The 144179-nt window shown below is 35.9% G+C and overlaps 5 protein-coding genes across 5 annotated transcripts in view; 2 read left to right on the top strand and 3 right to left on the bottom strand.

Annotated features, from left to right (window-relative positions):
• LOC123663269 (eukaryotic translation initiation factor 4E transporter-like) overlaps positions 1 to 2621 on the bottom strand; it is a 22971-nt gene extending 20350 nt beyond the window's left edge. Inside the window, exon 1 of the mRNA XM_045597958.1 lies at positions 2363 to 2621. Within this exon, the coding sequence (XP_045453914.1) occupies positions 2363 to 2621 (259 nt within the window). The remainder of the gene's footprint in view (positions 1 to 2362) is intronic.
• Positions 2622 to 14318: 11697 nt separating this feature from the next.
• LOC123663268 (protein suppressor of white apricot) lies at positions 14319 to 33776 on the top strand. The gene is made up of 14 exons (XM_045597957.1): positions 14319 to 14602; positions 15147 to 15316; positions 18270 to 18430; positions 18767 to 18983; positions 19761 to 19825; positions 20724 to 20937; positions 21803 to 21979; positions 22172 to 22447; positions 22886 to 23608; positions 24430 to 24545; positions 25424 to 25514; positions 25854 to 25905; positions 33023 to 33055; positions 33473 to 33776. Exons 1-14 carry the CDS (start codon positions 14409 to 14411, stop codon positions 33774 to 33776), a joined length of 2793 nt encoding a protein of 930 aa, XP_045453913.1. The 5' UTR covers positions 14319 to 14408.
• On the bottom strand, positions 26053 to 30720 carry LOC123663433. The gene is made up of 2 exons (XM_045598116.1): positions 29945 to 30720; positions 26053 to 26094 (listed from the first exon to the last, which is right to left on the bottom strand). Exons 1-2 carry the CDS (start codon positions 30619 to 30621, stop codon positions 26091 to 26093), a joined length of 681 nt encoding a protein of 226 aa, XP_045454072.1. The 5' UTR covers positions 30622 to 30720; the 3' UTR covers positions 26053 to 26090.
• A 41647-nt stretch (positions 33777 to 75423) lies between the features above and the next one.
• On the top strand, positions 75424 to 81203 carry LOC123663760 (inositol oxygenase). The gene is made up of 7 exons (XM_045598426.1): positions 75424 to 75510; positions 76402 to 76579; positions 77541 to 77749; positions 77911 to 78047; positions 78521 to 78655; positions 79446 to 79541; positions 80533 to 81203. The coding sequence occupies exons 1-7, from the start codon at positions 75493 to 75495 to the stop codon at positions 80639 to 80641; spliced, it is 882 nt and encodes a 293-aa protein (XP_045454382.1). The 5' UTR covers positions 75424 to 75492; the 3' UTR covers positions 80642 to 81203.
• A 41-nt stretch (positions 81204 to 81244) lies between these two features.
• LOC123663266 lies at positions 81245 to 132858 on the bottom strand. Its single transcript, XM_045597956.1, has 25 exons — positions 132814 to 132858; positions 132492 to 132547; positions 130803 to 130975; positions 129469 to 129801; positions 124160 to 124193; positions 109703 to 110084; positions 109294 to 109449; positions 108574 to 108759; positions 103832 to 103956; positions 103476 to 103635; positions 102782 to 102877; positions 102090 to 102214; positions 101284 to 101425; positions 97851 to 98027; positions 96679 to 96810; positions 96103 to 96240; positions 95086 to 95248; positions 92006 to 94687; positions 90791 to 90889; positions 89579 to 89694; positions 88413 to 88503; positions 87099 to 87344; positions 86064 to 86187; positions 84843 to 84999; positions 81245 to 83672 (listed from the first exon to the last, which is right to left on the bottom strand). The coding sequence occupies exons 1-25, from the start codon at positions 132856 to 132858 to the stop codon at positions 83583 to 83585; spliced, it is 6228 nt and encodes a 2075-aa protein (XP_045453912.1). The 3' UTR covers positions 81245 to 83582.
• Positions 132859 to 144179: the final 11321 nt, after the last annotated feature.

Genomic DNA, 144179 nt, shown 5'->3' with positions numbered 1-144179 from the left:
ATAAAATTAGACGACGCATTAGCGCCACGGTTACAGCACCGGTTTATGGCTATTGCGCTGACGTCTGCGCGTTCGATTCCTGAATGCAGCATACACTATACAAATATTTGCCTTGGTCGTCGCTGCAACACCGAGGTAAAAAAAGGTCACATTCGTGCCGTGAAAAAAAAAAACGGTGGTGAATACGTAGGAGGTATGTTATTGTCGACAAAGCAATTACTGCACTAATTATCACAGCTCAAATCCCGCTAGACGAGATGATTATTTATTTTAAATATATTATGATTTATTTTAAATATAAAGATAAGGACGAGAGTCTGCTTTTGCCTAACGTGAAATACAAGCATGAGATTGCCTGCCATAGGAAATGACGACCACGTGTGTATATTAAAATAATTATGTTTGCTCGCAATCGAAAAAAACTGACTTCAGTTTCATCGACAAGTAACAGGTACATACGTAACGTAAGTAGACGGAATAATTAACAAACGCACTAGTCGTCACTAAGATTTTCGAGGCTTTCCCTAGATTTCTCTGAGATTTCATCATCATATCCTGGTTAACTTATCACAGTACCACACTTAGGATATCTCTTTTCCAAAAAAATAATAATATCAAAATCGATTCATAAACGACGAAGTTATCCCCGAACGTACATTATGGTCGAATTGAGTAACCAACTCCTTTTTTGAAGTCGGTTAAAAAAAATGAGTGTTCTTTAGACCGCGCGACTGAAGTAAAACTTCTGCACAACAGGCCTGCACTATGTCTTAGATATACGAGAAGTAGCTGGTTATGGGAGAAAGAGAGAAAGAAAATATGTGCTCGCACCTCTCTCTCTTGCTCCGTTACCTCGCCCGATCACATTTCTCTTCAAGCATTCGCCACCATACTCCCCAAGTCAAGCGTAGGTAAAGAAGTTTTACTTCAATATACTTATTTTATTTAAACAGATAATAAAAATTCCATTATCTATCCTCCTTATCCTTACCTCCTTATCATACAAGAAATTTTCGATCGACTAATGAATATTAATTACTTTTCAAATATAATCCAATGTATTAATACATAGAAAATTATTTCCGAAATGTACGTAACACGCTTAACTAACTTCCGAAATCTGCACAAAATCAGTTATATTCTTTTCTTCTTTTTGTTCGTTATGGTCAGGACAAGGTATATATTGATGAAAATTAAAAAAAAAAAAAAAAAAAAAAAACAGTAGTACGAAGTTCACCGGATCGGCTAGGAATTAACAAAATGTAAAAACAGTCGGATATGTAGGTATAACGGTACGTTAGACACTTCGACTTCAAAGTAACCGTCAACAGTTATAATTATTATTCCATGAATTTTTATTATGAACGAAAAAAGAAACTCAAATTTTAAAAGTAATCACTTACAACATTACGATTTTATTACCGAATGTTAATAATTCGTCTAAAATTATTCGGAAACGTAAACAAAGTAAAAATTAAACCTTATTTTTTACACACAAATTGTATTTGCATTGAAACGAAAAAAAAACCGACTTCAATTATATCGACAAGTAATACAACGTAGGTAGACGAAAAATTAGTCAAGTAAATACGCATCATTAAAGATTACTCCAAAAGTTGTAATCAGATCTCGATGAAACTTAAATGTGAACACATGATAAACATCGGATTTTGATTAAATTAAAAATTATCAAAATCGGTACACCCAGTAAAAAGTTATGCGGATTTTCGAGTTTTCCGTGATTTCTCTGGGATCCCATCATCAGATCCTGGTTTCCTTGTCATGGTACCACACCAGGGATATCTCCTTTCCAACAAAAAAAAGAATTATCAAAATCGGTTCATATATATACGATCGGTTACATCGGTTCATAAACGACGAAGTTATCCCCGAACATTAATATATATATATATTAATGTTCGTTATATTAATTACCCGACTGCCAAGGAAGGGTTATGTTTTTCGCGCGTATCTTGTATGTATGTGTTTGTATGTAATATTCTTTACTACCTCATATTTCCAGAACCACTGAACGGATTTACATAACTGAGGTATCGTTAGGTTCATCTTAGCTGCCCAAGTGTTCTTAGATAGGTGACATTAAAAAAAATCAAACATGGCGGCTGCGCGAAGCCATTGTAGTTAATGAAAAAAAAATTTTTTTCTCGAATACTACAATATGGGTATCAAATTGAAGGACACAATACAAGGATTTTAAAAAGGTATATCATGATTATTATTAAAATAAGTTTCTGTTCATGCTTAAATATAGAACTTTTTTTAATTTATTATTGGTAAGGTAAGCGTTTTCAATTTAATTTTACCGTTTATATTTAAATTTCGAATGACATAACGAACTTACGCCACGACACGCGTTTCACCCTCTTCGACGGCGGGCCGGCGTGAATCTTGGGTGGGAGCTGCGTCGGGACCTTCCTCAACGCGCTCTGATACCTCAGCAAGAAAGCGTGCACGGCGCATTTTACCGGCGACGACTTATCAACAGTAGTCACCGCCAACGCTGCCAACTTCCTCGCTCGACGTTTAGCCGCCCGGCCGGACCTACGTCTCCTCCTACGAGCCTTTTTTGTCACCTCGCACGATACCTCCTTGCTCACCATTACGAAAGCGCGGATAACTAGTGACGCGGCACGACAAAATGGCGCTCGCCAAACCTACCCTAACCTTTAACTTACACTAAATAAATATTTAAAACCGTAGTAAAAATAACTATTTATTATCAAATTATATTAAATATGTACATAAACAAAAAGATAATTAAATTAGAACTTAAAACTAGGGTTGCCTGAGAGACGAGGACGCGCGAGTTTTACGTATTAATAAGACAACCAGTCTTAGACTACGTAGTACGGTGAATTAGCAATAATATGAAATACAACAATATAACAGAGATGGTGTGAAAACTCGATGTTTTCGCAAGAACATTCGCGGGGTCGCGCAAGGAACGGTTACGTCTCAAAGACTGAGGTCACTCGGCGACCGCTTCGTAATACGAGTAAGAACTACCCTCGATATTTTAATTTTTTACCTATATTACAAAAATTATTCGAACATACCTTAAATTTACGTTACTTTTCATAAATACGTATTATACGTAGACAATTAAATAATGCATCGATGTTTTCAAAGTAAAAATATTCTCTTTAGCGTAGTAATAAAAGTAAATGTACTTATGGTACAAGGGAAACCTTTAAAATGTATTAAATTTTTGCAATTAATTAATATTTGAACGTATAAGACTAATTTGTAACAAATTACGAGCACTAAATAATAAGTTCTAAGGATTCTTGGGATCACTTCCACGAAATAAAAGAATTAAATTGAGAAGCCTTAAAATACTCAAGTTAATTTTTAATGAGAGTTTAAAACAGATAATAAATCATTTGTCTATATACAACAAATATTCAGGAAAACAATTTCTATCTGTCATTGCTTACTTTTTGTCTGAACTTACATTTGTTCCGGCTTCACTCTAAATCTGCAAAACAAAATTAGACGCACAATCACAGTTGTGAATTGTGATCCTACATAAGTCTAAGTTGCAGTTAATCCTGTGTAAAGGAGGCTAATTCAAAATCTGGCAATGTCTGGATATACAGTCTAGACGTGAAGTTATAAATCTAATTACTGTATAAACATATTGTAGTAAATTCGTTTTATGCACACTTACATAAGTAACGCACATTCAATCGCCGCTAAAAACTACTGTTGTATAAACTACCTTTCGTAGTTTGAAAGATTAATATTATTTTTTATTGTAATCTTTAATAATGGTTATTATTATATTTCTATTAGTTTCGTAAAAAAAAATCTCTTTTATCCCTCGTCTTATTTTAGACCAGATGTTAATAACAAGATTTTTATGTCGCAGAAAATATACAGTCGAATAAGTACATACATAATGTATATACATTTTTATAACACGATAATGCAATGACGCGTTAGCACAGTTGCTAGAGTTACTGGCTTTATAGCTAGCGATCACAATTTCCGATTCCTGTGACAAGTGATACAAGTCAATAATCATCATTTTAAAGAAGTACTAAACAAGGTTTCAAAAAATTCTTATTCATGAACTAAGTATTAGTAAGGTTCAATTTGAGTGGCTTCTTCTGTAGAGTAAAACAATATTCTTTCGATACCTATGCATTTAAGTTTTTTTTTTTTTTTAGTTAACATTTAATTTTAACGAAAAATTCTTTGTTTATATATGTTTTTTTTAAATGTATGTTCGGGGATAACTAGATGAACCGATTTTGATAATTATTTTTTTGTTGAAAAGGAGATATCCCAAGGGTGGTACCATGATAAGGAAACCAGGATCTGATGATGAAATCCCAGAGAAATCGAGGGAAACCCTCGGAAATCGTAGTGACCACTAGTGCATTTGTTAATTTTTTTCGTCTACGTACGTTGGATAACGATCAAGCCAGAACGATCAATCAATTCCATCATTCGATTCCAATTCGATCGATACATTGTCGATGTAATTGGTCGTTTTTTTTTTTTTCGTTTGCCAGCAAACACAATTATTTACAATTATTAAGTACCGCAATTATATGATAAATTATACTTGTACAGTTAAATCGCTTCACTATAACTTGTCTTTGTGTAAACTCTAGTATAATGATCCTAGCGGAATGTTCCTCAAACAAAAGACAAAGATATACTTAATTTCTTTATTATCGGTCTTCTTTACATTCACATAACTTACCTGAATTTCGCCTATTAACGAGAGTTTTAAGTTAAAAAGGATTCACGAAAAAAAGCGAGCGTGCTTTTAGACCACACGACTGAAGTAAAACTTCTGCACAGTAGACCTGCACTGTCTTAGATATATAATATGAAACGTAACTGGCTATGAGAGATAGAGAAAGATAAAATATGCTCCCCTGGCACCTGCTCCGTTCGCCTCGACCGATCACACTTTTCGTAACGATCTCTTCACGCATTCACCAGCTTACTCCCCAATTCAAGCGTGAGTAAAGACGTTTTACTTAAAAATGTACTGAAAAATATTCGTGAAATTTACTAATAATAAATACTTCCATTGATTAATTACTGACAAAGAGGTACAATCTGACAAAAATATCTATCACTACATACTCACTTTGTAAAAAAAAAATTCGTTACTACAGCAGATAGAAAAATGTGAATAAGACCAAACAATTCTTAAATGTTTTTCTGATGAGCCTTATATCACTAATCACAGCAGGTACAGATTTCGCTTCGCTTATGATAAATGTTTGTACAGACAGAGCGTACTGGCGTTTGCCATGATCTGATCCTTTAGATTATATATATTTACATACGTAATATATATCACTTACACGGTGTACATGATAAAAACCGGGACCGACGGCTTAACGTGCTCTCCGAGGCACAGTGGGGAGACCCACAAGGACTGCACAAACACCCAGACCACGACGAACATCTAAATAGCCAATAGAAATGTCTGTCGTTAGTGGGGATCGAACCCGCGACCGCGAGCGCAACAGCCAGTGTTATGACCGGTCCGCCAAGCTTAAATAAAAATATTAATATTCAAAATTTACGCGTTTGACAGTTTGTATGACGAGACGTCGGTCAGCTAGTCAATACATATAATAAAAATGTAACGGGTCGCTGCCTGTACATGGAAGATATATACCTTTTAGGGCAAATAGCACCCGAAACAATAAAAAGTAGAATTTTTGTCTGTTTGTCTGTGCATTTGTGAACGCTAACTTCATAAGCGGCTTATCCGATTTTGATGCAGTTTCCACTAATTTATTGTGGTAGGCTTCACTTAACATTTAGTGTTTGTTTCATGTTAATCGGTTTACAAATAAAAAAGTTGTGTATGCCAATTAAAAGAATCACGTTGATCATTTAAATACCCAAAACGGGGACGAAGTCGCAGGCACAGCTAGTACTAAATAAAATTGTCGTATTGATTTAAAACTGTGCAAAGGTAACAATATAATTATGTAAATGTATGTAATAACGTTTTGTAAAACTATGTAATGTCCTTATCTCCGACGCCACAATAATATTACTTCCCCGCAACTGACCATATGATGGAATCACACAGAGGATTAATAAAAATAGAAGTCTTTAATGGCTTCTACACAACCACCCTTTGGGCTAGATTAACTGTTGCAGGTACTTAAATAACATATACCTATTTGATAGTGAAAATCTAAATAATATATTAATACGTGAAGCAAAAACTTTGTATCCCTTATAACGAAAATTGGGCAGACGGAGGAGTATGAAATTTCGCACACTTATAGTTTATATAGGAGTGCAGAATGCTAATATAGGTATATATATTTTTTAATTATACACAAAATATACATTAAATTAATTTTAAAAAAATTACACGCACTACCTTGTATTTGACATACACCCACGCATACAAACTCTTTTGTTGATTGTCAAAGTCTGTAAATTAATTTTTTTTTTAAAAGGTACTTTATTTTCACTACACTTTTTTTTTCATTTTTATTTATGGTTTTTATGTATGGTATGTTTCTAATCTAGCTCGTCAACACTATACACTTAAGTCAAATCGTAGAGATTTTATAACAAATTATTTATTCTCGTATTACTTTACTATAATACAAAATGAACCGTCCTTGCATTAATCTCCCTAAACCTTCGAGTTTAATATTTAAAGATAATAAAAAAAAAAAGAAAACAGCACCAATAACAAAGCGATGTACTTTCCAACAAGGGTAAATCTCCCTTGACCTTCAGTCCCTGCACCCTTCAAAAAACGTTGGGGTCGGTATTGAATTAAGGTATACACGCATTGTGTTCCGCGATAAGGGCGTACACAGCGCTACAATCTATCTAGGACATCTACATCTCTAGACTCGTTAAAATTATCTGTATCGCTTTTTTGCTACGGAACCAAGAGAAATTTTTTACAACTATCGAATAATTTTGTATTTTTTTTTTTGTGAGAACCAAGCACTTAAACGAACATTTAAACGAGATTTTTTTTTACTTTTTTGGTCACTAGCACTATAGTTAATTCGTAAAACGGGTCAATTAACAAGAGTACTATGGGTACCCTGTATCCATAGATAGTATAGACAAATTTTATAAATGAACTAGCTGTGCCCGCGACTTTATCCGCGTGAAATTTAGCTAAATAGTTATTGTTCAGTTCGCAGTTATAAAATAATTAATTTGTAAGATAAAAGAAGCCTAAGTTACTCCTTATTACATCAGCCGTTTCAGAGATTAGCCAGAACAAACAGACAGACAGACAGACAGAAATACAGACAAAAATCATAAAAAAATGCTTAAAAAATTATTTTGGTATATGTACCGTATATATGAAATAAATAATATTGTAAAAAAAAAAACGGTTATTTTAATATTACAAACAGACACTCAAATTTTATTTATTTGTATAGATACATAGTTTAAACCATTCTTATAAAATTAAAAGGTTACATAAGCCAGGAGTTAAATAGGCAAAACAGTAACTATAAAGTATCAATAGTAATTTGGATGATACAGTGAGATATATCTTATTACTTTCTTAGATTATAAACCCACAGATAAATTCATAAAAATTAGTAACTATTAACTATTAAATTAAGATTTAAATAACACTATATGCAATAATTAATTTAGGAAAAGAGCTGATACTCTTCAAACTGGATGATCGATTTTTACCAAACATAGCCAAGAACCACCACAAAGCTTACAACTTTTACGTTTAAAAAAAAAAACCACATAAAAATCTACAATACTACGACAAGATACATAGAATATACATCACATACAGCTATCTAATATCTATATATTGGCTTAAATCTTACAAAATTTAATATTGCGTAGTTCTTTAGAAATGGACATTATAACAAATTTATATTCAACTATATATAGTTTCAGCCTTCTCTATTGGTCTAAGCATGATGATATATAGCCTATAGCCTTCCTGGATAAATGGGCTATCTAACACTGGAAGATTTTTTCAAATCGGAAAAGCAGTTCTTTAGATTAGCGTATTCAAGCAAACAAACTAACTCTTCAGCTTTATAATATTAGAATAGATCTTTTTAAGCATAGTAGATTCATAAATTAGACTTTTAAGACACTATCCTATGCCTCTCGTTGTTAAAATATACATCACATTATATATTATATTAATAAGCTAAGATTAAGGTGTTTGCCTCCTTTTTTAAAAAAACCTCACAATTACTCCACATAAATTATATAGCATTTTATAGATAACTAGCTGACCCCGCAAACATAGCTTTGCCATATATGTTATTAACCACCCTTAATGCCCCTCCCCCCCTAACATTGTGACACGAGAATTTTATATATAAGATTTATCACTCAATTTTTCGTTCAATCACAATAAAATATAGCCTATGTCACTCCTAAATAGTGTAGCTTTCTGTTAGAGAAAGAATTTTTGTGATCAGATCAGTATTTGCGATGATTAACCCTACAAACAAACAAAGTTAAAAACTTTACCTCTTTATAATATTAGTATAGATTGCTAGCTCTACTAGCATCCATAACAAAAAAAATTTATTGATTTTGTTTTCATAAATTAATTAATTATTAAAATTATATATATGACGGCTTTAATTTTGAAACAACGTCAACATGATTGACGGTCGGTAAATTGTTTACTTTATCACTCATCATTATCACTTCAGCTGATTGCAGTCTACTGCTGGACATAGGCCTCCCCAAGCTGCTGCCCGTCTTCGGAATTTTTTACTTATTTAGTGCGAATTATTCGCACGGGTATTGCTAGTGTTTATTATTAGTACGCCGCGTTGGCGCAACGGTCACAGCTATGGATTGTGCCTGTTGCGCTGGCGGTTGCGGCTTCGATCCCCGCACATGACAAACATTTGTATTGGCCATACAGGTGTTTGCCATGGTCTGGGTGTTTGTGCAGTCCTTGTAGGTCTTCCCACCGTGCCTCGGCGAGCACTTTAAGCCGACGGTCCCGGTTGTTATCGTGTACACCTGATAGCGATCTTTACTCATAGTAGAGTAATCATGTAAACATATAATTATTTTGTTCTGCATCACTAAGTGATAATGTTCATTTACACATTGTTAACATAAAATTTTACATAATTTGATTTTAAAATCAACAACACGAACAAGGTCATTGATTGAAAAATTAAATTAGAAATTGGCAATTTCTAATTCAATTTTTACTTAGTTACTCAAATTCTGTAAACAATGGATAATTTAGTTTTAAAAACTAAGTACTGATACAAGAATATTTTTATCTTAACTTTAATTTTATAAGTGTAATAATTTAATTCTTAGTTTTGTTTATGTCCACAAGGAACAAAACATTTGATAAAACAAATTAGGTACTTTATTTATATTTTTTTTTATAATTCTTGTTCATAATACAGTATATCTTTAAATGACTGATTCAATCTGTAAGATCCCATTGCCAGGTATATGTCTTTCTCTCCATGTAGGAAGAGTGTGAGCTTAATTCACCATGCAGCCTCTACTGAGGTTTCCGAGGTCTAATTCACTACTATGCGTAACTATTCGGTCACTATTAGGTGTCTTTTTAAAATGGCACATTCACCAATGCAATGTCAAAATCAAACATTTCGACATAGATAATTATATTTAAAAAAAATTATAATCAAGATTTCAATACCAACTAATTTAAAACAACAAAGTTAACCATTTAAGTGAAACAACTTTTGAGGAGGACCTCCTCAGTCCTCCAGTGACCATGATTGCTCTAAAGTATCCGAAACATCGGCATCTAGAAAACTTAATAAAATCTGATAAAGTTGTTTTATTATAATGAGTGAAATTCATGCAAACATTAGAAAATAATAAACAAAATTATCTACTTAACCATAAATTATACACAGAAGATGGGTAATCTTCATAAGTTTAACTATACTGAGCATTCTATACATCGTGATGTGTCTATACTTTGCATATAAACAATTTTTTTTTTTTTTTAATATTTATAGGTTAATAAACCTATTTAACTACCTTTACAAATGTCACATATTTAATGTTTATTCATACTCTTATAACTAATATAAGAGTAAAACAGGTTACTGGTAGTATCTTATTATTATTATTATTTCAATAAATTTTTGTACATGTAATATGGCATTACATTTACATATAGTTGATGATTAATTAAAGTTGTAGTAATGTTTGGATAGAACAATAAAAAGTAAAAGTTAATAACTTTAAATAGAATAATATGATAATATAATGTTGCTCAGTAATTTAGACTAAGTGCTTTGGAAGAGTTATGCTTCTGTTTGATTTGAATATATAAGATATAGAATGTAACATAATGTATAAATACAAAGAGGTAATACCAGTTTTGTTTATAAACCACTAGTGATATCTGTCGATATTCAACCATGATTAATTTAAATTTTAAGTTTGAACATTATTAAGGTTCTGATATCAATAACTATACTTCTGTAATAATAAACAAATGAGTATATTAGCAAAAAATATTAGCATTCTGCACTCCTTCTCTATATAAACTATAAGTGTGCGTATAAACTATAGTGTATAAGTAAAAAGGGGTACAGGGTGAACAAAGTTTTTACTTCAGACTAATTAAAGTCTACTACTGAAGATCATTCATAGAAGCATGATGGAAAATTTTTTGTTTGTTTTGAATAATTCAAAACATTAAAATTCATAGGTCAAAATTTGTAAAATGTGTTAGACTATTCTTTGTCTAGCAGAATAGTAACCAGCAAATCATATAGACCTCGAATTAGGACAACTAAATTTGAAAGTACTAACAGCGATTGGAATTTCATTAATTTTACCAGGACAATAGTAAGCAAAACGCAGGTAGATTTGAAAATATTTATAACATGATTATTACTAATATATTTACCTGATTGGTTGAAGCCATTCGTCTGGCTGTTCTCCGTTGGTTTCTCTTTCAATGAAGACAATAGGTTCACAGCTGACATAGCTTGCAATCGCACACAATTTCTCAGTCTTCGTTCAATATATTAAATTTACTAAAATTCTAAAATAATCTATACAATATTTACAAAAGTCTTTAAGAAATTATATTATCAACTAGGTATTGTTTATATCACAGACTTCGTTTTTCACTAAACAATACGAATCAAAACGTCCACGCACGAAAATACTACCAATATTTACAAGACAATAGGTATAATATAATTATTTACACATTAAAACTAACGTTTATAAGCTACTTTTAACAAATACTCTCTAGCGGTCACAAGATGTTCATAACTAAAAGAATTTATCAGTTTTCGATGCAAAAATATATAAAACGTCCGCCATATGCCTTTTGAAACCTGTATTAATAGAGAAAATTCCAAATACAGCACACATGTATAAAAATTGCTAGTTTATAACGACAGTCTTTATTTGCTAGGATTATATCCAGTTGCCATTATTTATTTTTTAAGTAAACGGGACTTTCTTTATAGGCTGACAAGAAATTAAAAAATAAATTCTTATAATTTTACATTATAATAACGGTCTCTTTTCTTTACTCAATAAATATTGTGCATTTACTTAGATAGAAGCTATGTATTAAATATTTAATAAATCGAATAGACAAAATTATCCAATTGCATTTTCATTGTGTATGAAATTATCTAATAACAAACTTTCAATAGAAATTATTTAATGTAGTTTGAATCAAAGAGCAACACGGAGGGGAGTAGCCATGTACAGGCGTTCCCCTCTGTCAAGGTATAAGGCCAAATGGCCATATGCGTACAATAAAACTAGTTGCAGCCGCACTGATCACTAGACTAAATCTAGTTGCGCGATTGAATCAACGTCCTTCAAAAAATGCCAAATTGTTCTGTTTTGTGCTTCAAAAAAAGATCTGCCACGTCAAATTTACTAAAACATGGCGTTACCTTTCATACGTAAGTATTTTTTAATCACATTATTACTTGTATACTACTTTTAAACCTTTTTTAAACTTAAAAATTACAAATATTATCGGTCGTGTTGACTCGATTTGTTTACCAACATAGGCCGCTCGCCCTCATACAATATGCGGATCGGTCGAGCGACTGATCGGAGTCTATTTCCGAGAAGTCACTGTCGCCGAGCGATAGTGTTGTTACCGATTTGTTTGTAGATAGTTATCGATAAAAACGGCAAAGGCAAAAGAGGTGACAGACATTTTTGAGATTTTGATTTATTTATAATATAATATTGCTAGCTTTTTTTAATAAACATAATTATATAAAAATATTGCATTAAATTAAATATAATACGCGTATTACGAGTATTAATACATTTTACTAGAATTACTTAATGTGAACTTCGACCATAATGTTTTATATAAAAATTTGGCAGGTTTTCTAAAAATCCAAATTTAAGGGATACATGGAAAAAAATTGTAATAACGACAGACCTGGACGCCCACAAAAAATAGTGTAATTTGTTCAGATCATATCAATACCACTAACTTTAAAGTGTTGGCGAACAATAGAAGGATTAGTCGAGGGCACCAAACCAACACTAACGCCACACTGTTTTTGTCCCGTAAGTTTTTTTTTTGTCTCATGTACAAGGTAACCAAGATATGGTTCACCTTAGTCATAGTAGTGAAACGAAACTTAGATTTGTCAACTTTGTAAATTAACAATGTTAAATCCATCCTTTCAGAGTCATCAACAAATCATTCAATCTAGCAGATGACAGGCTATCATCTTATGATGCCATTAGTGCTACGCTCCCTATTCCTGATTCGTTGACAGCACAGTGTACATCATCAACTCCTCAAAATGTGGGTTAATTTTAAATCGTTTATTGTAGACTGGCATTGTTTTGCACAACAACGTTGCACCAAACGTATTGTGACATAATTATAATAGTTAGACATATGCTGTCGCGACACTTTTTAACCGACTTCCAAAAAGGGAGGAGGGTGTCAATTCGAGTGTATTTTTTTATGTATGTTACTTCAGAACTTTTGACTGGGTGGACCAATTTTGATAATTTTTAATTTAATAGAAAGCTGATGTTTATTATGTGGTTGCGCTTAAATTTCATCGAGATCTGATAACATCTTTTTGAGTAACCTTTGATAACGCATATATTTTACATATATTGTATTACTTGTCGATGTAATTGAAGTCAGTTTTTTTTTTTTCGTTTGCGAGCAAATACATTTATAATAGATAATGATGTATTCTACAAAGTCTTACTACATTTTGTATTTCTATTATCATTAGCTTTTGCAGCGCACGCAATGTAAGGATTTTTTTTATACCTTGGGTTACATTATTGGAGTTTTAGTAAAGATCCCTAATATTTTTAAAAATATAGTATAACCTATGTCACTCAAGGATAGTGTAGCTTCTCAACGATGAAATAATTTTTTGAATCGGTCCAATAGTTTCGGAGCCTATTCAATGCTAACAAACAAACAATCAAATCTTTACTCTTTATAATCGTTTATTTTACATGAAGATGTTTGATTTGTAGTATATAATAAATTAAGTCTATTTTTATAATAATATCTTACCTTTGTATCACTTTAAAAACATTATTTTCCTAACCGAGTAGTTGAATTTATCGATAATGCATATCGACAGTTGTTACAACCACGGCTGTTAGCAACTTTTCAGTGTAGTTGCGGCGTGTCATTATACTGTAATGACATAGAATGTATCTATGTGTGTGTGAAAAATGTAAGTGTGATTTTAATTTAGTATGTGTGAGTTTCGTAGTGACAGACGATTATTTTTGTGTGGGAATTAGATAAAGTGTGCATGTGTGTCATTTCCCCCCGCAAAAAATGACAGAAAGTTTTGTATCGGTAACAAACGCAATGGCCACTCCCCTCCGTGTTGCTCTATGAGTTTGAATACAATTATTACCTAATTCTTAAAAATTTTCCTTAACCAACTTATAAATGCATTGTGCTATAATTTAATATACAAAACCTAGGGCACTTTATCTAAAAATAATACAATAACTATAAAAATACAACTAGTTAACTGCCGTAAAAAAATAGTAATTCACCTAACCAGTTAATTTTGAAATTATAAAACTCCGTGTTGCTCTATTTTATAATAAGACGTAATAACAATATGGCTATTGCGGAGTTGCGGACTGTCATTATTAAAATAAACATAATAAAGTTGATTTTTACATATTTCTTATCTGTGATTTGTGACTTGGATTGACAGCACAAAGAGTCCACAGAGTATAGTAATACTTACAGAAACCAAGAGTCCAAGACAGCACTGGTTTGGCTACTAGTATATAAGTGTATAATCTATGGGTTTGCGTTTGGCACTGGTGCAGCACTGTTTATAATATGGCGCGTGTTATAGTGAAATGAATGTATATATTTTTTGTAATTTGTGCTTTTTAATAGCTTAAAAATGTCTGTAAAATGGACTGGAAGTCAAAGTGAAACTGGCATATTACGAAAAAGTGAATTTAAAGAGAAGAAAGAAGAATTATTCGTGTTCGGCTATTCGTGCAAACTGTTCAGGGATGATGATAAAGCCCTGCACATTGATCAAGGCAAACACCTCATTCCGTGGATGGGGGATGAAACGTTAAAAATCGACAGGTTCGATCCGTTTTTTACTATAAGGCTGTATCTGTGGCGCTAAAAAAACTTAAAATTATAGTCAATAATCAGAAAATATTAATTTTTGGAAGATGCTAAGTATTTCGCAGAAAATGTTGAAAAATTATGGCTGTGGGGTGGAGAATGCTGAGGTCGCCGTACCCGGCAGCCGCCTTGCATATTGTTATGGTGACTTCCTCCGGTGGTATGTATAACCTAAAAACGGTACTATTGCGTACGTACGATAAACATTATTGACTTTGTATGGGACGTCGATGTAAATGCAATCAGCCAACCATGTATATGATATATATTTTATTCGAATATTATGTGGTTATTTATCTTTAGACCTATCCTTATTTTGTATTTATTTTAAATTATAAGATTTATCTCAAATACTGTTAAAACAATAACAAATTTGCTGTATCTTGTTGATATCGAAATTTTATATTAAAAACCCATTTTATAAAATAAAAAAAATATTTTTGTTTCTTTTTTCTACAATTGAGACTTAAATATAGAATAAGTGTATTTGTATTGACAGATACGATGCAAGGGGTGCCCTACATGATCTGTCAACATTAGAAGCCCCGTCCGGGGGCTATGACTGGCGCGTGGAGCTCACCAGGGCTGAGCTGGACGTGGAACAACTGTGTGATGAAGAGAGGTACCGGGCTCTACACACTGATGAAGATGAAGAAGAAATGTACAAAGGTAATTTAGACTTTTCTTTTGTTATTTAAAACTTAATTAACTTCCCACCTTCTCTGATAATGCTTTCACATTTTTTTTTTTATGTTGCGGTGAAATTTTGCTTTGTGCTCCTCATTATAATTTTAATTCTATAACAAAGTCTAATAAATGAGGTAGAGCATAGCAGGAAATATCCTGCTCAAAATCTGGAGCAGCCTGACTGTTGAAGTCCCTCAACCTTACAGAAGATCACAGCTAAATAATATTTGTTTCAAGTAGTGTTGTATTCCTGTGTGTAGGGTGACCTGAGTTTCTGGGGAGGATTGAGGGTAGGGACTAGGGTCATCAACAAGCTTGCATGTAACACAAGGATTACAGAAGTCTATAAGCTATGGTAATCGCTTACAATCAGGTGAGCGGTATGCTTGATTGCCAACAAAGTTGTATGAAAACAAATCTAAATGAAAATGCAAAAACTGAAATTATAAGCTTATATTCTAAGCTTTTTCAAAATACTAGAATATTATACTAATTGAAACGAGCTCCAATGCAAAATAGTTCGTCTAGTATGGGAAGTAGTGCAAAGCGTAAAATTATAGAAAGTAAATATTGGTAAAATAATTAAGAACGTTTAATAAAAAGTAAATCACAATTTGAGGAACATTTTAAAGTTTATTTTAACATAACTGAAACGCTTTCATGACTTTACATAACATAAAAAAAATTATATATTATTATTCTAAAAACAATAACACAAAAGTTTTCGTCTACCCGTGTCACTCACGCAAAATAGTTCGTCTACCACTTAGTTGTGTCGCCTTTGCTCTCAATGGCAGCTTTAATGCGAAGAGGCATGGTTGCAACTAACGCTGCACACTCCTCAGGCGTAATTGACTCACAGACAGCCAAGAGTTTAGCCTTTAAGTCGCTCTTCGATCTTGATGGATTTTTACGGAGAACTTTTTCATTTTCCACCATAGGGTTTCGATCGGCGACAAGTCCGGGCTGTTAGATGGCCATTCGATTGTAGGGATGCTTCTCGCCAGTAGCCACGTCTTTGTTGTCCTGCTGAGTGGCGGAATAGAGGGCAGTAAATTCTCTTCCAAATGGTTTTGATACCTTGCAGAATTGATAGAACCATCCACAAACTGCATACTACCAACACCTTGTGCAGACATGCAGTCCCATGTCATAAGAGACGCCGGAAACTTCACTTTGCGTTTGAGACAATCAGTATGAAATGCCTCATTTTTGTTCCGAATCACTGTTTTCCTTTCATCGCCGACTGTCACTTCAAATTTTGATACTACGCCAATGATCGGAAGTTCAATTTAATTGATCACGAGCAAACTTCAACCTCGTTTTCTTTTGTACAGCAGTGGTTTCTCCTTAGCGGTGTAAAATCCGTAACCCATTCTTCTTGGACTCTTTAGCAAGTATCAACTGAGACGTCTTTGTGAATCATGTCCTTCCATTGCACCGTGAGTTCTCCAGCTCGAGCACGACGATTATTTTTGATAATTTTCTTCAGGATTCTGTTTTCTGCTGCACTTGTGTTGGTTGTAGGTGCGTGTTCGACCAGTTTTCTTCAAACAAGAAGTCGTTCTATTCTTGTTATAGTGCTGAATGATAGATTGGACTGTAGACCTGGGAAGTATCAAGTCTTTAGATATTTGGTAACTTGATTTGCCAGCATCGACACCACAAACTATTCGCTTTCGAAGCTGTTGTTATTTGAAAACTAATGAAAAAACTGAAATTTTCAGAATTTATAGTGTCTCGCTTGACAAATGACACAGAATTACTTTTACAAATTTAAATTATGCAATATAATTGTACAAAGAAGGAATAATCACCGATAGACGAACTCTTTTGCATCGATTAACAATTAGATGAACTATTTTGCTTATAACTCCTTCGAATTTAAAACAGGATATGTATTAATTTAAAAAGCAAAAAAGCTTGTTGGTTCATAATTAAAAAATGGCATAAGTAACGCGATATGCGATAGTAATCATTATCATTATCAATATCAATATATATAATAAAACTAAGTTGATAAAATGTGCGCTCTGATAAACCTTAAAAAGGAGTCCCGGCACGATAAAGGGACTTATATAGTATGATAGCCCTTTATCCCCCTCGAACAAAAAAGTTCCCGTTTTAACCTAAAGGGCGTGTTTTTAAAGATCTAAGGGCTTTTCCAACCCTTCAACTTGGAAAAGTGTAGTGGCGCCATCTGTTGTCGAGTATTTAAACTTAATTAAGAACAACGATTATTTGGGTTGCATTTCAAAAGACGCTGCGAGCTATTGCAGCATGTGTAGTAATGGCGCGAAATTTAAAATTCCAATTTCAATAGTCTTAAATTACATTTGTTCCTATAATAAAGTTATTAAATTTTATGTAATTATACAGCAATAGTTAACCTATATTTTGGAGTTAAAGCGACATAATTTTAGTTATTCAAATTAGTTCTGAAAATATTTTAAAATTTAAGTTTTTAAATTTCGCGCCTTTACTGCGTATGCGACAGCTGCAAAACCTATTGTTATGGCGGACGATAATGTTCTAGAGAGAACTTTCCAGAAGGTGTGAGAAAGAAAATATTCTCAAACTTTCTCGAATATCCTAGAGCCTAGCTCTCTGAATATATAAGAGCCCGGTGTCGCCCGCCAGAGTTAGTTCGATTTGAACAGCGAAACAAGCGATTTTGAAACGAAAAGGAAAAAAGTTACTTAAAAAAAATTTGGGATTGGAAATTTTTGTTAAATACCCGTGCGAAGCCGGGGCGGGAAGCTAATATTTTATATGTATATACAAAAATAATGAAGTTAGAAAAATCTCACAGAAAAAATTTCACACTAGATGAACTATTTTGCATGGGGGCTCGTATATATATAGCTTTGCACTTTTTTGCCCTTTTCCTAGGCTCTAGTACAGTAACTAAACAAATCTTTTTTTTATCTTACAGAGGAAGAGTTAAAGCGTCTCCATGCAGCCGGCTATGGTCAAGTAGGCTTCAACTACGACACTCCATCGGAATCAATGGCTGATAATCAGACCATTGAAATTGAAGAACCATTTGAACCAACTCCAGACTTTCAAGCTCTTTTACCTGTCAACACAGTGTTTGTAAGTTTTATGAAAATAATTTTGATTTGTAAAGTTATATAAGTAGTATTTATCGCTCAATTATTATTATGGAAGGAATTTCTTTAGTTATATGGTCACCATTGCACATTAGTTATAAATCTTGGAATATGTTATAAGAGTATTATATTATCCATTAATAAATAAATGTAAATGGGAACTTATATTAGAATGAATGGAAATGTCATTCTGAAGGGGTTGTTACTAATCTCAGTAATAGCACTGAAAGTATGGAAGTATGGGATGTTTATTAATATTTATTTCTGATTTAAAAAAAACGTCAATTTTCTTAATACCTTATAATATTTTCTTAAACAGCCAGAAACCCAGAAGCAAAATGCAATTATCGAGAAGACAGCGAAATTTATAGCGAATCAAGGGGCTCAAATGGAGATCCTTATCAAGGCAAAGCAAGGGGACAACGTGCAGTTCAAGTTCCTGAACAAGGATTCTCCGCTACATCCGTACTATACAGCTCTAATTGGATTAGTGAAATCTGGGAAATGGCCTGAGAAGAAGACTGAAGCCATTGAAGGTATTTGAGATATAAAATAAATGTTATTCTCTGTGCAAGTCTCTCTTTCTAGTCCCACTGCTGAAAAAAGATTTCTTCTTTCTTTGAAGAAATAGGTCTTCTCATCTCAACTAACCTGCTACACTTAATGTTTTAAACTTTATTTTGATATTTTTTTATGACGCTCTAAAAATGTTTCTTTTTTATCTTATATTCAAAGTGTCATAATGTCTTCTATAATTCTTATAATTTTTTTTGTAAACCACTGAAATGATACAATAAAAAATGGCAGGTTTGTCTTTTTACCGTTTTTACACTTGTAGACGCCGCGTTGACGCAACGGTTACAGCCATAGATAGTACGTGTTGCGCTGGCGGTTGCGGGTTCGATCCCCGCATATGACAAACATTTGTATTGGCCATATATGTGTTTGTCGTGGTCTGGGTGTTTGTGCAGTCCTTGTGGGTCTCCATGCCTCGGAGAGCACGTTAAGCCGTCGGTTGTTATCATGTACACCTGACAGCGATCGTTACTCATAGTAGGGAATATATCCGCCAATCCGCATTGGAGCAGCGTGGTGGATTAAGCTCTGACCCTTCTCCTACATGGGGAACGAGGCCTATGCCCAGTAGTGGGATATTACTAATCGTCCGTGACCATGTCATCTGCGAAGTCGCTGAAATATCGGAAATTTCAAAAATGACAATCGCGATAAGTCTTGTAAAAGTAGGAGTAAGTGACAGTGAATGTTTAAAAAGTTGTCTGTTTACATTACTTATAAAATAAACTTTCTTACAGAGAAACAACAAGAGGCGAATGAAGATTACCTGCATCCTAGTTTAGCTTCTACTGTTATTGAATCTGTGAGTGAAATATATATTTTTCTTTTATTTATATAAAGCATCGTGATATATATTAACGACTTGATTAATTATAGTAATCTTTTACAGTAAGATAAATAGTATGATTTGAAAAAAAAAAAAAAACGAGTGTGCTTTAGACCACACAACTGAAGTAAAACTTTCGAAACGTAACTCTCTCTCTCTCTCTCTCTCTCTCTCTCTCTCTCTCTCTCTCTCTCTCTCTCTCTCTCTCTCTCTCTCTCTCTCTCTCTCTCTATCTCTCTCTCTCTCTCTATCTCTCTCTCTCTCTCTCTCTCTCTCTCTCTCTTTTTCTATCTTCACTTCTTTAGCTCCATCTAACTTACCTCGGAGTGTTACCTTCCGTTTTCCTTGTCAGTTGTGTGTTGCTCCTCCCCATGTCAAACATGCGTAAAGAAATTTTACTTCTACAAATAAATAAAATGATTTAAGAAAAGTGTCACTCCAGATTGACATATAGTTATTGCAAGATACAATCAAAGCAATTTTATAACAGCCGGTTAAAAAAAAGAGTTTTTATTTATAAAAAAAAATAAAAAATAACTTGTATAAGTATAGTTATATGTTAAAAAGATTATCTACCCCGCCTACGCTCATATCAGTCGCGTGTGATAGAGAGACAGAGATTTATGTTTCGTGACGTGTAAGCACAAACACAATATGTGTGTGGCATGTTCCAAGTCGTTTAGTGACGACCGACGTTTGGTATAATGGTGATGGGATCGATTCCCTTTCGAGTGGATATTTGTATTTATATAAATATTTATTTCCGGTCTGGTTGTGAGCCCTTGTGGGTCGCCCGACCGTGCCTCGGAGGACACGTTAAGCTGTCAGTCCTGGTTGTTATCATTTACGCCAATCATGCAATCTAATTCCCCAGGCACCTTCCATTCCGAGTATACACTACAAACCGTCAGCGGACTGCGATTACACACTTCTCATATCTAAGATGCGAGGGGAGACAACCCTGGAAGAGCCATACTCAGCGGAGCTGGCCCCGGGGGAAGTTGCTCCTCCAGGAACAGAACCTCTGCCTCCCCGTACTAATGCAGAGATCACCAAACCACCCGTCATGTATAATAGGAATGCTCAAGGTATGGTTAATGTATAAACGGTAAATGCTTCACACTCAATGGGCTGGCGTAGGATTTATTTCTGTATGGCAGGTCTTTAAAACACACAACACACCACAAACAGCCAGACCAAAACAAGTAACTATGTGGCCAATACAAATGTTTGTCATATGTGAAGATCGCTACTACAAATGTAACAAATCTCTAGTCTAAATTATTGTTTTGTGTGATATAATTTATAATCAATTTTTTTTGTTGTTTTAACTTTCTGGACTTTTGATAGTTTTTGCTATTTTTGATTATATATGTCTAAACTACGTATTCCTTCACTACGTGGTCTCTTTCTTCCAAAAACTACAAAACTAAAATAAAGTTTTTATCATATTTAAAAATTATTTTCATTTCTGGGCTTCTTCTTTCTAGCTATGTCATTTGCCTGGAAGTGTTTTTACCAACTATTTTACCCCCCTTGGTAATATGTAGTAAGATTTTAGACTACCTTCCCCTCCCTGTGATTTACAAAGTAAATTGAAACTCACAATATTCTCTTTTAATTCAGGTATAACACATAATTTGATTACGTTTTGAAAAATTTACCACCGTGACACTTTGAACCTCCCAGACAGGTTCAAGCTTGCAGTGATATTTTAATATACCCCTCCCTCTTTGTAATATTTCGTGATACTCTTTCGAACCCCTGCCTTTCGAGCCTTATATGATTAATGGACGACCCCTATTTGTTGAATTGTAGTTTACATGAATCCTTGTTGTACAACAAAGTATATCTCATTCAATCATTTATTCAACAAATACATATTGTGTACTTTGGATAGCTCGTAATTATTCCAATGTTGCCAGCGTCTGTAATAAAGTATTTTTATTTTAGCCCCAGCAAACTCAGACCTCCAGCAATACACCGCCTACTACAATCAGTATGTGTCTCAAGTGCAGCCACAACCCCCACCAGTACAACAGCACAAGAAACCCACCGTGACAACAACTAAGTCCACTGGGCTCAGTCTCATGAAGAACTATAATACGGACAGCGATACTGATGATTCAGGTAAGCTTCAAAATAACAGAAAGAAGGTCAATTTCTTTTTTACCTGTTGTTGTTATGTGGCTCAAAATTAAAATTAAACTTCAAGCCATTTTCAATTTCACTATAATTTTCTATAATTAGGCTTTGTATTTATACAATAAGTATTAGTCATAATTTCACAATATTAATGTAGTCCATATTTTCTTGAATTAGATTTCGACGATAGTTCTTCATCAGACAGCAAACATAAGCCGGCCATTGTAATTCCGCCCGATGATGTCAAAGTCGTCATCGACAAGATGGCGGCGTACGTCGCACGGAATGGCGACGAGTTTGAAGATATCGTGCGCTCCAAAAATGATCCTCGATTCACGTTCTTAGAACCCAACGACATATATCATCCATTTTATAAGAAATTAATGCAGGAAAAGAGAGGTGTAGACATAAATGGTAAAGACAACCAGAATCAGAAACATGATAAAGGTAAGTGTAAGATAATAATAAATAATATTAATAATAATAAATGTCAGATAATATTAAATGAAAAATTCAAATCAAGAAAAATTTGTAGCGTTAAATGTCAATTATCTATACAGGCATAAGGAAATTGTTACAGTACAAAGCAATATACAAACAGTACAATTAGTGTTTCCTTTTTTATTTTATCTATCTGCAATCAGTCATTTGCTATAATGTTGGATTATTTATATCTTATATGGTGGACAAATCCATTGTTGTGGTTAAATGATGCAGTCTTAAATGGAGACCAGTCTATGCCTTTTAAATTGATACACATTGTTATCAATGGTAGTATGGATGTGGAAAATTTATTATTGTGTTCTTCAAGTTCTTTTTTCTGTACTTTTTCAACCTCTTCTTTATTTTCAATTGATCTGGAATATTTCTTAGAATTATTTTCTTGTACAGCTCCCGTATCGTTTTCAATAAAGAAACATAAAGAGCCTGATCCAATACTTCCAAGACCAGCTCTCCCATACGAATCGAGTTCTGAAGATGAAGAAAATGGCAAAGAAGCGACGGAAAAACCAGAGGAAACACCTAAAGAAGTACCTAAAACAAATATACCACAGGTGTACTCTGTTAATAATATGCCACCTGTGGTGGTTTACAAAATGGAAGCTATTCAAGTGAACAACTTGCCCTTAGTAAAAGCTATCGAACCCCAAACCCGTATTGCTCAAAAACCAATAATACCTGTAGTTACAGAACCAGCCATAAAAGAAATTCAAGTGAAAGAACAACCAGTACCTATTAAAGTTGAAGAAAAACCAGTGATAGAAAAAGTTATGCCAAAGATTGAAGTGAAGAAAGAGAAAACGCCGGAAAAGAGGGAAGAAAGAGTTAAAGATAAGGAAAAGAGAAGTCCTAGTAGAGATAAAAAGAAACATCGCGACAGGAAGAAAGATTATCGTTCGGAACATAAATCGGATTATAAAGACAGGAGAGCTGAGAAGAATGCTGAAAGAGAGAAGGAAAGAGAACGTAAGAGAGAGAAGGAGAGCGAGAGGCAAAACGAGAGGGATAGAAAGAGAAAGAAGTATAGACAAGAAGTGGAAACTGAAATTATATCATTAGAAGATAATTCTAATGAAATGATTGATTTAACCGGCGAGCAATCAGATACAAAAGGTAGGCTTTTAACGTTAATTAAATAGTTATAGAAATTCCTCTTAAGGTTATACAGGTAAAGAACCACTCCAAGTAATTGCTTTAAACTGTGTTAATTACCACTATCTCTTTTATGTCTTTCCTACGTTTTATATTTTTTATTATTTTATGAATGCTGTTTATTACCTAACAGTTTATATATTTTATCAATGGACTGTTTTAATTTCAATTTATAATATTAAATTTTACAAAATTTAAATTTATATAATCTTACACACGAAAGCTAAACATACAAGTATGTGGAATTTAACACATCCAGTGTAAGAGTATGCCAAACCATTGCTAAGCCTAGCAGTAACTGATTGTTGGTTTGATACTTGAAAAAAATGTTTAAATGGTTTCTAACCGACTTCAAAATAAGGAGGAGGTTATTAATTCGACTGTATTTTTTTATTATTTTTTTAGTGTATATTATCTCAGAACTTTGGACTGGGATGACCGATTTCGATGATATTTTGTTTTTATCGAAAGCAGGTGTGTGTCATGGGGCCCCATTTAAATGTATTTGAGATCTAAACGGTACGTTTTGAGTTATCGCTAATAATGTGTAGTTACTTGACTTTTTTTTCGTCGATCTACGTTGTATTATACCTCATAACTTGGGTGGACCGATTCCGATAATTCTTTTTTTAATCGCAAGGAGGTGCATTTAAATTTGACCAAGATCTGATGAGCACTTGAGTAATTCTTAATAACGTGTATTTACTTAACAATTTTTTTTTGTCTACCTACATCGTATTATTTGTCAATGCTCGGTCTTTATCGGTTTCTTTCTGTCGCAGCGGAGGGCTCCCCGCCGTCGAGCAGCTCGCGAAGACGGCGCGCGGCGGAGCTGCTGCGCGCCGGCCTGCACCCCGCCGCCGCGCGCCTGCCCGCCACGTCGCTGGCCAGCGCCATGGTGAGTCGCCTCCCTCCACCGCCGTCCCCCGCACAGACGGAGCTGCTGCGCGCCGGCCTGCACCCCGCCGCCGCGCGCCTGCCCGCCACGTCGCTGGCCAGCGCCATGGTGAGTCGCCTCCCTCCACCGCCGTCCCCCGCACAGACGGAGCTGCTGCGCGCCGGCCTGCACCCCGCCGCCGCGCGCCTGCCCGCCACGTCGCTGGCCAGCGCCATGGTGAGTCGCCTCCCTCCACCGCCGTCCCCCGCACAGACGGAGCTGCTGCGCGCCGGCCTGCACCCCGCCGCCGCGCGCCTGCCCGCCACGTCGCTGGCCAGCGCCATGGTGAGTCGCCTCCCTCCACCGCCGTCCCCCGCACAGACGGAGCTGCTGCGCGCCGGCCTGCACCCCGCCGCCGCGCGCCTGCCCGCCACGTCGCTGGCCAGCGCCATGGTGAGTCGCCTCCCTCCACCGCCGTCCCCCGCACAGACGGAGCTGCTGCGCGCCGGCCTGCACCCCGCCGCCGCGCGCCTGCCCGCCACGTCGCTGGCCAGCGCCATGGTGAGTCGCCTCCCTCCACCGCCGTCCCCCGCACAGACGGAGCTGCTGCGCGCCGGCCTGCACCCCGCCGCCGCGCGCCTGCCCGCCACGTCGCTAGCCAGCGCCATGGTGAGTCGCCTCTTTAATTGATCGTTAAATTTAGTAATTCCAGCTGGAGCTGTTTGGACCTGTATAGTATTTGGGACAACGTATGTCCTAATTTCATAAGCACTTGTGACTTATTTTTACAAGACTACCAACGAGAGCCTTGTGTACCAGAAAACCGTTGCTGTGGAATTATAACACTAACTTCTTTTAAAGTCCGGTTTTGATTTTTTTTTTCTTTTTTTTCTTTTTAGGTGGACACGTTAGAATCGTTGCGTAAGAAGAAGTCCGAGGAAGAAGAAAAGAGACGAAGACGAGACAAACGGCAGCGGAGAGACAAAAGAGGTATACTTTCATCCTTTTTTTTTTATTAAACTACTTGTTGTTACACTTGACTGTGCCCGCAGGGATAGCAGAAAAATCACCTTCAATCGTACAGCAGTGAAGTTTTTACCAATTTTATCAGTTGCTTTTCAAAGCCTTGCAAATTAGCCAAATAAATAAATAAACAGTTCACACTCAACGGCTCCCATGTCCGAATTTATATTGTTTATATTTCTTCAATTCGATTGTTTTGACTGATACAATTTGAGAGAGTTGTATTGGCATTTGTTAGTTAAAGGGTTCGTTTCTCAATCTCTTGTTCTCAAAATGGTTCAATGTATTATTTTGTTTCCTTTATAGACTACGATGACGAAACAGACAAGTATAAGAAAAACAAACGTAAGAAAAATAGGTAAGTTTTATTTTAAATCAACATTTTGTTTTTATATATGTAATATGTTATTTTATATGTTGATTCTTGAAGCAAAAAAACTAATAATTGTTGCTCTGTAAAGAGAATTTTATTTTTTATAGAACATAACAAATTATTTTTTTAAACAACTTGATTCTACATTCTTATTTATAAATTATAATAAATTACCTGTAAAGAGAAACAACATTAAAAGCTATTGCTTCGGATACTGTTTCTTTCACAATTTCTATTATTTAATTTTAACAAAGTTTAACTTTAAACGTTTTAAGCCAGAGAATTTTTATTGTAGGTTCTAGAATTAATTTAGTGCAACGTGTTGCCATTATAGATAAATTTTGAAAAATTCCAAAGATAATGCGCGGGTAATTTAAATTAAATGAAGAGTGCAACAGCTTCATTTACATCTCCCCCCCTTCAGGTTTAATTAATTCTTCGGGTACTGGTATGAGTTTTGTAATGTGAAACAAGTTTGATTCTAATTTTTTGTATCCTGTATTAATTTTATAAATTGAGTTTGATAATTTTTCTAAAATTTTATAAGGTCCAATTTTTAGTTCGTCTAGTTTTTTTCTGTTTAGTCGGTTACCATTTTCCACATATACAAAGTCTCCTACTTTTAGTTGGTAATTTTTCCTGTTTTTATCAAATTGTTGCTTATTATAATTGTGTGAATTTATGGTTCTTTCTAAAGCTATTTTCCTATCTTGTAAAAAATCCTTTTGTGTTTTATATTCTTTAAACTCATCTGGTAAGATATTAATAACTTTTCCTTCCATTAAATATTTTGGGGAAAATCCCGTCACAGTGTGTTCAGTTTCATTATATCTCTGGGTACATTTATGAGCGATAGTTGTCCAGGCTATTTTACCATTTTTTTCATTAATTGTACATCTTATCTTGTTTACTAGAGTCTGGTTTAACCGTTCATTTAAACCATTTGAAAAAGGTGCATTTACTGCAGTGAAAATGATAGGTATGTTCTCTTTTTTCAAAAAACTTCTAAATTCTTTCGAGTTAATACCTGGGTATTGGTCAGATAGAATCATTCCAATTTTATTTTCTGGAATGACTTTTTTTATGAGCTTTATAAAATCATCTGCGTTTTGGGTTTTTGAAGTCAATATGTAGGCATATCTGGTGAAATGGTCTACCAAAAGGTGTAAATATGTTTTTGTAGAGCGGGAGCTACCAAATCCACCAATGGTATCTATAGAGACAATTTCAAAAGGATAAGTAGCAGGACCCAGATGAGACATCAATCCATAATTAAATTTAGTTCTAGATTTTTTTTTAATGCATATTTCACAATTATCACAATTTTTTTTAATGTTATTTATTAAATTCTTTGCTGTATAGAAGGGTTTGATTTTATTTTCAGTTTGTTTCACTCCTATATGGCAGTATGTATTATGTATTTTTTTATTATTTCTTTACTAAATTGCTCAGTAAGTACAATTTTTTCTTTTTTTCCTATCCTTTTGAAGTATATTTTATCTTTTAATATTAGTTTATTTTTATACAGTTTTATGTCTTCGTTTTTTTCTTGATCGTTTTGAATGTCTTCGAGTTTAATAAAGTTTACAATTTTTAAAGCTTCATCCTGGTTTACATGTGATTCTAATACTGGGTTCCTACTCAAACTGTCTGCTTCTAAATTGTTCTTTCCGGGTGAATATATCACTTCAAAATTAAATTGTGATAAGTAATATGTGAGGTCTCCTAATTCTTCGTCTGTTCTTGCCTTAATATTTAGTTTTTCTAGAGGTTTATGGTCTGAAAACACTTTAAATTTTTTTCCTATGAGCCAATGTTGCCAATATTTTACTGCTTCTTTTATTGCTAAACATTCTAAATAAATAGCTTTTTTCCGTTTTTGGCTGTCGTTTAATTTCCTCGCAAAATATGCACATGGTTTTTCTTCTCCGTTTTTTTGTGGTTGTTTCAAAATAGCTCCTATACCCTGTATACTGGCATCTGTATAAATATGTATAGGTAGATCAGGATCAAAGATTTGTAAGATAGGTTTTAAGCAAAGCAGTCTCTTTATTGTATCAAAGGATAATTGGCATTTTTCTGTCCAGGTAAATTTTTGGTCTTTTCTTAACAAATTGTGTAGAGGATCTAATATGATTGATATATTTGATATATATTTTCCATAGAAATTTATTTTACCTAAAAACTGTCTTATATTTTTCTTCGTTTGAGGAACAGGAAAATCTTTTATGGCTATTAAATTATCTTTTAGTGGAGTTACTGTGTTATTTTTTATTATGTGGCCCAAGTATTTCACAGAGTCCTGTGCAAAATTACATTTAGAGAATTTCAATCTAAAGCCCTCCTTTGAAATTGCTTCCAACAGCAATGATAAGTGTTTAATGTGTTCAGTGAATGTCTGGGAAAATACTAGAATGTCATCTATGAAATTTACAGTAAAATTTGATAATTTGTGTTTTCTAATAATGCTAGTTAAGATTCTTTGAAAAATCGCCGGTGAAGTTTTTAAACCAAATGGTAGACAAGTCCACTGAAAATGATTTTCTTGAGTAACAAATGCTGTTTTCTTCCTATCTTCCAATTTTAAAGGTATAGACCAGAAAGCGGAATTAATGTCCAATGTTGAGAAAAATCTGCAATTTCTTGTTTTTACCATTAAATCCTCTATAAGTGGAAATGGTTGCGACTGCAGAACCACTATTTTATTCAAATCCCGAAAATCTATGCATAGTCGAGATTTTCTTCCTTCTTCTTTTTTAAAGGCTAATGTTACAGGAGCTGCAAAAGGGCTATAAGACTCCTCAATCAATTTATTTTGTAATAATTTTGAAACTTGATGTTCTATTTCCTTTCTGTCCTCAAAAGTGCATCTATATGGTCTTTTGCTACAATACGTATCTACTAATAAATCTATATGTGCCTCATAGCCTTTCACTGAGCCTACATCATATTTATCTTTTGCAAATATTGACTTATATTTGCTAATTAATTCATCTATTTTAGATTGTTGTTGAGCGTCTAAATGATTTACTGAAATTTTGAAATTTTTTACTTCTATGTGCTCATTAAAGTTAACCTTACACCTATTATTCATATAGAAATTATCTTTCACTGTTATTTCATTAACGTTATTTTCATCAATGAAATATTTTTTGTTTTCAACTTTATCACCTGTAAAGCCAGGAATATTTTCGATATTTTGTTTCATTTCTTTGTTAATTTTTTGTGTGATTTCTAAGTTTTCATTTTGAATCAGATGAAAAGATTTTATGCAATCCAATCCAATCAAAAAATCATATTCAAAATTCTGTTCATCTATGACAAAAACATTCATATTTTTTTCTATTTGAAAAATCTTTATCTTTAACGTTACTATTCCTATAGACTTTTTTACACCATTAATTGTTTTTAAATTTGCTCGATTATTGTTTTTATTGTTTGGGTTGTTTTTTAAGGATAATAATCTTGAATTAATTAAACTTACATTTGATCCTGAATCATAAACTCCGAACGTTTCTATAGAATCATTTATTATTATTTTAGTTTTAATTAATGGTGGAATTAAAAGTTTTTTGAATCTATTTCATTTAAACTCATTTCTAATTCAGAATTATTATTAACACTTTTAATTGGCTCTTTTTTGGAGTGATCTATATTTTTATTTTTGAACCAACATACAGACTCTGAATGATACCGAGTTCCTTTCTTTTCTTTTTCACAGATTCTGCATGGTCGGTCTTTTAAACTTTTTTCTTTTATTTTACTTTCCGAAACTATTACTTGTTTATCCACAATCCTTTTATTAATTAAATGTTCTAAGCCCCGAATACTACTAAATAAATCCTCAACATCTTTCAATTTATTTCTATCAATTTCATCTGCTATAAAGTTAGGTAGCCCAGTTACAATTAAATCAATCAAAGTAGGTATATCAATTAATTTGTTTATCTCTAACAAAAGCCTCTCTTTCTTTAGAGCATATTCTAGTAATGAACCCTGTCTATATTTAAATAAAATAGCATACCTTATTGGTGACCAGCCTTTGTTCACATACGTTTCACAAATTTTTTTTTTCCAAATACCCCATTCTGAGTTTATTGTGTATTTTATAAGCATAGAGTTATACCAATCTTGACAAGAATCCTCCAAAAATAACCGAAACACTTGTATCTTTTGAATATCTTCATTTATACCTATACGAATACATTCAGCTTCAAAAATATTCATCCACTGCGTTACACTTGATGTTTTTTTTGTGAATTTTTCTATTACGAACTTCTCAGATAAATTTTTCAAACTAGACTGTTTAGATTCCTTTTTCAATTCAGCGAAATTTTCCAGGATTTTTGTAAGAGTTTCTGTTGACGTGTCATTCGTAAAAACCGGTTGTGTTTTTGTTGTAATCTCCTCTAGTAAATATCCCTTGAACTGCATATTTCCGTCTTCATCCATATAAGTATCCCGTAATTCTGGTGTTAATGAAATCCATACTTGTCTTTTTTCATGTCTTTTTTGTAGCGTAGCTTTAACTTTTTGAAAGGTTTGAGTTTTCATTAACTCGTTATGTTGTTTTACAGGCTGTAATTGTTCCGGAAATAAGAATATATTTTTATCTGCGTCCATAATAGAGGTTAAGCAGATTACATTTGTTTTCGGGTCTTCATTCGATTTTACAACGAATTCAAATTTCAACCTTTCCATTGTTGACAACAGCTACAATTAATGTTGTTTTGTAATATGTTATTTTATATGTTGATTCTTGAAGCAAAAAAACTAATAATTGTTGCTCTGTAAAGAGAATTTTATTTTTTATAGAACATAACAAATTATTTTTTTAAACAACTTGATTCTACATTCTTATTTATAAATTATAATAAATTACCTGTAAAGAGAAACAACATTAAAAGCTATTGCTTCGGATACTGTTTCTTTCACAATTTCTATTATTTAATTTTAACAAAGTTTAACTTTAAACGTTTTAAGCCAGAGAATTTTTATTGTAGGTTCTAGAATTAATTTAGTGCAACGTGTTGCCATTATAGATAAATTTTGAAAAATTCCAAAGATAATGCGCGGGTAATTTAAATTAAATGAAGAGTGCAACAGCTTCATTTACATATATCTATTTGATATTTTGAGTAGAATATCTTTAACAAGGATTGGGGGAGACCCACAAGGACCCGTAACTGCAAGAGCAACAGGCACAAAACTAGTGCTGTGACCGTTGCGCAAACGCTTCGTTGAATTATCGAAAATTTTAAAATCGTGGCTTCTGCGGGTTCGATCCCTGCACTTGACAAACAATTTTATTGGCCATATAGATGTTTGCTATGGTGTTTGTGCAGTCCTTGTGGGTCTCCCCAACGTGCCTCGAAGAGCACGTTAAGCCATCGGTCCCGGTTGTTATCATGTACACCTGATATCTTACTCATGGTAGGGAGTTTTTTTTTTGGTATCGCAGGGGAACCCTTTTACGGGTGATATTCAGGATGCCCGAGTAGGCATGCCTCGACCGTATGTCGGCTTCAGCACTTGAGGTCGCAATACCGACCAAAACCGGGAGCCTTCAGTCGCTTTAATGGGAGGGTCCCGGATCTGCAGGCAACAGGATCCCTTCAGCGACAGGCTGGCCTCGGCGAAAAAGCCAGACTTCTCCATGGGGACTGTCCGGCTCACCTCTGAACAATCCCGACGACGCCGTGTCTAGCAGGACTGGGATCCCATCCCGGGTCGACATGGGCACAGGGGCGTTACTGGAGGCGCATTAAGTAGCGTCTCCTACGCACCCCCGTTCGCCGCCTGCGGAGGGAGGCCTCGTCGGCGGCCCCCTCTCTCGTCATTCTCCTTCTGGGACATTACTGTCTCGCAGAAGGAGACCATCGCCTGCCAGGACTCGTCGCCGCCGAGCATCGCGGTGATGACGCTCGGCAGTGACAAGTCCCCTCCGAGGACTGTCGTCAGATCGCGACGCAGCGCCGCCCATCTCGGGCACACTCTCGAGTGTGCCCGAGATGGGACTGATGTGATGGGACTAATGGGACTGATGTGGATCGGACTGGGCCGAGTCCACCGCCGCGCCACAATCGTGACATCCAGTCGTTGGCTCCCTTTGGGCCGTCCGACACAAGTATTCACCAAAGCAGCCGTGCTCGGTTAGAACTTGCGTCAGACGGAAGGTGAGGGGCTTGCGCTTACGGCGCATCCACCGCTCAAAGACTGGGCGCAAGGCAGCCGTTACGCGTGTGCCATACGGCTGCTCCGCCAGGTCCTCCCCCCACCTCCGCATTGGTGCTTCTTGCCCCATCCGGCGCACCCGTAGGATCCAGGAGTCCCAATGTGGGGTTCTCACCTAGAGCCCTCCATAGTAGGGAATATATCCACCAACCCGCATTGGCGCAGCGTGGTGCATTAAGTTCTGATCAGCACAGGCTGAAGTGTAATAACGACGGTACAGGTGCCCGGACGATAATCTCACTAAGCTCCGTATAATTAAATCTAAATCATCTTCACAAAGAAATATCTTAAAAAATGTTATGTGGTGTCATGGGACACCAGGTAGTTAGTAGAAGTTCCTTCGGATAGTATAGAAGCAACACAATTTGAAAAAAAAAATGTTGAATTTTATATATATTTTCTAGTTCTTGCTTTTTTTTTTAATTTTGTTGATTGGTTTTTAAATAAGTACATAAAAGTATTCAGGAAATTTAGTATTTTAGAAAATAACAAATACCATAAAATAAAATAAATCAAACAAATAATAATAATAATAATTCAAACTATTAAGTGAAATAAAAAAAAATATGTCTTTATTTATTTTTGTCAACAGTACAAAATTACATAAATAATTTTAAAAAAAGTTTACTGGTAATATTTTAGTTTTACAAACGTCATATTATACAGTCGTGTGACTGATATTACGTCACCTCCGTTATATATTTTTCTTACGGCTTTAGTATCACATTTTTTTCAGCTCGGTCGTCCAGCGAAGTGTCAAGCCTGCCGTAAGAAACTTCGTTCCAATTAAATATTGTTATTAATCATATTTTCACGATTTTTTCAAGCTTAAGTAACGTAAATCAAATAATGTGTTCTTTTATTGCAGGTCGTCTGACGAGGAGGACTCTGACTATGAAGGGTATGTTTATACATTCAGCTTTAGGTTTATCATTAAATAAATATTATTGCTACGCTCCTTAACATCCTATTGATGTTGATATGAAGATGGAGACAATCTCCACCGCATAACTCTTAACTGGGTATACCGATTTTGATTATTCTTGTTTTAACCGAAAGCTGATGCTTGTATTGTATGTAGTCCCATTTATCGCGATCTGATCACTACTTTTTGCGTAATCTTTGATAACGCGTATTTACTTGATTATTTTTTATTACTCGCCTGTCGATGTAATTGAAGTCGTTTTTTTATTATAACGTAAACAGAATAATCGAAGGCTAGATTTTATTTATAATTGGTAATTCCACCAACCGCAACATAAAACATAGCAACTGTCAATAAAAAAAAATATTCTTTATATAAAATTTTCATTTACAGTTCTAAAAAGAAAAAACGAAAGAAGGACAAGAAACACACATCGAAGAGTAAGAAGAAGAGAAGACGGGAGGTGGAAGAAAGCGAACCAGCAACGACCCTCAACATAGACCTCACGAACACTTTGAAAGAACTCCGAACCTCACCAACTAAAGTGTTGGGACTTGAAGATATAAAAGAACTCCCAACGAGGCAAGAATCTTCTGAGGAAGGAGAAAAGAAAAAGAAAAAGAAAGAAAGAGAGTACAGTGAAGGAGAGTGGTCGAGTGATAGTGGAGAAGACTCGCTTTCAAGTGATAAAGAATAAGAGAATTACCCTTATCAGGTTTTTTTTACAGCTAAAGATTACCTTAGAGACATATAATAGTTAGTGGGTAGTAAGGAGATCTTTTTCAATGTTCAATGTATTATATTTTATAAGTATATATTTTGGAATAAATTTAATGTGTGATGATCAGAATGTAATGTTTCGAGTGATTTCTATAATGGGTATCAGCGTAACGATAATATTATCAAATTATATCATGGGAGAAGAAAAGAGAAGAAATGTCTTACAACAAGGTTATTGTCGACTAGTGTATTGATCTTTTTTAGATTGTGTCTACCAATGGATATTTCGCAACATGTACATGTAAATTATGCTAGAATAAAATATATGTTAATATTAAGGAATATACAAAACGTAAGTCATTATAATTAATATAAAAGACAACATATAGTTGTAGGATTGTATATTTTAAGATTGTAAATAATGTATGCATTTATGGCGCAATACGCAGTCGGAGTTATGTAAAATGTACCAAGTTTTACAACGTCAATAAGCAGAAGATCTTCCCCGAAGTAAGCTTTACTATAAATAAAATAACAAATTCTTAGGAACAAACATGTAAAACATTTTTTGAATGTTTACTAACAATCCATTTCAATAAAAGAAATGATTTTTTTTTAATATGAAAAGTTGTAGAAAATGGTAAGAAAAGCGCTTCCTCATTAAATAATAAAACAGTTTAATTGAATTTGACTACACATTTTTCTGATACATTTACCGAATTATGTCTGAAATATGAGAAAAACTATGAAATAGTGTGTCGACATATTGCCTATGAAAATGTTGTAAATTATTGAAAGCTTAAACCATAGTTTAAGATATGTTGACAAATAACTTATGGTTTAAATCAATGATTCCTACTTGTAGTCTTATCTAGATAAACAGCGACTGAGCCCGGTTCGTACTGGGCTAACAATTCAGCAAGAATTTGTGCCTGGACGCCAAATATTTAGTCAACTTAATTTTCTGTACTCCATTTATTTTAGTCTTAATAATTGGAGCGAGTGGTATTCTAATCACTCTTAACTGATCGAATGAAAACAATCTAAAGTGTCTTAGTTCCTTCAATAGACAATAAATCTCCATTAACGAATGCACTGTATTCGGCCAATATGTTAAGAATCTTCGATCAGTTCGAGGTATTTTAAACTACCTAGGCTAGCGACTTACTGATTTTACCACTTTATTATTTGGTTTTTGACATAGAAATAATGAAGAAAAAAAGTATATATTTCTTGTCGAAATCTTACCATTATATATAACATTTTCTTAAATATCTATATTTATTTATCTTTTAACTAGTGTACATATTGTAATACTTAAAATATCAGTAATGTGTAAATTAATTTAACAAATCTTCCCCTTGTTTCAATAAAATTATATTTGTAGATAATAAATACATTTTTATACTATTACTTTTTTGCTTACCCCAACTTAATTTGTTTTTCTATATCGTTCTTTCATGTATTAAGAACAAATAATGATGAGCCTGATGTCAAAAACATGACTTTTTGTTATGACCTTTTATAGTAATATGTATATATATACAGGCTGTCCGGTAATTAATGGATAGTCCCAGAGATACTTGTGGGGGGCACGGGACCGACTCGGAAAAAATAAAAAATGAATCTATCTGCAACGGTCTAGGATTTTTTAAGTACGAAATTTGATACCCTTGTTCAAACTTGGGCACTACGGCTGCAAATTCGATAATAATGAATTGATTTTCTCTGGAAATAACCGTGAATAAATATTCACGATTATTTCTCTTAGCCTTGCTAACGCGCATTACAAAATGTTTCTAGCCACAACTGTTTCTTTTTTTTAAATACTTAAAAATAAAAAATAGTGCGTTCAAATTTTTTATGTAAGTTTGAACACGTGGTATAAAAAAAAAATATGTGGTGTCATGGGACACCAGGTAGGAACGAAGTTCCTTCGGATAGTATTGAAGCAACACAACTTGAAAAAAAATGTTTAATTTTATATGTAAACACAGGCATATTTAGCGGAACACAAAAAAAGGTCCATAATTAAAAAAAAATATGGTTTTATTTTGAAATCTACTTACTTCACTTCTTTTGTTATTTAAAGTCTATTGTCAATTTTAAAACAATATACAAAAATACCTAATTAAGGAACAGGTACAGAACTTGTAAGAGCCGATTAATGATAAACGACTGTACCACCGGTACCTACTTATTTTTAATAAAATAAAAGAACGACTGGAAGGGATGTTTAGTGTGTGATGTGTAATGTGTGTGTGGGTGTACATTATGTATCTATATGTGTATCTATGTATAGATGTATAAGTATTTATTATATGTGTACTTGATGATATTTGGTATTGTTGGTTATTGATTGGTAATCTCAAATTATACATACTCTTTTGATGTCAACTCTGACCTGTTTGGTTTTAAATGTATTATATTTGAATTACTTTAAATTGGGAATATTATTTTATTTGTTTAGATTGAATTGTGTCATATTTTATGATTCCGTGAAAATCGCTATAAGAAGTAACATGTCTAGTTATCTGACATTACATAGATACACATATAGATACATCATGTACAGAATTAGAATTTTTCTCTCCGTAAGAACCATCCTCGTACTTCAAGGAATATTTTAAAAAAAGAATTAGCGAAATCGGTCCAACCGTTCTCGAGTTTTGCGCTTAGCAACACATTCAGCGACTCATTTTTATATTATAGATAAGTAGGTATCGGTGGTACAGTCGCTTGTTCCTTAATTAGCTATTTTTTGTATACTGTTTTAAAATTGACAATCGATGCCAGCTCCCTTAGTGGCGCAGAGTATTTAAAGCATCCCCGATAGGCGGCGGAGTGATGTCGGGGTATCAGCATCAAATAGGAGGTCGCTCTAGTATTATACCTCTTGTTACAGTCCTTTACCCAGTTTAGTTTCGAGAAAAGATATTTAGGAACTTTTCTTTTAAGTATACCAAACAGCAACGTAGCGAAATGCAGTTGCCTTCGACATTCCATTCTCAATAGACCCTTTTCATTGAGGTATGGTGTTACATGTGTGCGCGGGGGAATGTCAAAACAAAACCGAGCACATGCATTCTGGACACGTTGTACCATGTTTTTCGTGCGTTTTAATAATCTAGGGCCTGTCACAATGTCAGCATAATTCAACTTTGACAAAACCAGCGCCTCGCATAGCCTTACAAGGATTTCAGCCGATACAAAAGGTCTAATCTGATACAAAACCTTCAATCTGTAAAAGGAGTTTCGTACAGTTTTAAGGATATGCTCTTCAAATCTAAGATGTTGATCCATTATAACGCCTAAATTCCGAGCCTCACTATCCCGTTCTATGTCTACTTTGTTTATTTTATTTATAGGTGCTTTACATGTTATCTCTTTAGCCTGTTTGCAGGTTCCCAAAACTAAATACTTCGTTTTGTTTGGATTAGGCACCAAACCGTTACGTTCTGACCATGCATATATATTTTCTAGATCATAATTAAGCTTGTCTTCTGCACTTAAAGTGTCGTCTGCTTTTAAAGAAATGTAAACTTGTATATCGTCGGCATAGGTATGGATACTTACTGTACTCACATGCTTTTCCAAGTCGGTGCAATAAAGTATAAATAATAAAGGACCTAAAATTGATCCTTGCGCAACACCCCTGTTTATAAATCTAGGTCTCGAGTGAACTACAGTTCCATTTTCATCCATTATCTCCACTACTTGTGTTCTATTCTTTAAGTAGTTAGAAAACCACTCGATAGCATCTGGAGAGAGGCCATAGTAGTGCAATTTAGAAAGCAGTAGCGGTATATTTATGGTATCAAATGCACGTGAGTAGTCTAATAGCACTAGAATGGTTCCCTCCCCTTTATCTTGCGCATTCAGTATGTCATCTACTACATCTATAAGCCCTGTTACGGTGTTATGATTTTTACGGAAACCTGATTGTTTTTCTGGGAGAATATTGTTGGCTTCAAAAAATTGTGAAAGCTGTCCATGTACATTTTTTTCCAAAATTTTCGACATACATGGTAGGATATATAGGTCGTAGATCTTTTAACTCCAAGGGGTTATTGGTTTTAGGGATAGGCCGGATAATCGCTTTTTTCCATATGGGTGGATATTAATTCGTTTCGATGGATTTATTTATTATATTCGTTATCACGTTTAACGTACAGGGGAGGGACATTATCAACATGTCTAAAGAAATTCCATCACATCCGATAGCATTTGACTTACGACTCTTTATCGTTCTCAAAACAGTGTCACTATCAACGATAGAAATGTTAAATGTATTTGTAAAATTACAATGTGGAAATACGTAATGTCAAAAATAGAAGCCACTTGCCTGCCTGGTACATCCAAAAAGTAGCTGTAGAGTTTTTCGGCGTCTCTAAGACTTGATGGCAAAATTTGCTTTTTTTAGTCTTAAATGCTACATAACGCTTTAGATTTTTCCATAAATGTGTGGAATTTTTCAAGTTATTATTTATAAAAGTTTTGTAGAATACACATTTTTCTCTGTAAATCGCACTTTGAACCATACGTTTGAGATCTTTATAAAAAACAATATGATTCTCAGATTTAGTTGCATGCGCCCTCCTGTGAGCCTCGTCTCATTTCTTCATCATTAACTTTATGTAGTATGTAATCCAAAGATAACCAACGTCTTTAAAATAGCGTAGTTTTAATGGTGCTAATATATCAAATAATTTTAGTATCCTGCCATTAAGATCTATTGTCATGTAATCAACACCTTCTGTTGGCTGTGCCTCAGGCCATCCTATGATAGTCATTAATTCACAAAGTTCATTATCGTTTATACCTTTTAATTGCCTAAAGTAAATGCGATTGATATGTTGCAGATATATTTATTTTTTATTTTTTTCTGAGTCGGCCCCGTGACCCCCCCTCTTCACACAAGCTAGCGAGCCACTCGATCGGACGATGGCACTTATCAAAGAGAGAGATAGTTAGCTATGGCTCTGTATCTTTTCGATTCATATTTCACAAGGTCATAGATTCAATCGTTTTGCTTAGAATAAGCGAAAAAGTATTTTCTTCTGACAACATCATAGGATTATAAAATTAAATCTAAGCAAGGCAGGCGCCGCAAAATTTCCTCAATTATTATAAGGACTAGCAAACACAATAAATCGATTCAAATTACTCCTGTTGCGTACAGGTGCGTGCTCGTAAAATATTTGTGTTCAACTTTTTAATGTGACATTCTAACAGATTTCGACTTGTTAAGCGACTTCCAAAAAAGGAGGAGGTTCTCGATTCGACTGGTTTTTTTTATGTATGTTGCTTCAGAACTTTTTGCGGAGCGATTTCGACAAATTTTCTTTTGATCGAAAGGTGTGTGTCATTTGGTTTCATTTAAATTTATTTGAGATCTAACAACTACTTTGCGAGTTATATCTAATAATGCGTTTTTACTTGACGCTTTTTTCGTCGACCTAGGTTGTATTATACCGCATTACTTTCTACTGGATATACCGATTTGGATAATTCTTTTTTTGTTAGAAAGGGGATATCCCTAGTTTGGTACCATGATAAGGAAACCAGGATCTGATGATGGGATCCCAGAGAAATCGAGGGAAACTCTCGAAAATCCGCAACAACTTTTTACTGAGTGTACCGATTTTGATAATTTTAAATTTAATCGAAAGCTGATGTTTATCATGTGATCACATATAAATTTTATCGATATCTGATAACTACTTTTTGAGTAATCTTTGATAACGCGAAGTTACTTGATTATTTTTACGTCGATCTACGTTCTTATTACTCGTCGATGTAATTGAAGTCGGTTTTTTTTCGTTTGCGAGCAAACAATTATTTTTGATTTAACTTTATTTTGTTTAGTTAATGGCATTTAACTATAATTTTATACGATGAAACACTTGATCATTCACTGAGCTAAATGAGTAATATATTATATCCTAAGATCAAAATGATATATATCTCTCTTATCTTTTCATTGGTATAAACTTCGTAAGGCTACTGTACTGCTGTAATCACACAAAAAAATTAAAAACGAAAATAACGAACATCATACGAGAACAAACACGTTATCCATATTGACTATTTAACCGTTTAACGAAACGAAATAAATAAGTCAACGTGTAGTGTAATAATAACAATGAACAAAAATATTCTCAAATATTAGTTTTCAAAAAATATATAAAATGAAAATGGTTCTTAGTTAGTTACAATAGAATACAATTTGACATGGGACTAATATATTATACGGCAAAGTGAGATGTTCTGGACATTGAAAGGAAAATTGTTTTTAGTCAGTTAACATAGAGTACAATTTGGCTCTGTGTACATTTTAGTTGGTTATATGATTATTTATAAATAAAAGGTTATTTTATCCGCTATCTAATATAACGAACACCTCTAATTATTTCTATGAGATAGAAATTTGAATTTTATCCCTTTACGATTAAAGCATATTTCTAAATACACTGTAATCGCAAATTTGAATTAAATATCCTTCTTTCTATGTTATCTTGGTACCAATGTTTTGGAATAAACGTGACTTTGCAATTTGTATACATTTTCATTGTTTTGGAGTATTTTTGTCCGATGTAAACGATATAGAGAGCATTCTACCACTGAATGCTATAGGAATATACCTCCGTGGTCCGTACAACTTCAACTTTAAAAAATAATATAGACGATCGATAGAGGCAAATAGTGCATCCGAACACATGTCTACGTCTATTTCGCGAGTGTGAGTGTTATTTTAAGCTAAAGTGTTCAAAAACTATCCCAAAAACATCACCTTTACACAGACACTAAGCTTTCCGTAATGTTTTATTGGAGTGCAAAAACTGAATAAACTGTGATTTTAGTGAAAAAAGACCTTATATAAATAATATCCTGTAATACAAAAAATCTATAACAATATTAAATAATTAATATAAGGTTTATAAAACTATAAAAATAGCTTGTGAGGGTGGACTTAAAAATTATTTGTAAACGTAATTTTAAGAAGTAGTTTATGAGTCAACAAGGATTATATTATACGCATATTTCGCAAAGATCTGTAAGTCTTATGTGGCCTAATATAAAACAACAACAAGAAACAATAAATATCGTCGAGGAGCCCAGTTCAAGCCTCGCATGAAGTGAAGTGGCAATTTTTTTATTTTTTTATATTATTTTGTTTTTCGTTTTTTGTTCAAGAAACTTTCTTTACAAAAATAAATACCGATTATTGTAATTAATCCAATCCAAGATTGAGGAAATAAAAAAGATTTTAGAAAACAAGCAAAAAGGCATACGACGACAAAAAAGCCGAAATGTTAGAAATGGAAAAAAAATATATCAAAAATACAACCAATAAGAATATTAATGAAAAATTTAAACAATTAGAAATAAAAATGAAGTTATTGAGGGAAAAATTCAGGAACTGTGTGCCATAACAAACAATTTTGAAAAACATATCAGACGCAAGAACTTGGTCATGTTCGAGGTGGAAGAAGGTGAAAAATCGTATTATGAACTAGAGGATAGAATAATTATAATAATAAATACATACTTCGACGTTCAGTACAACAGCAACAACATAGAAGATGTTAGAAGACCAGGGGAAAAAGGCAATAATAATAGACTCGTCATAATATGATTTAGGTAGTGCTTACGCAACACAAATTATTATATAAAAGAGTACTTTACACTGGAGGTCAGAAACAAGCGCAAAAATTTACGAACCCAACTGAAAATAGAAAGAGACTTGGATAAAACAGCATTTATTAAATATGATTATCTGATCGTACTGGACAACATTAAGAACGTCTCTCACCAATATACAAATAAGAGAACCAGAACCTGAATCTCCAGAACTTCCTACTTATAAATCAATGAAATCAATCATTTCGAACGATCAACTCGCAAATAGATACATAGCAATTGAAAGAGATCTAAAGATCTGTTGTGTGAATTTTCTTTATTAATCCTAAAATCAATAACAATGCAAAAATTTTATTTTTAAATACCTGAATTTATAATGAATATTTTTAATACCTGAAGAAAATAAATACAAAGGATCGCATTTCTATATACATATACCTACGTAAAATTAGTTACTACCCTCCATTAGTGCAGAAAGTGTTCTGGACATCCTAAAAGAAAAGTACTGAAAGTTTTGCTAACATATAAATATAGACAAGAGATGGAAACTGAAATTATATCGTTAGAAGATAATTCTGATGAAATGATTGATTTAACCGGCGAGCAATCAGATGCAAAAGGTAGGCTTTTAACGTTAATTAAATAGTTATAAAAATTCCTCTTAAGGTTATACAGGTAAAAAACCACTCAAAGTAATTGCTTTAAAATTGTCTTAATTACCACTATCTCATCTTTTATGTCTTTCCTACGTTTTATATTATTTATCACTTTATGAATGCTACTTATTACCTAACAGTTTATGTATTTTATTAACGGACTGTTTTACTTTCAATTTATAATATTAAATTTACAAAATTTAAATTTATATAATCTTACACGCGAAAGCTGAACATAAAAGTATGTGGAATTTAACACATCCAGTGTAAGAGTATGCCAAAACCATTCCTAAGCCTAGCACTAATTGATTGTTGGTTTGATACTTGAAAATAATGTTTAAATGATTTCTAACCGAATTCAAAAAAAGAAGGAGGTTATTAATTCGATTGTCTTAGAAATTTGGACTGGGTGGACCGATTTTTTTTTTTTTATCGAAAGCAGGTGCGTGTCATGTAGCCCCATTTAAATTTATTTGAGATCTAACCGGTACTTTTTGAATTATCGTTAATAATGTGTAGTAACTTGACTTTTTTTTTCGTCGACCTACGTTGTATATTTATTGTACCTCATAACTTTTTTGGGTAGACCGATTTCGATAAATTTTTTTTAATCGAAAGGAGGTGCATTTAAATTTGACCGAAATCTGATGAGCACTTGTTGTCTTCTTCATTACTTCATCACTGGATGTCTACCTACATCGTATTACTTGCTCGGTCTTTATCGATTTCTTCCGCAGTGGAGGGCTCCCCGCTGTCGAGTAGCCCGCGCAATCGGCGCGCGGCGGAGCTGTTACTCGCCAGCCTGTACCCCGCCGCCGCGCGCTTGCCCGCCACGTCGCTGGCCAGCGCCATGGTGAGTCGCCTCGCTCCACCGCCGTCCCCCGGCACAGACGGAGCTGCTGCGCGCCGGCCTGCACTCTGCCGCCGCGCGCCTGCCTACCACGTCGCTGGCCAACGCTATGGTGAATTGCCTTCTCCACCGCCGTCCCCTGGCACAGATGCAAGCATAAGGACGTGTTTATGTATACCGGAGCGAAAGATGCATTCGTACATTAAACCTGTAGCATTCCAATGCTGGGCATAGGCCTCTTTCTCCACGGAGGAGAAGCATTGGAGCTTAATCCACCACACTGCTCCACTGTGGGTTCACGGATGTATTCCCTACTACGATTAACGATCGCTATCAGGTGTTTACGATATCCACCGGAACCGATGGCTTAACGTGCTCTCCGAGGCACGGTGGGGTGACCCTCAAGGACAGACATCTTAACCGGAAAGGAATATATATTTGTACAAATACAAATATCCATCCTGAGCTGGATTTGAAACTGCAAACCGTCGGTGTTTTAAGCGACTACTCTCACCACTACACCAGGGCGGTTGTACCAGACAGAATACTAGTAAAACTATTTTATATACGAGAATATTGTGGTTAGATTTGAATTTTCTCATAATTCAGTAAAAAATTACACATATCTAAAATTCTGAAACGAAAAATGAGACCAGTTCTTTACTTAACTAAGCTGTTTCGTTTAGTTTAGCTATCATCGAATACGCTTCAAATATCCTGATTGTCCAGAATACACATCCAGTTTTCGCCGGTGACCGAAGACGATACACTTGGCGTTTGCCAATAGGCGGACCTTGAACACGTCTACTCCAGCGGCCATCGGTTCTGCGATACACTTGACCAACCCACGATTACTTCAAATTGCTGAATCTATGGTTCACATCTGTTACTTTTGTTCATCCGAGGAGAATCTCATTTCTCATCTCATCCTTGAGAGAGAATACCATAGCGAGTGCCACCATCAAATTTAAAGGTGACAACGGGAACGAAAGATTGTATGTTGTGTAGTTGCGCAAGAAAGATTCTGCCAAGTGGTCTTCAGATAACTTTCGATCCACTACTCTGCTCTATAAGAGCTGTGATATTAATTGTGTTTGAGCAGCGGAGGTAACTGTATATAAGTTTCTGTGCCTTCTTTGAAACAATATTTTGTTCTGGTAAAGCTGCTTGAGTAGTTACCATTTTGCGCCTCTTTTTTATTCAACTAGGTCGTCAAATAAGCGTACGTCTCACCGGATAGTAAGCGATTACCGTAGCTTATAGACGTCTGTAACACCAAAAGCATTGCAAGCGCGTTGCTGAACCCTCCAGGAGATCTGGTTTTGGTTTATATCCCCAGTCGGACTGCTCCAGATTTTGAGCAGAATACTTCCTGCTGTGCCCTGTCCCTGTCTGATCAGATCCAAGGTGTCGAGAGAAAAATTGGACTGCTTCACTGATTTCGTCGGCGAAAAGTGCCTGCAACCCAATTTACACACCGTCTCCACCACATTATCGATCACTTCTTCCGCATTCGTGATTTGATTTCCAGAAAATTTAATCGATAGTTAAATTATATATTTAGTTATTCTAGTTAGAACTATTTGGAGCTGTATAGTATTTGGAACAGCGTATGTCGTAAGTTCATAAGCACTGCTGACCTATTTCTACCAGCAAGAACCTTTTTTACTTTATATATATTCGCACTGCCGCTATTTATATTGCAACAATTTTTAAATCATTATCATTATTTAATCTTCTTTTTATTTATTCTGTATATCGCCTTTTATTTCACTTTCATATATTTTTATTTTTACTTATTTACTATCATATATTCAACAATTATTGATAATGAACTGAAATATTGAATATTTCGTATATCGTACGAGTACATATATGATAATAAATAAATAAAAATAAAATATATTTAAGTAAAAAACATAACATGAAGTAAGGCTGTATGGTCTTAGATCTTTGCCTTTTATAGTTATTTAGACAAAAACAATGCATTTACGCTTACATTGCTTAAACGCTAAGTGGCGCTCCATTTTTTCTTTAAAGCGTCTATCTCTCAGTCGTTAAACATCAGGTGTATCGTTTGTTAAAATACCGTGTGAAAGCTGCGCAATTCTTCTTCTAATCTCAAAACTTTACCCATGGATATCTCCATAATATCTCCAAAACCATGGGGTTTCGAAGGGTGGTAGTGGTACCGGGGATAGCGCTCCCCCCTTCTTCCCCTTCCCCCAAAATCCCATAATTCCATGGTTCTTAATCTAAAAGACTTACCTATTTATTTATTTTTATTTTTTTATTTATATATATAATATAGTACTGTAATTATTTTTATATAAGTTACGAAGAAGGATGTAAATAAGATGCTAAGGGCGAGCAACCGCACTTTTATTTATGTAGTGAGGACTTTCGAATTATTTTTCATATTAGTTACTTTGGTGATCTTTCTAGCGTAGTTAAGGAACTCGCCCCTCGCACCATCGTTTCTCATAATGAATTTAAATCAGAATTATCGTTTTATTATCTTGGCGTATACATTGTCACGGTGTTAATTCTGAAGCTTAAGGATGAGTCCAAAGTAACGCCCAGAACTCTTAAATGATCAAATACAGACAAATGACAGCCAATAGGGCAACGAGCTTATATTTCTTCGTTATAATAAGTACCTGAGTCTTGTGGCTGGCAAAGCGTCATTTCTTTTCCGAGCCCCATTCAGATATCCTAGCGAGCGTAGTGTTCACTTTATTGTTAAGATCGTCTGTATCCTTTGCACTAGCGATTACCAAAATATCATCCGCAAATACCTGAACGTGTGCTTGAAATTTTTACGCCCTATGGAAAAATGGGTTCATAAGTAGGTTCCACATAAGAGGCCCTCCCGTGGAATCCTGTATGAATCCCTTGTTTGTATCTCGGGTCACGCTGTGACCCGCATTCGACAAAGTAACACGTCTATCGCTGAGATAGCTAGACAAGATCTTAATGGTGGCCTGAACACAGTCCATTCCAATCATGCAGACGAGTGTTTAGGCCAACACGCATTGTCGAGTGACACCAGGGAGTGACACCAGATTGCAAAGCAGCCTCGAGCAAAGCGTTTTTCCGAGAAACTTCCCGAGAACGGGAAGAAGCCCGATGGGACGGTATGCATTAGGTCTACAATAGTCTTCCTTGCCTGGCTTCCGTAAGACTAACTGTTACGTGTGATAACTGTTGCTCACTTCCACACTCTTGGGAAGTAACCTAATCTCATGCAGCTGTTGTATAAAGCACGTAGGGTCAACGGGTTTGTGTTATGGACTTCGGTGCATACGTCTGAGGTGAAATCGTTATATGGGTTCATATTCTTCAGGACCTGCGAAATTTCCTCATTGGTAAACAGTAACGGTTCATCATTGATCGCGTCCCGTTCGATCTTTTTTACGTAAGCGTTTACACGCTCTCTAATTTTTTTTGTGTTTTGGCTCTTCACTGCTGATATCGTCCAATGGATAGAACGTTGTGGCAAGTAATTCGGCTGGTTGCGAACCAGATAATTCCTCATCATTGTTGTTTTTAAGTAGCTAACAAGAGCCTTGTGTACCATAAAACCGTTGGTGTGGAATTATAACACTAACTTCTTTTAAAGCCCGGTTTTCATTTTTCATTTTCTTCTCAGGTGGACACGTTAGAATCGTTGTGTAAGGAGAAGTCCGAGGAAGAAGAAAACAGAAGAAGACGAGACAAACGGCAGCGGAGAGATACAAGAGGTATACTTTCATCTTTATTTATTTTTTTATCAAACTACTGGTTGTTACACTCTACTGTAACCGCAGGGATAACAGAAAAATCACCTTCAATCGTACAGCAGTGTAAGTTTTCACTAACTTTATCAGTTGCTTTTCAAATCCTTGCAAATTAGGCAAATAAATAAATAAACGGTTCACACTCAACGGGCCCCAGTAGGATTATCTCCTGTGTCGGGGGTCCGGAAACACACACAATACACAAGCACAAACGCCCAGACCACGACAAATATCTGTATGGCCTATACAAATGATTATCATGTATGAGGATCGAACCCACGACCCATACTTTTTACTGACATTTGTTAGTTAAAAGGATGTGATTCATAATCTCGTATTACCAAAATTGTTCAATGTATTTTGTTTCCTTTATAGACAGCGATGACGAAACAGACAAGCATAAGAAAAACAAACGTAAAAAATATAGGTAAGTTTTATTATAAATCAGCATTGTAGCTTTGTTATTATTATTTTTATATTTTGAGTAGAAATCTTCTTAACAGGATAAAGTTGCGTGTTATTCATTCAACTCAAAGTTGGATAAATATGCATTTTGCAATCATATGAATCGACAAAATGGCTCTTATTGTCAAGATAAACAATAACATTTACAGAGTTCACTCTTAAATAATTAATTTATAAATTCTCTTCTAATTAGTATTTTATCTATTTTAGTCGGGTGTGGTTTTGATAGGTTACGGGCATCATGTCTTAAACTTCAGAACAAGCCAATGAGTCTTAAACTTGAAAAAACGAGTGTGCTTTTAAACCACGCGACAGAAGTAAAGCTTTTTTAGCTCCATCTAACTTATCACAGTCTCGACTTCCGTTCGCCTTACCCGATCAGACATTTCGTAACGTTTTCGTCACGAATTCACCAGCTTACTCCCCAAGTCAAGCGGGCGTAAAAAAGTATTACTTCAATAAATTCCATGCTTTTGATAAAAACTGCTGTCAAGTATTTATGATAACTTCGCTAACGTGATTACGGTGAAAAAACCAACAAACATTTTTAAAGATAGGATTACTAAACTAAAGGAAGTTTACCTACATTTACATCAGTAAGATTATTTCGTTTTTAATATCAACACTTACTTATACGGGACTTATATATATAATATTTTCAATAATTCAACGACGCTAAGTTCCATATAATTAAAACTGTAGACCATCTTCACATGGAAAAAAGCATTAAAAAAATTAACTGTAAATTTATTATGATTAAAATTAATTTTTCAAGCTTAAGTAACGTAAATCTAATAATGTTTTCTTTTTCTGCAGGTCGTCTGACGAGGAGGACTCGGACTATGAAGAGCATGTTTATACATTCAGTTTTAGGTTTGTATACTGTCTTACAAAATTTAAGTTAAATTCTTATTCGGTACGCACCTCCATACTATGAAACGAAACTCCCAAGAGTCATTCAAAGTAGTCCTTCCCTTGTTTCCTTTGAATATAAATTAAAGAAACACTTTCTTTCACTAGCTAATGTGTAATCATCTGTATATTATAGAATATGTATCTATTTACTTATATATTAAAGTGAGTATGTATATGTTTATGTATATGTATATGTATATTTGTATTTTTGTATGTATTTTTGTATGTATTTTTATATGTATTTGTTAATATGTAGTATGTTACATATTTGTATATATATAAATTTTATTGTCTTTTATTTATTTATTTTTCTTTAGTGTTTTTTTATTTTTCTTCTTAATGAATACTTCTTGCACTGTTTGCCTCGCTATATGAAACACTTACACACACATGACATGGATTGACTGGAAGAAATCTCTTTCAAAGATAAGTCCACCTTTGCCATAAACCTTACTATTATTTTATGTTTTATCTGTATTTTTGAGTGCAATAAAGTATATAATAGGTTTATCATTAAATAAATATTATTGCTACGGTCCTCAAAGTTCTATTGATATTCATATGACAATGGAGACGTTGATGTTGTGATCTCAACCGCACCTTTTCCTCTCATTTGTGTTATCTCTATATAACGTGATTTTGTCGAATTTATCCCAACTATTTTTGCACTATGGAAATTTATTGATTCAAATCATAATTTTTGTACCACCAGGGTAGTAAAGGAACGGAAGCTCCGTCTGATGGTTAGCGGTTACCGTCGCTTATAGATTAGTGTTACAAACCCCACAGGTTTGGGCTACCTAACTCATCGCAAGGACACAGTATTACTCGGGAGCAGTATTATTTGGCTGTTATGTACTATAAGTAACTATATAAATAGTTGAAGTACTTTAGCAGTCAGGCTGTTCAAAACTCTAGCAAAGACTCAGTTAGCACTTTCTGCGTATCAAAATCAAAAACAACTTTATTCAAATAGGTCCCATGAGCACTTTCACTTTCGAATCGTCATTTCAAAAATTAAAACTTTAAAAATGATTATTATTTTTGTAAAAGTAAAGCTAACACCAATTCGGAATGTAGATTCTGCAAAGAAGCATGACCAAGAAACTCCGCATTTATTCTACGTCACGTAGAGAGGACTAATTAAAATATTGATGAGAGGGAAGATTCGAATATCTTTGTAACTTTAGAACGTCTGACACCTCAGTACTTCCGTGAACGTGGTCGCTGTAAAGTATCCGAAACGTTCGGCATTTAATAACTTATTAAACCGCGATAAAGTCCGAAACAGTTGATTTATTATTATTTTATTTTATTTTTTATCTTGAATTTTTTACAGTACCCAACCTCATAAAATAAACACGTATTGTTTTCATGTTTACCATAACATTTTATTTTGACAACTTACAATGACTCGTGTATCTCTGTGAGACGATGAAAAAATACACTTGAGATATATTTGTGACTAAAGTGATAAAAGTGTTGATAGAATGTAGGGAAATAAAAAAAAAAAGTCGTGTCTTGTATCAATATTGTTATTTTATATTAGACTAGCTGTGCTCGCGACTTCGTCCACCGCGTGGTCTTTGCATAGCTTTGCTATTTTTCGTTGAACTACGTTATATTATACCCTATAACTTTTAACTGGGTATTACGCTTCAGCCTGTAATATCCCAACTGGGCATAGGCCTCTTTCCCCATGTAGAAGAAGGATCAGAGCTTAATCCACCACGCTGCTCCAATGCGGCGGATATATTCCCTACTATGAGTAACGATCGCTATCAGGTGTACATGATAACAACAGGGACCAACGGCTTAACGTGCTCTCCGAGGCACGGTGGGGATACCCACAAGGACTGCACAAACACTCAAACCACGGCAAACACCTGTATGGCCAATACAAATGTTTGTCACGTGCGGGGATCGAACCCGTAACCGCAAGCGCATCAGGTATAATCCATGGCTGTGACCGTTGCGCCAACGCGGCGTCTGTTTAACTGGGTATAACGATTTTGATTATTCTTGTTTTAATCGAAAGCTAATGCTTGTATTGTAGTCCTATTTATCGAGATCTGATCACTGCTTTTTGAGTAATCTTTGATAATGCGTATTAACTTGATTATTTTTTTGTTTACTTACATTGTATTATTTATTTGTCGATGTAATCGAAGTCAGTTTTCGGCTAAGCTTTAGACTAGGTAAAACCGAATTATGGGGTTTTTGGGGGTAGAGGGTGGAGGGCGTGGGGGAAGCTATACAAGGTAACACTGCGACACTTCGAAACCCCATGGCTATGGAGATATCCATGGTTAAAGTTTTGAGATTAGAGGAAGAATTTTAAGCTATTATAATACCTGTGAGCTCCGCGTCTGACTTCACCTTAGCTTCGGCGCTGCGGGCAGTGCAATCCATGCGCCGTTTGTTGATCTTGGAGTCGAGATCGTTTTTACGTACTCCTGTTTGAAAATAACTTATGAAACGTGAAAATAACGTGTGAAATGTGAAAAAAACACTTGTGAAATTTGAAAATAACGTGCGAAAGCTGCGAAATTCTTCTTCTAACCTCAAAACTTTAACCATGGATATCTCCATAACCATAGGGTTTCGAAGTGTGACAGTGGTACCAGGGGTAGCGTTCCCCACCACCCCTTCCTCCACGATCCCGAAATTCGGTTTTTCCTAATATAAAGCCAGTTTTTTTATAATTACATAAACAGAATAATCGAAGTCTAGATTTTATTTATAATTGGTAATTCCACCAACCGAAAATAAAACATAGCAACTGTCAATAAAAAAAAAATATTTTTTATATAAAATTTTCATTTACAGTTTTAAAAAGAAGAAACGAGATAAGGATAAGGAACATACATCCAAGAGTAATAAAAAGAGACGATGGGAGATGCAAGAAAACGAATCAGCAACATCCATCCATCCATCGAGGCAGGAATCTTCTGAGGAAGAAAAGAAAAATAAAGAAAGAGAGTACAGTGAAGGAGAGTGGTCGAGTGATAGCGGAGAAGACTCGCTTTCAAGTGATAAAGAATAAGAGAATTCTTTCCCTTCTTATCAGGTTTTTATGACAGCTGAAGATTACCTTAGAGACATATAATAGTTAGTGGGTAGATGGAATGTTGCGAGTGATTTCTATAATGAGTATCAGCGTAACGATAATATTATCAAAAATATATCATGGGAGAAAAGAAAATTCTTACAAGGTTATTGTCGACTAGTGTATTGATCTTTTTTAGATTTTGTCTACCAATCGATATTTCGCAACATATACATGTAAATTATGCTAGAATAAAATATATGTTAATATTAAAGAATATAAAAAAATGTAAATCATTATAATTAATATAAAAGACAACACATAGTTGTAGGATTGTATATTTTAAGATTGTAAATAATGTGTGCATTTATGGCGCAATACGCAGTCGGAGTTATGTAAAATGTACCAAGTTTTACAACGTAAATAAGCAGAAGATCTTCCCCGAAGTAAGCTTTACTATAAATAAAATAACAAATTCTTAAGAACAAACATGTAAAAACATTTTTTGAATGTTTACTAACAATCGATTATTCAATAAAAGAAATAAAATGTTTTTTTTTAATGTGAAAAGTTGTAGAAAATGGTAAGAATAGCGCTTCCTCATTAAATAATAAAAAAGTTTAATTGAATTTGACTACACATTTTTCTGATACATTTACCGAATTATGTCTGAAATATGAGAAAAACTATGAAATAGTGTGTCGACATATTGTCTGTGAAAATGTTGTAAATTATTCAAAGCTAATTAATTTTTAAAAGTAATTATTATTTTTTAAATTAGATTATTAAAAGCATAGTTTAAGATATTTTGACAAATAATTTGTGGTTTAAATCAATGATTCCTACTTTCAGTCTTATCTATATTATTTTAAAGTACCTAGGCTAGCGACTTACTGATTTACTACTTTATTATAATTTGGTTTTTTACATTAAAAAATGAAAAAAAAATGTATATTTCTCGTCGAAATCTTACCATAATTATGTAACCTTTTCTTAAATATCTGTACTATACTTATGTTTTAACTGGTGTATATATAACCTAACTGCAACATCAGCGTCACAACATCCTTGCGCCACGTGAGTCCTTTAGACTGACCAAATCTACCTTTATAATTAATTATTGTCTTTTAATATATAAGTAGTAGTTGACTATATATAAATAAAGATAAATAATAAATAAATATCTACACAATACACACACGGTCGTCTGTTCCTAAAGTAAGCAACTTAATGCTTGTGTTATAGGTAACAGCCGACTGGTATATAGCTACATATTTTTTTTCGATAAACATACTTATAAATAATACATATATAAATATATAAATAAATATTTATATTACACCCAGACTCGGGGTGGGAATCGAACCCACAACCCTCGGAGCAGAAAGCAGGGTCACTACAAACTGCGCCAACGGGCTAGTCAATATATATATTTATATATAAACTAGTACATAAGTAGCTAACAAACAATGTCTTCTCATACCAAAAAGGCAACCGAGACGTCATCGGTGACTTCAAAATCATCGGTCTCGCTTCGTAAAATAGTGCCTTAAAAGCTTGCGAATGTAACGGGAACGAACACACCTGCCGCACCGCTGCCGTTGACGTCACGCGACCAACGACAAAACATCGCAGAATACAATGTCGTCCACACTGACACAGCTTCAGAGCCCCCGTTGTCAGACTTGGAGGATATTGAAACGTCCTCGGTGGGCTCTGAAGCCTCCGAAATCTTCAGGAGGACCTCCCTCCTCTACACTACTCCAAAGAGAGGAACAGGAGTGGAAATGGACCACGTCACGAGTATGGCTTACAAACTTTTATAACGCGGCTAGGAAGTTTTGGAAAGCGCCGGCAATATGAAACGTGAGGCGAAAACCACCGCCTATGAATGTTTGCAGGGCCTATACGAGACGATCCTGTCACTCTCGGACTCGCGCAGCCGGTATAAGTGCAACCTCGAGAAGGAGCGCACCCGTCACGCCCAAGAACTTGTGCGGTTCGAAAAAGCTCATACCAAAGAGCTCGCAGATCTCAAAAAGACGCTCCTCTTGGGGATGCAAAAAACGCAGACGGACCTCGTGGAGACGTTGAGGGAGACTAGAGCCGTACGCTCCGCTCCGCTCAGGACTAGCGGCGAAGTGATTTCGCAGACTAACGATGTCCAGGAGTCACTTAAGGTAGTGGGGACCACAATAGGCTCGCTATCAAGCGGCCTAGAGAAACTAAAAGACGAAATAATACAGACTAAGACCCTCCTCACTGCCAAAATTGAAAACATCCCGCTGGTCTTTGATGACGAAAGCCGCCCACAAGCAAACATTAACATGGCCACAGTATTGAAAACACATCTGGATGAGATCAAAGAATGTATAAAAAGAACAAACACTCAACCATCCAGTACACAAACACACCCGCAAATGGATCTGACCCCCCTATTCGAGGATTTGAACGAAAAGGTCGAAATCATATCCTCGGGATTGCGAGCCCTGAGGGACTCTGGCAGGACCACCGCATCGCTGAAGAAACCATCACTGGAAACAGAGATGGCGGTCCAGGAGGTCAAGGAGACCCTAAACACCATCAAAGAAGGGGTCACGAAATTGGCTCCTATGGCGACGACCAGCTACGCCCAGGTCGCAGCCCGACCCAAACCAGAGAGTGTTAAACAAAAACCTGACCACACTCTCATAATCTCGTTCCAAAACAAGCAGGAGACCAGCGAGCAAGTACTCGCCAAGATCAAAGACTCGCTGGACTTAAAGAAGTCTGGGGCGAGGATGGAAAGGGTCCGGAAGGCGCGCGACCAGAAGATCGTGGTGAGGTGCGCCTCAAAAGAGGACGTGGCTAAGATCAAGGGTCAGGTCCAGAAAAATTCAGGACTGACGGTGCGGGAGCCCACAAACCAAGACCCCCTGGTTTGCGTGAGGGGAGTGATGTCCAGTTACTCCAATGAGGAAATTGTAGACCTTATAAAGGCACAAAACGGCTACATTCTCGAAGGAGTCGACAGGGCAGCGCTTAAGATGAAGGTGCGGTTTAGGAAACGCGCCCGAAACCCTCACGAGTGTCACCCGGTGTTCGAGCTCTCCCCGGTGCTCTGGAGAAGGTTCGTGGATAGGGGAAAGATCTACGTAGGGTTCGGCAGATGCACTGTCGAGGACCAGTCTCTCTTTGTCCAGTGCCTGAGGTGCCTCGGATTCGGACATACCAAGTCCCTCTGCAAACAGGAAAATGAAGCCTGCAACTACTGTGCCGGCGAACACACGGGGGGAAACTGTCCCTCGAGAGCGAAGAGCGAACCACACAAGTGCATAAACTGCTTCAGAGCAAAAAGATCTGGTCCCGACTTGGCACACACAGCGTATAGCGCAGAGTGCCAGGAACGAATAAAATGGGACAACATAGCTCGATCAAGGATACAATACTGCCAAGGGCGACCCAGAGGCCAAAGTTGTGGTACCTAACGGAGAGACGGACGGAGCAGGATGCGCTTTGCGCTTCATACAACCAAACCTGCAGCGCTCAAAGTTGGCAACGGACGAACTGCTTCAGGTGGCCCCGGAAAAGGGGATCTCTCTCGCCCTAGTACAAGAACCGTACACCGGTAGAACGGGCGAAATGAGACTCAGGCACAAAGATCATCCAGTGAACCCTGAGCCGTCAGAAGGCGGTTTTCGGTAACAACGTGGAAGTCATTCACAACCCCCAAATTGTCACCGAGAACGTGGCCGCCGAAGAACGGTGCTCACTAAAAAACTCAAATACGACATCCCCATAATCCATATGTCCGGCACTCGACTGAGGCTTGTAGATGAAATAAAACTGCAAATAAAACTCATTTTGGACTCGAAGCTCACTTTCAACGCGCACGTATTCGCCGTGTGTAAAAAAGCGGCGGACATCTATAATCAGCTCGCGTGCGTGGCGAGAGTGAGTTAGGGTCTGAAAGTGAAAGTTAATTGCCAAGTGCAATTAATTGTTGATTTGTGATCTCGGAATTTTGGTCAAAGGTATCCTTCATTAATCATGTAAAATCATGTAATGCTTTTTAGTAACCTTAAAACACCCTTCAACTGGTGATGTAGCGAAGTTTTAGACTACGCCGCCCCCCGTCCCAAAAAATATCATTTAGTTCAAAAAACATCAAAAACTTGGCTTTGCAAGAAACTCGCCGTAGTGGCGATGTCAATACGCGTGTACCGTTGGGCAAGAAAGTGGGGTACCACTCTAAGGTTGAATGCTGCTTGCAGATTTATAGGTGATAAAGATTACTTTCGGTTGCAGATCGATCTGACAACTTCTATTGACGTTTTATCTGATTATTATTAATAACGATATTATTTATACCTAATAGAGTTTAAAATGTCATAATACTGATCAATTAGGTTTACGTCATTATTATATGTCTTTTCAGTAATATCTTTTAATAACGAACCTTGTTGTAATTTTCGATGACCAGGAAATTAAATCAAAACTGGTACACCACTTTAGTCTTAGCCGTATGGTCGTACATATCCTTCCACATATCATTTGGCCTGTGTTTGACTTTTCACATCTGCATATGTGAACGAGTGTCAGGGTCAGTATTGATTATTTCTATGATATAGAAATTTGAATTTTATCCCTTTACGATTAAAGCATATTTCTAAATACACTATAATCGCAAAGTTGAATTAAATATCCTTCTTTCTATGATATCCTGGTACCAATGTTTTGGAATAAACGTGACTTTGCAATTTGGATACATTTTCATTGTTCGGGGCACTTTTGTTCGATGTAAACGATATACTCGTAGATGGTCTCATTATTATTTCGAACGATCAACTCTCAAATGGATACATAACAATTGAAAGAAACTTAAAGATCTGTTGTGTGAATTTTTGTTTATTAATTCTAAAAATCAATCATTGCAATTTTTTTAAATTGCCTGAACTCGGATGATTGTGTCTTTCCCAAATAGAAAATAAATACAAAGGATACAAGGCTACTACTATGCTAAGGCTACCCTCCATTAGTGCAAAAAGTGTTCTGGACATCCTAGAAGAAAAGTACTGAAAGTTTTGCTAACCTTATGGAAAAAACTCGTAAATCTCATAAAAACATAGACAAATGCAGAACAAATTCTCATACCGAGTTATAAGAGGTCATGAGATCTATTCTTTGAGGCTTATTGAGGTTATAGGGTCGACAACGCGCTTGCGATGCTTCTGGTTTTGCAGGCGTCTATAAGCTACGGTAATCGCTTACCATTAGCTGAGCCGTACGCTTGTTTGTCGACCAAATTGTATATAAAAAATTTAAAAAAATCAAGAAATCCTAACACTGTCTCACGGAAAACTGTAAATATTAAAATGTTGGTGTTCCTTAATATTTATCATAAATCATATCTGTAAAGAAAAGAAAAATAAAGATTTGTTATATTACTAAATTGGTTTTGAATTTGTAATTACATCTCACGTAATATTTTGTAATGTATCTACAGTTTATTGTAGTTACTTGTGTTCATAGTCCTTGCCGATATTTGAAATATTTATATTGTTTCTATTACTATATAATAAATATAAGGGGGCGTTCATAAAATACGTGAGATGTATAGGGGGGGGGGGGGGGTGTCGAGTCAAATCTCATCAAATCTTACGATGGAGAGACGGCAAATATCACGCAGTTTTTTTTTCTGATTAAAAAAAATACTATTTGGTCCATTTAATCCAGATTGTACATGCTTAAGATTTAATCATAAACGTAGTCGTTATACGATTAAGATCATTCACTAATTCGTTCGAACGAGATTTCATTCATACTTCGACGTTATACATCTACTGACTGTCAAACCACCATATTTGTTTTATGCCAACGGCTTAGAGTGGCTAGATCAGAACGAAGTTGAAGGAGCAGATGATTTTACTGCAAATCATATGGACATATTGGTTCCAATTGTCTCTCTTGAGACCGCGCATAATCATGCGCTCCATGGATTGAATTAGAGTAGAAATTCTTTTTTTAATCACAGCAGTTACGATTTAAGTATTCTATTGTTAAATTTTTATTACACTTACAATTAAACTTTCAGCACATTATATCATAGCATATTGATACTAGTCTTAACTAGTCGTAAATAAAAGCACGAAGCAATTTTTTTTTTTCTTTTTACAATAACAATCCAACGTCTTTACGTAAGAAACCCAAATTTTGAAAAATCTCACGTGAGATTGGGGGATGAGGGAGGGGGTTGAATGAAATCTCACGACATCTCACCATTACAGAAAATTTAAAAAAACACCTCACGTAATGTATGGATCACCTAAGTAAATAAATACTATAACATATTTTATACCATCGTGCTATATATTATATAATAATATATTTGTTATACTTAATACTTTTAAAATCTATAATATATATAAACGCGAAAGGTCATTCATCACGAAATCTCCGAAACTATAACACCTACCAACTTGAAATTTGGCAAGTAGGCTCCTTATAGGAAGTAGACATCCGCCAAGAACGGATTTTACGAAACTCAACCCCTAAGGGGGTAAAATGGGGGTTGGAAGTTTGTATGAGAGTCCCATGTTTTTGAAGTAAGAGACTTGAAATTTAAAATGTAAACTCTATAGATGGTGAAAAGGTGTCCAAATAATGTATTTTTAGAAATCAACTCCTTTTTGGGGTAAAACCGGGGGATGGTAGGTTGGCTCCCTCATAACGAAATCTCCGAAACTATAACAGATACAAACTTGAAATTTGGCAGGTAGTTAAATTATGGGGTGTAGACATCTGCTAAGAACTGGTTTTATGGAATTCAACCCTTAAAGGGGTAAAACGGGGGTTGGAAGTTTGTATGAAAGTTCTATATTTTTGAAGTAAGAGACTTGAAATGTAAAATGTGTGCTCTATAGATAATGAGATGGTGTCCAAATAATGCATCGTAATCTATATATATAAAAGAGAAAGGTCACTGACTCACTCATCACGAGAACTCAAAAACCGCTGGAGGGTTCATCCATCCAGGATGGACAAAGATGAAATTTGGCAGGGAGGTAGATTATAGTTAGTAGACGTCCGCTAAGAACGGATTTTGCGATATTCCACCGCTAAGGGGCTTAATTGGGGTTGATAGTTTGTATGAAACATATAAGTTCGCCTGATAGGTTATTTATACTGCTGCCTGAAAATAAAACTAAGAATGTGGTGTATAGAGAGGTTTTATAAAAACAACTATTAAATTATACTAAATTGTGCCTTTTAAAAAGTTACTCAGTGTGATAATCAATCATTTCAAGTAACTGAAATAAAACAATAATTTGCGTTAAACATCTTAATAGTAATGCATATCTTTATAACCACGCGGATGTAGTCGCGGGCAACAGTTAGTGTATTATAAAACAAAGTCTCCAAAAGCGTATGTGATAGATTCCCTCAAAATCTACTGAACGGATTTTCATGCGGTTTAAGAGGAAGGTTTACGTAACGGCTAAGCCGATTTTGATGAGAGTTCCACTGGAAGTTTACCAGGGAAAACTTTGTGACACACTGATTTCAACGCGGGCGAAGCCGCGGGCACAGCTAGTCTTATATATAAAATTGTCGTTTCACCATGTTAGTCACCACACTCCTCCAAAACGGCTGGACCGATTTTTATGAACTTTGTGCATATCGCGTAGGTCTGAGAATCGGCCAACATTTATTTTTCATACCTCTAAATTATAAGGGGGGGGGGATTAAGGGGGTTAATATAATATGGCAAAACAACGTTTGTGGGGTCAGCTAATATGTTTATAAAAAGGTACAATAGGAATAAAAATGAAACAGAATCTGGTCCTGAAGATTCCCTGGTTAGCCGCTTCAATATACATGCGAGAGGCCGTTGTCTAGTACTGAATAAAATCATTGGCTGACGATGAACATAATACATAAAATCGCCGTCGAAATTTGCGAAGATTCGTAATGTTATTTTTAATATTTCATTCCATTTTGAAATTTTAATTAAAAAAAAATAATGTCAAGACTTTATCTAGGTGCAAAATGCAAAAGTAACCTAGCTTTTTGAATTTATATATGGATAACACTAAAGTGTGAAAGAGAAGGATTTCTTTTGTTTTTTCCATACAGTAACATCAGCAGTCGCGTAGGAAAATAGTAAACATCCCCATATGTTGTTTGGCATTATCTCTTTTGCCATTGGTCCATGTATCGTGTTTCCACCACCTGTTGGAGGGTAGTATTGATTTTTCAAGGATTAGAAGAAGTTATACCTTCCACTATTAGCAATAGAGTACAATTTGTTTTAATATATTTTTAGTTATTGAGCTTTTACAATTTTTGCACACCCCTAAAATTTCATGATACCCTGGTACCTATGTTTTGGATAAAAACGCGAATGGAAACTGGTAGATAGAGCTTTTTGATCGCTGGAGCTTTTCTATAAATAACCTAAGAAGGAATGGGATTACATATGATTTATTTTCACAAAAATAATAATAATATTCTTTATTGCACACCATTAAAAGAAACAAACAAAAGTAGTAAATTAGAAGAAGATGTACAAAGGCGGTTTTATCGCTAAGAAAGCGATTTCTTCCAGACAACCTTTGGGTTATAGGACATGGCATAGAAAAGCGGAATAAGGTACATGTTTATTTTATCTTCCATTAGTTCTTAAATTAATATTCATATATACTAAGAGTATTACAAGATATATCTGTACAATATAGAGATTATATCGGTGGTACAATATCATAATTCACCATTCAGTATGTAACATTCCGCTGCGGGCATAGGGTATAATATATTACGGTACATATAAAACAAACTTAATTTAATCGTACCTTTGAAATTTCATTCCAATCAGTAGTAGCTTGACTACACTTGCCAAGATGTGGTAGACAGATGGACAAAAAAAGCAACGAAAAATTATGTTTTCTTTAGTTTTTCTCAAGATTGGTATTGAGTACCTCTCAAACGCCCTTTTATTCCTATATGTGTTCTGGAGGATATTATAGATTTTTACATCTAATAAAAGATTTCAACCTTGTTTCATTTGGGAGTTTGGGGATAAGCAATATCTGTATTTTTATGATTCCCTGGTACCGAATGTTTTTGTATTGACGTGACTATCTGAAATTGCCGATAAGTTCCCACAATATATTTAAAATTTATAACATTTAATCGGAGTTTCGATGGTATTTACATTTTTATTAAGGTTGTGTGAATAAATGCCTAATTAATCAGATCATCAACAATTCTTAATACCACGTTGTTTATTTATTTTTAAAATTTCTGTTGTAACTTCATATAAGTTGTATATTAAAAGCGCAGATTAAGCTCTTAGACCTGTTTCACAGGTTACTGTTAAAGCTATCTGACATATGGCGGTATCTAACCGATAAAAGTTTATGAATGTCTTTCTTTTTTTCATCATCGATATCCAATTTATTTATGGGATATTTCTATTGGCAATTGTGAATCTAAATGTTGCAGTTTTAGGTGAGGCTTTAATGACCTTTACCTCCTGCGGTTAAAGTCTAATCGTAACTTATGAGTAGGTAGGGAGTAAGGTGACCAGAACTGACCTTTCTACTACATACTTATAAGCTACGATTAAACACACTTGTGCTGCTTCTGATATTACAAAGACTACGATAATCGCTTGCCATCAAGTGACCTGAACGCTTGTTTGCCGACCTAGTTATATTTAAAAAAAGGTAATCAAAACCTACAGGGTCACATCACTCATCATCATCATTTCAGCCTATTACAGTCCACTGCTGGACATATGCCTCCGCAAGTTCGTAGCTGGTGATCGCAGAGCTGGCTTTGTCGCACCGAAGACACTGCTGCCCGTCTTTGGCCTGTGTATTTGGAAGCCAACAGTTGGATGGTTGTTCTGCGATCAGTCGGCTTTAACAGTTCCAAGGTGGTAGTGGAACTTTGTCATCCCTTAGTCGCCTCTTATGACACGCACGTAAAGAAAGGGGGTGGCTAAATTCTTTACAGCCATAGCAGCCTACAGGGTGCTTCCCGTGAATTCAGAATCTTGAAATTTGGTACGAAGCAACGTGTTATAGCACAAAGAAAGGAAACTTGCAAAAAGCATAAATTTTTAGTTACATCATATAACAAAAATATTTTTAATAATTATTGTACGGAGCCCACGGTGCACGTGACGGACTCGCACTTGGGCGGATTTTTTTTTTTAAATATATTTACAGTCAAATCAAATCAACGGTCGTAAAATTATAGGTTATCAATCTCTAAATGTTAATATTATCCAGTGATAAATTGTCAACAATATTTCAATGCTATTTTTGTACTTAAAAGTACTTATTATTTATGAGATATGAGTTACTTAAAACTCAACTACAAAAAACGTATCAATTAGGTACCCGATTGTGATTAAGTCTAGAAAAACCTAATCACTACGCACATTATCTATGCCTATTGTTTAGGTGGACATTAGTAGCATATAAATTTTATTGAATTCGTTTGCTAATTCGCTTTGTGCTTTTACCCCCTTTTATAATTTTTTCCCGGTGTGATACATCGTGGGAAAAAGCTCTCTTACGACTTTATTCATCAAAGCGCAAATATATTTCATTAGACAAAAGACAGTCGGATGTTTACAAAAGACAAGAAAAGTAAAACCATTATATCCCATGAAATAACATGGGATCAGTTTCAATATTTCTGTAGAAATATTTTAGAATAACAAATGATAAGTGTTAATCGGAACCCTAGAACTACTAACCAATTTTTAATATCATATCAAAAATCGACCGTTCCAGCGGGGATCGAACCTGCATTTCTGACTAACCGAGACGGTGCTTTAGCCAATTAAGCTATGAAACGATGTACACGTTAGATCGAAATTTTTGATATGATGATTTTATATTCGGTTTTAAACGACCGCAGCGCCGTCTATATAGACGGTCGGTTTTTGTTGTGATATTAAAAATTGTTTCGAATTCCTTCCTACAAATACTAGTTCTGTTTAGAAAAAAATGTGTAGAACATTTCTGCAGAGTCTAGACTTTAAAATTGTAGTTACCAGTATAAGTATGACTATGAATAATGTGAATAACATAGCAAATATAATCGTGAACTAGCTTGTTATTCTTAGAAATAAAATACGATAATACAAGCGAAGAACATGTGTTTTTACAATAAAGACATGCTGTCAACCACACTGTTGAGTTGTGATAACGTATAAGTAGATAATCCGCTCTGATCTGTCGCATTAAATGGCATTTTACTGTTTATTGCGTTGTTCTTTGTAGTTCAATGGGATATTGAACTAATGTATATGTCGCTTGTAAAATAAATTAACAGTAATGACAAAAATGTGTAGGAAAGTATATCATACAAAACGCATGCGTATTGCATATTTTATAAAATTATTGCTAATCTACGTAGATTTTTGTGATTATTTTCGCTTAATTTCTATGAAGTCGAAATCAAATGCCGACATCAGTGGTTCAGTGGACACTGTGGTACACGTACTTCATGTACATACGTGCATAAAAATAACGGATATAAATAAAAACTAGCATTTAGGAGTATCCATATCATATCGCAAGGATACCCTTATAAATAAAACCGTCCGTTACCAAAATAAAACAATCGAATTGAGAACCTCCTCCTTTTTTGGAAGTCGGTTAAAAAAGATAAATAAATATTGTATTCTATGTTGTTTTGTTTTACAAATTTGTTTACTCTTTATCTGTTATTATCTATTTATTACACTTCAGCCTATCGCAGTCCACTGCATCAGCATCCCTCCGTCAAGTGTCAGCCTCCACAAATTCGCGCCAAAAACGGCGTGAACTCATGTGTTATCACGCTGGGCAGGCGGGTTGGTGACCGCAGGGCTGGCTTTGTCGCACCGAAGACGCTGCTGCCCGTCTTCGGCCTGTATATTACAACGCCAGTAGTTAGATGGTTATCCCAACATCGGTCGGCTTTTTACGTTCCAAGGTGGTAGTGGAACTGTGTTATCCCTTAGTCGCCTCTTACGACCCCCACGGAAAGCGAGGGGGTGGCTATATTTTTTACTGCCGTAACCACATTGCAGATTTTTATTACACTAGCTGTATCCGCAACTTCGTCGGCGTGGAATTTAACAAAAAAGTTATTGTTTAGTTCCCAGAAGAAAAAAAAATTCTAAAATAAAAGTAGCCTAAGTTACTACTTATTACATCAGCTATCTGTCAGTCAAGGTCCCCTCAAAATCCATCCAGTCGTTTCAGAGATTAGCCGGAACAAACAGACCGACAGACAAACAAAAAATTTGAAAAATGTCATTTTGGTATATCTATCTTGTATACATCCATATGCATTTGGTAAAAAGTGGTTATTTTAATATTACAAACAGACACTCCAATTTTATTTATTTTTATGTATACATAGATTATACATTATTAGACACCTTATTATTGTTGAGTAAGCCGAAGTGGAGAAAGTGGAGCTATACATAAAATAGTCAAAATTTCGAAGACATTTATACTAGATGGGGGTAAAAAATTAATATACATGTAACTCAACTAATGACGTAGCCATAATTAACTACAATGTTGATTTATTACTACTCATTGTGATTTATATCATAGATTTAATAAATCTCATAATCGCTCATACAAACAACTTAATGTACCTGTGTACAGACAATAACTTTATTGATACTATAATAATAATAATAATAAAGACGTTTATTCACCAAGCATAAAAAAAACAAAAGATTTCTTAGTCTAATTTACAGAGATTTTATAAAAAAAATGCTGGTGAAAAGGTCGTAGATGTAGCTTATAGCTGCTTTTCAGTCCGCACCTGTACAAATGCTGGCAGCATTTACAGTTACATAATCTACATACACACAGTACACAATGTTTAAGTACAGTTTATAGTTGAGTAAAAGATGACACGTTGACTCGTAAGGAGAGGTTAGGAGGAGTTTGCTTTAGTTAGCCTTTTTATTGTCTTGATTTATAGGCTAAATAAACTTTAAGATATTAGATTAATTATCACTAGTGTCGCAACTAAATATATATGGAATCGCATTCATTTTTACCAGGATTTAAATATGATCCCTATGTATATTATACGTTCTGCCCATTATCCCATGTATGTGCTATACATATTGTACCATTCACACCGTCTCAATTGGTAAACTAGAAATCTACTTTATTAGTAATAATACACTTTTTATTTTAAAAAATGCGATAAAGAACATGCTTTCAGCTTGACGCAATGACTACCAGGTTCCGAAAGCCATTACACCCTAAATCTCCTCGTAGAATAAAATTCTGTGTCGGGAATCTGGATCACGATAAACGTTCTACAAAAGTTTTTTAGGGCATCGATGAAGCGATCACGGTTGCAATAACCAAATGCTTTGGACACTTCGACAACCAGTTGTCAAAATAGTATTTTAAATATTTTCCCGCGGAAAGATGAAATGCATATTACATCGCACTTGGATTTTATTTTCCTTAACAAATACATTTTATTTAAGATCACAGCCAAATAGGAGTGTTATGTTCCTTTGATGATTGAGGTGGCCAGGATTCTTGGCGAAGGTTAGAGATTGAGTCGGCTGCTCGCTCGCGATGCTTTTCATGTTGCAAGCGTCCATAAGCTGCGGTAATCGCTTACCATGATGTAGGCCGTATACTTGTTTGTCATCCTAATAGAATAAAAAACTAATTTTTAATGCTTTAACAAAAAAATAACAGTAATGGTAAATATGTTTATAAAAGCAATGAACAATAGGAGGTGACGATCAACGATCGGCAATTCAGCAGTATTATGCCACTGCTGGGCATAGCATAGGCCTCTTTCTCCATGTAGGAAAATGGTTTAAGTTTCATCCACCACGCTGCTCCACTGCGGATTGGCGGAATAACAGATGGCCTTATAACTAAAGCGTCTTTAAGAATATATTCGAAAAAAAAAAATCACATATTTTCGCAATTGTTTGTTTCAAACTTAAAGTATTTTCCATTGTAACAATTATTTTACTACTATTAACAGCTACAACGCACAATGTCGCTATCTTTGATCATGTTGATTGTTATCTAATGTATAAAATTAAGCTCATTTTATCAATAGATATAAACACTTGAGACCTAGGCGGTGCGGCGTCTATATAAGAACTAAAGTGAGATGAACATTTTATTTATAAACTATTGTTTGGTGAGATCCGCAACACAATAGGATGGCTGTTGAAGTTGTAAGTGTTAAAACTAGCTATTATAGCATTTATGATATTAGTTTTAAGTAATTAAATATTCACCTAATGATAAGCGTTTGCCGTAGTTAATTGACGCATGCAACACTAGAAACATCGCAAGCGCATTGCCGCCTCTATCCTGTATTCCATCCGGAAGCTCTGGCCACCTTACTCACCAACAGGAATACAACACTGCTTGAAAACAGTATTATTTAGCTGTGATCTTCTGTAAGGTCGAGGTACTTCCCCAGTCGGGCTGCTCCATATTTTGAGAGAATATTTCCTGCCGTGCCCTTCCTCAGTTAAAAAGGAAGGTAGAAAATATACCCGCCACCCCACATCGGAGCAGCGTGGTGAATTAAGCTCTGATACTTCTCCTACATGGGGAAAGAAGCCTATGCCCAGTAGTGGGATATTACAGGCTTAAGCATTACATGAACGTAAAACGATAACAATTTACTATGTTTATCAAAAATATTAATTGTTTTGTATTATAAGACAAGTGCTGCTAATCTGCGATCTTCCCAGACAAGTCCTGTATCGATGATAGACCCATCGCAACTCCTGCGACCAGAACCTACTTTTAACGACAAGCCCCTGGACGCCTTCCGCGACTATAGCATAGACGACAATGACCCCATCAAGGAACGCGTGCGCAGGACCTACTACACTATGCACACTAACGTCACCGTGGATCTTGTTAAACGTGAGAGTCTACTCATAACTTTCTGAATCTCTATAAAATGCTACACAAATTAGAACTTAGTGTTTTTTCAGAATTGGTTAAATTATTCATCCATGTCACTCCTTTAAAGATCTGTATTCTCAATATTAATGCTTATGAAACCTTTTAATTTTGTCCAGAAGCTAAAAGATATTAGAAATTGATACCGGAAGGTATTATTTACTATGATTTTTTTTTATATAGTTAGTTCCTCTAGCACTAGATCTATAGCGATTTTGTAAGAGTGCAAACAAAAGATTAACAAACAAAGTCTGACAAAATACAAAATATTACCTATTGTAAAATTCACGTCGGCTTCTCGTTTGTTGACCGGACCTTTAAGTTTTTTAATTTATTTAGAAGACATTGAAAAAGTTGTAGATGTTTTTTTTCTATTAAACAGAAAAGCGAGAAAAGTGGCTGAAGTTCAACCACTTTAAGTCAACCGTAAAGGATGCGCTGATCAAGCTGAACGAGCTGGTGGACGAGTCAGACCCTGACACCGACCTGCCGAACATCGTGCATGCCTTCCAGACCGCCGAGAGGATCCGCCATGACCATCCCGATGATGACTGGTTTCACCTCACTGGACTTATACACGATTTAGGAAAAGTATGTTATATCAATAAATCTAAAAGTTGTTCTAATACGTCCGTTTCTCGCAATTTACTCAAAGTTGGAGAGTGTATAAGTCACTTAGTCGAGTTTTTAAGGGAGTGTAATAGTTAATAGTAGTTTTTTTATTTATTACCACTGCCTTTGGATTGGGCTAAACTAAGATAAAGACGGTCACGTTGCAGTATAAACTTTTTATACCATAATTCGCACGGTATCAGGATCACGCCGTTAAAAGAAAAATGATTATCTAGATAGAATCTCACTCTAAATATATATATATATATGTATATACAATAATTATTTTTACGTACATTGTATTGAATCACTATTGAATACTCATTACGTCTGTAACGATTGATCAAGAGTAAATAGTTAATTATTATATTTATGACATCACGTTACGTGTTCAGATTTTATCATGTTTTTAACGGGTTTTCTCCTATATTATACTAATTAAAGTAATGGAAATATATGCTTATCTTTCACTTTCTCGTACACTCATTTACTAATTATTATTTGTTATCTAAATGTCAACAAATAATAGCATAATTATGGATCGTATTTAATATCGCAATAGATTTCATTAACAAAAAGTTAACAAAATGGCTATTTGTTTTTAAATATCATTTGTTCCCCAGGTTATGGCCTTCTACGGAGAGCCCCAATGGTGTGTAGTGGGTGACACGTTCCCTGTGGGATGCAAATGGGCTGACTCCATCGTTTATGGACCTGAAAGTTTTAAGGACAACCCTGACACTTATAACCCAAAATACAAGTAAATCAATCATTGTCTCCTACGTAAATAAAAACCGGCCAAGTGCGAGTTATATAAAGAGTATGGGTTATCTGGAAGAAATGGCTAATTAGCCATAAGTCCGCCCATTGTACTTCACTGTCTGTAACTATCTTTATGCTTTGTTTGTAATATATTTGTGGTGTACAATAAAGTATAAAATAATAATAATAATAAAATATTTAGACAATTTTTTTGTCTAAATATTTATTTAATTTTAATTTTCTTAGAGAATTGATTAGAGAAAAAAAAAATGGTTTTTCCATATTTCATTCATGTTACATCACTAAAATTGATAAATTAATTTATTTGTTAAATTAATCAGATTATAGATTGGTAGATAGCCAAATTTCTAAAAGGTGCTGTTTGATTTTGTTTTTATCTTACCGTGGAATCGGAAGTCTTTGCGAAAAGGTTGTCTATTTACTTTCAACGTTAGTGGATATGTTCCCTAGTATGAGTAACGATCGCTATCAGGTATTTATGATAACAACCTGAACCCACGGCTAAACGTGCTCTCCGAGGCACTGTGGGTTGACCTACAAGGACATCCAAACCGAGACGGAATATTTTTTGTAGAAATATCCATCTCGAGCGGGATTCAAACCCTCAAACCGTCGGTGTTTTAGGCAACTACTCGCACCACCCAGAGCGGTTTTTAGTTTAGTTTAATCCATAAAACTGATTACCGTAATATTTAAAAATTTATTTGCTTCTCTTGCAAGAGATGTTGCGCAATAAAACGTGTCTCTTCCTTTCTCTCACTATCTTCTACACTCTATTCTCTTTCTCCCTCGCCAAGTCTTACCGCTACTGTTTCACACGATTTCACTCCTCATATTTTTTCGTACCATGGGCTTAATATCATTCTTTAAGAAGAAAACTCCAATAAATAAACTGTTACCATAATTAAGAAAAATAATTGCAGTACTAAATATGGCATGTACAAACCGCACTGCGGTCTGGACAATCTGCTGATCTCGTGGAGCCACGACGAGTACCTGTACCAGTTCCTGCTGCACAACAAGTCCAAGCTGCCCGAGAAGGCGCTCTATATGATCAGGTGACATGCGATTACAGTACATTTTTTTTTATACATTATTGAATAAAATAAATGGTTTTTAATTTAAAAATATGGCAAAATTAATGAGTAATTCTGCTTGTGCTATTTTAGGAAAAAAAATATGAAATGTAAAAAATAAAAAATAAATCGTACAAATTAAAAATAGTATGGTGTCGACTCCTGTCAAAGATTTTCATTGTAATATGAAACTTTGAATAGTGACGGGTTTCTGTAAAGAACTCACTATAGACGGCGCCACAGTCGCTTAGACCGAATATAAAAATCATCATATAAAAAATTTCGATCTAGCGAGTACATCGTTCCCATAGCTTAATTGGCTAAAGCACACGACACGGCCAGTCGGAGATGCGTGTTCGATCGCCGCTGGAACGGTCGAATTTTGATATGATATTAAAAAATGTTTAGAATTTCCTAATGTGGGTAACACAAAAATAAAAATAAATCGTACAAATTAGAAAAAAAAAACAAAAATTACAAATATAAAAAAGAAAAAAAATACATATTTGTAACAGAAAAAACCGACTGTATTCGGATCGTGTTCTAGCTATTCTAGTCAGTCTTGTATGAAGTACTACTGTCGAAAAACAAACATGTTGTACAAGAAAAGTATGGATAACTAAGATCCCGAGGATGTTGTGCCAATAACATTTTTTTTTTATAAAATATGGTCTAAAACTATATTTTGTGTGGCCTAACAAGCGAACTCATATGAGTGCCATTTTCCATGTGCCATTTTGTTACATCAGAATGAAAAACGAGAACGTATAACGTAAAATTAATATCATATTTCCTTATAGTACTGTATTTTTATTTTAAATAGTAGAATATTTTTTAAGATTGTAGTGACTTTACAAATTTCAAATACATAATGTATTTTGGTAAATGCTGTATGGTAATAAATGTACGGTATGGTATAGGTACCACTCCCTGTACCCGTGGCACGCCGGCGGTGACTACCGCCACCTCACCAACGAGAAGGACGAACAGATCCTGAAGTGGGTGCTGGAGTTCAAGTACGTAAAATTTTACTTGTTTTATCATTGTCTGAATGTGTCAGGTAATGAGCTGCTAACAACACACACACACACACAGACAAGCTCGCACACACCCACGCACATACTCACGCACATACGCACGCACGCACGCACGCATAAGTAAAATATGTGTATATATCATACATATAAAAATATTTTATTTTTATTAGGGAAATAGACAGTATCAAAGACATACTAGTTAGTTTACTTACAGTAAAATATTACATAATAGGTATATATCAACCAGTTAAGTAATAAAAAACAGTTATCGTTATTGTATCGGTAATAAATAATAGGAAATATGTAAATAACGATATTATTACATTTGAAAATAATCTAACAATGATTTTTGTAGCAAATACGATCTTTACACGAAGAGCGAAAAGGTGCCCGACATCGAAGCCCTGTGGCCCTACTACGAAGGACTCATTGAAAAGTATATTCCCGGCGTCTGCGAATGGTGAACAGAAAAATTATAATTATATAATATAATACTAGCTGACCTGGCGAACTTCGTACCACCTTATTTTTTTCTGAAATATAATAATAACATAATATATCAAAATAAAATATAGCCTATCTTTTAAGTTGGATCAAACTGCACACGGTGTGCAAATTTGACTAAAATCGGTTAAGTAGTTTAGGAGTCCATTGAGGACAAACATTGTGACACGAGATTTATATATATTAAGATATTGCTTATTTAATTGAATATATATAATTAAACCTATATTCCATTCTAAATTATGTGTATTAAAAATAATTATAACCTAAGATGGGATTTTTTTTGTAACGAGTTATTTTTTGATAATACTACAATAAATACTACAATAAAATGTGTTATATTAGATAGCATGTATTACTAAATATTAGTGTAATGCACGTTGTATTTTATTACTATTACTATAATTTTAATTGAACTGATTCATTCGAATCAAATATATATTCCCTATTTTTGTAACATAAAATAAATTCAATTTATATGGACATAACGGTCTTATTAACAACCTTTTTTTACCTTAGCTCGAACATATAATAAGCTCGCTTGTTTCAAAGATTACGTCCATCGAAATATTTTTTTAAGTAAATAATAAATATTTACAACATACACACACGCGATCGTCTGTTCCCAAAGTAAGCAACTTAATGCTTGTGTTATAGGTAACAGCCAACTGGTATAGTTACATTTTTTTTCCGATAAACATACATATAAATAAAATAATTACACCCAGTTTCGGGGTGGGAATCGTACCCAAAGTTCTTGATTGAGGTGTTCCAAGTAAGTACGTAGCTCATTTCTTTGCGAGCTGTGGTGGATATTACACGCATAATGGGTATTTACTTTATTTTGATACATTTATAATAATAAAATATAGGTAACAATAATTTATGTATGCTGGTACAACTGAACTTATCTAATGATGGAACTTGAAGGTGGGAGACGAAATTCTTTTTTGGCTATTTATAGTAAACTGGAACCCATCAAGTTAGGTGTGGTTCTGTTAATTTCGCCTGTTTTGAAAGACTCAATGCTAGATCTTTTTTCGCGTTTTAATTTTTTTTGTGTCGAAATTTACCTGCTTTTGTAATTTTATTTTATTTTATATGATTCTACAAACTGAAATAGTATAAGAATATTAATAAACTTGTTGTATTTTAAAGTAGTAAAAATTAACCCCATACATAATTTTTGTAGTGTTACATTACGCCGATTGACGCCGCATTGGCGCAACGGTCACAACACTGGTTTGTGGCTGTTGCGCTGGCGGTTGCGGGTTCGATTCCCGCACATGACAAACATTTGTATTGGCCATACAGATGTTTACCGTGGTTTGGGTGTTTGTTGCAGTCCTTGTCTTGTACGGTCTACCTACCGTGCCTCGGAGAGCACGTTAAGCCGTCGGTCCCGGTTGTTATCATGTACACCTGATAGCGATCGTTACTCATATTCGGGAATATATCCGCCAACATTGGAGCAGCGTGGTGGATTAAACTCAGATCCTTCTCCTACATGGGGAAAGGGGCCTGTGCCCAGCAGTGGGATATTACAGGCTGAAGCATAGCGTAGACATTATGTAACACGGTCATATTATAATCATTCAATATCTACATTATCCTCATTTAAGTAAGTCCCGTGCAAATAACGTAAATAAAAATAATACAACAAAACATATTATTTTCAGAAAGGAATGTTTTAGATGAGTTTACATTAAAATTACGCTAAGAAAAGTAAAAATGATGTAATTATCATGTTGTACGTCATTGTGTATCAATGTCGGTTCAAATAACAATCATTTGTTTTGTTGTTATATCTACGCAATTCAATCAAACTCATTTATACACCACGTCGTACACGAGTTTGTCCGTATTACTCGATCTCGTGATTCATAAATTGCTCGATTTATATCTCGTACTAAAAATAGTCTTATATTGATCGAATGTGAATGAAAATAAATTGCAATTAACTAACGGGTAAAGGGTCCTACCTATATAATGATTAATAGTTAAGTAAATCATTTATATTTGGTTTCAAAGAAATATAAATTTGTATTTAGTTATCTTTAAATATTAATCTTTTATATGAAGTATTCTAATTGAAATATGCTCTTTGAGAAGATACGATTAAATTTCTTTCTAACCGACTTCAAAGAAGGAGGAGGGTACTTAATTCGACTGATATATTTTTTTTTTATGTATATTCGGGGATAACTTCGTCTTTTATGAACGGATTTTAATAATTCTTTTTTTTTAGAAAGGAGATATCCTAAGTGTGGTACCATGATAAGGAAACCAGGATCTGATAATGGGATCCCAGAGAAATCGCGGGAAATCCTCGAAAATCCTTAATAACTTTTTACTGGGTGTACCGATTTTGATGACTTAATTTAATCGAAAACCAATGTTTATCATGTGGGTTACATTACAACTTTTGGAGTAGTCTTTGATAATGCGTATTTACTTGACTATTTTTTGTCTACCTACGTTGTATTACTTGTCGATGTAATGAAAGTCGGTTTTTTTTCGTTTGCCAGCAAACACAATTATTTTAGTTTTTTTTCCGATAGGGTTTCTAATTTATCCAAAGATACAAACTTAAATAAGACTTCTATTAGAATACATCATAAAACAAAAAAAAATGAATAAATAAACATCCACTAATATGAAAATCTTATGGCGGGCATAGGATCAATATAATCATATCATCTTTGGCCAGTTGTACATTGAAAAAATGTAAATGTCCAGACAAGACAAAATCTGTATATCCTATTGTCCATATCATGATGTATATTTGTCCGTTTGCTCGCAAATAAATATAATAATAAATCAAAGTAAGTAGACGAACAAATAGTCAAGTAAATACGCGTTAGCAAACATTACTCAAAAAGTAGTCATCAGATCTCGATTAAATTTGAATGGGAACAAAAGGCTCATTATCAGCTTTCGATTAAAATAAGAATCATCAAAATCGGTAAAATACGAAGTAGGTCGACGAAAAAATAGTCAAGTTAATTCGCATTATTAGATTTGACTCAAAAAATACTTTTGACTGAAAAAATTTATCAAATTCGGTCCAGGTCCATCCAGTCAAAAGTTCTAAGGACAGACGAATTGAGAACCTCCTCCTTCTTTGGAAGTCGGTTAATAAAAGAGCAGTGTATACTAGTCTTATGATGTATTTATTTGTGTCAATTGAAGATCATAAATAATTATAGTACACTCACATTGAAGTTGGAACAACGAATATTATTATAAATGTTCGATTTAGTCACGTGAATGCACCTGTAAATTAAATGATAATTATTATATGTATGATAAAATTATGTTAATCTTTACTACTAATGCTAGAACTAGTTGAGCAAAAACTGGACTTGCAGATAGTTAAGAACTCAGAGATAAGAATGTAGGTATATGGTTAAAATCATAGAGAGTAGTTAGCTTGTAAACGTCTTATTTTAAATGGCTTCATGAGGAATGAATTCCTGTGTCAAAAACCTAGAACCCAAATATTGTTTTACCTACATATATTGTATAGGCAGGATTTAGCGATAGTCGGGATTTGTCACGATTGCGCAAACGTTTGTCGAATCCTAGGAGCTATAAATAATAACAACTACATTTTTCAAAAAATATTCAAATAGCTCGTCGTTGTTTAGATTCTAACTGCACGTCAAACTTTTCAGGAGAGCGAAAAAATTGCATACTTTGTATATACGCATTTATGTTATATTGACTGTTACATTATTCTTTGTTTTATAATTTATTTATTTTTTGGTTTGTTTCTGATTCGTTAAATCGAAGTGCCTAGTAATTTTTTTGCACATTTGATCAAAATATCAAAATCGTCAAAAAATGATTGACGTGAAACTTGAATAACTACCAAACCTTAAACTTTCTTTAAATATTTATATTTTAAATTATTTAGTCATATTGCATCTTTCAAACAGTGTGTAACAAACGTGCATAGGGCAATAAATTGCTGCTGGATAACATATTTGGTTGGTATATTTTAAAATAAAATGTGTTTGTTTTTTAAAGTAAAGGTTACCGTGGACTTATCATATGTCGCAAAAAGGTGATAAGAATAATAAATATTTATATTCAGCCTCGTGTCTAATCGTAAAGCAAGAAAACGAAAATAGAGATATTGTGGTCTTTCACTAAGTCAATAAGGCCTTATAGCTAAAATAGGCTGACTTAAACTATTAAAAAGTACACTCGTTTAGAAATACACAATAACTGAGGTAGGGCACAGCAGGAATTTCCTGCTCAAAATATGGAGCAGCCCGACTGGGGTAGTACCTCGACCTTACAGAAGATCACAGCAAAATAATACTGTTTTCAAGCAGTATTGTGTCCCTGTTGGTGAGTAAGGTGACCAGAGCTCCTGGGGGGATTGGGGATTGGGTCGGCAACGCGCTTGCGATGCTTCTGGTGTTGCAGGTGTCTATAAGCTACGGTAATCGCTTACCATCAGGTGAGCCGTACGCTTGTTTGCCGACCTAGTGACATAAAAAAAATACACGTTAAGTATTTGTTCTGCTATATTTTTACAGTAAATGTTAACGGAAGTACAATATTGCTTATATTGTTTTAATACTTTTCTCTAACAATCAATTTATAGCTCTTCAGTCAGTCAGTCTGTCAGTTCAGCCTATTGCAGTCCACTGCTGGACATAGCCCCCCCCAAGTTCGCGCCAGACATCCCGGTCTTCCGGAATCCTCATCCAGCCTATATACATAGTTCTTCAGGCACTACAAATGATCATAGGTTGCATTTCTGATTTAACAGCTGCTTCCACTTTCGTGTTTAGTGACTGTTATTAAATATACAGTAGATAGGCTTAAACACGGACATTACGATACATTTTAGGTATGTATTTGAGCTAAATGAAAAAAAATATATTATTGTACCAAAATGGTTACATCATAAATGAGAATATGGTTTTTTTAATTATTGTGTTGAAGAAAAAATGTATCAAATAAACAAATTCACTAAATATCTTCAATTTACCCCATTCTCCCCTGACCTTGCTCTTCAGAGTCAACTACATCATTTGTAAACTATTTATAAATGTATACTTATATTAATACATCTTTACTGCTATTGGTAGTTACAGGTAATTAACAAATGATCTAAAATGCCGATTATTGAAAAAAGATAATTACTTTGAAAACATTTACCGACATTGAAAATTATTATGATATATTGAGTATACGTAATGGGACGATAACATTTTAGCCCCAGAACGCGACCCACGATAAATCAATTCGCTCAACTCGCATTTAAAATCGGAATCTTGCTCAACAACACCAGTCTTTTGGCTCCATCATCAGGTGCTGTGACAGCTGCCAAAATGAAGATCAAAAATTCTGTGAGAAGTTTTTTATTTATAGGTTCAGTTTTTGTTGTGCAACAATTATGTTAGAAGTTCCTTATTTTTCTTGCCAGTGATTTATAAAAAGTGGACTTTTTTTCAATTGTGCAAAAATTTTAGATGATAAAACTTTATATGTAATAATTAATATGATTTTATTAAAATATATTATTTTCAATGATAAATTACTACTGGTTCAAATCTGTCGCAATATATCTATGCAATCCTAATATAAATATCTTCTACTCAAAAAAATAAAGTTTTAAGTCCGAGACTATAAATTTTCTTACCAATTTGGTAATGAACGAATATACAGTTAAAAATCTGCGCGAAATTTTATTCATTTATGTCTTAATAAATAATCTAGTAACCCTAAATAAATAAAATCTTAGTTTGTAAATCAGCATAGCTAATAAGTAAATAATCTTATCGACTGATCCTTCTACTAAAAAGATGAAGTGGAATATGAACTATTTTTAGCCTTTTTAGGTTTAATGAATTTATTTCTCATTAAAAATAAACGTTCACTTATAATGAGATACAATCAATATACTATAGGATGTAACAATTTTTGCCTCTGAAGCGCCTAATCGAAATATTTACAATTACATTGTATATACGTGTTCTTTTAATTTTGATTTCAAAATATTCATGCTATCCGAATCTCGAACATGATTGTAAATTATTATATAGCTGCACTCCCTCAAACATTGTTTTCTTACCATACTTTGTACGTACACTAGTCAGCATTAATCCATCCTTGTTTCTTAAATTATGTTTAGTTATTTTTTTATCAATTTTGATGTTGGAGTGTATTGAATTGCTGATAATGTTTTTGATCAGTATGCGTTTCTTTTGTATAACTATCTATCTCTTCGATTTTACCAGGATAACACAATCTCTATGCTAGATCCTTCTCTGCTGCTTCGGCCAGAGAAGGTCTACGATGGCAAGCCCTTAGAGGCTTTCCGTGACTATTCAATGGACGACAAGGATCCTATCAAGGAACGTGTGCGTAGGACGTACTACGAAATGCATTCGAACATGACAGTCGACTTTGTTAAAGGTAAATATGCTACTATGTACTTTATAACAGCTATTTATTAACGATAATAACACAGACCTAACCGGTGATCCTAATCCCGTGCTAATTATGGGATAAAAAGTATATGTTGCCATGTGGCCTCCTTTATCTCATTTTAGCCGTTCCAGAGACAGTGGTGCAGACATATAGACAAACATTGAAAAACGTTTTTAATTTGTCATGTAAATAAATAATAACTAGTTAGTTACTAAACTAGCTTTATGAAATAAACCCTAAATTAAAGAATTAATATTATATTAACATTATTATATTAAGTGAAAAAAAAAACATGTCTTTATTTAGTTTTGTCTTTATTTAAGTTTACTAGTAATATTTTAGTTTTACAAACGTCATATTATACAGTCGTGTGACTGATATTACGTCATTTCCGTTATATATTTTTCTTACGGTTTTAGTATCACATTTTTTTCAGTTCGGTCGCCCAGCCAAATGTCAAGCCTGCCGTAAGGAACTTCGTTCCAATAATTAAAAAAACCTATATAAATAAAAATCTATTAACTATTGACAGAACAATAATGCGTAGAACAAAAATGCGTGGTTTTTCTTTCATTCTCGTAAATGTAGTTTGGTTACATATGTACCGTTTTCACGCATTTTAGTACTCAGTGTTGACGCCGCGAGCTTGCAATACTGCTGATGTGCGATTTGGCATACTTTCTACTAGGTTTTTGTGGCAATACTGCGGAATATTCTGCCATTCCTCTATTACAGCTTCTTTCATTTCACGTATATTGTAGGCGGATTCCGCTTACATACACTTCGTCCCAGTTCATCCCATATATGTATATTCAATGGGATTTAAGTATTTCTATGATTATCATGTAATTTATATGAAAGGAGCTAAAAAATAGCAATCTTATAAAAAGGTAAAGTTGAGGCAAAAAACTTTTTTTCTCTTTACCATTTCAAGTTTTCTTTCAAGGTAAAATGGAAAAATGGCTTCAATACAACCACTTCAAGTCAACTGTGAAGGATGCTCTAATCAAGTTGAACGAGCTGGTGGATGAGTCCGATCCTGACACCGACCTGCCCAACATCGTACATGCCTTCCAGACTGCTGAGAGGATCCGTCAGGACCATCCAGATGATGACTGGTTCCAACTCATTGGATTGATACATGACCTTGGGAAGGTATATTTTATTCTGCTTATTTTACTCCGTCACAAAAACTATACAGAATTAATAAATTTAAGATTAAATATTGTATTTTTTAAAAGTTTAACATAAAATTATTTAATACATTTAAATTATATCCTTCAAAAATATGAAAGTGGTTTCTATGTGTGAAACAGGTGATGGCCTTCTACGGCGAGCCGCAATGGTGTGTCGTTGGCGACACGTTCCCCGTGGGCTGCAAATGGGGCAAGAGCATTGTGTACGGTGATGACAGCTTTAAGGCTAATCCTGATACTTACAACGAAAAATACAAGTAATTATAACTATTATTTTAAAAGCAATCCTTAGCATTAACAACACTAGAATTAAAAAAAAATAGTCAGTCGTAGGTACCCGTGAAAACTGAAATTGCGTAGGTATATAAAATCCTTTTTAACGTTTCTTTATGCCAAAAATACTGATAAAATTTTTGTCAGAATATTTTAAAATTTAAAGAATACCTGACGAACCAAAGTTACTGCTGGAAAAAGTAGTCACTGCATTTATTACACCTAATTTTTACAAATAAAAATGAATGTTACTAAGCGTAATTTTTTGAATGTTCCTTAAGGTCCACGGAAGGCTTTAATAGTAAAAAAAATTAAAAAAAATCTATATAAATAAATATCTATTAACTTTTGACAGAACGAAGTCTGTCCGGGCAGCTGGTATTAAAATAATAACTGTATTGTATTTTAATTTCATCTCGTATGTTAAACGTTTATTATGATAAACGTCATATTTCAGTACAACGTATGGTATGTACAAACCAAATTGCGGCATTGAAAATTTGATGATGTCATGGGGCCACGACGAGTACCTATACCGAGTGCTCAAACACAATAACGCCAAGTTTCCTGAAGAAGGTCTTTGGATGATCAGGTATAGTCACAGCACACGACTGCTTACTTTACTTAACTTTTTTTTCTCGACCTTATATATCTTTTTAATGTGTTTTCTCACGACCATTCGATGACCTAACACTCTTTGTTGACCGTCTTAAGATTAACCAGTAGGTAAGGCTGTACAACTTTATGTTCGCCTTTTTGCTCTTGCTCTATATATATGTCACAAAGTTGTGTAATATAGTTTAAGTAAACAAATATTGATATGAAGATTACATTCGTCAAAATAAGTAATTTGGAAAGTAAAAAGGTAAAATTTTTTGTTAGGTGAAAGATTTACCGAAAGCGTTTTAAAGATTTAATCTTCCTTAAAAAGGAAAAAATTATATAGTCTATACTATAAGATCTAGACTAGAGTCTAGACTTAATAAGATCTATGTTAAAATTAGCTGACCCCGCAAACATTGTTTTGACAATGTCAAGTCAAATTGACATGTATGTTATTAACCCCCCTTAATCCCCCCCTCCCTTATAACTTAGTGCTATGAAAAGTAAAAGTTGGCCGATTCTCAGACCTACCCGATATGCATACAAAATTTCATAAAAACGGTCCAACCTCTTCGGAGGAGTATGGTAACTAACACTGTGACACAGAATTTTATATACCTATAAAATTTTATATACATGTTTATCTTATGAGGATTAACCAAATATGTCGTAGTCTCATAAATTAATAATGAAAAAGGTTGTATAAAGGTTTTCAGGCTAGTTGGCACATTTCAATTATAAAAACTTTAAACTAAATATTATTATACATTTTTTTTTAGATATCATTCTTTCTATCCGTGGCACGCTGGCGGGGATTACACACAATTCTTAACAAAAAAAGACGAAAAAATCAAACAAACTGTACTTAAATTTAAGTAAGTATATTTTATGTTAGTTATATATTTTAGCATCTTACGGTTACGGCATTAAGAATATAGCCACCCCCTCTCTTCCCGTGGGTGTCGTAAGAGGCGACTAAGGGATAACACAGTTCCACTACCGCCTTAGAACTTAACGACCGATGGTGGGATAACCATCTAACTGCTGGGTTTGAAATACACAGGCCGAAGACGGGCAGCAGCGTCTTCGATGCGACAAAGCCAGCCCTGCGGTCACCAACCCGCCTGCCCAGCGTGGTGACTATGGGCAAAACACATGATTTCACTCCATTTTTGGCGCGAACTCGTGGAGGCCTACGTCCAGCAGTGGACTATATTAGGCTGAAGTGATGAGTGATGTAAGGTCACTAGTTTATCCATACTCAAATAAAACGTTTATAGATTTAATCATTTACTACTTAATAAAATTATTTCAAAATTTATGAGACATGAAAAAAAATTTTTTTAGAAGAAAAGTCCGCGAGGACATGATCCTTTGTCTTTGTCATTTTATAAAGGCTAAAAGTTGTTTAGGCGCACACACGGCATACGCGACACTACATCAGAACGGTTTTCTCAAGATTCTTTATTATAACATGCTTTAATAGACTTTTCATGAAATTTTATTATTAAAATTGGATAACTTTATTATATGAACTGCACAAACGAATATAACAAAAAAGTGTACATGTACCGAGTGAATAGTGAATGAAAGAGATGAAATAAAGAATCGCAAAATGCCTAACACGATCTTACCCGCACCGACGAAACACTCTATAAGCTTCTTGGTCACGGCTAACGTAAAAGTTTGTCTTCCCAGACATTATTACTATTGAAACAGTATTTTTTTTAATCCACTTCCATAATAAATAGGCTATCCAGCACATTTTTTTTTCAAATAGAATCAGTATTTCATGACATAAAATTGATATACATCATTCGAATATAAGTTTAGGGTGGTTGGTGATAATGATGTATTTGTTCGCAGCCAATACGACTTATACACAAAGAGTGCAGCAATACCTGACATCGAATCTTTATGGCCATATTATGAGAAGCTCATCGAAAAATACATCCCCGGAGAACTTGAATGGTGAAATATCCATGATCAGTATAAAGGTGGACACGAGCGAGAGGCTTTAAACCACATGTATTTTTTTTTTAAAACCACATGTATACGACAACTATTTTTAATCTGTATACGAAACATCCAGGGGTGAGCAACCTTTTTAATCAATGGGCCAACTTAAATTTTAATTTTTTATTTTTTTTACTCTTATTAAAAATTTACGAAACTTTATTTATAATAAATATTAGAATAAAAAAAAAATAAAAAAAAGTAAAGATTTCATATACAAATTTTAATGCAAGATAAAAACAAACAAGAAAAGAACAGAAAAACGAATTTATTTGAAGTTTTTAATGAGAAATTTGGCACTGTTTTGCCGCTAAAAAACGGCACGGGCCGCGTGTTACTTATCCTGTTAATCACAAGTAGTTTAAGTTTAGTTATAAAATTACTTTGTGCTTAAACTACTTCTATTTGACTGATATTCGGTACATAATTTAATGTCTCTCGCTTATATCCAATCTGTATATATGCGTCGTACGTCTAACTTATTGTACATACATTTTTAATAAGGATTTAATTATGAATATGTACTAACATTAATTTAAATGTAATTATAAATAAAAAGACATTTCAAAATAAACCAGGAACTTTATTTTAGCTATATTTACAATAATACGCGTATCTGAAAATAGATAATTATTCTATATAGCTTCAACAAACAGCAGTCACGTTGCGAATATGTATTACTCGTTTTATATCATATGGCGAGCATTTATAGCTATAATATTAATCAAAGGCAAATTCGACCTTATTACAATACATATAAAAGATAATATTGATAAATATTTTATCTATAAATGTCACAAAACAAGGACTAATGTCAATTGTATGAAAGAGACGACACTATTTGAGAGAAATACAAGAATAAATATGAAGTATCGGCTTTTTCTTTCACTCATTTAGAGCTGTCTAATCCATTGATAAAATGGGAGAACATTTTGTAATTAAATAAGTAATTTAATTTCATTATTTTAAATACTTTAAAGTAACGAGCGAAATCTTTGATAAAGCAAAGACTTGGTATATTGATACAAAAGAAATATTATAATTTACAATTCATTACAAAAATTCCGTGTGCATCCTAATATAACCTAAATCTTTATTTATATCACAAATCTGTCACGAATCATAATTAAAAAAAACAACATAAAAGATTTTAAAAAAAAGTACAAAATAGACCGGCCATAGACAATATTTTTTACATAAAGTCAGCTTAGAGCAGCTTTTGTTTTCCAAGTTGTGTAAATTTGAATAACTAGGTACATAACAGTCATTATACGTTAGATAACTTTAGACGAAATATTAACACATAAACATATTGGAAAATGTATACGGCGTCATTCACAACTCTTCTCCGTCCATGAAGTTTCATACTAAGCTTTTTGACGTGTTCTACGTATGAGATACAAAGTTTAGAGACGAAAAAAAATTTAAAATTTGATTATTATATTTTAATTGGTGCAGCGGCTTACTTTCGAAGATAATGAATACATAATTATTTCAGCAATAAAATTTTACAAACGTTTCAAAAGAGTTTTAACATATATCTTCTCTATGCGTTGTAAAATTTTATTGTTAAAATCTTTAAAGTTATAATTATTGTAATAAGGCATTAAATTGGATATAGACATCAAAGGCAGATTATTCATTTAAGAAAGTCTATTATTATATTTAAATGCATATTAAAAATGTTAAACGATTTTTTTTATCTCTGTCACTCGTTAGTAATATGAAAGAGACGGCTAGTGAGACAAGATTATAAACCCTATACTTAGCAGCACAAAATATATTCTCCTATACAAAACCAAGGCCCTTCGGTACATTCTAAGGCGTTACTAACTCTATCTTACTCTAACCTTTTTAATGGTGTATACACATTTATAATCATACAATTTAACAACAAACGAAAAAAAATATATTATACATACAAAGAAAAAATTGATTATATAATAAAAAAGGACTGCTCTTAAAGTGTAAGCAAAACCAATCGTCTTTTGACTGAAGGAACCAAACTACAAAACATTTTTTGTGAAAAAATTAAATTATGTTTTTTTTTAACAATTAAATATGTAGGTTTTCTTAATAATATGTTTATGTGTACACACCTTAACGAATTACAGGGGTTAATAACATTTTACATGTGAAATACTGAGGCGAATGACACTAAGGCGAAAAAAATAACAATAATAATGTCACGTAGAATGGAGAAGAGGAAAAAAGTAAAACACACAGTGACACATAAGCGACAATGAGGCAAAAGTGCCATCGACAAATAAATGACATGTCATAAGGTCATTAACCCCTGGCATTTGTTATTAAAAAGTAATGCTTACAAAACGATCCCTCTCACTAATCTATCAAATCAGTCTTCATACGGAAAGACGGCTATCAATTCCTCGTGCGACTCGAAAGTCAAATCTCACAAAATGGCGGACACCTTTCAAACTATCACACGATAATGCAATCGCAATATTTAAAATCGTAATACATTAATAATTACGACAACATTTTGGAAGACAAAAAAGGGATTTCTTTTCTTTCAATTTTTCTTCACGCGTTTACTTTTAGATTAACTGTTTGAGAATGAAACAATATTACAAACTTTTGAGGTTGTTACAAACTTGATCATAAGCCTTTTATGCTAGTACTCTTATAGTTATTGCGATTGGCATCTTTATCCTTACAGGAATGTTAAATTATTTTACACAACCTATAAAACTGCCTCATTGGCATCGTTAAAATCGAACATTCTGGATTTTCTCAAGTCAACTCCTATAAAAAACACAATTTTTCTTTAATCCATACAGTGATAAAAAATCATTTTGAGACTAAAAGTACGTTGATTAGTTAGTATAGGAATCGGAACATTTACTCAAATTTGGTCTTTATGTCTACCTCAATAGAGTCTACGTCTCGAAGTGTTTGTAAATACTCGTTACGTACGCCATCACCTGCTGCCAGTCTGGTCTCTCCTGCTGTATCATATCTTGAATGTTCTGTAAATTAATGTGTATTTAAGAATATATTCTGTCAGGAATATTGGTTACAGGTCTTCAAAAAAAAAATTATATCTACATAGCATAAACTGATGTAATAATTTTAAAATTCTTATGATGTTATATCGTTTCGAAATTTAAATGATTTTCAACTTTAATGGTTGGTATTGACGTATGAGTGTGTGTGTGTGTGTGTGCGTAAAAATAGCTTGGCGCACGCTTTAGCTCGTTTTTAACCGACTTCCAAAAAAGGAGGAGGTTCTCAATTCGACTGTATTTTTTTTTTTTATGTATGTTACCTCAGAACTTTTGACCGGGTGGACCGATTTCGACAATTTTTTTTAATCGAAAGGTTTTGTGTGTCATTTGGTCCCATTTAAATTTATTTCAGATCTAACAACTACTTTTCGAGTTATATCTAATAATGCGTTTTTACTTGACGCTTTTTTCGTCGACCTACGTTGTATTATACCGCATAACTTTCTACTGGATATACCGATTTTGACATTTTTTGTTAGAAAGGGGATATCCTTAGTTTGATACCATGATAAGGAAATCAGGATCTGATGATGGGATCCCAGAGAAATCGAGGGAAACTCTCGAAAATCCGCAGTAACTTTTTACTGGGTGTACCGATTTTGACTATTTTTTCGTCGATCTACGTTGTATTACTCGTCGATGAAATTGAAGTCGATTTTTTTTCATTTGTGAGCAAACACAATTATTATAGAACTGTTAAATGGGGACAATTTTGACATATATGATTTTTGCGAACTTTTATTGTTTATGCAGCGCAACGCAGCGGAAGCTTTCAATAGGAAAAAATCCCAATTTCGAAAGATTCTTGATTGGTGCTCTGCTCCTATTGGTCTTTGCGTGATAAAACCTAGTGTTGAACCTATAGTCTTTCTCGATAAATGGGCTATCTAACACTGAAAGAATTTTTCAAATCGGATCAGTAGTCCCTGAAATTATCGCGTTCAAGCAAACAAACAAACTCTTCAGCTTTATAGTATTAGTAATATAGTCTATTAATAATATTAATTGCTTGACATTTGCTTATGTCCAGCATAGTTCCTTTCAAATCTTAGTAAACTTTTTTCTTTTAAAAAGTTCTACAAAACCAATGACCGTAACATTGCCACGGTAATAGACTAGAGAGCGGCTCACCAGCGTGGTGGGCACCCCGACGGCCTCCGCGGCGGCGAAGGCGACGGCGAAGTTGGTGCGCTTGTCGTGCGGCGCCAGCGACGCGTACGGCACGCGCGCCTCGCCCAGGTACGAGTGCAGCAGCGCGCACAGCGCCAGCCCGTCGTTCCACGACGAGCTGCGCATCAGACCACGCCACTGAGCCTAACGCCTTAGCCCCAGCCACTTGTATCCCTCTCTCGACTTCCGTTCGCCTCGCCCGATCGCACTTTTCCTATCGCTCTCGTCACGCATTCACCAGCTTACTCCCCGAGTCGAACTTTTTTTTTTTATATCACTAGGTCGGCAAACAAGCGTACGGCTTACCTGATGGTAAGCGATTACCGTAGCTTATAAACGCCTGCAACACCAGAAGCATCGCAAGACGCCGACCAAATCCGCAATCCCCCAGGAGCTCTGGTCACCTTACTCACCAACAGGAACACAATACTGCTTGAAAATAGTATTATTTAGTTGTGATCTTCTGTAAGGTCGAAATACTTCCCCAGTCGGGCTGCTCCATATTTTGACCAAGAAATTCCTGCTGTGCCCTACTTCAGTTAACGTGCGTAAAGAAGTATTACTTCAATAATGCAGGTATTGTCTTCTAAAAAAAAGTTGTGGGAATGGGGATTTGAGATGAGTAGTGACGAGCAGTTTGAGACATGACGATGTTGTTGTTTTCTAAAAGGGAGCTACGGGGAGGACCAACAATTTAGAGGAGCGCCAAGTAAGCGCAGACACATAGAAGTTATTAACTTCTTATAAAAAGGGCCTGTGGAGGCGGGGGAGGGGAGTGTCAATATTATAGAAAACAGCTGCCAAGTAATCTCTGACATAATAATGTCCTCTAATAAACGAGCTATGGAAAGGAAGAACCATAGAATAAAGGAGCAGTGCCAAGTAGTCTCAGACATAATGAGCTGTCTTCCATAAAACAAAAGAGGGCAACATTATCTATGATTTTCTCACAGAAAAAAAAAACAGTTCAATCAACAATAAAATTGTCTCCAAAAACGTACAGCAGAAGATAGCTAACTTTTAATGACCGCCTTTAACGACGTTAGTGTGAAAAGTTTAAAACAAGAATAAGGTGTTCGAAAACAACTTAAAACTTAAACGTAAAACTGATAATTATGGTAAATGTAGTTTTGTAACCGATTAAAAAATTAAATATTTATAGGTAAATGAAAAAAAAAAAACCTGAAATTAGTGATATCAATGTTGTTGTATCCCGTCGTCTTCTGCTGGCACCACTTGAGAAGCGCGTTGCGTTTCGACCCGCCGTTCTTCACTTGTAACGCGTTCAATGGATCTTTTCTCTCACCTAATGTTACAAAACATTGTAAATCATATACACCAACGATATAAACAAAATACTTCTTCTTACTTCAATCTACACTAAACTACGAGCATATTAATGTTTGGTTACTATATTTAAAAAGAAATTGGTTTCGTATACCAACAGTGATGTAGCGAGCTTAACTAGCATCCAGGGCACAATAGCTATTTAGCCCATATTCGAAAACCATATAATATGTCCAGTATTTTTTTTTGTTTTGAGGCCCATTTGGCGCCCTTTTGTGAATAGCGCCCGGGGCATGATGCCCCCTCGCTACGCCACTGTATACCAATCGTTTAAGCTTGAAGCTAAACGGATGTCATTCGAAATGTCGTGTTCGAAATCGTAACTCACTGTAAGCAAAACGAATAGTTTTCTGAATATGGGAAAACCAGGATTGAGACTAGAAGTAATCTTAATTTTCTCTAAATGTAATATTTATAAAAAAAAGGATATTTGTTACAATTAGGAAAAGCACAAAAACAGATACTTATTTGTGTAAAGCGTGACATAAAAAAATTAAACCCATATTTAATTTAAAACAAGTGTGTGTTTACTTATGTACGCACGTAAGAAGTTATACTACATTGGCTAGCAAACTTTACCTTGCTACTTTCTTCTTCGTTGACTAACTAACTTAAGGGTGTCGGTATTTTGTAACTGTGCGCGCGCATCGTAAAAATTTACTCTCAACATTTTTTCCCTAACGTGCCAAAAGAAGTATAACTTCAAAAATCTTTTACATGGTAAAATCTATTGAGTTAAGCCCAATTCAGACTTTAAAAAAAACGGTACGTCTTGCTCATAAACCGCAAGCATGCCATTATTTACTTTATTTTTATTAAACAGCTTTTTTTGTTTAATTTTCATGAGTCAGATAGCAATCAGTCACTCACATATATCCCCGTAGCTGTTCCTCCGCACGAACGATTCGATGGCCTTCTGTTGCAGAGTGGCGAGTGCGCGTTGCTCGTCTGGCATATTGGTCATGTTGGCCATGTTGGCCATGTTGGCCATGTTGGCGCCACTCGCCGCAGAGTCTGCCCCGCGCGTTAGACACATCAACAAGCCATACACACCGTACTTTGTGTCAGTTTTATCATTTTTTTTTTTGTTACAATGGTTGTTTAATATCAAGAATAATTTCATTTAGTTACATAATTATAGATAATTTATATATTTTTTTTAGGATAGTACAAAGTCCTCGATGAAAATTAGATTGAAAGAAAAAAAAGTAAAAACTATTTGTAGATATTTAAATATTATTTCATTTATGTTTTGAAAGCAACTTCCAATAAATATATATTTATAATATAACTGACACAAAGCCGTGAAAGGGAACAAATGATCGCTATGCGTATGGTGGTTTTTTTAGAGACAACACGCCAAATGAAAAGCTGCACTAACTGTGCATGTACTGTGTTGGTAAAAGCAAAATTATTGCAACAAACACAACAAATATTTAAACAAAAGTAATTTTTACGATTTTAATTTTATTACAATAAATATATTATTATTGCACTATATTTGATCCTAAAATAAATTCTAAGTTTACAAGAATATTAATAATATTTAAAAGCAAGCATGACAGCTAAAATATAATATGGCAACGGATACAAAAAGAACTTATTAGTCACAGATAAAAATAAAAATGTTTAAAGGAAGCAAAGAAAGATACAATTGTAGAGGTTTAGTAAAATAAATAGAGTATAGAACATAAGATAGTTTTTATAAAAGTTATGGACAAACAGATTAGTTAGGAAATAGATAAGGCAAGAGCTATGCTCCTTTTCCATGCCGCCATGCTGTAATGAAATAAGCAAACACATACATGCGGTCAACATCGGAAAGATTATATTAGTTCATATGACGTTGTTAGTGTTTTAGGAAATTTAAAGGCGTTTTATTTTTTAACTGTGTTATCCCGTGTATATATTACTCAACTAATCCCATTTCGTTAAATGACATAATATACATTAATTATGTATTATAATAAAAGTTGCGTAGGTACATTAAAGCAATTTTTTTGCAGTATTATGTTCGTGGTGAGTAAGGCGAGCAGAGCTCCTGGGGGGGGGGGGAATAGGGTCGGCAACGCGCTTGTGATGCTTCTGGTGTTGCAGGCGTGTATGGGCTACGGTAATCGCTTAGCATCCGGTGAGCCGTGCGCTAGTCGCCGACCTAGCTGTATATATATGACGGCCACGTACCGGCGGCGGCGCGCGCGGCGGGCCGGGTGCCGGCGGCCGGCTCCGGCGCGCCGCTCGGGGCCGCGGCCGGCGCGCTCGCCGCCGGCGGCACCTGCGGGCAACCGCTCCGGGTCATCGGTCCATCGTCTCACATTACAACACGCCACCGCTTCGACTACATCGTAGGCGCGGTTTGTACTGACCCCGCCGCTTCGGGTCATCGATCCATCGTTTCATATTACAACACCCCACCGTTTCGACTAGCCGTTGGCGCGGTTTGTAGTGACCCCGACACTCCGGCTAATCGATACACATTACAACACCCCACCGCTTCGACTAGATCGTAGGCGCAGTTTGTTGTGACCACGCTCCGGAGGTTGTGGGGTCGATTCCCACCCCGGATCGAGGGTGTAATATTTACATTTATTTATATACTAGCTGACCCAGCAAACGTTGTTTTGCCATATATATTATGAACATTTAAGGTTGTATGTATTCTTTAATGCTAAATCGTAATAAAATAAAAAACAAATAAATTATCAAAATACATAAATAAAAAATGTTTGAGGTGGACTATCTTTAACATTTAGGGGGATAAAAAAAGAGATGTTGTTCGATTCTCAGATCTACCTGATATGCACACAAAATTTCATGAGAATCGGTTAAGCCGTTTCGGAGCAGTTTAACTACAAACACCGCGACACGAAAATTTTATATATTAGATATATGTATTATATATATGTTTATCAAAAAAAAATATGTAGCTATACCAGTCGACTCCGACTATTACCTATAACACAAGGATTAAGTTGTTTACTTTAGGAACAGACGACCGTGTGTGTATGTTGTAAATATTTATTTTATTTACTGCTGGGCCTCTTTCTCTGTAGGAGAAGGAACGGAGCTTAGTCTCTCTCTGGAATATATGGGGATAATTCTAATTCGGTACGATTCTGATATTTTTTTGTTGTACTTTATTGCTTCTTTAAATACCTTATTCTGACCGGTAAGAAAATTTAAATATGAACCATTTTTAGGCTTCCCGACGATATGAATTTCTTATATTTTATCTAAAACGTGTCCTATCTTCAAGTAACGATAAGTTCTAATAGGACATCAATAAAACTTTAAAATTTTACTTTGGTGTGTACCTACGTCAAAAATTTAGTAGTGATAGTTTTGTTTACCTGTGGCCATTCGGTGACTGGGGTTGTAGCCGGCGACTGTTTGGCCGCCTTCGCTGCGTTTTCTATACTTTCGATGAGCGATTTCACTGACAGACGCGAATCTTGCCGACTTACACCTAGAAATAATTTCAATAATAATTTTAGTAGAGTCGTAACGTGATATATTTGTCTGTTATTTGACTGACTTAATCATGGGCGTACCCAGAGTGGGGCAAAATGGGACACTAGTCCCACCATGACTCGAAGCTCATAACAGAATTTTCAGATTTGTAATTAAAAGTTTAGATTAGCTAAAACGTCTACAAGATAACACGTGGTTCAATAAGTCCCGAGACTAAGTACTAAAAAAAGGTATTTTTTATAAAATTAATTTTTATTCATCAACATAGTCTCCTCCAAGAGCGATACAGTCCCTCCAACGCTTTTCTAACTTTTCTATCCCATGTGTGTAGAACGATTTGTCTTTGGCTTCAAAATAAGCCTCCGTTGCTGCGATAACTTCACTATTTGAGTCAAATTTCTTACCCTGAAGCATTTTTTTGAGGTTTGCAAACAACCAGTAATCGCTGGGGGCCAAGTCTGGCGAATAAGGGGGATGAGGAAGCAATTCGAAGCCCAATTCGTTAATTTTGGCCATCGTTCTCACGGACTTGTGACAAGGCGCGTTGTCCTGGTGAAACACCACTTTCTTTTTGTTCATGTGAGGCCGTTTATCCGCAATTTCGTACTTCAATCGCTCCAATAAGCACATGTAATAGTCACTATTTATATTTTGCCCCTTTACGTATTTATTGAATTTTTACGTATAATTGCATCTGCCCTTTACAAAATTCTTAATACGCTTATGGTCTTATTAAATTATATAGGATATGAGCGCGCGTTGCTACTCTTTTTTTTAGATCGTACCAACTCAGAAACTTTTGTGGCCTCATGCACAAACCACACACACACACACACACATCTTTGCTGAAGATCATGACATGATCAAATGCATAGTTTACTAGTCTATAAAGGACATACAAAGATTCATTATATACATATATATATATATATATATATATATATATATAGCATTTTTTAAGCTGCTTAGCTTTAACGCAGGTAATTAAAACAAACAAAAGGTTTCTTAGCTTAACCATATTATCGTAGATGATAGTTGAGAATTTATATAACACTCTTCACAGTTTCGCCTCCTGCTTATATTTTTGTTACCTTTAGTTCGTCTATGGGAAGCGGCAGTGGCCATGATGTCCTGTAGGGACGCGCTCGACAGTAGCGGTGGAGGGGTCGGCGTTTCTTCTGTCCGAGGAGCTGTTACAAAAATTAGTATTACTTATAATTTTATTATGTAACTTTAATGACTTATGAAATCTATGAAACACTAAAGTTATCGAATTATATATTTATATTATATATTTTAATATTGACACCGTTAGTTGTTTTTCTAGTTCAAAGTTAGAGTTTAGAATTGTCATGTTTAGAGATATCAGTATGACTTCAGAAACATTAAGTAAATAGGTAAAAAACATTAAGTAAAAAGGTAAACATATATATTTTTTTGTTTTATTGTCATGGCGTCAATAAAATTGTCATAATAAAAAAGTGACAGAGTTTTTGCAACTGAGTTATAAACGAAAAAATAACTGTAGATTTGGTCTTATCTCTAACGTGATATTAAATATAGGAAATACCCACTTTTCCTCTTGATTATAAATATCTTAAAATATTTTTGTAACACAAATACAAATTATTTTCCTATAATATACGTTATACCGACACCAAAAAAATTGAAAGCATTACGCAAAAAATATATAAAAGCCAATTTTTATAAAATATCTTTAAATAGATTTCTAGGCCGAAGGCCCTAAAACAATATAGCAAATTCTAAAAAAAAACAAGAATTTTCAACTTAATACTCGAATAATAAAATGAATGTTTAGTGAATTCAAATACCAATAATTTTTAACACAAATTATAAATATATTTAAAACGACCATAAAAAAACATCATTAGTGCATTGGACGTATGTTAAAAGTGCATACTCTAATACTGAAATGGAAAAAATAGAACTTTTCTCTTGCTAGCTGGAATATATGGGGATAATGTTCTGACTTGAAACACATGTAATGTAAAAAATTACTTAACACATATACATGTAACATATAAACTAAACGAGAAGCCTGCGTACAATGACCAGCACCATGCCTCCACCAAATGAAATACCAACGCCACGTTCCTATATTTATAAAACGATTCGTTTAAGTTAAGAATCGTTCAATTTCGAAAACGTCACGTTTAACGAATAGTTTTTGTAATATAGGAACAAGACTTAAAACGACACGTAATAACACATCAAACAGGTCTTACACGGTTATTTACAATCACAGATATCACACGGGACGCATCGTGGCAGAAAGCCTAACTTACGTAGAAGTCTTGAGGATGACGTGTCGTTTAATGATCTTATTGGGTGTGATAGTCGTTTGTGCTCCAACGTCTTCCAGTGATAGGTCTTTCGGAGATGGGGAAGAGAACCGGTTTCTACTTCTGTGTTGGGCGAACTTTGACTTTGGAGAGAATACTTCCTCATCGGTGCTTCTGGTTTCGCTTCAGTCAGATTTTTGGACAAACTTTGAACAATATCACCGACAGATTTAGATTTGGTCATATCTTTTGCACTTGGTGATCGTGATAGAGATATAACTGATTTAGTTATACTAGATACTTCTTTTTCTGCACTCTCACTCTCTTTTGGTTTACTAAATATTTTTGAATCGTGTTTCTTCGTTCTCTTTGGTTTCCTTGGTACTTTTAGTAATTCCTCACGAGTGAGGTCAGTGAAATCCTCATCTGATGGTATTTTATTTGATATCTTTTCGTCATCTGCAGCATTAATAGGCTGATTCGATTTTACCGGTTCCCCGATTTCTTCGTAATAATTTTCCGGTTCCTGTACTTTCTTTGTTTGATCAGAGAATATTTTAACAGGATCTTCTTTGACTTGTTTTGATTGCCGTTCCGGTTTAAGTGGAGTTTCTTTGACAAATGTCTGCACTGTGTTTATAACAAACGGCACGTTTTCCATAGGTTGGTAGTATTGATTGTCGACTAACCATTCTGGAGATTTCGATAACCTAACTACTGTTTTAGGGGGACTTTTAGCTGGGGTGGGCGGTTTTGATTCCATCACATTTTCGTTGGAACCAAACTTCTTCGGAGAGAGAAATGGAAGTGGTTTCAATTTAGTATTTTTCTGATAAATACCCTTACGTTTACTTTCAGTATCTGTTGTTTTTACGTCGCTCGTTACCGGACTTTCTTTAGTAATCACTTGATCAATATCATCATAATACACCGTTCCCTTTTTAGTATCGCTTGTCGAACTTTGTTCTACAACTGATGTATTAGGTTTAAAAAATATTGGCCGAATTAAGACAGGACTTAGTATTATCGGAGATGATGCATGGTCGATATTTGAGTTTACTATTTTAATTGGAGACAAGATAGTTTGAACCTTATTTTTTCTCTCAGTTGAATTAGTTTTCTGTGTATCTATAGAGTTAGATAAGACTGGAGATGTTAAATCAGTGACAGTGTTTATTTTTAAATGATAACTGACGTTATCATCGATTGCCGGTTCAGATGTTGTTTTCAGATCATTTAAATTATTTTGTTCGGTAGACTTTGCATTATTTGTGCTTTTTACATTATTTTCTTTCATTTCTGTTGCTTTTTCGTAATTCATCTTTTTACTATCAACTTTTAACATATAATTATCTTGTTGACTTTGTCTACTATCTTTTTCTGTAACCTCTAAAGTTTCTTTTTTATTTTCTTGGTTAGATTTAACATCAATGGTATCTTTAACATTGGCCTCTTTTGAACTAGGACTAGATTCGGTTTGCTCAAAAATATTTTCTTCCCCTTTAAATGTTGATAAACGTTTAATAGGCCTTATATTATCTGTAACATCTGTATTTACAACTATTTCATGTTGTTGTATCTGAACTGCAATTGTATCAGATAAATTGTTAGAATCATTGGCGTTACCGCTTATTCTTTCTAAAGCCGCTTTAAAATTGACTTGTAATTCTTCACTGACCTTTTTAAAATCATTTTCTATCGTTCCATCTAGTCGAGTAAAATTATTTGAAGGCTGAGCGAAAATATCATCAGATTGTCTTTTAGACCTTATGTCATCCGGATATGGGAATGGAAGAATATTCTCAGCTTTCACAACAGGTAGATTTGAGTTAGTTGCATCAACGTTTTCGGGAGGGTTCTCTTTGTCGGTTTCTGGTACATTAGAGCTTTTATTTGACTTTTTATCGCTTAAACTTGATACATTATTATTTTCTTCCAACGGAGATAAGAAAACGCTATCGGATTCTTCACTGAACAAAGATGTTTCACTTACATTAGACGTCTCATCTACAAATTCCAGACTAGTAGTAGCCTCATTAAGGCCATTTTTAAACTCTCCGTTACTATTAAGATTATCTGTACTAAAGGATTTAAATTTACCACGATATAAGTTTGAGAGGTTCTTGTTAAAAATACTATTATACCCTACGTTTTTGATATCCTTAGAATCAAAGCTTGAATTGTATTTAATATTATCATTTACTGAATCGACGAAATCATCTATAGCGTTCTGACGGACAATCTTTTTTTTAGTAGAATCGATAGCTTGCTGCCGCTTTATTTCTTTGGTTTCAAAGGAAGGAAGAATGGCTTCAGCTACAACTTTGCCCCGATAATCATCTGTACTTTCTAAACTACTTTTATTACTATCATCATCATTTGTTTCATCCAGTGTCACGTTTTCGATTTCAAATGTTAAGTCCGTACCGCTAACGTCAAAGCTATCCGAATCTTTTGATATACTTGTTTTAGTCTTTAATTTAAAAAAAGCTTGATCTACTAAACTGACGTCCTTTGAAAGTTCATTAACACTATGAACTCTTGATAAATATCGCGATCGTATATTTTTGAAAACTTCTTTAGAAGAATAATCACTATTAGAATCGAAGCTTTCGGAATCTTTAGATAAGCATTTTCCGTCGGAATAATTTTGCGTACTATCCATAGATTCTTGACTGTCAACACCTGTTTCGGTACATGAAATATTAATTAGACAAATTATATTAACAAATATGTACATTTTCAATACTTTCGATGACGTCTCTGTTAGTTCTATGACTGCGACTACATTTTAAAGCCTCACATATATTTAATTAGTGCGTGATAATGTTGTTAATTTTGCTACTGCATAAGATTTTATATTCTAAATTGTATTGAATTCTATAGATGCATGCAGTTTACTAGTAAAATAGTCAACATCAAAAAAAATAATTAAATGATTAATTTAAAGTAAAAAAAAACCTTCAATCAAACGTCTAGTTCTACTGAACCACATGCAATAAAAAATATTGAATTTAACTAAACGAGTGTTCTCAAAAAATTCTCATGCTACATCTAATTTGGACCTATGTTTCTTGGCTTACCTTTAAGCGAGTGAATTTGGTCTTCCAGCATCCGAATGCGGTCTCTAGCGTTTTTATTCTCAGATACAAGTCTTTCTAGTTCTCTTTGGGCTTCTGTCTTAAAGTCATTGGCGACACGAACCGTCATGAGCAAGTCGCTCTGGAATTGTTTCCATTCAGCCTCCTGTGCAAAAAATCGTTATCATATCATCATCACAGCAGCCTTTCCCAGTCCACTACTGGACATAGGCCTCAATAAGTTCGTGCCAAAAATGGCGTGAACTCATGTGTTTTGCCCATAGTCACCACGCTGGGCAGGTGGGTGTGTGACCGCAGGGTTGGCTTTGTCGCACCGAAGACGTTGCTGCCCGTCTTCGGCCTGTGTATTTCAAAACCAGCAGTTGGATGATTATCCCGCATCGGTCGACTTTTTGAGTTCCAAGGTGGAAGTGGAACTGTGTTATTCCTTAGTCGCCTCTTACGACACCCACAGGAAGAGAGGAGGTGGCTATATTTTTACTGCCGTAGCCACAAAGCTACTACTACGTTATACAAAAGTATATTTGTAAAATTTAATTTTTCGTAAAATCATCTGTATGACCAATACAAATATTTGTTACGTGTTATCCAGTCGGAGAAACAGTTTTACTCTTTCCAATACCTAACATCCAGTTATATGCATTTAATTATTATTAGTCATGCTGTGTTAACGGCTACACCGGCGATCGAAGGTTCGATTCCCGCTCAGAGTGAATATTTGTATTTGTACTAATATTTAATTCTAATCCGGGTTTCTGTCCTTGTGGATCTCCTGACAGTGCCTCGCCCGGAGAGCACGTTAAGCTGTCGGTCCCGGTTGTTATCATAGACAATTGATAGCGACCGTCACTCATAGTATCGAATATTTTCGCCAACCCGAAGTGGAGTAACGTGGTGTATTAAGTTCTGATCCCTCTTCTACATAGAGGAAGAGAGCCGGAGGGATGTGACAATGCAACCAGTGGGAACAGCTGAGCCCCGCGGCCGGCCGACACTCACGTCCCTCTCGCGGTCGCGCGCGAGCTGCGCCAGGCGGCCCCTCGCGTCCTGCAGCTGCCTCTCCAGCTCGGCCGCCCGAGCCAGCGCCTCGCCCGCTCGACTCATCAGCGCTAGCTTCTCATCTGTCGCCACTTGGACCTGTGAAATGTGGCGACTTTTAAATACAAACAAAAGGAAAATTGATATGATGACGCTTCTTAGTTTACAAAACTTGGCTATTTGAAGGATATTAATATAAAATAAATAAAATAATTGATTTTTTTTTTATATACTATATATTACGATTAGTGTGGCAAACACGTGTACGACACACCTATTCGAAAGCGGTTACCGTAGCCTGTGGACGTCTAAAACGTCAGAGGCATAGCAAGCGCGTAACCGCTCGTAACCCCGACTCTCCCTAAGAGCTCTGGTCTAGCTACATTACTTACCTCAGGAGTGAAGTAGTCAGAAGCATTTCTTAAATCAGTTTTATTGAGTTACAGGGCACATAAGAATTTTAAGCAGGATATTTCTTACTGTGCCCCATACACTAATGAAGTTGAATAATTTAATTGGATCATTTTTGAAACTTACTTGAATCTGTAGTTCCGAAGAGTTTTCCTGCAAAGTTTCCAGTTCACCTTGTAGCGCGGTCTTCTCCTGTCGCAACTGTTCCAACTGGAACTCCAGCTCCGATATCGTAGTCTTTGCTGTATTTCTCGACACCTACGATAATTTATAGTACATATTATATTATTTTGTATTTTATATTAATGTCGCTTTAGCTTAATTTCAGTTAAATGTTTTTGAGACTGTCGAGCTGGTGAGTCTAGTGGAGATGTGTGACGCAGAGTGCGGCCCGTACCAGCGCGTCGTCGTGCAGCTTGCGCGCGTCGGAGTGCGCGCGGTCGAGCTGGCGCTGCGCGTGCGCGAGCCGCTCCGACAGCGCGTGCGCGTACGTGAGTCTAGTGGAGATGTGTGACACAGTGTGGCGGTGCGAGAGTGCGGCCCGTACCAGCGCGTCGTCGTGCAGCTTGCGCGCGTCGGAGTGCGCGCGGTCGAGCTGGCGCTGCGCGTGCGCGAGCCGCTCCGACAGCGCGTGCGCGTACGTGAGTCTAGTGGAGATGTGTGACACAGTGTGGCGGTGCGAGAGTGCGGCCCGTACCAGCGCGTCGTCGTGCAGCTTGCGCGCGTCGGAGTGCGCGCGGTCGAGCTGGCGCTGCGCGTGCGCGAGCCGCTCCGACAGCGCGTGCGCGTACGTGAGTCTAGTGGAGATGTGTGACACAGTGTGGCGGTGCGAGAGTGCGGCCCGTACCAGCGCGTCGTCGTGCAGCTTGCGCGCGTCGGAGTGCGCGCGGTCGAGCTGGCGCTGCGCGTGCGCGAGCCGCTCCGACAGCGCGTGCGCGTACGTGAGTCTAGTGGAGATGTGTGACACAGTGTGGCGGTGCGAGAGTGCGGCCCGTACCAGCGCGTCGTCGTGCAGCTTGCGCGCGTCGGAGTGCGCGCGGTCGAGCTGGCGCTGCGCGTGCGCGAGCCGCTCCGACAGCGCGTGCGCGTACGTGAGTCTAGTGGAGATGTGTGACACAGTGTGGCGGTGCGAGAGTGCGGCCCGTACCAGCGCGTCGTCGTGCAGCTTGCGCGCGTCGGAGTGCGCGCGGTCGAGCTGGCGCTGCGCGTGCGCGAGCCGCTCCGACAGCGCGTGCGCGTACGTGAGTCTAGTGGAGATGTGTGACACAGTGTGGCGGTGCGCAGAGCGCGGCCCGTACCAGCGCGTCGTCGTGCAGCTTGCGCGCGTCGGAGTGCGCGCGGTCGAGCTGGCGCTGCGCGTGCGCGAGCCGCTCCGACAGCGCGTGCGCGCGCGCCGTGGCCGCCTCCGCCTCGCGCCGCGCCGCCGCCGCGGCCGCCGCCTCCGCCGCCGCCGCGCCCTCCGCCGCGCCCGCCAGCTGCGCAGCACACGTGTTATTTTAAAATATTATGAAATAATTAGGTGCTTGTTTGCTCGAAAACGAAAAAAAATGACTTTAAATTATATTAATATTCGACAAGTAATACAGCATAGATAGATAATCGAAAAAATAATTAAATAAATACATATTACACATTCTACGACGTAGTGACGCGACATGCACCAGTATTCGAATAAAAGTAGAATCAGCGTGCCCATCATCATATCGGTCAAAATGATAGACCGCCTCCCGCCGTGTGTAGACACTAGCGGAGGTGTCGCGTACCTGCGCCTGCGCGGCGGCCAGCAGGTCCCCCAGCGTGGTGATCTGGTGCTGTCGCGCGGCGGCCGCCTCCCGCCTCCCGCCTCCCGCCCCCCGTGTGTAGACACTAGCGGAGGTGTCGCGTACCTGCGCCTGCGCGGCGGCCAGCAGGTCCCCCAGCGTGGTGATCTGGTGCTGTCGCGCGGCGGCCGCCTCCCGCCTCCCGCCTCCCGCCCCCCGTGTGTAGACACTAGCGGAGGTGTCGCGTACCTGCGCCTGCGCGGCGGCCAGCAGGTCCCCCAGCGTGGTGATCTGGTGCTGTCGCGCGGCGGCCGCCTCCCGCCTCCCGCCTCCCGCCCCCCGTGTGTAGACACTAGCGGAGGTGTCGCGTACCTGCGCCTGCGCGGCGGCCAGCAGGTCCCCCAGCGTGGTGATCTGGTGCTGTCGCGCGGCGGCCGCCTCCCGCCTCCCGCCTCCCGCCCCCCGTGTGTAGACACTAGCGGAGGTGTCGCGTACCTGCGCCTGCGCGGCGGCCAGCAGGTCCCCCAGCGTGGTGATCTGGTGCTGTCGCGCGGCCGCCGCCTCCCGCCTCCCGCTCCCCCGTGTGTAGACACTAGCGGAGGTGTCGCGTACCTGCGCCTGCGCGGCGGCCAGCAGGTCCCCCAGCGTGGTGATCTGGTGCTGTCGCGCGGCCGCCGCCTCCCGCCTCCCGCCCCCCGTGTGTAGGCACTAGCGGAGGTGTCGCGTACCTGCGCCTGCGCGGCGGCCAGCAGGTCCCCCAGCGTGGTGATCTGGTGCTGTCGCGCGGCCGCCGCCTCCCGCCTCCCGCTCCCCCGTGTGTAGACACTAGCGGAGGTGTCGCGTACCTGCGCCTGCGCGGCGGCCAGCAGGTCCCCCAGCGTGGTGATCTGGTGCTGTCGCGCGGCCGCCGCCTCCCGCCTCCCGCTCCCCCGTGTGTAGACACTAGCGGAGGTGTCGCGTACCTGCGCCTGCGCGGCGGCCAGCAGGTCCCCCAGCGTGGTGATCTGGTGCTGTCGCGCGGCCGCCGCCTCCCGCCTCCCGCTCCCCCGTGTGTAGACACTAGCGGAGGTGTCGCGTACCTGCGCCTGCGCGGCGGCCAGCAGGTCCCCCAGCGCGGTGATCTGGTGCTGTCGCGCGGCGGCCGCCTCCCGCCTCCCGCCTCCCGCCCCCCGGGTGTAGACACTAGCGGAGGTGTCGCGTACCTGCGCCTGCGCGGCGGCCAGCAGGTCCCCCAGCGTGGTGATCTGGTGCTGTCGCGCGGCCGCCGCCTCCCGCCTCCCGCTCCCCCGTGTGTAGACACTAGCGGAGGTGTCGCGTACCTGCGCCTGCGCGGCGGCCAGCAGGTCCCCCAGCGTGGTGATCTGGTGCTGTCGCGCGGCCGCCGCCTCCCGCCTCCCGCCCCCCGTGTGTAGACACTAGCGGAGGTGTCGCGTACCTGCGCCTGCGCGGCGGCCAGCAGGTCCCCCAGCGTGGTGATCTGGTGCTGTCGCGCGGCCGCCGCCTCCCGCCTCCCGCTCCCCCGTGTGTAGACACTAGCGGAGGTGTCGCGTACCTGCGCCTGCGCGGCGGCCAGCAGGTCCCCCAGCGTGGTGATCTGGTGCTGTCGCGCGGCCGCCGCCTCCCGCCTCCCGCTCCCCCGTGTGTAGACACTAGCGGAGGTGTCGCGTACCTGCGCCTGCGCGGCGGCCAGCAGGTCCCCCAGCGTGGTGATCTGGTGCTGTCGCGCGGCCGCCGCCTCCCGCCTCCCGCTCCCCCGTGTGTAGACACTAGCGGAGGTGTCGCGTACCTGCGCCTGCGCGGCGGCCAGCAGGTCCCCCAGCGCGGTGATCTGGTGCTGTCGCGCGGCGGCCGCCTCCCGCCTCCCGCCTCCCGCCCCCCGTGTGTAGACACTAGCGGAGGTGTCGCGTACCTGCGCCTGCGCGGCGGCCAGCAGGTCCCCCAGCGTGGTGATCTGGTGCTGTCGCGCGGCCGCCGCCTCCCGCCTCCCGCTCCCCCGTGTGTAGACACTAGCGGAGGTGTCGCGTACCTGCGCCTGCGCGGCGGCCAGCAGGTCCCCCAGCGTGGTGATCTGGTGCTGTCGCGCGGCGGCCGCCTCCCGCCTCCCGCCCCCCGTGTGTAGACACTAGCGGAGGTGTCGCGTACCTGCGCCTGCGCGGCGGCCAGCAGGTCCCCCAGCGTGGTGATCTGGTGCTGTCGCGCGGCCGCCGCCTCCCGCCTCCCGCTCCCCCGTGTGTAGACACTAGCGGAGGTGTCGCGTACCTGCGCCTGCGCGGCGGCCAGCAGGTCCCCCAGCGTGGTGATCTGGTGCTGTCGCGCGGCCGCCGCCTCCCGCCTCCCGCTCCCCCGTGTGTAGACACTAGCGGAGGTGTCGCGTACCTGCGCCTGCGCGGCGGCCAGCAGGTCCCCCAGCGTGGTGATCTGGTGCTGTCGCGCGGCCGCCGCCTCCCGCCTCCCGCTCCCCCGTGTGTAGACACTAGCGGAGGTGTCGCGTACCTGCGCCTGCGCGGCGGCCAGCAGGTCCCCCAGCGTGGTGATCTGGTGCTGTCGCGCGGCCGCCGCCTCCCGCCTCCCGCTCCCCCGTGTGTAGACACTAGCGGAGGTGTCGCGTACCTGCGCCTGCGCGGCGGCCAGCAGGTCCCCCAGCGCGGTGATCTGGTGCTGTCGCGCGGCGGCCGCCTCCCTCGCCGCGCCCGCCTCCCGCCCCCCGTGTGTAGACACTAGCGGAGGTGTCGCGTACCTGCGCCTGCGCGGCGGCCAGCAGGTCCCCCAGCGTGGTGATCTGGTGCTGTCGCGCGGCCGCCGCCTCCCGCCTCCCGCTCCCCCGTGTGTAGACACTAGCGGAGGTGTCGCGTACCTGCGCCTGCGCGGCGGCCAGCAGGTCCCCCAGCGTGGTGATCTGGTGCTGTCGCGCGGCCGCCGCCTCCCGCCTCCCGCTCCCCCGTGTGTAGACACTAGCGGAGGTGTCGCGTACCTGCGCCTGCGCGGCGGCCAGCAGGTCCCCCAGCGCGGTGATCTGGTGCTGTCGCGCGGCGGCCGCCTCCCTCGCCGCGCCCGCCTCCTGCTCCCACTGCGCTCGCTCCGCTTCTGAACGCTCCGCGGTCAGCTCCAACGACCTACCGTTAACATACACACGTATATATTTATGATCTGCCACGATACTAACGTACATTTATTTTAACCCCAATAGTAAAACCCCAAAAGAAAAAAGGAGGTCTTTGCTTAGTGACGAGATATGACAAGGAAAATTTTGTTACAAATCTTCAAAAATAAAATATTTATCAATAAATCCATGAATATAAAAAAAAAAAACTAAAACACAGGTTTTATGACAGAAAATAATTTTAGTTCTCAACATCGTCCATAGAGCGCTCTAGACTTTCTTCCACATTTCTCCAATTTGAACCACTTCCAAAAACAAGATTTCCAGAAGTCCATAAATTGGGTATTTGTTAGTGAGATAATTTCATCATATGAGTCAATTTTATTTTTGCGAGCCATTTCTTAAAGTTTGGAAAGCAATAAATAATTACTCGAGGCTCAATTCATAGAATAGGGGTGATAAGAAAGCAGTTCGTAGATTGTTTCATATGAACGTGCCTTTATAATTTCAAAACAAGAAAAAAGACGTTGGCCCCACCCCTAACAATGACCCATCTTACTCTATCAATATTGGAAATGTGCGAGAGCGATACTCAGTACTCGTTTGTATAAAAAACAGACTAAAAATATTCCAATAATTAATTTTTAAAATACTATCCTCTTAAGTTTTGTACTTACCTAATCTTTTCAGTAAGCGTTTCATTTTCTTTGGTTTTCTCCTCTAGCTTCGTTTTCATTTCAGCAAGATCCGCTTCAAGCTGTTCTTGTTTACTTAGCAGTAGTCTTCGTTCCTCTTGTGAGACCTTTATCAAAATATAAAAAGTTGTATGAGTACATTTTCATTGATTGGAAAAGAAATGAAAAAAATAAAAGGAAAACATTAATAAATAAATTCCTGACTGCTAAATGCGGTCCGTCAAATGGATTCATCCATTTGACGGACCGCAGTTAGCATTTACGAGGTGTTATTGATCAAGTTTCATGTAAAAAAAATCCGAGCCTTTTTTTAATTATTTTTTTTCGAATTGATTAGTGCGGTTAAGCCTATCGGCCTTGAAAGTGTTACCGGGTGGGGTGGCCAGATACTAAAACCCGGCCGTGAAAGAAGAAGGGGAGCCCTTTAATTGGGCTCGGGATGTCTGTTCGTTTTAAGGGTGTCTCTTAGCAAGATCGCTTAGGACGAAGTCGATGTGGAGGAAGCGCTGTGCGGAGCGCTGCGACGGGCTAAGGATCCCTTTTTTTAATTTTACGTTGTCCTAATCCTAATATATGAGCTACTCTGGCAAGGTAGTTCTGCATAAACCTTCCAATGACCTATAATTATATTGAAAATTTTATTAAATTTTTTAAGTAAAATATTAAAACCTTACCTTTAAAACTGCGAACAGTTGTTGATCGATATCTCCAGAGACAACTGTTTCAGGCTCTACACCTTCTCTCATTAACAGTTCTTGTAATGTGTCAACCTGAAAAAAATACATTATTTTTTTTATTAAAAAAATTATATGCAAGTATTTAACTTAACTTTTAAGACCTTTTGAATGCAGGACATGTGTATTGTTTCAGAACTTTATTATTTTAACATTTTTATAACATTTTTTAACATTTTTTGATATCATTACAGCCTATACAGTCCACTGCTAGACATAGGCCTCCACAAGTTCGCGACAAAATTGCGCGAACTCATGTGTGTTGCCCATAATCACCGCATTGAGCAGGCGGGTCGGTGACCGCAGGGCTGGCTTTTTCGCACCGGAGATGCTGCTGCCCATCTTCGGCCTGTGTATTTCAAAGCCAGCAGTTGGATGGTTATCCCGCCATCGGTTGGCTTTTTAAGTTCCAAGGTTGATAGGGGAACAGTGTTATCCCTTAGTCACCTTTTACGACACCCACGGGAAGAGAGGGGGTGACTATATTCTGCCGGAACCACACAGCGGAACTTTATTGCCATATATAAATGTTAAAAGGATTTCGGTAAAGACAAATTGTTCATGTATGATTATCTTTCAAAAGAAATTGAAGAAAATAAAATAATACAGTATTATATATTAAATTTTATTATACCTTTGTTCGGCTATCTTCTAGTTTTTCTGTTTGCCGACACAGAGATTCCAATAAGACTTGCTTCTCGTCGGCCAGTCGTTCATTGTCGGCCTGCGCGTCGGCCAGTTGCGATTGTAAGTCGGCGAGTTCGGCCAGTGTAGCTTGTAGCTCTTCACTTGTACTATAGAATCGAAACTAAGCATATAGATTTTTTTCAAATTATTTATTATAGTATCGCAGTCCACTCCTGGACATAGGCCTCCCAAACTCAATGTGTTTTGCCCATAGTCACCACGCTGGGCAGGCGGGTAATTTGTACTTTTACATACTTTATGTACATGTACTTTACAACAGAAACTGATTAATATCGATAATACCTGTAATGGTGTTCTTCCATTTGCAAGATGCGATCTTGCAGACAAGCGACGGAGACCTCGCTGAGAGACGATGACGAATGTTTGTCCCATTCCGGAGTAGTCGCCTCGCCACTGTCTCCTTCCCCCTGGAATATTTAGCATTACATGAAATTTACTGTAGTAAGAAACAAGGTGACTGGTGATAACCTTACTGATGTAGTGTAGTAGTGCATGTAGTCGACTGAAATCTGCGGTAGCGACTTCGACTCACGATCGTGGTAATTATTTATGTTTGAATAATATTATTTATGTAACGACAATTTATTCGCAGCAGTATTTTTTTTAATCAGGTAAATGTCTGCTCTCTAGATTTTTAAAAAGAAATATTTTATTGATGTAAGCACAAAAAAAACTATTTGTGTAGTATTTTTTTTTAGTATCCGGGGGCACGGCAGTGCCCCCACCAAGACGAGCCAAAAAAAAAAACGAAAAGCACTACCTATCTTTTCTCGAAGCGCTTCGTCGTTTTTTTGAACCCTCATAACTTGGGTTTGGATTATACCAGATAAACGAAATTCTCAGGATATGATGTCAATAGTGGGCTTATTAAACAGATAAAGTTTCAATTGCATCAAGCTCTTATACTTTAGATTTTATTGATATCTAAAAAACCCCGATTTCGTCACTCACTGATGATCATCAAAATTCTTAGAGTACTTCCTGAAGTCCCAGAAAGCTGAAATTTGGTTGTAAGCTAGTATTAGTACACAAACAACAAAAAAAATTCTAAAACTTGGAACTTTTAAACCTTAAACTAGAGGATGGAAGTTTGTATGAGACTTCCGCAAATTTTGATGCTAGAGATCTGAAAATTGATATAGGGACTCCTTGTTATAAATAATAATAATAAAATACATAAAAAATAAAAATCGGTTATTAGTTAATGTCGAAAATTTATATTTTGTAATTTTGGTATTTAAGTTTTGGTGGAGATCACCGTTTGCATATCAGTTCAACATAAAATCAAAAACAGCGTGTTTAACCCGAATATGGTGAAGATTGGATGATATTTATGGTATAAAATGTGTCGGAGGTAAAATGCAGCTATGATATTGTCATAAGCAACTTACAAAAAGAAGTGAAATCCCACCAAAAACATTTTCATATAAAATGTTGCCAAGACGAGATCATATGGCTCGCACTGTCAAAAAGGTATCAGATCTCATGTAGAGCAAAGCTTCTAACTCTACACGCCCTAACTCTACAAGCCCTAACTTCACAAACTCTACACCTTAGTCAAAATATGTGGCTTGGCCGTTTCGCTACCGTCACGTGGGCGTAAGGTGAAAAATTTATTCACTGTTTATTACTTTTCTGTTATACAATAGTTCTATTAAAGAAAAAATAAAAAGAAGAAGAAAAATTGATATATAATACAAATAAAAATAAAAAGAGAAAATATATATCATCAAAATATATGTCATCTACAACATCGCAGCCGGTAGTAACGAAACGGCCAAGCCACATATTTTGACTAAGGTGTAGAGTTTGTGAAGTTAGGGCTTGTAGAGTTAGGGCGTGTAGAGTTAGAAGCTTGGCTCTACATGAGATCTGATAACTTTTTGACAGTGCGAGCCATATGATCTCGTCTTGGCAACATTTTACATGAAAATGTTTTTGGTGGGATTAACATATTTTTCTAAATAGTATTCAAATCAAAAACTGCTTAAACTAAGAGTCAAAATCATCAAAACTCAAATGTTTCCTCAACCTTTACATACAATAATAATCACAAACAAATTAAAGTAAAAAAAAATTCAAAGTGTATGTACCCACAACGAGTTTGAGAGATACACTTAATTAAATGCATAAAAAAACCTGTTAACCTTTTTATTTAATTATCAATGTGTTTAGTGGTAAGAAAATTAAAAAAAATGTAACATAACCTTGATGATATCGCCTTAGAGGTCTTTCGTCTGCCTAAAAACATTCATACTTTAAATTAATACATATTATCTTTTAAATTGATAGACTGGTTCCGAATAACGAAATACGAGTAGCCATGCCTGAGCATCTGTTAACTTTGTTAATAATTTGATTACGACTTTTATATATCGGGTAGGTTATATAATAAATACACAATTTTGATTGGAAATATCAGGAAGAAATGGATTTTTACTGATAGGACTAACAACTCTTTCTATTTTTTCATTCTAGCATTGCGTTTCCATTCTGTGGTATGTCGAGCATATATAAAAAGCCGTTATATCAAATACAGTTTTATTTAAATTTTGAGTAACGGATTGATGCACAAAACTGGCTTTATTACTGTCTTCTCGTGAATATTTGTACAAGATGTAATTATGATGATATGTCTGTTAATGTTTACGTCTGCTTTGTGTCTGTCTACGATCTCGAGGTGATGTATGCAACGTAAAAAAATGTTAAACCTACGTTTCCAGTGGTAGGTTCACATTAAGAATAATTATAAAAATTGATTAAAAAATACACAGGTAAAAAGTATACAGTTTTAAATTTTGATAATATGCAATATTCTCGCTGTCGGACAGCGGCGAGTGTGTGTGTAATATGCAATATAGTTACGTTGTGCGCGAGCGCGATGGAGGCGGGCGCGGAGGAGTGCATGCGGCGCGGCGCGGGCGCCAGCAGCAGTTGTCTCTTCTCGCTGTCGGACAGCGGCGAGTGTGTGTGTAATATGCAATATAGTTACGTTGTGCGCGAGCGCGATGGAGGCGGGCGCGGAGGAGTGCATGCGGCGCGGCGCGGGCGCCAGCAGCAGTTGTCTCTTCTCGCTGTCGGACAGCGGCGAGTGTGTGTGTAATATGCAATATAGTTACGTTGTGCGCGAGCGCGATGGAGGCGGGCGCGGAGGAGTGCATGCGGCGCGGCGCGGGCGCCAGCAGCAGTTGTCTCTTCTCGCTGTCGGACAGCGGCGAGTGTGTGTGTAATATGCAATATAGTTACGTTGTGCGCGAGCGCGATGGAGGCGGGCGCGGAGGAGTGCATGCGGCGCGGCGCGGGCGCCAGCAGCAGTTGTCTCTTCTCGCTGTCGGACAGCGGCGAGTGTGTGTGTAATATGCAATATAGTTACGTTGTGCGCGAGCGCGATGGAGGCGGGCGCGGAGGAGTGCATGCGGCGCGGCGCGGGCGCCAGCAGCAGTTGTCTCTTCTCGCTGTCGGACAGCGGCGAGTGTGTGTGTAATATGCAATATAGTTACGTTGTGCGCGAGCGCGATGGAGGCGGGCGCGGAGGAGTGCATGCGGCGCGGCGCGGGCGCCAGCAGCAGTTGTCTCTTCTCGCTGTCGGACAGCGGCGAGTGTGTGTGTAATATGCAATATAGTTACGTTGTGCGCGAGCGCGATGGAGGCGGGCGCGGAGGAGTGCATGCGGCGCGGCGCGGGCGCCAGCAGCAGTTGTCTCTTCTCGCTGTCGGACAGCGGCGAGTGTGTGTGTAATATGCAATATAGTTACGTTGTGCGCGAGCGCGATGGAGGCGGGCGCGGAGGAGTGCATGCGGCGCGGCGCGGGCGCCAGCAGCAGTTGTCTCTTCTCGCTGTCGGACAGCGGCGAGTGTGTGTGTAATATGCAATATAGTTACGTTGTGCGCGAGCGCGATGGAGGCGGGCGCGGAGGAGTGCATGCGGCGCGGCGCGGGCGCCAGCAGCAGTTGTCTCTTCTCGCTGTCGGACAGCGGCGAGTGTGTGTGTAATATGCAATATAGTTACGTTGTGCGCGAGCGCGATGGAGGCGGGCGCGGAGGAGTGCATGCGGCGCGGCGCGGGCGCCAGCAGCAGTTGTCTCTTCTCGCTGTCGGACAGCGGCGAGTGTGTGTGTAATATGCAATATAGTTACGTTGTGCGCGAGCGCGATGGAGGCGGGCGCGGAGGAGTGCATGCGGCGCGGCGCGGGCGCCAGCAGCAGTTGTCTCTTCTCGCTGTCGGACAGCGGCGAGTGTGTGTGTAATATGCAATATAGTTACGTTGTGCGCGAGCGCGATGGAGGCGGGCGCGGAGGAGTGCATGCGGCGCGGCGCGGGCGCCAGCAGCAGTTGTCTCTTCTCGCTGTCGGACAGCGGCGAGTGTGTGTGTAATATGCAATATAGTTACGTTGTGCGCGAGCGCGATGGAGGCGGGCGCGGAGGAGTGCATGCGGCGCGGCGCGGGCGCCAGCAGCAGTTGTCTCTTCTCGCTGTCGGACAGCGGCGAGTGTGTGTGTAATATGCAATATAGTTACGTTGTGCGCGAGCGCGATGGAGGCGGGCGCGGAGGAGTGCATGCGGCGCGGCGCGGGCGCCAGCAGCAGTTGTCTCTTCTCGCTGTCGGACAGCGGCGAGTGTGTGTGTAATATGCAATATAGTTACGTTGTGCGCGAGCGCGATGGAGGCGGGCGCGGAGGAGTGCATGCGGCGCGGCGCGGGCGCCAGCAGCAGTTGTCTCTTCTCGCTGTCGGACAGCGGCGAGTGTGTGTGTAATATGCAATATAGTTACGTTGTGCGCGAGCGCGATGGAGGCGGGCGCGGAGGAGTGCATGCGGCGCGGCGCGGGCGCCAGCAGCAGTTGTCTCTTCTCGCTGTCGGACAGCGGCGAGTGTGTGTGTAATATGCAATATAGTTACGTTGTGCGCGAGCGCGATGGAGGCGGGCGCGGAGGAGTGCATGCGGCGCGGCGCGGGCGCCAGCAGCAGTTGTCTCTTCTCGCTGTCGGACAGCGGCGAGTGTGTGTGTAATATGCAATATAGTTACGTTGTGCGCGAGCGCGATGGAGGCGGGCGCGGAGGAGTGCATGCGGCGCGGCGCGGGCGCCAGCAGCAGTTGTCTCTTCTCGCTGTCGGACAGCGGCGAGTGCGCGACGCCGCGCAGGCGCGCCCGCAGCGCGCCGTTCTCGTCCGCCAGCCGCTCCAGCGCCGCCGCGCGCTCTCCCTCATGGCTCTGACCGCATACCGCAACAACACAAACATCGTTACAAACTCATATACTCGTATAGGAAAATATATCTTTGACTAAGTCGAATACTAGACACAAATATTCAAAATTTAGTTAAAAAAGCAAAGTATTTATTTTAAGAAAGTTAGAGATAAATGCCCAAATACTAATAAAAACTATAGTACCTAAAAACATTATACTCCTTGTCACTCTTCTAATCGATTAATTTGAAAAGATGTGTTTCTTTTAAAAAGGAGCCATGTTTCGCTTTGTGAAAATATCACATTTTCAGCTATTCAGATTCATGAATTCAAATACATTTACGATAAACTTAAAGCTACACTCAGCAATCTTCAAATGGTAGGTACTGATTAAATATTTAAAATAACTTTACACGAAATATATTAAAATCCAATATTAATGAAACCTACTAGTAATTGATCCTATTAGAATTGATAATAATGATACCTATTCAAGACACTATAATTGTCACAGACGATTACCGAATAAACGGTGTGTAATTGATATATCGTGTATTACCTTGAGCCGTTCAAGTTCAGCCCGCAATCTATCCGCTTCATTGGCCCGCTCCAGTAGCTCATCAACGCGTGCTTGTAATTGTGCTCGCTCCATCGCACTCGCCTCCAGTTCTCTCCTCAGCGATTCTAACTCACGAACACCTGATGTTAGCGATGCCTGTAATAACAAAACATATAATTATTTAGGCATATTAAAATATATATTTCATAGCTGGAGTACGAATAGTGGCATAATTGTTCAAATATCATGTAAACGAATGGTACATTTTCCCAACACCGCGATTACTAGTGTTGTCAAAGTTTCACAAAGCATTTTAGGTGAAAGTGCCAGCGATAAAGTAACCATTGTTAAAATTAAAACAAAGACCACCATTTATTTAGTCGGTGAAAGTGAATGTTAAATAACCCACCTCAGATGGAACCCTGGGCCTGAGCTCGACCTCCTGGAAGCCCGGCATGTGGTCAGCGTTTAGCGTAACCGGTAGGCTGACACACTCCTGGGAACCTCGCTCGTCTACGGAACCCACCCCCAGCTCCTCTGCGCTGTCGTAATCGTGAGATCTAACCTGCCCATCTTCGAACTCTAAGCCTTCCCTCAGTTCGGGATCCTCCAATACCGCATTGTTATTTCCTAGATCCTTCTTTTTGTGCGCTTTGTGTAGCTTCTCCTTGGATCCGAATATTTTAAGTGTCTTTTCTCTAGCTGGGGCTACTTTGTGGTGTTTCGAGTCGAGGCTGGAGATCGACGGGGCGCCTTTCAGAGTCGCCTCCTGCTTCCCCTGACTTGGTCCTCTACGGAACAAGGATTTGAACTTCATCATCTTGATTATTTTATATCATATTCGTTATCGTGTCACTTTTCGTTTCTATTTGCATATCGTAACGGTAACTGCGTCGGCTGTTGTGTGATCGGAATTATTATCACTATTGTTTAGCGTCTATCGGCTCCATCGGAACCTTTTCACATTTACATATAAAAGGTGGTAAAGAGGTTGTATCTAAACATGGTGCACATTGTTTCAATTCTTGGAACAAAACTTAAGAGGGGTCAAAACTGCAGCAGCGTCAAAAAACTAAGTCTCGTCTCGGATTTCTTAACGGCAATGATTCTAATATTAAACTACTGATAAAATCAATGTCTAAGTTACTGCTGGCGTATAAATAGTTGCACTGTGGTAGACGATCTATTCGTAGGACGGTAAAAATACATAGAACTGATATGGTCACGAATTTTTTAAATATTTTTTTATTCGATATTTATAAAACAATGACATAAAATGTCTTTAACTGCGGTTCTTATGCCTGATTCTTATATTAAAGAGATGATTCGTTTTTTTTTAATACATGGCTCAATACAATTCGTAAGAAGGTCATGTCAAAGTCAATCACCGGTAAGCGAAACTAACGATGGATAGGTAACGGAAACCAACCGTAAAGGGAAGTCATTTATTTACTTAATTAAAATAGCTTAGTATCGCAACGTGTCAAACGGTTGATAAATGATAAAGCTTGATAATACACTCTGTAATAACGCCATGACACGCGTGCTATTGAATCATGATATAATTTATTTATTTAGATATAATTAAATGTAATTATAATAATTGAATAAAAAATTACACTTATAAATCATGTTTTCCATTTAACTAATTCATTTTTGTTTATGTGATTTACCATGTATACTTTTGTATTTACCTCATATTTACTATTGACATAAATATATTATTAGCATATATTATGAAGTGAAAACGTACTGTATAAAAATCCGTTACGCCTATACGAACTTAGACTCCAATCGCATTTTAATAAGAATGGAAACTATATTTATATAGTTTATGCGTATCCGGTTCGAATTCATGTCGAAAATTTTATATACTCCAGAACCTATCTGTGCTAATCTATATAACTAACTAAAAAAATAATAAAGCATTTTTTTTATTCTTCGCACTTCGCAAGATATGGGAGTCCCAGTTCGATTTCAAAAATCATTACTGGTTTAAAGTTAATTAATGCAGTAAACATTACAATAATTTCGCTTTATGTTTTTTTTTTAATACAACTAGGTCAACAAACAAATAGGTAGGTAGGTTTTAACTGAGGTAAGGCACAGCAGGAAATTTCCTGCTCAAAAAATGAAGCAGCCCGACTGGGGAAGTACCTCGACTTTACAGAAGATCACAGATAAATAATACTGCTTTCAAGCAGTGCTGTGTTCCTGTTGGTGAGTAAGGTAACCAGAGCTCCTGGGGGAATTGGTGGTAGGGTCGGCAACAAAAACAAGCGTACGGCTTGTCTGGGTGTTAAGCGATTACCGTAGCCTAAAGACGCCTACAACACCAGAAGCATCGCAAGTAAGTCGCCGAACTTACCCCCAATCCCCCCTCCCTCCGAAGCTATGGTCACCCTACTCTCCACAGGAACACAAAACTACTTGAAAGCAGTATTATTTAGCTGTGGTCTTCTGTAAGGTCCAGATTTTGAGCAGGACAAAAATGATGGTGTTATTGAAAGAATTTCTATATGAGGTAGCTTCTGTTATTTTCAATACGCACGTGCTCTTTCGTCGCATATTATTCAACAATTAACATTGTTTACAAGAACTGAGTCAGCTAATTGATACCTATTAAGTAGGTACCAACTATATTGTGTAATTATATTATAATCGTAGATGCAAAGTAAGATTGATCATTATGAAAAAATAGCGTTTCTAGTGTTATTACTTAAGAAAAAATAAATAAAACACTTCTTTAATTCAATAAAAACTTTATGACCTTTTTCTTCCCAAGTTGTTTAAATAAGTTTACCTACAACTGATGTGTGGTCTGATTTTCAGATAACTTAAAGATCATCGAATGTTTATTATATATCTACACTAAACTCTTATTTGTATTAATTTATATTATTACTAGCGACCCGCTCCGGCTTCGCACGATTGCAAAAACTATCAGTGTTCCTCTACTATATTAAGCATGTATTATACATACAAACCTTCATCTGGAATCACTCTATTTACTAAAGACAACCGCATCTAAATCCGCCTCGTAGTTTTAAAGATCTAAGCATACAGACAGCGAGAAGCGACTTTGTTTTATACTATGTAATGATTACCTAGATACAAATATAAAATTAAATTAATTTTTGTTATAATCTATAAACGGTAAAATTACTGAACCCATTTTAAGAATTTTTTACTGTTATGACCGACCCTACTTACGTTAAACAGAAATATCAAAAAAAGCAATAATAAAAGATTAATTCATACTAGCAAAAAACCTGCCATAAATGCCAACATATTAATATAATATAGGATACATATACATATTAATATAGGATAAAACTGCGAGAAACACTTACTAATTCGTAAATAGATAAAGATTCATGTACTATATACTCAAATATACTCAATGTATTGTGCATGCAAATACGAGGGACTGACCGACAACCACACCCAAGACCCAATTCCCCCTTGCTATTTACGACTACGCAATTATTTCGTTTAAGCCTGGGGCTTTTTACCTAATAGTTATTGATTGATTTTTCTTTGGGTAACACGTCAAATTATATAATTTTTATTAATAATAATATTACAATATCAACCAAGAACAATCGTTACAAATCGTGTAACTTAAATAAAATCTACGCTGTACTAGCTAAATTCTTAAGCGCTAAAGTTTAAGAATTCATCCGTACTCGGGGCGAGAGGAAGAATGTAATGTTTTGTAAAGAAAAGCTGCACGTCTCAAACAAGATTCAGACATTTATGCCAATGCAATCTAGTCACCGGAGTAGCTCACTAAAGACTAAGAATATGTAGAAATCATTTTTCTAGGGTTTTAGAGGTATTTACTCAACAGCAAAATATTACACTAGCGACCTCTGAACGTCCATATTTTGTAAAAAATATGGACGTTCAGATGATAAGTAATCACCAACATACAATGTACTAAAACCTTATCCGAAACACGCTGCATCTTATGGTATATGTATAATGCAATCGATTCAGTTGTCGCAGTATAATCGAACAAAAAAACCGGCTCTTCATTTATTAGTATAGATAGATTTATACACGAATCACTCATTTTTTGATATAAGTTTATTTAATGCCCGGTTTCTGAAAATAGGTCGTTTTGGCTACGAACCGTGGAATCCGCAAAATATCACACCAATAAGTACAACAAGAAATTGTTTTGCGGAATGTGGATCAATTTATTTAAATAAATACCTCAGGCGCGTAATATTATCCATATTATCCATAATACTATCTGGGTTGCAAAGTACGGCTTGTATTTGTATTTAAATGTAAATACGCCTATTAGGTAATAAAGCAATTCTTTGACACATGTATAATTAATAAACAAGTGCGATAGCAGTATAAATCTTTTACAGATGAGAGAGGATTTATTAGTTTATTGCTTTGCTATTGAATGGCATACCTCGATTAGAGGTGTAGGGTGACCACAGAAATATACATGTATATAAAGTCTAACTATTAATATTAGTTTTACAACTTTTTGTTTAACCTATTGACTTGGGGAGGCCTATGTCCAGCAGTGGACTGCGATAGGCTGAAGTGAAGTTATTGATTGTAAATATTTATCTGTTTAAATATTTTTGCATATTTTTTTATCTTGCTGGCATCCAATTGGTTTTGAGAACATTTAGCTTTTGATTGGTTTTATTTTTAACGAAATCATATTCGAAAATATTATCATATATTCGAAATCACTTTTAACAGATATACAATTATTTAAAAAAAACGACTAATTAATGCAAGCAAAAATATGCTTATATTTCGTAACGTTTATGCATTCTGTCATATCGTTAGTTTATCTTTATACTCATAGTAATAGTGATAACCTTAAGCAGTAGGATACTCGTGAGTGTCGTGGTCACCCTTCAGCTAGGAATGGGTGAACGACCAGCCGTGGCCGCGTAGCTCCGCGCCACATCCAATATGGTAGGTCGAATTGCATTTTTACTTTTTGTCGTTAACAGCTATGGACAGTGTCTTTAACTCTAGATCAATGGGTCGTTGCTTATTTATGATTATGTTGATATTAAAATTGTAATTAAATATTGAATTAATACAAGCTATTATAACAAACTTTAGCCCTGTCCCTCTACTTAGGGAACGTTTTCTTTTAGGCACTTATCGTTAAATTTCAAACAAATCTTGGTTATAATCATTTTCAAGAGTCTTACAGTTGTTTCGGATTCAAAAGTTTGGATTGATCGAAATTTGTTACTGAACGCCAGAACGGCTAAAGGGATCAATAATTGTGTTTGCTCGCAAACGAAAAAAAAACCGACTTCAATTACATCGACAAGTAATACAACGTAGATCGACGAAAAAATAGTCAAGTAACTACGCTTTTTCAAAGATTACTCAAAAAGTAGTCATCAGATCTCGATAAAATTATATGTGACCACATGATTAACATCAGCTTTCGATTAAATCAAAAATTATCAAAATCGGTACACCCAGTAAAAAGTTATTGCGGATTTTCGAGAGTTTCCCTCAATTTCTCTGGGATCCCATCATCAGATCCTGGTTTTCTTATCATGGTACTAAACTAGGGATATCCCCTTTCCAACAAAAAAAGAATTATCAAAATCGGTTCATCTAGTAGAAAGCTATGCGGTATAATACAACGTAGGTCGACGAAAAAAGCGTCAAGTAAAAACGCATTATTAGATATTACTCGAAAAGCAGTTGTTAGATCTCAAATAAATTTAAATGGGACCAATTGACACACACCACCTTTCGATTAAAACAAAATTTGTCGAAATCGGTCTACCCGGTCAAAAGTTTTGATGTAACATACATTAAAAAAAAAAAACAGTCGAATTGAGAACCTCCTCCTTTTTTGGAAGTCGGTTAAAAAGGGTAGGATTGTACTCGTAAAATAGCTCCACGCTACATCTTACCAAGGAGAAATGAGCGTTTCCCGTTAAAGCGATTTTCATGCGAAAACAGCGTGACTGTTTTCAGCAGCTAATAAATAAAATTTATTTTCTTCATTTATAAGGAGATACTTATTTCTAAGCTTCGTATACATCATTACATCATCATTACAGCCTATACAGTCCACTGCTGGACATAGGCCTCCACAAGTTTACGCCAAAAATAACGCGAACTCATGTGTTTTGCCCATAGTCACCACGCTGGGCAGGCGTATACAGGTGCGTGTAATTACTTTTATTAGCATCCTCTAACTATGATTTATTGTTTGTGTAGAATCTTGAGCGGCCTTGAATGCATCATTAAAAGGAGAAAAGCAACAAGACTCAGACGTGACAAGGAAGAAGATGCGCGAGCATACAGGAATGCACAGAATTTGTATTTGTTTGAACAATAAATTCATTATGTTGTGTCAATGTTCAATGGTGAATCAAGCTCCGTAATGGCAGGACATGAAATATTTACGGGGTGTATCATACTCATTACTCTTATAAGCAGATTTCCTTCGAGACCGAATTGGCTTAGAATCTCAGATAGAAAAAAAATAAATCTAAGCTTCTTAATGAAGAAGTAATGTAGGTATGTATTACATAGCGGTATTCTTATTTTTAAGTGTCTACATACTAATATATGTATATGTTATTTAGGTATATATTATTTTTTCTTTGCTTTATGAATATTTTGTACACTAATCTATGACTAATCTGTATACAAATAGAACACTTGAAAAGGTTTAGCTTTAGCTCTATAACCCACGCGATAACTTAGCCAAAAAATGTTTATCATGTGTAAATTATATTGTCTACGAATTGGGTCAATATTATGGCTTCTTTGTTCTTAGGAGGGAAAAAATGGTTGTCTAACCTTTGTCTATTTGTTTCTTTTTCGTTTGTAATTTGATATATATGAAAGTTTGTTTTCTATTATGTTAGTATGAACATGTAAATAATTTTATAATTTATAAAGTTTTAGTTCGAAATTCAAATAACCTCATTTACCATTTTATCGCTAGCAAATAATTTAATCAGTAGGGTGGTGTTTTAATTAACCACAATTGACGTTGCGTTAAGACTCTAGACTGTTTAGGTTATTTTTTATCAACTGTTATTTGAATATTATACCGTTAGTCACATGTTCAATGCACTAATTAAAACGTTATTTTCATCGCAGTTGTCCATATGTTGCTACTGTTTGTCTTTTACTTTTACTAGCTCAGAGCTCTACTTATTTTCTCGCTGTCTTATCCACATGATTATTTATTGCTGTTATTCTCCTATCATAAGCTAACCGTGATATATTATAGTTTATTTTCTTTTGCATACTGCCTTTAGTTTTCACGTAGGAATAACTTCATAAGTTGGTATTAATTTATCGATTTTAAACAAACAAGCAATCTATAAGTACTCTTTGTTATTATAAAGTGACAAATTGATTCATATTGTCACTAAAAAAGATTTTTGGACTTCTTGAAACATCTTAAACATCTAAAGTATTATTTTGTCCCACATACACAACGAGATAAAATGTTTAAGAACTAAGCAATAAACAGTCAAAAATATAATTTTCACTCAATCACTCGCTATCAAAACTCTCGACATAATAAAAAACCCATCTGACACATAAGCATAATTTAAAACCGGTACAATCAGATCGGCGCCAAAATTGACCTTCAAACTAACCTATAGAATTCGAACCTCGATTTCTATGCGTATAACCGTTATAAGCAACGTGAATAAATATAACACTTAGTAATATGAAAATAAAGGCTACAATAGATTTTATTCATTAAGTACTCTATGACCTACTATTTTTATTAAGCGACTTGTAGAGATTATGTTTTCAAACGCTCTCTTTTTTTGTATATACATAATTATGTACTCTGATTGGGTTAGAGTTTGGAACGAATTAACATATTATTTGTTAACAGAACTCAATTCAAGATTGTTCCTGGTAACAATTTTTTCACGTGTGTTTTTTTTTTTTTAATTTATTGGCCAATACACAAGAAATACATAATATTTTTGAAATTTAAGTATCATGAAAACTTCACGGGTTTATCTAGGTACAGAGTGTCATTAAGATCATTCAGATTGTTGTTGGAGAAAATATTTTTTGATACGTGATTTCATTTTCGCGGTACTTTTTTATTTTTAATACGATGTAAAATAGCTTTCCCCCTACGTGCGAAACTTTTTGAGGGTACCCGCAATACCTCTGATGTTACAAATGCTATAAGGGATAGTAACCACTTAATATCAAGCCGAACTGTCACCTCGTTTGCTCCCACAATACTTCTACTAACCAGACTATACAAAGTATAGTAATGTGGGATACATTCGTTAGTTACTCTGTATAAATCTATTTAATCTTCTATATAAATAAAATGAATTCTATATAAATAAAAATGAATGTTGCTAAGCACACTCGAGAATGGCTCGACCAATTCGGCTAATTTATTTTTTGTATGTTCCTTAAGGCCCACGGAAGATTTTAATACTTAAAAAAAATTAAAAAACATTTAATTTTTACTATAAACTTTTGACAGAACGAAGTCTGACCGGGCAGCTAGTACTACAATAAAATGCTCCAAATAATAAGGATTACTAAAAAACTTCAAAAAGGAGATCAATAGCATAAATTAAATTGAATATTTCATACAATAGCTTGCCCGACGTAATGGTAATTTATATTCAGCATTAAATAATGGATAGAAGAGTGTTAGTTCCCAGGTACTAATACATTACAAAACAATGCACTATTCAGACTTGTAACATGAGTAGACACCAACTGCAGCTCCTAAAAACTTTGTATATATTATTATACCATAAATATAGATATATATGAAATTGCTAACCCATGCGTACACTGGAAATGTCCGTCTATCTTAACGGTACACAACTTGTGATTCTAGTACGACGTGAATTGTCGTTAGAACTGATAAGTTGAAAGTTTCGATAATGGTCTTCGGGTCAAAAGTAACACGACCGAATATCAAGACTTAGGAAGTTATAAGAAATTATATTTCTCGTTTTTAATAAGAATTTCATGATTCTTAAAACTAATTTCAAAAAAAGGAAGACGTTCTCAATTCAATTGTATTTCTTTGTTTTATTCGTATTTACCTCATAACTTTTACTTGATTTACTTGAGGCGGATGCTTATCATGTGTTCCCATTCTAATTTAACTATCCCAAATAGTGCGTAATTGAAGTAGACTATTTTTTTTGTTTCAGAACAAACACAATTTTTTGACAATTAAGGTAGTGAAAAATACATACAAACTGTTTAATTTCTAAGTATATAGAAACCATTTCAAATACAAAACGTACATTATGTGTGAGTATAAATAAATTTTACAAGGTAATTGAACCACGAACGAAGTGATACGATATACACTAGATCTAGACCGATGGAGGGTAAGCCGAGACGGGACGGGCCATCGCAGATATGTACGTACGACTGGTCGGCGCCATCGCGATAATTACAATACAACCATTTGGAATATACTGGTTTCTAACATATCTTACTATTAGAAATAATAGTTTTTTTTTATGTTAGTGATATATCCACAGGCAGATATATAATGCCCGTGCTTTTGTTATTTCATTTCTTTTTTTTTTGGTTGAACATCCATCGGTACTTCACTGCAACTTTAGAATCTTAGAAACCTTAATAACTAGTCTTAGAATCTCTAAAAGTCGACGCGAGTCCACTGACCAAGATTATTCTACATATTGTTTTTGTTTTTTTTTTTTATAGTTATTAATAACAAAGTTTGGATGAGTCGATGTTTGTTACTTTGTTATTATATAGGTATAATCCGGAATGGGACAAGGCTTTTACCACGAAAAACACACGGATCTTATGGGATAGCATAATAGCTCTATTTTACAGACACCGTGTATTTAATTGAACTTTCGTTAAAATGGCTTTCTTACTAGTTTTACTACTTTGGTATACATTAAAATTTGTATGTAATAATTTAAATCTTGATTCTCAGAATTATATTCATTAGTTCTTCCGTGCTAAAAACAGACTATAAGAAACGTACATTACGATGCTCAAAGTTTAGCCACGTGCCTTGTATGCTTGATATTCTTGAATTATATACTTAGGACTTAATTCGAATAAATAGACACGCTTACATAAATCTATAGATATTTATTTCATATAAGATACATGGAAATTACGAAGTCTTTGCATGTTGTGCAGCGGAAAGCGGTAATTGTGTGCAATGTGCATATTTAATGTGTTACATGAGTGATGTCGCAATGACATATAGTAAAATATTGCATAATCAGTAACGAGTAAAACTATTACTATCCGTACCTATACACCGATAGAAAACCATTCTTTTAAAACCAATAATTACCAGCATAAATACAGACAGGTCACATTATTCCTGGCCTATTTAGAAACTTACTTTTAAATAATGAATTAGGCTGTGTCAATTCTCTGATTCATAATTATGATTAATTGCCTTATTTGGTAGTCAATGATTCATTCAATTATTTTTACATCGATAATAATTAATTTCAATATGAGTGGACAAATTAGTCCACTCAAGAAACTAAGCTTATCAGTGACGTAGCGAGCTTAACTCGCGCCCCACAATACCTTTTTAGCTAATTTCGAAAACCATATAACATGTCCAGCAATTTTTTGTTTTGCGGACCATTTGCCGCCCCTTTGTGAGTAGCGACCGGGGCATGATGACGCCGCTACGCCACTATGCTTAAACAATTTATAACACAATTATTTTGTTCAACAATAACTATCCAATGCCAAATATATCATATAAAATGCCTAATCATATACAGTCCATTATTACTATTGCTTACAGTTACTAGTTAACCACAACTCTGTGGTTACATCTCAGAGTGCACAAGATTAACGAATTACAACATGTAAGGAAAAATACTACATTTATATATATTAGTATTAGTGCATAGGTACTAATATCATTTAAAACCCAAATTTTTAAACCTAAATTTAAATATATCTTTTACAGTAGCTGGCAATAAATAGTACATATAGGAATTCGAAATGACAATGTACTTATTGGTCGTACAAAAAAATTAAATCAAATTTTTCTATCTATAGATAAAACTAAAAAGCCAGACAATGATATAATTAAATTTGTGCCCAACAACATCATATAATTTCAAATTTATTATACACTAGCATCCCGCCCCGGCTTCGCACGGGCATAATATAGCCTATGTCAACCGCGGATAGCGTTGCTTCCCAACGGGGTCGGTAGTTTCGGAGCTTATTCAATGCAAACAAACAATCAAATATTTCCTCTTTATAATATTAGTATAGAATACGAATAAACTGAAACTTGATCATAAAATAAAAAACACGGAAAATAAAACTAAACATTCGACAAAGATAAACAAAAACAGACGTAGTCAAAACGTACAACAAAAAAGTAATTTCCTGGAATTACTGTCTGTATCGTGTGTGTTATTTATTTACATGTTTGCATTAATTCATCTTCAACCGACTTAAAAAATGAGAAGTTTCTCATTTCGACTGTATTATTACCCGACTGCCAAGGAAGGGTTATGTTTTTCGCGCGTATCTTGTATGTATGTATGTATGTATGTATGTTTGTATGTAATATTCTTTACTACCTCATATTTCCAGAACCACTGAACGGATTTACATAATTGAGGTATCGTTAGGTTCGTCTTAGCTGCCCAAGTGTTCTTAGATAGGTGACAATAAAAAAAAATCAAACATGGCGGCTGCGCGAAGCCATTGTTGTTAATGAAAAAAAAAATTTTTTTCGAGTACTACAATATGGGTATCAAATTGAAGGGCACAATACAAGGATTTTAAAAAGGTATATCATTTTATTGTGTAATAATATGTCATGTAATGGATAGTATGATGACTGACAATAAGGACGAACAAAACCGAAATTAGCATATTATCTACCTGTTTTTAAAACTCTTTGTATAAATATTTAGGTACTATACAAATTTATTGTAATAAAATCTGTCCAATATAAACAACTAATCTATGCTAAAATTATAAAGCTGAAAAGTTTGTCTGTTTGAACGCGCTAATCTAAGAAACTACTGGTTCGAATCAAAAAATTCTTTTTGTGTTGGATAATCCATTTACTGAGGAAGGCTACTATAACGCATGTGAAACCGCGGGGAGCGGCTACTATTGAATAAGACACGTCACATTGCATTATAGAATGTACCTCCTTACTATCTTTTAATTAGCTTCAATAAATATTGTGTGGTCGCTGTATATTGTGTGGTTTAAAAAAAAAGTTATAATTAAAATAATTGGTTGTTTGTAAAGTTGGATTACGGACGATAGTTTAACGTGACAACGTCATAACAAAACATCTCCTCGGACGCATAGGCCAATCGAGTGAAAGAGAGATAGATGCGGTGCAAGCGTACAATGAGCGTAATGGGACAAAGAACGTAATGCTACAATGAGTCATCCTTTTTCGTGCATGCAGCCGGCGTTCATCGATTTATTAGACGTTATCACGTCAAAAAACAAACTTGGGGACTCTCAACTAATTAACGCGGAATGTAAATATAATAAGGCAAAGTAATACAAACATTTTTACCTTTATAACCATTGTATTGACACGTTTACACCATAAAAATATTGTCAATGCATTACGAACGGTCGTGTAAAAAAATACAATTATTGTTTTACCGTTAGCTCAAAAATTAAGCATTAAAAATTTTATCTATTCTCACTACGAATGCAAAAATGAACTTAGCGCTGTGTCTTGTTTCAAAGTTTGTCCATCTAACATCCGGCGTACATTTTACAAAGGACATCTTTAGAAAGGACACCCTTCTTATCTTAGATGTCTCGTGGGCTTCTTTTTTTACTATTTTCACCCCTTAGACATTGTCAGTTACCAGTAGGACAAAGAGAACGCTCTTGTCCAAGAGAACAAATGAAAAAAAATGTCTGTCGTGCACTGGCTCCTAATCCACATTGCTTGAAACGCCCGCATAAAAAGTGAAAGCGTGATATGAGCGATTGAATCCGTAGAGGTTATCTACTTTAGGTATATAGGAACGGTTAAAGGACAATTATAATTAAATAATTACGACAACAATATAACATTATCGTACTATCAAACTCGGTAATAGGAATTGCATTTTTTTTTTTTATTACGAGGAAGAACAATATTGATGTAGATATCGGACTTACAAATACTAAAATAGATTTGAAATTTGGAAATTATGGTGTATCCATTTACATACAACACTAATCTTGATGTCCCCATTCAAATATTCTAAAACACTGACTATAAAGATACTGGTGTCGGCACTCGGCAGAAGGGGACTTCGATAGTAATTCAATTATAAAAGGGGTGAATAGCCATGCCCCAAGGGATAGAACAAAGAAATAATAAAAATTATTTTTTTAATCGACACAAAATGCATACGTCTTAAATTTAAAAATACATTAATCTCAATTATTCAGTTTTTAACTAAGCGGATAGTATTTTAGTTTTTATTTAGCCTTGTGCTTAAGCACGATATATTTTTAGTACGTAATTAATATTTCCAAATGCTCTCTTAAAACTGGCCGTATTTGAAGGTACATGATTTCTGATACAATTCACACAGTAGTTGGAACTCGTCGTGGGAGAGTATCCACCATTGTTTGCTAGCCTCGAGGATATGATCAAGATAACGAGTGTCAGATCTTACGCTTGTATTGAAAGCTGGTTCCCACTCGTCACCATACACCAAGATCAGTTCTGGGAATAATTTTGAACGAAATCTAAATTGCTTTACGTACTTTGGATATTTTCTGTTACAATATTTTACTACTAAAAATGAAAGTTAAATTAGCATAGACCACTTTTACTTGTCACTCAACGTGAAGATATCGCTTCCTCTTCCTCCTTTTAAAAATAAATAAAATTTAATAGTCGCCCAGCTTCCAGATGTTGAAGATTTACCTATATTATAATTTACAAGGCATTTAAAATGTCCGACATAACAGGAAGTATAATGGAGCAATACTAGTACTTCTGACTATAAAATATAATTAATTTTACGAACGACAAAAAAAATTTTAAGACTAGTGGGAACCGTCTTTACCCCTTTCAATATTTTTGTGTTTGTGCTTATATAGAGTATGTCGTTTTTTTTATTGTTTACTAGCTTACCCCGCAAACGTTGTTTTACCATATATGTTATTAACACCCTTAATCTACCCCCTTATAACTTAGGGGTTTGAAAAATAGATGTTGGCCGATTTTCAGACCTACCCGATATGCCCACAAAATTTTATTAAAATCGGTCGAGCCGTTTCGGAGGAGTTCAATGTTTGACACCATGACACGAGAATTTTATATATTAGAAGATATTTATGCCATCACCGGTGTTATTATATACACCTTTGAAGGATTATTCAAACTTGTTACAATCACGAAGACATTTAAGATTAGGCATATATTTATTACAAGTAGTAAATAATGAGAATAAGCCAGAAATTGAATATACTTAATAAGGACGTTACTGTGGCGCTATCACCTAATGTCGGCTAATTTCTAATATTATTTAAGAAAATATAAATCAAACAGTAATAAAGCATGTCAGTAGATATTTCTCATAATGTTATTTGTAATGTAACTTACATACACCATTATTTAATGCGTCACCATAAACCAATAGGCGATATTTGATAACAGCTATTTGTCCAAGTGTGATTCAAGGATCACGTCGGCATACAATATTTCAATACTTATTTGTCATCGTTGGACAAAATTGTTAATAACAAGTATACAATATATTATATGAATAGTAAGGAAAAGGAATATATAAAAAACAAAATTGGGGGTGATATTGCAATTAGCAATCTTTACCAGACAACCTATTGAAATTAAACAAATTACTTTAGGTGGGTAGCGCAAATTCTAGTACAAAAACCTACATTCCAGGAAAAATAATAATATAGCTCTATAACAATAAACATAATTATCACACTTTTAGTCACACTCATCATTACAGCCTATACAGTCCACTGCTGGACATAGGCCTCCACAAGTTTACGCCAAAATTAACGTGAACTCATGTGTTTTGCCCATAGTCACCACGCTGGGCAGGCGGGTTGGTGACCGCAGGGCTGGCTTTGTCACACCGAAGACAGCTAAAGCGTTCCTGTAATCGCTTAACAGATTTGACTACTTAATGGTGTCTACATTCCCCATTAAGTTAAAAGAACTATTACGGAGACTATGGGTTACTTTGTGTAATGAAGTAAGCATTTTTGTTTTAAATATTTATCGACAGTAGTAAATTACGATAAGTTTAATTTCATACTCTGATAAACTTATCAAATGTGCAATACAATATGCTACCTGTTTCGGATATCTGTCGGTTACAGATATTGATACAGAAATTATAGTACTTGTTACGTAATAATACCTTCATGCTTGGTAAATTATGAAAGATCTTAGACTTTTTTATTTTACGTTACTTTGACATTTTATCATACCAAACTTAAATGAAACTTAAGCGGAATTAATACTAGATTAATTGACAACTTAGAAGTTGCGAGTAGGGTTTCAAAGGGTTTCAATAAAAGTTAAGTAGTCTAGTGTAAGTGTAGAAGTACAAAGTATTACTAACTTTAGCAAAAAGAATTTCATTGATGAAATAGGAAACTGGTCGTTGTACTACCAAACCTTAACAAAAGTACCTAAAAATCGTGAAAGCCTAACAAAATACTGTTATTAAATTTCAAATAACACTAAGAACTGTTATTCATCATTTTTAAATAAAACCCTTCGTGCGAATCAAAAAAAAAAAAACATAATAATGTCACGATTCATGCTCTCGACTGGTTGTGAAACGATGGTTTCCTTTTTTCTCGTTTCTTCAAGTTCAAGAATACTTGAGCGTTTGACTAGCGGTTTAACTGGATTTATGTGCTGCGAGTTTGCGTTATTCCGATGAGAAATATTATGTGGGTTCTAAGGAATACTTTTGCCTTAAAACTTAGAAAATAATAACTACATTTGTTTAAGCCAGTAGGAACACTTGCCATCTACTCTGAATAAAATTTCTTTACAAAGGTACAAACGACGAACAATGCTTTTTATTTGAATGTTTGGCGGACGTTGCATTGGCATCATTAAAGAATCCTTTGTGGTAAAGAATATTAATTACGTCGTATCACTGGTATAATACGTCGAGTTATTTTGTATTCGTTCGACACCTGAATAACTAATTATCACGCAATAGATCTTATATCAGAGTGGAAATAAAAAGCGTCTACTACGTGATATGACACGCCTGAGATCGTAAGATAGCACGTGTTTCAGAATAACACGAGAAATATCGTTCCTTGAATAATATTATAATATATCGCAATCATACAAATAATCACAGTAGAAATTGTATTTTTTACTTATAGATTTGCCCTGCAGTTTATCCATCGTAACTTTTGATCCCGAGATAATTTTGGGATAAAAAATATCTTGTACATCGTAATATGTTATTGTGCACTTTTAGTACGTACAAAGTTTCATTGCATTCCTTTAAAGTGTTTTTACGTGAAAAAATAAACTGCATCCACCCAAGCTTTCGCATTTATTTACATAATTATAGCATTTTCGAAGTTTTTACGTTTGAATACTTAGTTATTATTTTTATCCGACTTCAAAAAAAGGAGGAGGGAAGTTACTCAATTCGACCGTGTATATATATATATATATATATATATATATATATATATATATATATATATTATGTATGTTCGGGGATAACTTCGTCGTTTATGAACCGATTTTGAAAATTCTTTTTTTGATGGAAAGGGGATATCCCTAGTGTGGTACCATGATAAGGAAACGAAAATCTGATGATGGGATCCCAGAGAAATCGAGGGAAACTCTCGAAAATCCGCATAACTTTTTACTGGGTTTTGATGATTTTAAAATTAATCGAAAGCTGATGTTTATCATGTGGCCACATTTAAATTTTATCGAGATCTGATTACAGCTTTTGGAGTAATCTTTGATAATGCGTATTTACTTGACTATTTTTTCGTCTACCTACGTTGTATTATTTGTCGATATAATTGAAGTCGGTTTTTTTTCGTTTGCTTGCATACATAATTATTACTAATAGTGTTCTAATTTTAATATTTTTGTTATTAATAATTTTTTATTTTACAATGGAAAGATAACTTAAAAATAGTACCAAATGCATTTCGTTGATCATTAATGTGTGCTATCGATCCATTCGCACGATCCTTTATTGGTCGTGCCTCGACCTCGTCTGGTTCGGTTTTCTGTTTATATCTACCGTATAAGAAAATAAATGAATGTTACTCGTAATCTTATTTTGTTTCTTTTGCATGTTTTCTTAGTATAGTTAAGACAACTACTAAAATAAGAGCGGGATCACACAAAAGCACAGAACTAGCTTTTTATCCTTTTAAATTAATTCATAATATTTATAATTTAAGCGAGATGTTTTCTACGATTTTAAGAAATATAGCGTTGGAGAAACATATACGCATATTCCTTACAATTGTTCGAATGTAAAGACAGTGCGACATAATTAACGAAATAAGTTCACTAATTGAGCTAAAAGTAGATCACTCCTCATTGAGAATTTCTCGTTGATACCTCGACTTGAGTCATGATACCTCGTCTTTTAGAAGGATTTTATGAGATTCTATTCATTTTAATAGTTTATATGTATATTTGTAGCTTTAACGCAATAATTACTGACGCGGTTGCAATAAAACCTGGTACGTAGGTAGTGAAGATTCAGAATACTATACTCGAATAATCTACTTTCTATCCAAGAAGAGATACCATAGATAAAATCACTAGGCGAAACTAGAAAAATATTAATTCCATCATTTCACCTTGATGTGCAACGTGTATCGTCAAATTCAAAATATTAATAAAAAAAGTATAGAAAAGATTATATAATTTGTTTCGATGGGATTAGATAAAAGCGGCATTTATTATCTTTGACATTGAAATAACGGTAGCTCCGTTTTGATAAAACAGTAAAAAAAAACATCTTTAAGAAATTCTTCGAAACAGGTGTGCCCTGTTTCGAAGAATTTCTTAAAAAGAAAAAAGGAACTTTACAATTTCTTTTTTGTTTTTTTCTTTTTGAGCTGTGATGGTACCTGATACTATTATTTAGACGTAGGTACGGCTGAATATTTACTAAGTATGTTTGTCGTCATAGTTCTCGATATTTCAGCACTTTTGCACGCGCTATGTTTACGGGGTATGTGTTTTGGTTAGGTAACAACCATATTATCAAATGTAATTAAGGACATGTTTCAGATACATTTTATAACGAGGGATTAAAATAGATCCCTTAGGGCCCTTTTCATCACAACTAATAATAATAATAAACTACGACTTTTGGATTGCCAAGTTGCGAATAGAAATATCTGACCAATAGTGGAATTTAATGGTGAAAAAATCATATACCTTTAAGTTATCTGTCGGATAGCGTTATATATTATATATCTTTATCAAAAACTGGTTATTATATATACTATTATACATAACTCGTACAACGTTTACTTATTGTACAGTAGTCAAGTCAATCATTCTTTTTGGTCCCTCTGTGTGGCCTTAATGTCATACATTGTAACGTCATAAGCGAATAAGCATTGTATAATCATATAATCCTTGAATCAGTTGTATGTATTGAATAGTATATTAGATAACTGTGAGTGACATATTTTTAGCAGAGGAGAGGTTTATGACCATGTATGATGTATTTTCAAACTAATTTTACATCAAACATGATGAATAGATAAATGAATATGGACAGTTGTAAATACAAAACTTCAGTCATAAAAAACGAATATAAAATCAGGAAAGATCCATCGTCAATTGTAAAGTATTGAAACCCAATTTTAAAAAATTCTACTCTCAAGAGCTCCCTCTTGGAGCAGAATTTTTGATGGAAATAAAATTATATGGAAATTCTCAAAAATTTTCTGGCATAAATCTTCACTTTTATGCTTTTTATTTAAAATAAATATGCACCCGAAACTACGTATTTATAAATTACACATATCAATTTTAATACAATATGTGGGTAAATCCGCAGGCAGCTGGTTCAGCATTTTATGAACCAATGTAGATTAATAGTTTTGATTTTGTGGTCGGAAGCGTCTCGTACGTAGTGTCCTTGAAATGTCACTATTCATTACCAACTTCAAACCCTTCCTTATCTTAACTTTGCTAAATTTCCATATTAACATAACATGATTATAAATCATATCATTCACATCTTTATAATACGATAATTGTTTAAATTTTGTAACATATAAATCACGGTGTAATTTTGTCAAAAATTTTATAAATGATTTAATGTAACTTCCAATCTGTGATGTAAATCTAACGTTCAACTTTTTAATTTAATCTAAATATAAAGGATGAACACAATAACTTTCACACTAACACGCCGCAGTGGTATGTTTACACGAGAAAGCAAGTAATGAGACACTAAGTAAAATTTCGTTACATCTGTGTATAGACGCTAAACACTAATGACAGAAACACATCGAAAACACTACACTTTTTATTCGATCACATAACAGTAGAGGACACAGTTATGAACGCACCATTATAAAAAGTTCGTTTCGTTTTTTTTTAAAGTTCGAATATATAAAACGCCGGCCGACAGGACACGTCCGCGGCCAACCGTGGCAAACAAACTTGCTATTTGGTCGCTCGAGTCTGGTCTTACATTTCTTGTATAATACGACCGATTTTAATAGACTCAAGTGATTCGATTAAACTTACGGTACGATAGCGCATCATAAAAGTCGTATTATACAACGAGTAAAACATTCCCCACCGCAGAGAGAGATAACAAATTTGTTGTCTATTAAACGTCGTATGTGTGAAAGAGACAATAACATGATTTAGTTGCAGGTATACAAGGCACAGACAAAAAAAATGACTCGTCACGTGTGACTTCGAAAAGTTACTTCAATAGTGATTTTTCTTATTATCCACTCTATTCCCAGGGGTTAAGGGTTAAATTGAAATAACTATAAAATAAATGTTAACTGTCATTTTGCATTTCAATGGCGGGAAAACTGTAAGTTGACAAAACGAAAAACAATCACTTTAAATTATTAAAAATATGCATAAATAATAAATTTTGGACAAAAAATTAACTTACCCGACAATTGGTATTTTTTTCTCACTCTTAACTACATTTGCGTTCGTCCAAACAGTATTATTGTTTACATATTTTTCACGTTTCAATTTGACTTTCTCTGCAAGTTTCGGCTTCAAAGTTGGCGGCAGCACAGAATCTGGAGTTTTCGACGGTTTTGGCGGTGCTGGGTTTTTTTTAATTATATTCAAAACGTTCGAACCTAAGTCATTCTTAAGCTTGTCAGGTGTTTTAGGCCCCCCTGGATCTAGGGTTGCAGTTTTAGTTCTCAGAGGCCTAGCAGGTTCTAAGGGTTTTTCAATTCGAAGGTTTAAAATGCGATCACTACTCCGTCTCTTGAGTTTGGTTTCCGTTGTAGATGCTAATAAGAAAAAAGGTATGCCAACATTATTATCTTTAAAATTTAATCATGAAAAAAAACAAGTGTGCTTAGAGTGTGTTTAGACCACACGACTGAAGTAAAACTTTCTATCTTCACTATATCTCCCTCTCAACTTCCGTTCGCCTAGCTCGATCAAACTTTTCGTAACGCTCTCATCACGCATTCACCAGCTTACTCCCCAAAACAAGCGTAAAAAACGTGTTAATTTAATAAATATAATTTATTAATTTATGATTAATAATATTATAGTATAATCTGAAATCTTATTTTTATGATTTTTTTTATAAAATTTGAATAATTATGGTGTCGGTATATCCCTCATATTAAACTATAACCCAATGATATTTCAACAATAAAACGGGTACGAGTACGACGAAAGTTGTTAAAAGGTTGAATGTAACGTAAAATATTAAATAAAATATTAAAACTGTAAGAACTATTTCTAAATCATTCAATATAACTAGGATATCATATTTTCTTATAAGTAATACTATAGTAGTATAATAAGTATACATTAAATTATTTTTGATGTACAAGTAAGAAGTAGATCACAATGTAAAAATCATTTCATCATCATCATCATCATCATCATTTCAGCCTTTCACAGTCCACTGCTAGACATAGGCCTCCGTGAACTCATGTGTTTTGCCCATAGTCACCACGCTGCCATAGTCACCCATAGTCACCCGCCTGCCGGCGGGTTGGTGACCGCAGGTCTGGCTTTGTCACACCGAAAACGCTGCTGCCCGTCTTCGGCCTGTGTATTTCAAAGCCAGCAGTTGGATGGTTATCTCTCCATCGGTCGGCTTTTTAAATTCCAAAGTGGTAGTGGAACTGGGTTATCCCTTAGTCGCCTCTTACGACAGCCACGGGAAGAGAAGGGGTGGCTATATTCTTTAAGAATTAAGCTTATAGGTTTATATACATGCATAAGCCTATTCATATAATAAAAACAAATAACAATAATACAAAATAAGTACCCAATCTAGGCCTATTTCTTGTTACAGGCTTAGTCTCCGCGCTACCTATTTTGTTAGTTTCTTGGATCGGTTTCGAAACGGCGGTTGGTACCGCCTTGTTTCTAGAGCTGAAGGTTGTCTTGAAGAAATTCGCCGCTATGCCTTTACGGATGTATGAAGAGCTTTGTTGTTGCCTGCAAAGAGGAACATAAAAGGAAATAAATGAACCTCAGCCTACCATAGAGCTTTATTATTATATTGTTTATAAAAGTTGTGTTCAAAGTTCAAACCATAATGTTCTTATAGATTTGGACTATTTAGTTATAAAGAATATTATCTTCCTAGGGCGAGAGCCTGTAATAGAATTATAAAATTAAAGAATTTGTAAATAGAAATTGAATAGTTATGTTGGAACAACGATGGAACAATAAAAAATTTAAAATAAAAGCGCAAAGCTAAGTAAGCAAAAAAATTGTTCAAAACAAAATTCTTGCTAATCTTGCTTTTGCAATTGTGCGCCATATATATAATTTTTTTTTAGTTTAGATGCCTAACTAAATTTTACGGTAAGGTACAAAAATTATTATTATATTAAGTACTTAAGTACTTAGTTTTGGCTGGAAGGGGAATAGGTCTAGCAAGATATTGTATCGCGTGTTTTATATATCCAGGATGATCATAACGTTTTAATTTTTTGGTAATTGTTGCGCCTATTTTATATTTATACGCTTTATGATGTTAACATTACACACTACTACGTAAACTGCAAATAAAATCATGAAACTAGGTCGGCAAACAAGCGTACGGCTCACCTGATGGTAAGCGATTACCGTAGCTTATAGACACCTGCAACACCAGAAGCATCGCAAGCGCGTTGCCGACCCAATCCCCAATCCCCCAGGAGCTCTGGTCACCTTACTCACCAACAGGAACACAATACTGCTTGAAAATAGTATTATTTTGCGGTGATCTTCTGTAAGGTCGAGGTACTACCCCAGTCGGGATGCTCCATATTTTGAGCAGGAAATTCCTGCTGTGCCCTACCTCAGTTCTGTAAGGTCGAGGTACTACCCCAGTCGGGCTGTTCCATATTTTGAGCAGGCAATTCCTGCTGTGCCCTACCTCAGTTACAGTTACAGTCAGTTTTTTCATAAATAGTAAATAGGTACAATAGAAAAATCTATAAAAATATATATTGAATAGTTATATTTCGTCTAATGAATAGATTTTGTTTCACAAGTGTAGCTACAATAGTTTTTGAAAAAAAAAAAACAATTTTGCAAAATACCCATTCTCGAATCTATTTGATCAATAATCTCCAGAACGCAACGAGATAAGAGGCTGAAATTATGCCAATAGTTAGTTTGCATCTCCCCAATGTTGGTATATATAGTTTATTATAATATAAGTTGTTTTTAAAATATCTGTCTAGGGCTACTAGCCCTACCTTATCCGGCTAGACGCTTTACTTTCTTATTCGGTTGTTAACTTTAAATTTCAATGCGATAATAGAAGAATAGCTCCATCTAGTCTATAAGAGCAAAAGTTAAGCTCTCCGCCGTTCCGTAATAGATGGCGTTAGCAGTACAGTATACATTTTAAAATGAAACAATTTATATTAACTAATACCTAATTAAGTTATCGCACAGCAAATAAATAATATTTAATTTGTCAACAATAATTCTATAACTATTTATAGTAATTACTTACTGGACTTTGACGTTACTAGGCACCTTTGGCACCTTCTGCTGCATAACCTCCTCGATCTGTAAATATAAAAAAAATATATATAATAAAACACGCCAATACGTATTTATATTTATGTTTCTTTTATAATTTGTTGTAAACTAAAATAATAACAAAAAAATTACATTTTCGGAGCTCATGACATGAGATTTATACCCGAAATATTTTGTCGAAACGAACAATGTTGCACTGATAAAAATTGCATGATTATTTCATTGTTTTACAAGATTACCCGCAACGTCTTATCGCCAGTTATCAACGTTATTGATTAATTGTTTATATTTACCACGATAAAGTTATATTCCTTCGTCCTTCTGTATCCTGTCCACATGATATCTAACTATAGCAGCTTATTGTTATTGTTTGTGTATGACATAAAATTAATAATAATAATACATCCAAATCTTTAGGAACATAATTACTTAAATAAATAGATATTTGTGACTTAATTGTTTGACTTTATATTTGCATATTATTATACCTATTCAGTTTTCACCTGACAAAATGTTCTTAAGAAGTTTTTATTTAAAAAAAAAGAAAAAAGTTTTTATATTAAATATTAAACCTTACTCCGACCATATAAGAGCGCCATTCTAATCAAAAATTTCTTATTTAAGCAAATCAGAATTCTACGATAATATGAATTGAAAATATTACCTTTAACAAGAAGACTCCCATTATTTATTAAAAACATTAAAATTCCGTATATAATTTTTGTACACCGAACTTCTAACACGACCGGATACCGAATATCAACTTTTTTAAATTTGCATCTCTCGATCAATTCAAGGCTCGCAAAAACGATGATGAAGTAATTAAAATTGTTGATCCTCTGAAAGTGTTGGGCTTGGTTCAATGTTATAAAACACACATTTTTTTCTCTTCGCGTGGGTGTCGTAAGAGGCGACTAAGGGATAACAAGGTTCCACTACCACCTTGGAACTTAAGAAGACGACCAATGGCGGGATAACCATCCAACTGCTGGCTTTGAAACAAAAAGGCCTAAGACGGGCAGCAGCGTCTTAGGTGCGACAAAGCCAGCCCTGCGATCACCAACCCGCCTGCCCAGCGTGGTGACTATGGGCAACACACATGAGTTCACGCATTTTTGGCGCGAACTTGTGTACGCCTATCTCCAGCAGTGGACTGCAATAGGCTGGAATGATGATGGTGATGATGATAATTTTTTTTATATCTATACTAATTTTATAAACAGAGTTTGTTTGTTTGAACACGCTTATCTCAGGAACTACTGGATTGAATTAAAAAAAAATATTTTGGTATTTGATGGGCCATTTACCAAGGAAGGGTATGTACATATCGATAAGGTATCTTTTATTTACCAACTTAAGTTAAAGAAAGGAGGTATTTCTTTTTTCCACTGTGTATATTATATATATAAAATTTAACTAGCTTTTTATACGGTTACGTTTTATCGTTTTATTTTAAAATGCTAAAATTGAGTTTCGTGATATAAAATCATTACATTTTATTTTAGGCACTCCTATACATATCCTTTGACATAGATTTCATTATTTGCAATAAAGTTTACGTGTTACACAATTTTTATTGTACTCGTATATAGGCAACGTAGATGACAACAATTTTTATTTTTACTTTTTAGTAGATGAAAATGTAATTAAGTTTTATTTATGTTGTAATATCGAAAATAATATTAAATACATGTATAGCTATAACAAAGTCAAAATATAGAAATACACGAATGTAATAAAACTGAGGTTAATGAATTATTGTTTAATCGCTAATCGCCTTCTCTCGTGTTTCAAAGTGCCACCCACACCCTTATTTCGAACGTAGGTACTTCATGCCACTGAACCCTCCCCATGATATCATTCGATTTCCATATTAATGCATAGAGCCATGACATCAACAAAATTAAACTTATATATGTATAAAAACAAAGGTAAGATTATCTATATAAAAAGGGGATAGAAGATTTAAATGTAACATCTTTGTGTACCTACATTCGCAATAAATTGAATTCGAAATTTGAATTATTCAAAATGAACTATTTCTACACCAGTTCCATTATTTTTATTTTTTAATTAATTTGTTAAAACAAATTAGGATGTCTTATAATTTACCATATAAAACTAAGTACTGGCCGGTTCAAGTGTCGATTCATTTGTATTTTTACCCGATTGACATTACAAGATTATATTCCCGCTGGTCAATGTCATGTATTATGGACTAGCGACTTCTGTCCGTCTATATTTTTTTAACACGATAAGTAATCAGCAACATATCGTATACTTTAACCTTCTCCGAAACACGCTGCATCTTATAGTATAAGTATTATTCCAATAGGTTCAGTAGTTTTCGCAGTATAACCGAACAAAAAAATCGGCTCTCCATTGATTATATAGATAGATTAATTATTATTATCGCCCTGAGCTTGCACCTATCTGGAAAACAACAAAGTAGTCTCTATTTACATTAGATGAAAAAAAAAAGACTGTCTGGCTTCTAGTTGGCTCTACATCTGTTACATCTCCTTATTGAAGACTAAATGAGTAGACGACGATCTTCCTCCTGCTCAGGGAAAACCTGAGCGCTATAATTCGAGGTATATATATCAAGTGTCAAGTTTATATAAACACCTTTTCTCTAAAAGAAGATCCTCCTAATAGAATAGAATCTTGGACCATAAAGGCAAACAGCGCACCTACAACTTCTCTAATGTTGTTAATAACGATGGACATTAACCATTTAACATCAGATGGTTCTGATGCTCGTTTAACTACTTTTACATTAAAAAAAAAGTTTTTCGAATAGAAGTTACAAAATATAATGTTCGCTAATACAATGTTCGCTATTAATAATTTTAAAACAAAAGTTTTTCTACTATGAAATATCTAAAGTCGTTTTCAAGTGTAAAGTACCTACTTCGAATGAAAAGAATGCCCATTCTCTATATGAAAAATATAATAACCCTACAAATGAGGGCAATGAAGTACTTGTCGATATTTTTAACAATGCAAAAAGGTGCATGCATAAGGACTCATTTTCGTTGTGGTACCGATTTAAAACGATGACGAAATTTTAAAAGATTTATTTATTAAAAATATTTTTTTATTCTTAGAAATAAGAAATATAAAACGAGTGTGCTTTAGACCACAAGACTGAAGTAAAAGTTCTTTAGCTCCATTAGGCCTGCACTGTGTCTTAGAATCTTAGATATACGAAACGTAACTGGCTATGAGAGAAAGAGAGAAAGAAAATGTGTGCTCGCATCTCTCTGTTCGCCTCGCCCTATCACACTTTTCGTAACGCTCTCGCCACGCATTCACCAGCTTACTCCGAAAGTCAAGCGTGCGCAAAAGAAGTATTACTTCTGGCTGGAGCGGTCAATTTTTGATATGATATTCAAAAAAAAAAAAGTATTACTTCAATAAACGAATGTTAAGATATATTTAATCATCATTTTCAATCACAGTAATAATTGGTTTGTGGTAATTATAATATGACACACGCTTGCGTACTGTAGTACGAACAAGAAGTGTCGAGAAAAGGTCTTGTTACGTTTTTTTTTTTCGATCTCACTCTTATCCCTAGGCCCACCGAGTTTTGAGCTTATCAACACATTCAGCTATTAATATTTTACAGATGTATTCACTTAAAATAAACTTTAATTTTAAGGCTAATTGAGAAAAATATAATTTTAATAAACTTTATGGTATTGCCAGTGAACAAGCGAAAGTAACAAGCGTCCTTGATCTCTTATCTAATCTGAAAGCTATAGCGAGATTATTCATGTTTTCGTACGTTATCAAAACGACCTTAGACTCCATTAGAAAACTTCTGAATAATAAAGTGTAGACTGTTCTACATTTAGACATAACTGAATAGGTCACAGTCTGGCAACAGAATGGCAGATTTAAAGTCGAGGAGAATTCTTAACCTACATCTCATTTCACTACTGCGATAAGACTTTAAACAATAAAAATAAAAATTTCTAAGCACTTATAGTTAACTTCTAGCTCAGTCTCATCAAGTGCACTTTTTATTTTTGTTTTCTATCGAGAGTTAATGTCCGAAAATATATAAATCTTTTAACGACCTATGTTATGAGAAATATATTAAAAAGAACCGTTTTTCATAAATGTGTCTACTCGGGTATTGATTGAGACAAAACTTTTATGAGTGGTCGTAGAAATGACGATCACGACTCAACATTTCATCGGAAACATTCGAAATCGAGGGAAACTCTCGAAAATCCGCATAACTTTTTACTGGATGTACCGATTTTGATGATTTTTAATTTAATCGAAAGCCGATGTTTATCATGTGGTCACATTTAAATTTCATCGAGATCTGATTAGAACTTTTGGAATAATCTTTGATAATGCGTATTTACTTGACTATTTTTTCGTCTACCTACGTTGTACTGCTGGGCATAGTCCTCTTACTCATATGGGTAAATTCGTGGCGTCATATATATCTAGATAATTTAATAATTCGTGTCATCGCAGTTTTTTAAGCGGAGAATATATTATAAAAATATATATTTTAATTACTTATTTATTTTAGAAGTAGTACAACAATGTTATCTATGAATGAACTCATTCAATTATTTCGCGTACTAATGAAGGTATGAATGAAACTGCCTGACCTCGTTTCCATTTCCAAACTGCATTACACATTGATAAAATAATATGTCAATAGCTTTAGCGATTACGAATGACATCTGCATAATTACACACTTAAATGCGGGTTAATTACTGAATTATCTTTTATAGAAGAAGTATTACTAAAGAAAATTAAAGGAAAACACACACTAAGTTTTCGTATCCAGCTTTCTTTTTGTATTCTAAATTTTAAGTTCTAAAGATCTCAGAAGAATAGTTTCCAACATTAACATTTTATTCATTACTTTGTCTTAATCGAATAAATTCGAATTTAAGAAACAAATATAAACTACATATTGATAATGTAAGAACTAATTATGGTAAAAAAACAATTCTGTTTGAAGGAGTACAGCTGTTTAATAAACTACCAGATGTAATAAAACTATGTGATAATATGAACATATTTAAAACCAAACTAAAAAATCATATTATATCCTCACTATAGTAAATAAGAAAGCCCTCCAACGGCCCAGATGTTAAAACTGTATTCTTGCAAATGTATAAAAATGTCATTGTATCTCATTTTAAGTGAATGTTAAATTCTTATGAGAAATAAAGTTCTTTAAACCTAAACCTAATTTTTTCAAGCCAACAATCGATAGACTAAACTACATAATAAATTCTCATTTCGTGTTTGACATGCACAACGCCAAAAAAGTGACTTTTTAACCGACATCCAAAAAAAGAGGAGGTTCCCAATTCGATTATATTTTTTTATGTATGGTACTTCAGAACTGTTGACTGAATGATAATAGAAACATTATTAATCAAAAGTTTGTGCGTGTAATTTGGTCCTGTTGTGGTTTTGTCATTGAAGTCGGTTTTTTTTTTTTCGTTTGCGAGAAAACACAATTATTTCAGGCTATATTGGCTATATTAAAAGATACAAACAAAAGTAGTATAATTAGAGGAAGATGTACAAAGGCGGTCTTATCGCTAAAAGAGCGATTTCTTCCAGACAACCTTTAGGTATAGGACAGCGCATAGAAAAGCGGTTAGGAAGTGTACAAATAATTGTTATAGAAATAAGAATACATCACAATAGATTATAAAATTATACATACATATATACATACATACATATGCTTACACGCTTACATACATTCAAATATACACATATACTCATATATAAATATAAACAATTTATACATATTTATGTGATCCAAAGGTGAAAAGACAATCATGGCGAATTTAATGACAGATAGTGAGCCTTAAGATACTTTTTGAACATCAAGACATCAATATGTTACATTCGGGGCCTGGTTTTGTGGAGTTAGTTGAGTCATTATCCGCTATTTTCTTTACCGTATTGCATTCATTTTCTGTTAACTATATTAAAATACTAGCTGTGCCCGCGACTTCATCCGCATAGAATTTAACAAAAAAAGTTAAATATTGTTCAGTTCGCAGACTTATAAAATAAATAAATTTCTAAAATAAAAGTAGCCTAAGTTCCTCCTTACTACATCAGCTATCTGCCAGTGAAAGTCCCGTCAAAATCGGTCCAGCCGTTTCAGAGATTAGCCGGAACACACAGGCAGACAGACAGACAAAAATTGTAAAAAATGCTATTTTGGTATATGTTCCGTGTATACATCCATATGAATTTAGTAACAAGTGGTTATTTTAATATTACAAACAGACACTCAAATTTTATTTATTCGTATAGATTTACAACAAATCATTCAGAGAAAACAAATATATATTTAAGTGATGATAACATTATTTTTGTCATGTTTAGATAAGTTACGATACGTGAGATGAAAATACGATTCTTTACAAAACACACAACATACACAAAAAAACAACAAAAATATTACAAGAAGCCCATGTTTTTAAATAGAATTTAAAGAGTAAAGAGAGAGTACGAAACGGACTACCGTGTGTATACTTTAATACGAATTTATATTTAAACATTTTGGTAGGTACATATGGAATTCGCTCAACGTAATAAAAACAATCTATTTATTCAAGTAGGCTTTAAAAAAACAGAATTGAGCTGGTACTGCCCTCTTTATAATTATCTTACACCTATATCGTAAAATGTCATAATTTATATATACTATCTATCTATACTAATATTATAAAGAGGTAATGTTTCTAACTTTGTTTGTAGGCGGTAATCTTCGGAAATACTGAGCCCATCATGAAAATTCTTTCATTAACAGAAAGCAAAACTCAGGAGTGATAATATAGGCTTTATTTTATTATGATAGTGTATGTTAATCAAGTCGGAAAAATACGAGCGATATGGAAACTTTACCATATATTTGCATCACAAAAATAATTAACGCCGAACGAAGTGGGCACGGGTCGACTAGTCAATCATAAAAAGCCACAAGTCTACAACCGATTCGCAATGTCGATTCTGCAGAGAAGAAGCGGAAAGAATCTCCGCAGTTCGTTTAAAAAAATAATCAGAAGTACCTAACTGTCCACAGTTTATTTATTAGTTTCCTTTATTATTCTCAATACCTTACTTTATTAAATTCCAAATGTATTTCGATCAACAACAAACTATTCGCATAAACATTATCAGATGTACACGCGATAAATTTATCACAGAGCCATTACGTTGTAATCGATGACCGTTTAGGGTTGCCTATGCAGAAAAACTCACACACGACAGAAGTGAAACTATAATAAGCAACGCATACCAAGTCTCGGGCTTGTGCTAGCTATTAGACTGGCTGCCGCGAAACCTGCAACTGATTACTATTATAAGTTAAGATATATTTAAACTTGATATGATAATCATTGATAGTAAAAACTTATACTCCACGTTTTTTCAGTTCACTATCATTTTTTTTTAATAGTTTTGTTGTTCATCCTAGAAACACGTTGTTGTAACGATTAACTTCATTTTAATCTAACTTAAACGTTAAACTGCATTTTTAGTACATATGAAAAACAAAATATTTCTCCTGTTTACGTATGTGTTGTATTGTGTGAATGTTTATCTGATTAAAAAGTGAGTCTTATAAGTGGATCTGTCATGGAATTTAAAACCTGCTGATAGTTCCAGATAGATCCAAATAAAAAACGATGATTGATGGGAAGTTATTGTAAACCAGTGTGTTTGAAACAGGGATTCCAAAGGCTATACGAATTTGGAACGTTAAAATACAATTTTTATCTGGGCATATTTCGATCGGAGATTCGAGGGAATAGAGCATAAAAAATCAAAAGATATAAAAGTAAAAATTTACATTTTTTTTAATATTATGACGTTCAAATAGTAATTGTAGGGTTATTCATTAATGCAAGTATACAAATAGGTTTAAAAATAACTTGTTACTCATAAAAGACTTCAGAAAAACAAAATAATATCACAAACAGACCTACACAGTCAGTACTTTATCCTCATGGACATTTATTAACAGTAATAAGCAGTTTTTATCATTAAACCACCGACGTTATTTATAAACAGTAACAGTAGTAACAGGAAATCTATAGCGGCGTGTGTCGAAACTTTAAAGCTAAAGTTATTTTTGTCATAACTATCGTTTGTAAGTAGTAAGTATCTCAGCAAAACGAAGCGATCTTAGTAATATATTTTATACATAAATAAAAATAATATTCAAGTAGTATCGGCGTTTTTATTTAGCGATATATATTTATACTCGCCGATGTACTTCCGAGATACTGATTGAGTATTTTTTTTTTGTGTTTCTTATTATTCTTAAGAAAAGGTTTGTATAAATAAAATTTTGTAATAGATGGAAATCGGAAGTACAAAATTCGTTAGTCAATTACATTTTAAAAAGGTGTCTCGTTCTATTTTATTTGCACTTTGGACTCGGCCATAGTTTTAGCACATACGTAATATGATGATGTGTCAGAACCGAATTTAAATAAAGGCTCTATTATAGTTTTAAAACTCTACTATAGATATACTTAAATTTCAATTTCATGTTGATCATTGTGAAATGTTAATTAATATGTGTCGCTACTGCATTTGAAATAAGTATCTCGATCTCAAATAAACTCCACAATAATTAAATTATATTTAAATTTTTACTGTCTGTCAACCCTGAGAATATCAGGAACGGCTCGCAAGCCGCCCACACTTGCACAAGAGTAACTTGATCGACCTCTAACGTGGCGAAAACTGTATTAGTGACGTTAACCATTTATATCCCATGTTACTTTCTTTTGCCCATAAATCATACGCTTGACTAAATAATTTAAATATTTAATGCTTTAACATATACTACTAGGAGGGCAATGCCCACACTAAAATAAAATAGTCTCTATAAGCGTGGCAAAACTTTATTTTCAATTCTACATTTCGAATTTATTGCTTCACCCAAGGGAATCAAATCATATTTTGGTATGGTAAATATCTAATTATTGACTCTAATTTTGGCAAGTTTTATTCGAATTCATTCAGAAATTATGTTGTAATGCGCGGCCAAAATACTGACGAAGAAAAATGAAAAAAAATGCAGTTATGACGTCAATATCTATTGAATATGGTGAATTGACTTTTTTACTGTTTTGATATTCTTATATATAAAATTCTCGTGTCACAATGTTAGTTACAATATTCCTCCGAAACGGCCGGACCAATTTTTATGAAATTTTGTGTGCATATCGGGTAGGTCTGAGAATCAGCTAACATAAACTAAGTTATAAGGAGGGAGGGGTGTTAAGGGGTTAATAACATAGATGGCAAAACAAAATTATTTCAAAAGTATATTAGTTTAGATCGACCCAGAATCTTAGTCGTCATAATGTAGCTCATAGGAGCGGAGCAATGTAAGCCCAAGCAACCATATGTTAGCCAATCTTATAATGTTCAAAAGTCACGAACGATGACTCACTATGGTATCGAAATTTGCTTCTTTCGAATCAAAAACTGTTAATTTCTTTTTCTTTTAATAGTAATTAGTAATTGATTATAAAAAGGTTTATGAAGCAATCTTCATTTTACGAAATCATGTGATAGATTTCAAAACAGAAAATGCTCCGAAAATATATATAATTTAAAAAGGCAACATCAATTATTAAATTTATTATTTATTAACGTTATTTTTTATACCACAAAGGTGGCAAACAAGTCTACGGTTCCCTAGGGATATCTCAAGAGTGTTATGGATACTAAAGAACGGAGAGGAGAGGAGACGAGAGGAGATGTGTTTTGAATAACCAATCAGATTTCGTTAATTCCACGTCTCCTCCCCGCTTGACACGCTTAATAGCTTCGGTAGAAATGGATCGAGCGGAGAGGAATATTTCAAGGCTTTATTATGACCTATTGTATATTTATTGTGCAAGTTTAAATAGTAGAATCTTAATACACTCACTCCTTAAATTAACAGATTAATCGAAATTAAAAATGGTTATTCATGGCTTTTGATGAAATAATACTAGTACATTAGGAGTTTCCCTCTTTTTAATCTAAATACGGCTAATGTGATGTAGGCGTTTGTTGCGATAAAAATTATTTTAAGCTTTGTAATCACTTAAATAGTTTATGATATCTACTACTATCTGTTGGAAATTGTTAAATGTCAGATTATTTTATCTTTCAAATTGTTCAAAAAACTATTTAAGTTAGGATTATTTAGGGATTAAGTATGTATATTGTAAGTAATGTAATAATGTATAAGTAAGTATATTAATTGTATGAGTGGTAGCGTAATGTTTGCAGAACAAACAAAACATATGCTGGAAGGTGAAAATAAAATTGAATTAAATATAAATGGTAAATCTAGAGCTAAACGCGTGTTCACAAACAAAACTGTTTATTTTTGTAACCTTAAATAAATGTAGATGATTTGGTACTAACACATGTACTACAAATTATACTAAAGATGTAACGGAAGTACCTATATTTTTTTTTGATATCGCAGGGGAACCCGTTTGCGGGTGATATCCAGGACGCCCGGGTAGGCAGTCCTAGACTGTATGTCAGAGTCAGCACTTGGAGGTGCAATACCGACCAAACCCTTGCGCCTTCTGCCACTTTAATTGGAGGGTCCCGGATCTTCAGGCAACAGGATCCCTCCAGTGACAGGCTGGCTTCGGCGAAAAGGCCAGACTACTTCCCCGTGGGTACTGTCCGGCTCACCTCTGAACAATCCTGACGACGATGTGTCTAGCAGGACCGGGTTCCCATCCCGGCCAGACACACACCGGGTGTAACTGAAGTACGTATCTCCTAATCACTAACAACAGAAGATTTTCGTGTTTCGGAATTATGTAGTTACTTTTTATTCAGGAAGTGTTTGGTTTCCGTGGCGTAAATTCCTACATGAACGAAGTCACGGGCGGAGATATTAGCATCAAATTTTTAAACTATCATGATCCTTTATCACTATGTAATTTATATGTGAAACTGTATCGTTGGTCATTTTGAGTTACCGATAATTCATTACTATTTAATCTATACACGGTAATGAATACAGCCCGTTAGTAAAAGGCAATATATAATACATCACAGTAAGATTCACAGGTGAATCTTATTTGTCAACCAATATGATAAATACCAAAATTTAAAGCTGGTAGAGCGCGAGAGTAGTCTTGTAGAAGTATTATTTGTCTAACAATTATACATTCTGTATGCGATTTGAATAGCTTTATTCGAACGCGACCTCTTTGCCGCGCTGGTTAGATGTCAGCCAAGTGGGTTTGAAAGTGGGCCGATTAGATGGAAACTAATGTTTATTTATGTATCTAAGTAATGTATTGAAAAGGACGATTCTTTTAAACTAGCTTCAACCGCAATTTCACCCGTACAAAACCAGAAACATTGTTTGTGTGTCTGTAACTCGATATAGCCTATTGATAAATTTCCTTAACCTTCCTCGATGAATAGGCTATTGAAAACTAAAAGGATTTTTCAATTAGAACCAGTAGTTCTCTTCAAACTCTTCAGCTTTTTTTTAAATTAGTATAGATCATTTATTTTGAAGAGTTCGATAGTGATAATATTATACCCGCCAACTAGTAGTGGAGCAGAGAGGTGGTTTATGCTCCGATCTTTCTCCGACATGGA

The sequence above is a fragment of the Melitaea cinxia genome, chromosome 20 (genome assembly GCF_905220565.1).
Source record: "Melitaea cinxia chromosome 20, ilMelCinx1.1, whole genome shotgun sequence".
NCBI lineage: Eukaryota > Metazoa > Arthropoda > Insecta > Lepidoptera > Nymphalidae > Melitaea > Melitaea cinxia.
This window is presented reverse-complemented; position numbering and strand designations above follow the sequence as displayed.

Coding starts and splice junctions, on each gene's coding strand:
- LOC123663268 (XM_045597957.1), top strand. CDS start 14,409: ATGTCTGTAAAATGGACTGGAAGTCAAAGTGAAACTGGCATATTACGA. Junction 19,826..20,723: donor CTTCTACTGTTATTGAATCT/GTGAGTGAAATA, acceptor CTAATTCCCCAG/GCACCTTCCATTCCGAGTAT. Junction 22,448..22,885: donor GAAACATGATAAAGGTAAGT/GTAAGATAATAA, acceptor TTTCTTGTACAG/CTCCCGTATCGTTTTCAATA.
- LOC123663433 (XM_045598116.1), bottom strand. CDS start 30,621: ATGGAAAGGTTGAAATTTGAATTCGTTGTAAAATCGAATGAAGACCCG.
- LOC123663760 (XM_045598426.1), top strand. Junction 77,750..77,910: donor TGATACATGACCTTGGGAAG/GTATATTTTATT, acceptor TGTGTGAAACAG/GTGATGGCCTTCTACGGCGA. Junction 79,542..80,532: donor CAAACTGTACTTAAATTTAA/GTAAGTATATTT, acceptor ATTTGTTCGCAG/CCAATACGACTTATACACAA.
- LOC123663266 (XM_045597956.1), bottom strand. CDS start 132,858: ATGTGGACAGGATACAGAAGGACGAAGGAATATAACTTTATCGTG. Junction 132,548..132,813: donor AGGAATATAACTTTATCGTG/GTAAATATAAAC, acceptor TTATATTTACAG/ATCGAGGAGGTTATGCAGCA. Junction 103,957..108,573: donor CCATCGCGCTCGCGCACAAC/GTAACTATATTG, acceptor TAAATATTCCAG/GGGGAAGGAGACAGTGGCGA.